Genomic DNA, 144,179 nt, shown 5'->3' with positions numbered 1-144,179 from the left:
TTTTAATAATCAAAATGCAATTATTTGGATTATATATATAAATTTCAAAGAAAACAGTCAAAATTAAATATAAGTCATTAATACAATTTCTATATTTTATATATATATATATATATATATATATATATATATATATATATATATATATACACACATTAGTTTTTAATTGAAATAAAACAAATTTAACTGTATTAATTACAGTTTACTTTATCACACTTATTTATTTATTTATTGTCGTTATTTTTTTATACATTTTGTATGTATCAGATACCTAATGTGAGCACTGGTAAATCTATGTATCTGTCCCAGTTGGGTGTTTTTGTGTGTGTGTGTGTGTGTGTGTGTGTGTGTAGTGTTTTTCAGGCTGTGGCGATCAGGTTGCATCAGACGGCCCTCCAGGCTGTGACGCCCATCACAAGCTTTGAGAAGCGAGCAGAGGGTTCTCCTAACCCAGACCGGTACTAATATTTCATGATGACTAAACATTCATGCGTTTATAGTTTATTCAAATCTTTTAATAGAGCTTTATAAACTATTGTTTAAAGTCCTGTTTTTATTCTCCTCCACAGAGCGAAACCAGGCGGCGTGACCTCTAGAGAGCCTCAGAAACCCCCTGCAGCCCTCGAGCCTGAGGATCTGATCGTCCCAGGAACACCAATCCAGTTTGACATTGTGCTGCCCGCGTCTGAGTTCCTGGACCAGAACCGAGCCGGAGCGAGGTCAGAGGTCAAACACCACCTGGACACATGAAGAGATTATGAGAAACAGTTTGGCCTTTTGTGAAGTGTTTATATGAACGTATCAGTGTGTGTGTTTTACAGTGTGTTTATAGTTTTACTGTCTCTGCTCTGTTATAACGGTTTGTTTTCTGTCAGACGCACAAACCCCTTTGGTGAGACGGAGGATGATGACGGTGATTCAGACACACACGGTGAGACGGCTGAAGTGTGTGTGTGTGTGTGTGTGTGTGGTGTGTGTGATGTTTTCAGGCTTTCGTGGCGATCAGGTTGCATCAGATCTGCCCTCCAGGCTGTGATTTCCCATCACAAGCTTTGAGTAGCTGCAGCAGAGGGTTCTCCTAACTCCCAGACCGGTACTAATATTTCATGATGACTAAACATTCATATGCTTATAGTTTATTCAAATCTTTTTGTAATAGAGCTTTTATAAACTATTGTTTAAAGTCCTGCTTTTTATTCTCCTCCACAGAGCTTAAACCAGGGCGGCGTGACCTCCCAGAGAGCCTCAGGAAACTCCCCCTCTGCAGCTCCTCGGGAGCCTGAGGGATCTGATCGTCCCAGGAAATACCCAATCCAGTTTGACATTGTAAGCTGCTCCGCCTGGAGTTCCTGGACCATGAAACTGAGCCGAAGCTGAGGTTTCGAGGTCAAACACCACCTGGACATGCTGAAGAGATTTATGTGAGAAACAGTTTGGCCTTTTGTGGAAGTAAGTGTTTATATGAACGTATCAGTGTGTGTGTGTGTTTTTACAGTGTGTTTTATAGTTTTACTGTCTCTGTTTCGTTATAACGGCAGGTTTGTTTTCTTCTGTCAGACGCACAAACCCCCTTTGGTGAGACGGAGGATGATGACGGTTTGATTCAGACACACACGTGTGAGACGAGCCTGTTTCAACTCTCGACACACTGGGGAAGTGTTAAATAAATAAAGTACTTACTTTATATATATATATATATAAATATATATATTTATATATATATATATTTATTTATTTATATATATATATATATATATATATATATATATATATATATATATATATATATATATATATATATATATATATATATATATTTTTTTTTTTTTTTTTTGCAGATTATGAAGTAATTTTAATGGATTATGATTGTTTAATGTACTATATGTTTTGATATGTTTTATATAATTTTTACATAGTGAGAGCATGGTCTATATTTAATATTATACGGAGTTATTTACTAATCTTTCTGTCTATTAATTGATACAAGTTTTTAATGACATTTGGTGTAAATATGCTATATTGTTTTGAATATCCTATTTTTTTAAAAAAGTATTAAAAAAACATCTATATATATATATATATAATCAAAATAATATGAGCCTTAAGTAAATAACTTAGCAATAGATTAAGTATTGTAAATATTTTGTGTATACTTTTTATACATTTTCTATATTTAAATCCATATATATAAATTTTGAGAATAATAGAAAGGTAGGTTTTTAAAACCAATATTAGCTAATAAAAAAATGTTATAATTATATCAGTTGTAATATATTATAATAAATGTATAATACTTCTGGTGGGTTTATCACATAAAAAAAAAAAAATATTTATTATGTTACCAACTATTAAATTGCAAGTTATTACTTAGTATATTATATTAAACACGTAATTTAAATATATTCAGGACTTTTTATATATATATTATATATATAATATAATATTATAATATATATATATATATAGTATATATATATATATATATATATATATATATATATTCTATATCTACACACACAACACAAAATATTAAATATGTGGGTGGGATAATATAAATATGTGGTAAGAAAATGTGATTATTACACATTATGTTCTTAAAATAGGAAATATCTTTTTGCAAAAAATATAATTTCTCTTTTTCCTTTTATTTTATGTCAAATATCCCAGATTCGCTCCTGCAGCAGGTGTTCTGGCCGTTGAAGGTTCTTGGGTTACGATGGCCGTTGGGTCGGGTCCACACAAAGGGCAAGTGATCTATGAAGCCATGAGGCAGGTTCTCGCCGCCCTCGCGCAATATTCACAAACATCTTCAAAACCAGCGGAATCCCCCCACCTGATCGGTCAACCAGTACCTGCATCAGGTAGAACTGCTTCTGACCTGGGACTGTTTCACATGTTTAGATGTGTGCAGGATGCTCATGGGAGCTCCAAAATGTTTTTGTGTCTCTCAAACAGATTGATGACAGATCCGCAAGACCAAGTCACCAAAATCAGTGTAGTGCCTGATTTTATTAATAAGACCTCGGGCTACTGAAGCCAATACATTCAGCGATGACATCTCTCTGGATCAACAGCAGAAACATCTTACAGTAGTGTGTGTGTGTGTGTGTGTGTTGTGTCAGGTTCCAGATGAAGGACGTGACCTACAGTTTGACGCCCATCAGGAGGAACCAGGCAGGCCTGATGGGGTCGTTGTTCTGCAGGGGAGCGAACCTGGAGGCGACAGGAGGCGGGAGGATCAGCCCTCCTTCAGATGTGTTCGCGTTTGAGAGCAACACTGAAGAGAGAAGGAGGCAGGTCTGTCTGAAACTCATAAACATTAACGCTATACATCACATATTTAATATCAGAATTACATGCCTGAATTTCTGCTGTTCTCCTCAGATTTGTTATACGATTAAACCGGGGAAGGATGATCTCACTGGCCCCCAAGAAAAGAAGGTAAAACAACACAAACTAATATCTGATGTTCAGAGATTTAAAAATCTGCCATTTTAAACACTATTCACAGCCAATTAATGTTAAGTTTGAATGTGATTGCTCGTTTTTTTTTTTTTTTTTTTTTTTTTCAGAATAAAAAAATATACTCTAAAAAATACATACTTAAAACAAAAAAATACAAAAATATATATAGTCTGTCAAACTAGGGCTGTCAAATCGATTATATATACAAGCGCTATTATTAGATTATGATCTATATATATATATATATATATATATATATACTATATCTATATATATACCATACACATACGAGTACACAAACATATCACGTAAAACACAAAACATTTATTTTGGGATGCGCTTTAACTTGATTGACAGCGGCCTGTTATATACTGTATATATTTGCGTAAAATATTCTGTAAAATATCACTGTGAAAACATAACAACTAACAAAAGATTAACAGAATTATTACCATGGTATTCTTTGAAATACTATATTGACAGACTGTTGAGTCATTTGAAAAATTTTTTAAAAATTAAAAACACCAAGCATTTTATGGTAATTGTATATTGATATTAAATGTTTTACTGTTTATTGTTATCAAAGACTGATAATATTTGATTATAGTAATAAAGCTCTTTAAATCAACAAAAATGGTATCTTATTATGATATATTAGTATAATCCTATTACATGTTAATATTCAAAACTGATACTAATGAAATAATACACATTATTATACTGGTAAGTTTTTTAAAGTATAGTATTGTATTAAATGGTGTTGAGAATATAGTTTAAATAAATTTAATATTAAAAATTGAGAATATATTAGTATTAAAATATAAATAAATATAATAATATTATTGTGAATAGATTAAGAATAGATTAAGACCCTAAATGAACGATGTGTATATATATATATATTTCTAAAACTTGTATTGATTAATTTGGATTGCATTGGATGGAAGCATTGGGTTAAATTTTCCAATGTGTTTATACACATTTTTACAGTTACATTCAAAGGTCATTTCCAATGTGTATATTTTTAGTGGGGGTTTATTGTCCCCTTGTGATTTTCATGACGTGAACCTCAACCCTTGGTCAGGACCCTGAAGCTCTGGCCCAGCTGATGAAGGCCATGCCTCTGACGAACGATGGCAAGTTTTTGCTGCTGGAGAGCGAGACGGGGGCTGCAGTGGAAGCAGCCGGACCGGACGAGCAGGAGTCAGAGGCCTGATCTGAACACAACACACACACACACACACACACACACTCTCATTTCCTGCTGCTGTTCTCTCATCTCTAGACAGACACTAATGAAGGGAAAGACAACAGGTGATCTGTTTAGCACTACCCAGTTTTTTTTAGATGCACCTGATGAAGGATAAAGGCTTGTTGTAATCTTTCAGTTTCAACACATCAGACATGAGTTTACAAGTTAGAGGAATAATTCACCCAAAAATGAACATTTCTACCGTTTCCTCAACAAATGAGAGTTGCTCAAGCAAGGGTACTGCATGACTCCAAATATAGTGCTTGAGTACTATACACTCATTTTATTATATTTTAATGGTACTTTTTGGAGTTCAGCAGTGTAAATTACTGTTTCAGTTTAATTGTGTGGAAAAGAGCAACTCAAGGGTTTTCATTTTTGGGTGTACTGTCACTTTAAGGAAAAAGTCTTTTAATGATTCTATTCGCAATTTGATTGTCATTTAAACTTCATTACCGTTTAAAATTGTTTCCTAATGTCAGAAGTTGTTTTAGCTACAAACTGTTTTTTTTTTTTTTTAAATGATAGTTCATTCTGTTGCTCATGATACAGGAAAGGTTTAGATGTTACACAATACGTTATAAGCAAACACCTCCAATGAAACCTGGAACATTTGAACATTCTTTCTTCCTGTTGCATCTGAAATATTTAAATGCGGATTTTCATTAACATTTACATTCCATAAAGCTCCATTATACTTAATTGTGATGCCGTTTGAAATTATGTCTTGCAAAGCCTGTGTGAATCCCAATTTTTGCATACTAGCAACGATTAGTATGGCAGAATTAGCAAGTTTTAAAATATGCATTCATGAATGCTAATACTACATAAAAAAATATTTTTGTTGTGTTCTCTTTAAAAAAAAAAAAAAAACATCAAAAAAAAAAAGATAAATAATACTTTCCAAAAAAAAAAAAAAACTTAAATAAAAATTCACTCACCATCAGGATATGAGTGTGTTTCTTCATCAGAGCATGCAGCATTGCATCACTTGCTCACCAGTGGGTCCTCTGCAGTGAATGGGTGCCGTCAGAATGAGAGTCCAAACAGATGATAAAGACAATGAAAAAGACAAAGTAACATGAATAAATGTAATCAAATATGTGGACTCATATTTTGGGCAGAGGTGACGGTTTAAAGCTAAAATGTCTTGATGCATTTTTTTTTCTTACAAACATGGAGTTTTTCACTTCACAAGACATTAACTGATGGACTGGAGTGGTGTGGATTACTTGTGGATTATTGTGATGTTTTTATCAGTTGTTTGGGGACTCTCATTCCCCCCCCCCCTGACGCACCCATTCACTGCAGAGGATCCATTGGGGAGCAAGTGATGCAATGCTACATTTCTCCAAATCTGTTCAGATGAAGAGACAAACTCGTATATATCAATTTCTATTTGTGAGTGAACCATTAATTTAAGGTTATTAAGGTAGATGTTAATGCTTACATGCAGATATTTTGATTTAAAAGGATGCAACTTTTCGACTTGCTGCATAAATGTATTTTAGATTTATGTTTTGCGCAGATTGGGATTCAGCAGAATGCAAAACAAAATTCTACTACTTTTCTCTGAATTTTTGGTTTTCATTTTTTCTTTTAAACATGCAATTTAGATTGCTTTTAAAACAGTAACTTAAAACCTCTAGAATATGTTTACTTCCTGTTGTGTGTTTATATTTAATACAGTGAACAGATTAACTCGAATAGGAAATTCGGACATCCTGTAGATGAAAAACAACTGTGTCATATTTGAACATTCATTCCGTGGATAAATGAATAATCTCAGGGTGAGTCTGGCAACAAAATTAAATCATTTTCTATTTTATTTTTTTTATTTTTTTTTGTGCGGAAGGGCTTTTTCTCCTCAGAGCAGATGGATCAGCGCATCCACAGCACTTTATTAAACACTCATTTATATCAATTTATCTGCAAATCGGTTTGTGAACTGAAGGGTTTTAACTCGATGAAATCCAAGTTCCTGGAAGCTGTTTGCTAGTGAATGACGTTGAAACTGTTTACATTTATGTGTGCTGGAAGTGAACATGAGCCTTGCGGTTTGACAAATAAAAATATGCCTCAGTAACCGTCTGAAGTTTAACCTGCGACGAGCTTTAGCATGACGACAAATAAAAATATTCATGAAGGTGTGACTGGTTGTTCAGCACAGCAGTTACTGGTCTATTAGATTCAGTAACATCTGTTCAGAATGGACAACACTTTAATAAAGCTTTGTGACCATTTCTAACTTCCTTTTATGAGTCGTGAAAACGAAATCTGAAAATTAAATAGTTTATTTTACACATCACATAGTTTAGCCTCTGTGGAGAAAAGCATCAGTGCACACATCAGAACAGGAAACGCTGAACAGCATCAATACAGAGCAAAATGGACTGGTGTTTGTCACTGGAAAACAGCTACGGGCAATTGTGATTGTTTGCTTTGGTTATATACACACTGACATGATACTAAAGCAGCAGGTCAGAGGACAAATCAAGAGTCTTTGTAGTAGTTATGGTATTGAGGGGTGCATCCGCAACAGGAATCCTCCAGATGGTGGCTGATACACCTTTATCCACAGTTTGTATCACCACTGCAGAAAAACAAGCATAAATATACAGCCATTCAACATTTATTTTTTAATGGCGTCTTTTGTGAAAAGTTTGATTATTTTACAAAAAACGACCATTGATTCAAATTGTTAAAACAGCCCCATTATGAAACCACTAATTTGAACTAACTATTAAAATATGATGCTTGGATTCAAAATTTACATACGTGTGTGTCCATAGGACCCTTTAGAGGTGTTTTATTACACGTCTTGTGATTGATCAGATACAAGAACATTTATCAAAGAGTTCAAGAACAGATCAAATACTTCAGAAGAGTAGGATATAGACCCTTTAGAGGTGTTTTATTACACGTCTGAACGTCCTGATGGAACATTTGGCTTGCATGAATCTCTGCTCAAGAACAAGCTGTATTAGTGATGACTCTGCTGGCAACAATACAGTATTTATTTAGCCAGGTTTTCCAAAGACTGCACCATCTGGTTAGTTTTACAGCGGCTCCTTGTCTTGCAAACTGTTAAATCTGTAATGTTTTGCACAGATTGCCAGGATTGTGATGTGGTTGGTGGTTTAATTCTCCACAAAAAAATTTAATTGAGATGCTCATTAGTGTGGATTGGCTGAACATGATGAATCTGTAATGTTTTGCACAGATTGCCAGGATTTTCAAGCGAAAGGGTATGAACTTACAGTTAAAGACATGTATATTTTCTAGGAATTATTGCAATTATGCTAATAAATAAAATTAAATAAATGCTAATAAATTAGGTTTTACAGTTTCTTTTTTGAAAATGTAACAATAAAAGAAACACATGAGTAAATATAAAGTATATATTTGTGTTAAAAAAATTTTTTAGTGTGTGTACCTTTCTATCTAAACACTATTTTTAATAACATTAAAAATAAAAGTTTTTGTTTACATAATATATGTATGTTTACTGTGTATATTTATTATGTATAAATACACAAAATAATAAACACATAAATAATATAAAATAAAAAATATTTACATTTAAATATACATAAATAAATATTTTTAATATATAATGTATATTTTTCTTAAATATATTATACATGCCTGTGTTTGTATTTATATATACATAATAAATATATGCAGTATTCATATATATTGATATAATATTTATAATATATATTATTTATAAAATATACAAATATTTTATTTTTATTAAAAAATAAAATATTTTTTTAATGTTAAGAAAAATGTTTCTATAAATTTTTTGTTAATAAAAATTAAAAATATTTATATATTTTAATACTTTATCTTTTCTATATAACTTTCTATATAACTGGATTTCTTTGTATTTTAAATCTACTTGGTACAACAACAAACAAAAAAAAAAGGAAAAATGAAAAATACTGATGTATATAATTGATATCAGGTTGAGGTGACTGTATAGGCACACATCTGTCTGTATCTGGACGGGCAGGTGTGACACTCTTATCTTATCGTTCCCGTCACAGAACTCTGATCATTCAGTGTTTACACCTGTAGAAGCAGCTCACCTTTGAACAGGAAGCGGGAGTAGTATTTGAAGCTGCATTACAACTAAACCATGACAAACAAACCTCCCACTCACGCGACCCCCCACCCCTGAGCGTACCACCTCCCCGCGATAACCTTCACCACCAAACTAAAGAATCAGTGGATGATGTTCATGACGGGGGCAGCTTTCTCCGTCAGCAAACCCCTGAGAGAGTAAAAAAAAAACCCATCCCAGCTTCATATCCCGCTCCAGATATCTGTATAGGCACATCTTGTATTAGGCACAGTGAATGGTGTACATGTTTGTGTATGGTGGAAGGAGTGTCCTCCAAACCTAGATAGATGGCTCCTGTTGAGGTATTCGGCGTGTGTGCGGGTGAATCGCGTCCAGGTCTGTTGGCGCGGCTCAGTTTGTGTGTGAAACTCGCTCCAGGGACACCTGAAGGATCTGGTTAGCGATGTAAGCCCTGACACACGGTCACAAAGTGCTGCATCTCGTGTCTGTAGAGCTGCAGCTGATGGAACTGATAAAACAGACCAGCTACCATACACAATCTCCTATTATAATTATTAGAACAATTCCATATAAAAAAATAAAGGTATCCTAAAACAACCGTTTCATATACAATTAGCAACATTTACAAACGTTATAAGTGTCATTTTGTTGCATAAAGTATTTTCTTTTTTTTCTCTTTTCGATGTATTGAGTTTTATAGTTTTTATATGTTTTATAATATAAATTGTCCACACGGTGACACATGGTCAAGCTAGATACTTATTTTTCCTCAGGGAAGTAATGTTTGCTCCTCTTATAATTTTCCAGCAATATTGTAGCTACTGTGAGAAATGACAAATAAATACACACAGATATAATATTTAAAACAGACTGTAAAGATTGTAAAGATTTGTAAGATTTAATTTTTGATTGTAATATATAGATTAGTATTTTAAAATCATAAAATAAGCAAATTATACATAGTTGATTAATATATTTAAACAATAAACAATTTTTTATAAGATTTTACACAAAATTCATATAAGAAATAATACATAGATACATACAATAATTAGATAAAAAGTTATATATATATATACTACATACATATATACACATAGATATAGATATATATATATATATATATATATTTAAAATAATATATAGATAAAATAATATTTATGTATTAATATATATTTGCAATAGAATTAAGTTATACATAAACCTTATTACTAAAATATACATGTATCATTTTATTATTTATTATGGTTTAATATACTACTGAAAAATTGTATTACTTTGAGAAATTTTAGTGCATGTATGTATATATATAGTACATTTTTTGTATAGTATTTTTAAAAGCTACATAGAATTACCCAAAATATATAAGTGTAATGTTAATAAAAATGTTTTGTGAAAAAAAACACAAAAACCCCAACAAATTAAAAAAATCCCACCAAAAACTCTCACATCAAAACATCATTCTATTATTTTACCACACACGAAGGGCACCTTAAATTTTGTCCTATCTGAATTATATATATCTCTAAATATTAAATTTATAATTCTGCTGCCTCCTGTTTGGAACAAGCTTTACAGCCGATGTAAGCAGTTCCCTGGGTTTTTGGAACAGATCTATACAAAGGCCACTGTGACAGATTTAAAAACAGTACCTTTTTTCATAACCAGCATATGAGAACTGAAGACCAAAATGGACCATGGAAATGTACGTCTCTGTGTGCAGAGTTTCATACATTCACTGAGTGTGCAATGAGGGGCAGAAATCTCACCCGTCCTCTTGAGGTGAAACCAAACGTCTCGGAGGGACCACACCATGTGTTTGAGCTGCAGCAGGAAAGAGAAGAGTCTGTTGTATTTGTTCAGACAGCTGTTCTGTGATGACGATAGTCACCGGCCAGTCCACCTACAGACAGAACGAAGCGAGGATTACGAAAAATATTTGCATCCAGGAGCTGCAAGAACAGAACACAGTGGGGCGTCTCTTGGACCTTGTATCGGAGTCGAGACAGTTCACAGCGAGTCTGGCGCGTGAGGATTGGAAGATCTCAGGGAGATATCGTAGACCGCAAACGTGAAAGTTAGCCAGCCAGCTCGCTAGTCCGCCGTGAACGCTGTTACTGTAAGGCCCCCATTATTGCAGAATGGAGTTTCAACACCAGCGGTGGTCAGCAGACTCACCGGGTCGTCTCTGACCACGTGCCCAGCCAAACACACAACACACAACGATACGCCATTTCACACAGTAGTTTTCTTTATGCATGCATCACATTAGACCTCATTATGCTGCATGGTTAGTTGAGCCGAGATGGCATTCTGAGTTGATCTTTCGAAATGTTTTAATTTTGGTCCATTTTTAATCAGATTTAGTTCGCAAGAAGAAAAATGGTTCAGGACCTTCTCAAAGAGCTGATCGCTGAGAGAGAGAGGCAAACTCTCCCATCCTCCATAAACAGGAATGCCTGGAGTGTCTCAAAGTGCTTTCTCAACACAGCCCAACTCCACAAAGAAATAATCCACCACGGCCTTAATTCACCTAGACCCACGCCGAGAGGAGAGAGAGAGAGAGAGAGAGAGGAGAGGAGGAGTTGGAGAGAGAGAGGATCGGAGAGCGGAGAGAGAGAGAGAGAGACGAGAGAGAGCGAGAGTTTTTTGAGCGAGATCACGGAGAGAAGAGAGACGAGTGACGAGATGAGAGAGAGAGGGAGAGCGAGAGAGAGAGATTCAAATGTACAAATTTTGTTTTGTTGTGACAATATTTTTTTTGTATTAAGAGATTCTCTGTTGTTATAGTTACATTAGGCCGAGATATGGAACTGATTTACATATTCGAGTTTGATTTCGATTGAATTCAAAATTATATTTCAGTTGCAATGTAAACAGGCTTGAGTACATTATAACCCAAATTATCAAATTTATTTTGTATTAACAATTTCTCTGTGTTACAGTTTATCATGTATGCCCTTGGATATTGGAACGATTTAACAATTCAGTTTGGATTTTAGATTTTGCAGTTTGACAATGATATTGATCAGTTTGCAATGTAAATATTTTTTTAAACCATTACAAATTAATAATTTAATTTTATTGTCAAATTCAATTTTTTTGATTTTTAAATATTCTATAGATCTATATCTATAATATATATTTAATTATATAGATATTATTTATATATATAGTTTTTTTTGTTGGTTTTTGTAAACAATAAACTATTTAAATTAATACTATATATTTATGTACAAATTTGTATATTACATAGATAGATATAAAGATAGATATAAATAGTAGACAATACTATTACTTTATAAATATTTTGTATCAGTTAGATTTGTGTTTTTCATTTTAGTTACAGTTTTAGCTACTTTTGTTGTGTTTTTTGTTATTTTACTATTTACACAGCAGATTTTTTGTTTTTCATTTTTTATTTCAGCTTTATTGCATTCTTAAACTAAATGAAATGAGAAATACTATCTTCGCACCTAGGGCTACAATGACGGTTTTTCAATATTTTAAGTTTATATTATTGTACGTACACCAAAAATTGTTTTCATTTTAGTTTCAGTTTTAGTTAACTACAATAACCCCGATTCAGACCAATAACCTGCCCCACAAATTCAAAGAACTGGCTCATAAAAGTCATTTGTTCTTGAATCTTACATATACTTCATCATGCTGGTGGTTTTGCATTGAACCACCTAAGACTTTCTTCATGCCAAAGGTATCCATAAAAATCAAAAAAATCAATGTGTTTATTAAATTTAGGGGTTGGATGAGTTAGAACTAAATGCTGAGATTTTAATTAAGCAAATTTGCATAGTTTTCAAATAAAGAATATGATAAATCAGGAATAATAAATGTACCATTTCTGTGTAATCAGTGGTGTTGTAACTGAGAATGTTTTTCAATGAGAACAGGAAGTGGCATCATCTCGTGCGAGCTGACACCGCAGTGGCGTCCGGTGGACCGGTTTGCAGAGACGGATCTCACAGGAAGGCAATTCGGACCCCAGCGTCAACCTGCATAGTAGCAGCTCAGAGGCCTGGAGACGCAGCCTAGAGCAGGAACAACAACACACAAACCTCTTCGAGTTTCTGACAAAGAAGAAAGCTCTAGTGGTTCATGACGAAAGGCAGAAGGTCCGGTTACTCACGCTCATTCAAGCCATACGAGTCCTGGTTACGCCTCCACTTTGGTCACTGGTAAGGCTAGGACTGACGAAGATAACGATCCTCTGGACTCTGCTTTAGGGGACAATCCCAGTCCCAGAGCCCAGGCAGACAGTCCCTCGTCCAGGGAGAACAGCTCACTAGGGGGCGCTGCTTTACAACATTACAAATACAAACAATATGAAACCATTAACCACAGTGGATCACTTTGTGTATTACCAACAGTACATCAATCAGACCTAATATATATACTGTATATATACACACAAGCCTGTTTTATTAAAGAGAGGTACTACAGGTTTATAGGCTAAGAATGAGACCTTCATGTTTTTTGACAATAATTTCAAACATTTTAATAATGTTTGCGAAGTTATTTTTTAAGTTCTGAAGGTTTTAAAAGCAGCTGAAAATGCTAATATTTATTCTGTTAGCACCTGCTGTTACGTGTTTTTTTGTTTTTTTTTTTTTTTTTAGCAGCAGTCTCACCCCTGGATGGCTAGATTCTCTGCAAAGTCTTCTGATGTTCTGGGTCAGATTTGAGATGGTGGTCTGTCACCGTACAAACTCCCTGGCACCACCCCGCCAACCATGCAGCCCATACCCAGAGCAGAGTCTGACGAATGCCCGTAGGCACCGCTGTAAAGAGAGCTGGGTCGAGTGGTTTCAGTCCCCAAAATAACACCGAACCACACAAAAACCCGATACCCATACCCAAGGTGGACTGTGAGGAATGTCCTATATGCACTGCCAGTGTAACGGAGAAGGTTGAGGATCTACGCCTGAGGACAACACACCCAACTGTCAATGTGGAGTCAGATGTGTGACCGAAAGAGCTGCAGGTAGAGGGGTGAGTGATGGGGCAGCATAGGGCATCACACAACCCACTTGTAAGGGTGCTGTCAGAGGAATGACCATATTTTGCTCACGATAAAGCGTGGCTGAGAGGAGGCAACATCTGATCACAAATTCAAAAACAAGTCACCCACCCTTTATATGGGCGTCAGAAGCGTGGCCATGAATATTTTTGCCGTGTGTGGATGGGATTGGTCACTTCACTACAAAACATTTCACCAGCAACCCTTATATGGGCGTCAGAGGCGTGGCCATGGGATGTTAGGTGTTGTTGGTGAGGGATGGTCACTTCAATAAACATGTTCACCAACCCTTATATGGGCGTCAGAGTCGTGGCCATGGATGTTAGGTGTTGGAACGAGGGTGGTCACCTTCAGAAACATGTTCACCAACCCTTATATGTGCGGTCAGAGGCCGTGCCCATGGATGTTAAGCATTGGACCGAGGAGTGGTCACCTCAGAAACATGGTTCACCAACCCTTATATGGCAACTTTCAGAGGCATGGCACATGGATATTGTGCCATAAGGGATGAGAGTGGTCACCTCAGAAACATGTTCACCAACCCTTATATGGGCATCAGAGGCGTGGCCATGGATTGTTAGGCATAGGAAGAGTGATAACCTTAGAAACATGTTCACCAACCCTTTTATAGGCATCAGAGGTATGGCTTTGGATGTTAGACGTGGGAAGAGGATTGATTACCTTAGAAACATGTTCGCCAACCATTATATGGGCATCAGAGGCGTCGCCATGGATGTTAGGTGTGGCAAGAGGAGTGGTTACCTCTGAAACATGCTCGCCAACACTTATATGGGCATCAGAGGCGAGGCCATGGATGTTAGGTGTGGGGATGGAAGTGGTCACCTCGGAAACATGCTCGCCAACTCTTATATGGGAATCAGAGGCGTGGCCATGGATGTTAGGTGTGGGGATGAAAGTGGTTCACCTCGGAAACATGTTCGCCAACCCTTATGTGCTGGGCATCGAGAGGCGTGGCCATGGGGATGTTAGGTGTGGGGATGGGAGTGGGTCACCTCGGAAACATGGTTTCGCCAACCCTTTATATGGGCTCATCACGAGGCGTGGCCATGGATGTTAGGTGTGGGGATGGAAGTGGTCACCCACAAAAAACACTCGGAAACATGTTCGCCAACCCCTTAGATGGGCAATCAGAGGCGTGGCCATGGGATGTTAGGTGTGTGGGATGGGACGTGGTCACCTCGGGAAACATGTTCGCCAAACCCTTATATAGGGGCATCAGAGGCGTGGCCCATGGATGTTAGGGTGTGGGCGATGGAAGTGGGTCAACCTCGAAACATGTTTCGCCAACCCTTATATGGTGGCATCAGAGGCTTGCCATGGATGTTAGTTTGTGGGGGATGGAAGTTGGTCACCACCTCGGAAACATGATCGCCAACCCTTATATGGGCATCAGAGGCATGGCCCATGGATGTTAGATATGGCAAGAGGGGTGACCTGCTCGGAAACTTTTTGTAAACCTTTAGTATGGGCATTGGAGGAGTGGCCACAGACATCAGAGGAGGATAAAGATGAGATCAGTGCTGGATCAGGATCAATGGCTTGTTATTTCCTCATATCAGAATCGGACTCTGACTCATGGAAGCCTCTGAGAAAGAGACACCGATTGTTCTTGATCTGGCTGAGGAACAGTGAGAGGGCTGGCTGACAAGCTCACAGGACTTGGCTTCCTCTGTTGGCTCCTGGGCGGCTTGCTTTTGGCTCTGAACCTGTGCTGGGCTGCCGAGGGCTCTGTTCCTGTCTCATCTCCAGTCGGTTGTTTTCTGTACACTGGCTATGCTCTCTGCCTCACATGTTCGCTCTTGAATGGTTTGGTGCAGGGGTGTTTGAACTCAGAGCGAACTTTGGTCCCTTGTTCCGCCTCTGAGGCAGTGGAGCCTCCCAACTGCACAGAGCTCTGTGAAGGGGTGTCCATGAACAGCTAGCCTTCGGCTGACCTTCGGGCACCTCTGGTGAACTGACCCCATAGGAAGCTGGACCTTGGATGCCCGTGCATATATATAGGAACGGGGACAGAATCCAGGAATTCGAAACGTTTTCAACCAACAACGCATATGTGGGAGGTCGATGGGTGTGGCTGCTGTGGGTGGGGTTTCTGAGGGGATTGCAGGAGGTCGGATCCAATGTTGTGGAGGGCCTGGGTCATGGCATCCACTATCAGGGACGTATTAGATGCTTCGGGAGGAAGTCAGCTATGTCGATTTCCTCTGATTTAAGAGCTTGAGTTGTTCACCAGTGGCAGGTTGAGCAGAGAGGAGCAAAGGAGTCTGTGAGAGGAGGATCTGCTATTTGCTGTTCTTCGCGTAGATTCTGCTTGCTGCAGAGAGCTGAGGTAAAATAACAACAAATTAAAACAGCATTGGAGTTAGGGTTTGAATTTATTATGCTTATAGAATTGCGGACATTTAAAGAACAGCAAACAGACCCTCAGCGTGTAGTTTGTGCAGGTTGTAGGCATTTGGGATATTCTAGAGGGGGGCCCTCCTGACCTAAAGGAAACTTCTCCAGAATAGCCCTGAACATAAATCATGTTGCAACCTCAGAGATAAGATTTACCCTTATCCATCACTTCAAATCCATCACCGTACTATAACGACGATGTTGGCAAAATTGCACACAATATCCTTGGCTAACTGGCTGGAAGGTACAACTATCAGTCAGTTAAAAAGTTTAAGGCACTCATAAAGGAATGGTTCATAAACTAGAACTGGAAACTTTCATAGAACACAAGTAAGATTTTAGTGTATTATTTCTATAATTAAAATTAAGATATACTGTTATTAAAACATTTTGTAAAAATACTGTAAATAATATCACTATTACATAGCAAAGTAAGATACTAAAAAAAAAAAAAAAAAAAACAGTAGGGCGGGCGATTATGACGATTGTAAATTCGGATGGACTAAATTAAAAGTCCTCGAATGTCATCCTTGTGCTCTATCGTTGTATTTTTGTGGTGCCGCAAAATACATTTTATCGGCAAATACGTTTTCATTATTTGAATGACGGCAGTCACATGCATTACACGGGGATGCAGACAGACACGTGAGATAACCAGCATGCGCCCGTGCTCACGCTCACGTTGCTGTGCGCCTGTGGTCATGAAAACTTAATGTTTTGCATGCGTTTTTAAGCACTGCAATTTTGACCCCTTAACAGTAATACCCCCATTTTCGGCATAGGAGACAGAAATGACATACCCAAAATAATAAGGTTTCTATGCTTATGATCTCTTTCTGACTAGATACATAATAAACATATGTTCACAAAGCTGACACTTCAAAGTTTAACTGGTTCAGGAATCAGAATTCTCAGACTGTTATGATTAAGTAAAGATCAAAGCTCAAACATAAAAACAAAAATATTAAAAACATTTTTTAGGTTTTTTTTAAATGTATTAAACTTACTGATTTTTAGGCCATTGAAACACAAAAACAGAGCTATATTGCGCGCGCTGTCTCTCTGTTTCTGTGTGAGAGGCAGTGCGGTGAGCTGCGCATCAGCTGCTAATATAGCTCGTGAGCATTTTTGTCCCTTTTATTGGCTTTGAACGATTGCATAAAACAGCTTTTATGTCGTTCCAAGCTGCAAGTATCCTCACTAAACACAGTCCATTTAGGTTTTTAATGATTGTAAACTGATTTGTATGGTATATATATTCTGATCTATATGATATATATTAGTGTAAAGTGCTCCTGTAGCTCAAGTGTAGATCATTGCGTTAACAAGCGCAAGGTTGGGGGTTCGACTTCCAACCGGGAACACACAGGTAAATTGATATCCTGATGCACTGTAATTTTGCTTTGGAACAAGCGTCGCAAATGCCTAATTTAATTTAATTTAATTCTTATTTTAAACAGTTGCGAGAGAAAGCGTATATGAACGTATATTGGATCTGGACCTTTATTTCGTCTAAAGGGGAAGCTGTCCAAATCGTACCTGTCGGCCATTCAGGAAAATCTCACTCACTCTCACTGCCTTGACTATAAATCACTTTTGTCTAGAATAAGAAGAAAATAAATAAACAAATAATGCTAACTAATGATTATGCGTATATATCTTATATATATATCATATTTATATATATCTTATAATATATATATATATATATTATATCTATATAACTATATAAGATAATAGATAATGTACATAACTTATCCCATGAAAACTATTCCATTTATCATACGTGATATAAGATTTGGTCATAAATCGCCCACCCCTACTAAACAGGTACTGAATCTATTCAAAAGCAAACAAGAAAAAATTAAAAAAAAAAACATTTAATTAAAAAAGTTCTTCAGACAAAAAACGACAATCATCACAATAAAACACTCTAACATGATCATCAACCTGTCGTTTCTGTTGGTCTTGCTGCGGAAGTTCACTCTTGCGCTCTAGTACGAGTTTCATCCTCATCACCTTCCCACATGCTCTGAGCTCTTTCGTCTGGCAGCAGCTTGCCTGATACCACAAAAAATGACTGTACTGAGTATCATCCATACCTGAAACACACAGAAAACTACATCATTTAATAAATAATAACACTGATAATATGAATTAATAATAAATTTACATATAATATCCATATTAAATGTCTTTGATCTCCTCCTGTGATATTTGAGTGCCTTTTCGAAAGTGGCACCGTTCAAAAAAATCGTATAAATTCATCTTCAAATTTAATATTTTTTTTACTTTATACGATGGTGCCCTGGATCCCACAAAACCAAGTCTTAAGTGTAACATTTTTTCGAATTGTGGAGATTTATACATCCATCTAAACGCTGAATAAATAAGCGTTCCATTGAGGTATGGTTTATTAGGATCAACCCACTATTCGACTGAATTACAACTCATTTGAAAATCTGGAATCTGCGGGTGCAAAAAGCAATTAACTACTGAGAAAATCAGCCTTTAAGAAGTTGTTCAAATGAATTCTTACGATCAGATTACTAATCAATAGATAAGGAAATTAAGTTTTGATATTTTAACAGCAGGGAAGATTTACAAATAGCTTCATGGAACATGATCTTTTACTTAATATCCTAATGATTTTTTGTGGCATAAAAGAAAAATTGATGATTTGATCCATACAATGTTTTTTTTTTTTTGCTATTGCTGACAAATAACCCCAGAGACTAACACACTTGTGTTTTGTGCTCCATGTTCACATCATGATTTTCAAGACAGGAACCTAACCTGAGCCACGTGAGGTTGATATTACACTATATAAGCAAAAGGTCAATTCAATTTCCAACTACATTTAAAAAAAACGGTGTAAGTACCCACAATTACTTTCTCAAGCGATCAAAGCTGTGTCAAAAGCAAGTTGTTTAATATTGTGTAGTTTTGACATATTAACAATAATACATGTAGTCAACAGTTTAACATTTAACCCCCTGTTTTTCAGTTGATTATGGCATTTGCAGTGCCCCCAGATGAGCAGGGGATTTCATTTCCCTTATAAAAAAAAAGTACACAATCTTGTACCTTTGTCTTTTTTCCTTACATCCTTCTTTGGTTTAATTCCAATTTGTTCCAATGTTAAGATTATCTGAGACGGCCTTGTTTTTGGGTTCACAGGCCAGGCACCATCATTGTCCAATATTCAGTCCTGTCTGCCATATTCATGAAAATCTCACTGCTATTGACTAAATCACTTTTGTACCATCAATAAGAAGAATATAAATCACAAATAATGCTATGCTAATGATTATCTATATTATATATATATCGATATATATATAAATAGATAGATAGATTCCAGTCACTTAAGGACAATGAAAACTCATTTCATTCTCATATCGTGATATAAAAGAACAGGTACTGAAATCTATTAAAAAGCAAAAAAAGAAAAAATGTAAAAAAAAAGATAACATTTATTAAAAAAAAATAAAAAAACAGCCATTTATTAAAAAGTTGTGAAAAAAAAGACAAATACTAACAATAAAACTCTGAAGCATGATATCAGACCTGTACATTGCTGTAGATTCTTTGCTGCGGGAAGTTCACTCTGCGCTCGATAGAGAGTTTCATCCTCTGCACCTTCCACATGGCTCTTAGCTCTCGTCTTGCAGCAGCTTCTGATAACTGACTGTACTGAGTGATCAAATCCATCCTGAACACACAGAAAATACATCATGTTACTAAATAATAAATGATAATATATCACTTTATATAATAAATGTAACATATAATATACCTAATATATAAATGTCGTTGATCTCTCTGGATAGTTGAGTGCTATTTAGAACGTTCCAACAGCTTCAAAAAAAATCTTATAAATTCGCTTCACAGTGGAAATATATTTTTTTTTATTTATACTATGTGACCATAGGACAACAAAACCAGTCTTACGTGTACATTTTTTTGAAAGGGGGGGGGGGGGGGGGGGGAATTTATACATCATCTGAAAGCTGAATAAAGAAGCTTTCCATTGATGGATGGTTTATGAGTATGGGACAATAGTTAGACTGAGATACAACTAATTTGAAAATCTGGAATCTAAGGGTGCAAAAAAAATCTAAATACTGAGAAAAATCATCTTTACAAGTTGTTCAAATGAATTCTTAGGCAGGCGATTACTAATCAAACAGTTAAGTTTTGATATATATATTTACAAGCAGGGAAATTTGAAAAAATATCTTCGCTGGAACATGAGTCTTTACTTAAATAATCTAATGATTCTTTGGCTCATAAAAGAAAAAATTGATGATTTTGATCCATACTATGTTTTTTATAGGCTATTGCCTACAAATAGATACCCAGAGGGCTGCTTTTACTGGTTTTTTGTGCTCCAGGGTCACACATGTAATTTTCAGACAGACCTACCCTGACCCTGAGGTGATTTACACTATATAATCAACAGTTCAGCAATTTCCCTACAGGTTAGTAAAGGGGTAAGCCCAACAATTCTCACGCGATCAAACGCTGTTCACTCAAGTTGTTTATATTGTAATTTTGAATATTAACAATAATAAATGGTGTCAGTTTTACATTTTACCACTGTTTTTCAGTGATTATTCCATTTCCTGCCCCTTCCAGATTCGCAGTTCATTTCCCTTAGAAAAAAGTACACATCTTGTACCTTTTGGTCTTTTTTCTAAATACTTCTTTGTTTCCATTTTCACTGTTAAGATTCAACGCTGAGAAACTGCTTGTTTTGGTTCACGGCTCAGAATGCTTTACTGAATAAATTGCGTCAAATGCATGAATGACATATACTTCCGTGGGCGGTCACTGCTTGCCCTACAGGCCCTCAGCTTCAATCAACTTCTTTTTCTCTGATTGTTACTTGTACCGCCGCCCAACCCCCCCGTGCCCGGCGGCTCCAGCTGCTCCTCGAGGTCCTGCAGCCTCTGCTCTCGGTCTCCTGAGCTGCTCGATCGTACTGAAATCGTCTTCCTGCTCTTTCCTTCCGTCTCACAGCACTACGCCACTGTGAAACCAACATCCATTACAAGTTAGAACTGACTGAAAGAGGTTTACTGAAGGTGTTATTAATATGCCTCCTCACCTCACTGGTCGAGCTCCACTCTGTTTCCCAGCTCTTCCAAATCAAATGCTCCATCTTCTTTCTGGGGCCTCCTCTGCCAGACGCTGCGACACCTGGTGAGCCTGCAGGGGGCGAGAGCGAGAACAGTGGGGTGTCAGCTGTAATCCCCCTTCATTGTCTCGTCCTGTGGGGAGGAATTCTCTCTCGTTAGTCATCCCTGATAATTAATACTTGACCTCTGCAGGAGAACACTGTGTGGTCCCTCCTCCATATTAAAAATAATACTAAATGTTTACTACACATAGCAGTGTTATTTAGTATTGTAAACTAAATTACAACAAGAATGAAACATTTTCCTTAGCAACTAGTTGAAACTTTTGTGTGGTAATTTTTTATTTTTGATTATTTAAAATGTCTAAATGTCATTTAATATTTTTTTTTTTTTGGTTTAAAGTATCTCTATATAGTTTATTACGTATTGAGTTTTTCTCAGTACTTTATTTTATTTTATGTCAATTTTAGCAATTTTTTTTGGGTCATTTTTATTATTATGTTGTCCTATAGTTCTTAAGAGTTTTAGATTTATTTAATTTTATTAAACTAAATGTTCTAAGAAATCTGACGCAAGTTTGATCATTCCTTGGTCAGTTTTATTTTGTTTTTTAAAACTCGTGTCTGTATAGTTTATAGTACATATTAGATTTTGTTTTATTTATTTGTAGTACTTTTAGTCAATTTTTATTATAATGTAGTAATGTTGTGTTATTGTGAAACAATTTTTTATTTTTTGTCTAGCATGTCTATATAGTTTTTATTGGTTTTTAGTACATTGTAGTTTAACATTAAAAATGTAATTAACAAAAAAATGCCTTGGGCAACTACCATGAAATAAAAACACTTTATTAGGCCTGGTTTCCACAGACAGGAGCTTTAGACTAAGCCAGGATTCAGGCCACAGTTTCAACTAGAGACACTTGAAGTAATTTTTTGAGAAAACACATTCGATATGTGTGCATCTTTGAGACAAAACCAAAGCCTGATATATTTTTAAGATCCGTAAGGAGCAAGTGTTTTCAGGTAGACACAGCTCAGACTTACATTTTATTCTGTACTGCTCGCTTACAGCCTTGTCTGTGAACCGGGGTCAATGTTTTTATTTCAGTTAATATTTCAAGTAACTCACTTTTTATGGTTTTAGTGGTAAGTTAACAATAAAAACCCTGTTACACATCAGTCTAGATGTTTCCTGTCCAAGTGAACGGCTTTTGTCCAGGATAATCAGCAATGTGGTGTGTCCCAAATGGCTCCACTCAACGTGAACTTGCAGGCCCACAGATATCCCCATTTCTCATTTTAATAATTTAGTAAGGGTGCTATTTGGGGACACGGGAACTATGATGAAAGTCAAGTCTGGCTACGCAAGACTCAATTTTAGCCAGACCGAAGTGCTTCTAACAGCATCAGGTGTTTTTGTGTGTGGGTATCCGTGGGTTTGGAGGGACGCTTTCTGACCTCTGAGTCTCTCTCCGGGTCGTGCCTGACACTCTGACCAGGTTAATGAGCTCCTGTCGGGCCTGTTCAGTCCTGCCTGACAAACACAAGTTGTAGAAGAAAGAAGACAGACCTTCAGCGAAACCGTAAAGCAATTTTATCCCAGTCAAGGTCCTGATAAAACTGGGTTAATAGGACCGCTTTTAAAATCTTATCTGTTGCCATGCCAACAGTACTGCTCTCGCACCATTAGTGGGCGCTGAATTCACATCATACGGTAGACCATATCGCATTGAACCTGATGACTATTCTAACAACCTCCCAATTAATTTACAACTCTTCACATTTCCAACACGAGATCTCCACAAATCATCCATCAGCATGATGACAGTGCAGTACCTTCCCTCCCTGCTGATGGCGTCTGTGCCAGCGATCGTCTCCATTCGTCCGCGAAGTACACACACAGTCTCTCTCAATCTACTCTACTGCCTGCAGGACAAACGTCACGCGATCCGGCAGGGTACATCCGAACCAAGAAATGTAGTGGCTGTTTAATGAAAAAGCTGGCGTTAGACGGAACTTACGATGTTGTAATTATCTCCAGTAAAATGCATTTGTTATTTCTTTATTATATTATTAGGGCCCTTATGATTTCTGGCCCGCACTGCCCGGAAAACCGCGGGGAGCTCAGGAATCGCGGGAATCCAGTCTTAAAAACGGAAATTCACAGTTTAATGTGGACATGTCATCGGAATATTGCCAAATTTGAAATTAATTAATAAAAAAGATCTAAGTTCATTAAAACTGGACTTTAAATGAAAATTGTGATATCAGACTAGAGGTATCTCAGGAATATATTAAACGCGCAAAAAGTCAAATTTAAATATGAACCTGCATGTTCTGTGGGTCTCTGTTAAGAATGGTGCAGAACGCTGCTGGTGTTCATTACTAGAACACCCAACTGAAGCACGCTGTGATGCTAGCAGTGTGTTTCAGCGTATGCTTTCTCTCTAAATGAGGACATTAAAAACCACATTAACATCTCCTCCAGAACTGACTCTGAAGAGTCCGACTTATTATGAGACATTATTTACCGTTTTGAGTTTGAGTAAAACTAGCATTCATATCACATACACAGAACTTGAAAGTATATTCCGGGCAACGCCCAAAGGTCGAAATATAAAAGTCCGGTTTAGCCGTTTGAAGTAGGGCATTTGTGTTCAGTAGAATGTACATAGCCTACTACTACTACGAAAAATGAAAGCAAACATTATTTTTCAATGAATAATCACGCGCAACATGTTCTCTTCAGGTTTTAATTTAAATAGTTAATTAGTCTAGTTAGTTAAAATCCCCTTTTCTTTGCCACAAAAAATAATAGTTTGCTTGTTAATACATTTTATATGCCTGTCATTGATAACGCAGACAAATTGTAATTTTGCTGAGGGGAAATAATTCATACAGGCTACTTTTTAAAAAAAATTGTAAGAAATTAAGTTTGGTTTTATGCATTCAAATGATTAGACATGCTAAACAGAATTATGGTGAACAATAAAAAAATATGGTAAAGGAAAAAGAATAAAAAATTTGCTTAGGGGCCCTAAAATGGAGATCTGTTGTTTAAACTTGTTAATAAACTGAATTATTGAAAATGTTATGGTTTTCATGATTTTAATGAAATAAGACTTGCTTTCTGATTCGTGGTGCTTTAAAATGTAATTTAACTATTAAAAAGGAGCTCGAGAAAAAAAAAACGCCGCGAAAAAAAAAGGAAAATAATTCAGAATCCAGAAAAAAAAATTAAAACAGAAAAAACTGAATTTTCGGAAAAAAGTAAAACGGAATTAATATTAATAGAATTAAAGAAATTAATACTTTCAGGCAACATGAAGGACAATTTAAATTGATCAAAAGTTTGAAGGTGTAAAGACATTTATAATGCTGATAAAGCTGAACTACTAGCGCGAAAGCTTTTTATAACTAAATCAAAAGAATCCTGGAATAATGTATTACAGTTTCCACCAAAATCATCGCAGCAGCACAACTGTTTTCAACACTGATAATGATAAAAGTCTTCTTAAACATCTTATCATGCATATTAGCAATGATTTTCTGAAGATCATGTGACAAAGAAACTTGGGCAGGAATGATGCTGAAAATAAGGTTTGATGCACAAGAATAAGACGACATTTTTAAATATATTAAAATAGAAAAACAGTTATTTAAATTGCAATAATAATCCACAATATTACTGTTTTTATTGAATTTTTCAGAAAATAAACGCAGCCTTGATGCAGCATAATAGATGAAATAATATACAAACATAATCTTACAGTCCTCAAGCTTTTGAGCCAGCAGTGTATATAAAGCATTTCTAAGAAGTGTTTGAGGAGTACCTCGCGGGAGCAAGCAGATTTTCAGCAGGTTGATTGTTTTTTCCGCAGACGTAAGAGTCATAATTGGCGACCTCACACCCCACGCTGTGTTTGAGGAACACCGGCACACAGTCCGTGCTCTGCATCAACAGCAAAAAGAGAGTGTAGCCCTGTCGCGTCCAAAAGTTTCCTTATCTGAGGAAACAGATTCATTCATTTTTTAAAGGTGGTTTTTGCATAAAATGTCATTGATTTTAAGACTGTATCACAGATGTAACTGCACACAATCAAGGTAATACAAGGAAAATCAATAATAATGCAGTCAGACAACAGATGGAATTATCGTTCAACAAAATTGAAAGCATGAGACTGAGACAGCTCACCTCTGTAGTTGTCATCGATAATCGCTCATTGACCTCGATCATAAACTCTTTATATAACGTCCGGAAGACGCCACGTACACCCAGTCTGAAACAAACCTACACACCAGCCGCACAGAATAGTTAGTAAGCTTATCAGACAACCGCTGTTATTATAGAAAGCTACGATTACACTGTAGACTCATGAGGACCTTAAAACTAACTGGATTAAAAAAAAGTTTACGCATCATTTATGCACCTGCTTTTACAGTTATATCTCTAAAGAGTATGCTTTTTTTCAACTCATCAATTCTTCATAGAATTACAAACCCAGCTTTGAGCCACTGCGCATTGTTAGCGACATGCTCTACTGTTTGAGCTACAGGAAGGCTAAAATGAATTAATTATAAAGTCTTTCCCCACCATTGACGAGTTATCTCGTCATTTAGAAGACAATACTTCACCGCCATAGACAAGTTATGGCTTTTCATGTTTTCACTGTTATACACTAGGGGGTGCTATTACACATCTTCTGAATGAGTACAAAACTTCCCGGACAAAAACACACGTGAACAGGACGGAGAAACGAGCAATCTCTTATGTAAACTGATGCATATTAAAAATAATGCGATCATCAACAATAGACAACATATAAACTGCATAATGTTACAGAGTAAAATGTTGATCCAGGAAATGGTATATGTCTGTGCAAGCTTTGGAGGTGTTGTGGATGTAATGGATTTCGATTTACTGGATTTATGCTTTGATAATCGTACTGAATATTATCCAGATGTAGTTTTTGAGAAAAATTTGATTTTCTAAAAATTATACATTTTTATAAAACCTACCTATAATCAAGTGTTGATAAAAAAAGAATGATTTAAGCTAGAATTAAACAGATTTTATTGTTTAAAAGTAGAGGTTCTGGCATTGCATATTGGTTCGCTTTGCCTACTGCATATTCAAATATTCATACAGCAAAATATACTGAAGGTCACCAATTTTAGTGAAAATCATCAAAATCTCTGGCGGTGTCTGGCAACTTTTTTACAAAATGCTGGCGGGGAAAGAGTTAAAATAAAAAATTATTATATTAAGTAATTTCTCTAAACAAGAGGCAAGATTATCAATTTTGATTTTGGTACTTGACAGACATATCTTTATACATGACAATTCTCCAATCACACAAGAAAGATAACAGCATACGGGTTTGTTCCAACATGAAGGTGAGTAAATAACAGCAGAGGCATCACTGTATTGTGCATTTAAATGCCAGTTAGACACTACAGTATCTCGCTACCATTTATGTCATGTGTCTCAATCACTCGGAAAATACAGGGTGTCAAAAACCCGCTCTGCTCTCAAGTGACCTTGTGCCTGAGTTGAATAATAGATAAAGAAATAAAAGCAAAAGGAGGAGATGATTATTTTCTCACCGTGTGTAACGCTCACAGCTGCTCTTCAGTCAGCGACAGCAGCACCGGATGATTCTCATTACTGCACAGTTACTCTGAGCTTCATGTTATACAGGACACGACAGCAGCTTTACACCCACTAAACAACACACATTACACTGCCAATAACACAAACACCACCGACAGACCTGCAACACACACCTCCAACAACACTTCCTGAGCTGAAAACAATGTCTTCAGACTCCTCTTCAAAGCTGATGTCTCTGACAGAAGTATTTAAAGTGTGTGACGCGACGACGTGTGTGTCTTACCACGGGGAACGCTGCTGTCCCACGCCTCCGATTCCATCCACACAACACAGTTCTGACAGATACCTGATCAACACACACATACAGAGACAATGATTCAAGTTTTTTAAAGACTACATAATCTATTTATGTTAGTTCTTCTCTTGATATCCCATAATAATAACACCCAGGACTCATCAACAAGGATTTTTTCCACTGGCCCCAACACACAAAAAATTATACAATTACATTTTTATTATAATATTTATATAAAATAATATATATTTTAAATCTATAATTTTGCATTTATATAGCTATATTTTGTGTGTGACTATATATATATATATATATATATATATCACTCAATTTAAAGTGCTCCCACACAACTGAGGTCTTCAATACAGGTCCAAAATACCTGTCTTCCATCATATGCCCAATTTAAAACCCCAGCTGTCTGGACTACATGTGACTGTGTGACTCGGGTGAAGATTCACCTGAGCTGACGCCCCAGTTTGCGGAAATGACAAGCGATAGTTAGGAGACTGAGAGAGGCTGGCGTGCGCAGCACACATGCTCTTGTAGTAATGCAGGAACGCGCGCAGCCCACCCTGTGAAGGCCTAAAACACACAAACAAGCATCTGTCTAACATGTTGTTATAGGAAAAGAATAAACACAGATTGCTAAATACTGGTCCTAGATCAGTCCTAAAGTAAAGCATGCGTCACCTGGAAGACGAGTCCCTTCTGACTCGTGCTGCTCAGGGAGAAGCGGCTGAGACGCAGGTAGTGTGTGCCGTACTGCGCCAGCTCACCCAGCAGCCGAGACCACACTCTCAGGGGATGTCCTCCCGGACCACACATATATCCGGACGAACATCAAACTGCACACTAGTCTTGAGTGAAGAATAAAGCAAGTCAAGAAAAAAGGTTCTTATTGTTAGATTCCTAATAAGTATAAACATCTGATTCAAGGTTTTCCAAAATATTTGCATGTTATATGCAGTTGGTTAGGGTGTTCTGGCACAGTTGCTTATGGGGGAGCTCAAGTAAAAAGAGGGTAACAGTGACACTTCCATGTTTCACTCTGTAATGTCACAATGAGATGTAAGGTAACAATATGGATGCTAAATTTCATTGTCATCAATTCTCTTCACATGAAATGCTTCTATGGGGCCGTTACGCCACAACTGTGCGTTTTTTGTGTTGTATATTTGATTCCACTACCTCGTTGAGTGGAAAAGTGACAGAGGAGACCCCGATCAGCACGTTGAGCACGTCCTTGACCAGCTGACTCTGACAGTCCAGCGGCAGCGGCAGGAGCGGTGATGGTGTCTGTGTGGACAGAATGTTCCTCATTTCCCCCTCCCACAGTCGGTACAGCTGATCAAACGCCTCTCTGCCAGCCTCTGTCAGGGACGGAGGGTCTTCTGATCCCCCCCCGACCCGGGTGGCCCTGGCGTGCTGAAGGAGAGAGAGGATGACAAAATGTGGGTACCATCTTCTAAAACTACTTCAAACAAGTTGGTCAGGGGGGAACTGAATGCCATGTTGGGGTCTTTGCCGGATTTTTAAAGGGGATAGTTCACCCAAAACTGAAATTTCTGTCATAATGTAATCACCCTCATTAGAGTTCCAAACCTGCATGACATTCTTTCCCCTTGTGAAATGCAAAAAATATATATATTATGAAGAACGCTGGTAACCAACCCAACAGTGTTGGCTTCCAACCGTTTATGATCAAAAAAATAATGGAGGTCAAACGGGAACCAACTGGAAATTTTGGTTACCAACATTCTACAAAATCTTTTTCTTTTGTGTTGCACAGCAGAGTCAGTCACGTCTAACAACATCAGGATGAGGAAATGATGACAGAACTGTCATTTCTGGGTGAACTATCCCTTTAATGGATTATGATAATTAGAACATCACAAAGTATGTAGTATTATATAATATTTCTACTAATATGAATTTTGTAATATTATTATTATTATTACTTCAGTAATTATTGATTATCCAAAATAAACCTTTTGACAATTTTATCAAAAATAACATTAAACAAACTGAAGAATTAAAATATTTTTAAAGTTTTGTGAAGCACTTTTGGGCACTGGTGTTATTTTAGTATCACCGAGGATACGATTATAGTTATTAATATTTTTAATCAGTTTGGGCGTATTTTTTTACATTTTCCTTTTCTATTTTAGTTGAGTTAGAATTTTACTAATTTTGTGTGGTGTGTGTTTTTAAATTACGCATATAGTAGTTTTTTTATTCATTTCAAGTCAATTTGGCGTACATTAAGTTTAACTAAATTAAATCAAGAAATATTGCCTTGGCAACCTACCATGGATTTTGACATTTTAATTAATTTTTTACTTAAAGAAATAAAAGGTTTTTCACTGGTTTTAATTTTAGTTTTAGTTAACTTATATTGTGTACAAAACTGATTTCAAACATGGTAAGAATAAGCCTTTAGACCAGGTTTTTGAAATGCAGAAATTGATTAAAAGTGTTTATAAATTTTTTGATCAATAATGTATTTTTGAAAATAATTCGGAATCAAAATTTGGTCAATTCCGTTTAAGCGTTTTTGATGCAGATAAAAAAAAAAATTATATCTATCTTCTATATATATAAGAATATAAGATATAGATATATAGAGGCTATAGATATCTATATAGATATATATATATATCTATAGTATTATATGAGAGATAATATCTCTATAGCGAATCAAACCAGCTGTCAGTCAGAGCAGAATATTTACATATTCTCTCTCTCTACGTACCAGCCAATGGGGGTTCTCCCGGAACAGCGTCGTCTTCCAGGCACGAATGTCCGCAGGGCCGCCCCACACGTCGATCTCAGGGCTGGGACTCGTCTCGGATTGGGAATCTGGAGTCAGATTAGAGGCGGACTGGAAGCCTTCATCATCAGACTGATCCAGACACAGAGGAACCTGGCAGCAGAAACAACAGCATATAAGCTACCAGAGAGGACCGTTTTTAGGAGAAAATACTAGTATTGATTCTAATGTAGTATCTTCACCCGTATACTGAGTCCAGTAAGGTCTGCGTTGCTTGGAACGGGCGGCAGGTCCAGTCGGACGTCCATATCTGCCGTTCTGGAGTGCTGTAGGGCACCAAACAGCGACAGCCGGGTCTCTCTTTCAAACCTCTCCTCTGTATCCTGTCTGCGTCCCAGTCCGAGCAGCCCAGTGCCCGGCGGAGCATCCATGATGCTCAGGGTCCTACAGATGCCCCCGAAAACACCCCATTCCTCACCACAGATCAAAGACCACGCCCTCTCCTCCAGCCGCTGCATGTCCCGGCTCAGGTACCCGCCCAACGGTGGTCTGCGCTGCACGGGACGCTCCCGGCGCATATAGTCGTGACTGAAAGACAGAGGGGGCGGAGCTACGGACCCGGCCAGCTGCACCAGGAGCTCCAGGACAGAATCGAGTTCGGACAGTCCCGAAGAGTCCGCCCCATCCTGTAGCTGACTCAAGAGCTCCTCCAACCTCTCCGCCTCCTCATTGTGGCCAGACACGCGCATCTAAAAAGATAACAACAATATTATAATATGCGCGTGTGTTCTCAACAGCGCTCTCAGACGCTTTTTGTGACACCCCCCCTAAAAGACCCCCGAGAAAAGCACCACAATAACCATTCCTGCGCAGGGACCCAAGACCACAACAAAACAAATCACATCCAACACCGCGACGCTTCCACTACAACCATGAAACAACCAAACATCAGATCACACACAGCACACAATAATGACACCGCAACACCTCCACAAAACAAAACAAAACAACTCAGCAAGAGCGCGCGATGCAAGGAAACCTGCGCAAAACAAACAATTTTTTTACGTCACGAAATCATGATATGCACAGTATCGTTTGTCCTTAATTAAATAAAGTGTCTTTGAGCTTAATAAAAGGTATAAATTATATTTTGTGTATCTTCTAGCCTAAATATTCAATATTATATTAACATATTACATTTACTATTATGTTATATGCTCTTTGTTTCAATAAATAAGCATACATGATCCAAACCCAAAAGCCAGAGAACACAGTTCAAATACATTCTTATATATGAATATTTCTCAAGGTTTAGTGCACTCATAACGTGGTTTATTTAAACAGATAAAAGCATTGTATTTGCCGTATTTTAATACTGAAGGCAGTAAACAAGCACAACTGTAGCGTACAACCGCCATCACGCTCACATAAACGTGTCTTAAAGATCTTTTACTCACGTTAGAATTCGACTTTCAGCTGTCCGGGCTGCAATTGTTTATTCCACATCAGTGAATAAACATTATTTGTAATAAAACAACAAGAATTTGGTGCACATAAACACGCACAAGCTAAGCTTCCTTGACCGCCGCGCTACACACTGAAGTCCCGCCCTCTCTGTACTCTCATTGGATGAAACGTAAGTGAGTGCACATTCATTGGCTAAACCTGAGACACGTGCCCGCACTCTCAGTCATTTCATTGGATCAAACTTGACTGTATTATGACGTACACATCTCCGGATGCTAAAAGCGTCAACTAGCGGCGTCGCGGCGAATATTAATGCATTTGTTTCTCATATGAAGGCACGAGAGCTCCATAAATGTATAAATATGTTTACATTCATGCATTTTCTTTTCTGTATGTGATACACATCCTTTAACTATGAATATTTTATTTCTTATTAGACTTATTCCCTCAAGGTGACTCCAAATATTGCTGACAGTGCATACTTGACTTTATGTTTACTAGATCGAGTACACAAAATTTTGGATTCACCCCATAGGCTACAAGTCAAGTCATTAGTTATTTATGATTCTTGTAGTATTGTTTTGGTTAATGAATCTGAATGCATTAGTAATAAATATTCGTTTATATATAAAATGACCTTTAACATTTACATGCAGATGCAGTTGGTCTCCTGTTGGCAGATGAGGCTGGTTCTTTTCGCCCCTAAGGGAAAAACAGTAAAGAATGAACTTTCTAACAAGCTAGAGAAGAGTAGATGTCCCTGAACGTGAGGGACAACAACCCCATTCAGACTCAAACTCTGGCTCCTGTGAGATATGCAGATGCTTAGATGTTTGTGGTCAAGCATTACATTATTAATCATGACAGTTCCTTCTGAGATTTTCTTGGACCGCAGCTGAGGGAGATTTCTTGAGTGTGTGTGGGTTTGGGGGCCCGTGTCTCCCTTTTAGGGCAAAGCTGAAGAAATCTCTTTAATATCTGAAGGTGAGACACCACTGCAGATGAATCCAAACACAAACACCTGCTCGGGCGAGCTTTCCTTGAGTGATGGCTCTCACAGCGAGAATGAAAAGACCCGAGCTTCTTATTTTCCCAGCATGTGGAAAATCTGAGCGTTTTTTTTTTTTTTAGGCTGAAGCTGGGTTGCATGGAATCGTGACTAAGTTAATTCAGCGCCCATGCAGGGGGGCTGCACGGTCTGATCGGATTAATTCAGTTATAGAATCATGGGTAGCAGAAGCTCCTATGAAAGAGAGACTCTCACACATCCAGACCGCCTCTTTCCCAGGTTTAACTAAAGACAGAGACTCATATAATGCTTATTACCGGGACTTTCTAAATTTACATAACTCAAGAGGCGTAAAAGGTGAAGGGTTTATATTTAAACTGTCTTCCTCTCATCTGAAATCTAATAAGAGAGAGGTGTAATTTGTAGATTTGTTTCTGCGAAGTAAATCATGAAAACATTCCTGATCATCTGATTTAAATATTTCAGTTTTGGCACTAACACATTAGGTCCATTTGTGGTGGACTCGGGACTTTAGGTGTGTTTTTTGTGTGTGTGTTTCTTTATTGTTTTTAGATTAACAAAATACCACCATTCAAACAAACAAATAGGGAAGGGGCAGCAACATAGTATCAATAATTTACAATCTGAAAGAGAAAAACATAAAAAAAAAAGTGTTGAATAAATGTTAGAATAAAAACATTGCCAAACAATGCCATGCATCAATGGTAGTAGGTTAAGCCTTGTTAATTTGTGCTGTTGTACATTCATAGGTTACTGTTTTAAGGAGGCTATGAATCCAAAAGGTTTTTGCACACATGTGCGGAGTAAACCAGTTTTGTATTATTGTCTTCTTTGCAGCTGTAAACCAGCAAACAACATTCTCTTCTTAAATTAACTTATACAGGAGTTAGAATTGGTCACTGAGAAGACATAACCGGATAGACGTGTAAATCAATTTGTAGTAAAAAGGACAAAACAGAATTCACACGAGTCCATAGGTGTGCTTGTTTTGATACTGTCCCACTCTTCTTCCACTGCTCCGTCTGAATGATGTTCTCATTTTTTGCATTTGTCATTTTCTCTTTTTCTGGTTCAACAACCCATTTTAAGGGAAAGTTCATCCAAAAATGTAAACTCTGTCATTTACTCACCCTCAGGTTGTTTCAGACCTGTTTGATGTTCTTTTTTTCTGTTGAGCACCAAAGAAGATATTCTGAAAAATTTCAGCAACCAAACAGTTGGCATTGACTTCCATAGTATGGGAAAAATACAGAAATATGAAAGACAATGGCTACCATCAACTGTGTAATTTTATAGTTATCTGCTTATAGTTATACAGCAAAAAAGACAAATATTATTTGGTGGCCCGAATATAAAGAGGATCCCTGGTTTAAACCTTTAGTTTTAATATTAACGTCAAATTAAAGCTTATATCCGCTACAGACAAAAAATACAAAACATCAAAATTTCCTCATTTTCTCTCGCAATTCAGAAACTTGCAATTGTGAGGAAAATATGTCAGAATTGTGAGACAGAACTGTGAGATAAAAACTGGTAATTGTGTGAAAAGAGTCACAAAGACCGTGACAAAAAACAACCATCCAAAATTTTCAATCCAAAAATCAACAATCATTGGTTTCAGCCCAAATGAAAGTCATGGTTTCATTTGAGCGACTGTGACAGCTTTATGCAAATCTATATTTTTTAACCAGTGGTTTTCTACGAAACAGAAACAGACTGAAAACACTCACATTAACCGTGTGTTCACACTGACAGCAATTCTTCCTTGGTTGCTATAAGATTGGTAGTTGCAACATTGCATCACCGCTTATTTGCATAAATTTGAACTCTACTTTGTTACATTGTACAGAGGTGGAGAAAACACCCTTATGTTTTTTTTATTGCTGTCAAAGCCAGTGCATCCTATCAAACTCACCTGTTAGAAGCTAATCAAGTTTGTCAGATGTTCAGGTTGTGTAACACACCTTCATCCTCCAAAAACATGACCAAAACTATGCAAAAATAGGATAAAGATGGTTTGTATTATTGGCTGCTGAGAGCATGAAATCAATTTAAGAGACATTTAGAAACCAAACACTCAATGATTCTGCATATTAGTGTTATTTTTAGTATTAAAGCCTATATATTTAGTGCAGTATTTAGCCTATATATATATATATATATATATATATATATATATATATATATATATATATATATATATATATATATATATATATATATATATAGGCCATATTACATATATATATATATATATCTATATATATATATATTATATATATGTATATTTTATTTAGACGTGTGTTTTAATAATTCTGTTATGTGCTTTTGTCATGTTTATTATTATTATTTTATATTTCTATATAGCTTTTTTATTTCCGTTTATTAATTTTACTACTTCTACTTAAACGTATTTCAGTTAGATGCCAAGGCAATATTTCTATTTTCATGTACTGTACATTTTTTGTTTTTGTTTTCTTTTTCAAAAATGTTTTATATTGTATGTCAACATTATTTCATTTACCGAAAATGATTTTTAGTAGTTTTAAGAATAACAGTTCTGTAAGTGTATTGGGTCCTCGCCTGATATAAAAGACAAAATCTGGCGCTTCCTTTCTACTTTCAAGACATTAACTGTGCTGACAAATGACAGTGAAACCATGTAAATCTCGTCATGAAAGGTCACATAATGTCTTCGCAGCACCTGATTCATTAGAGACCCTCCAGATCAGGGGCTAGAAAAGAGGCGAAACCCAACACTTGAGAAATGGACGTGTATATTTATTCATACAACGATCAGACGGCATGTTGGACCTGTGGCGGCACAGTTCACACATACGACATCAGTCCTCCGAGAGTCCAGAAAGAGCACTCGTAGTCAATCCCAGAACACCTTGCTCTCGCCACATTCACAAGTGAAAAAAAAAAAAAATGTAGACAACAACAAACAAGTTTTCTCAGAGCATAACGCACAGGAGAACAGTGTAGACAGAGTAGCATTTTAATACAAAGGCATATATTTTCTTTAGGACATAAAATATTAACTGCACAGCAGTAAGAAAAGGTTGTGTACAGATTGTTTGTTCATACACACCATTGAAACACAATTTCGGGTCGGTACAATAATAAAAACAATTGTGCTAATCAATAATTCGTTTTGCATAAAAAACCAAACGTAATGGCAGCTGTCCAGAGGGAACGTATTGACATTCTCCTCCACACATTTATTCAGCTCGAGCATTTTTCCCAGTGCGGTAAAACTCCTAAAAAGCACACACACACTCACCACAAACACCCAAAAGATATTAAAAACCGGCGCTTTTGCTCTATACATACAGCATGTTCAAATATATTGGCATATTCTGGCTACAGCACACCTCTGAATACTGCACTTACTGATGTCTAACACCACACTTCACGTACGCCACGACCTCTGACCTCTACACGACTACCGAAACCCCACCCACCCTGACGTCCTCAACACCGTACCATCACGTTTAAACACATATTAAGGCACGTTTTGGCTACAGAAAGGCGTTAAAAGAAGCGGTTTACACTCGACTACGGAGACTCGCATCTGTGCTTGTGCTGCTTTTAAGGGACAGTTCATTCTAAAAATTAAAATTATTTACTCACCCTCATGTCATTCCAAAACCTGTTTACTTTTATTTTTCCTGTGGAACACAAAATTAAATTGTTTATTATGGCAGAAAACGTGTGAAGACATTCTTTAGAAAATGTTTTTCTAGGGCTGGGCATTGACACAAATTACACAACTTGATTCAGTTCTGATCTAAATTCAATTATGATTCATTTTGATGTATGTATATATATATATATGCATATATATGTGTGTGTGTGTGCGTGTGCGTCAGTATGTCAGCTTTTCTCAAATGAAATATTTTATTTCTATCAATCCTGTAGGGAAACCTGTCAGTTGGTTAATTACTGTAATATTTAAGGTTTAAATAGTTTTGATTTGTATACAAACATTTAAGGCAATTTTTATGGTAATTACATAATTATCTTTCTATTCCAATTCGTTTTTTTTTTTTATATATAAACATTTAAATGCTGGCTGCCATAATAACTTATTTTCAAACATACATTAAATAATGAAGAACGTAAAGTAAAAATACAATGAATATGTAATATAGCGGATACATATTTAGCAAAATTTTCCTCTCTAGATTTATTTTTTCTACCTAACTGTCAAGTTTCTAAACATTGAATGGCTAAACTTACGTAAATTTACATTAAGTTACATTTAATTCTATCAAAGTCTTAAAACGCTTAAAACGCTGATTGAGCGAATACAATTACGATTAATCACATTCAAAATAAAAGTTTTTGTTTTCATAATATGTGTGTGTATTTATTATGTATATATAAATACAAACACATGCATGTATATGTTTAAGAAAAATATGTTGTTTATATTTTAAATATATTTATATATAATATACAATATAAGAATTTAAATATATAAATATATATACATGTAAATATTTTTTTAACATATATATTGTATGTGTGTGTATTTATATATACATGATAAATATACAAAGTACCATATTATGTTAACAAAAACTTTTATTTTGGATGCGATTAATCACGATTAATCGTTTGAAAGCACTACAAGAGACACATGATACATTTCAGTAAGTTGTACTGTATCTTTCAACATACCTTCTGATGTTCGTTCATTTATTTCGTTCTGTAACTTTTATTAAAGTGTGACCTATGACTCTGAGGCTATGGTTTGAACTGAAGCGCTATAGCGATCGGTCACTCCACATTTAAGCGCACCAAAACAGTATTTATTGATTGAATTTTGTAATAATATTGACAGAATTTGAAAGCTAAGACTTTGTTTCTCATCAAATGTAACAAAGCACTAAGCTTACTGCGATTTTCTGGATAGGATGCGCGCTACAAATAATCAAATTATGTTAAGTGAAGTTTTTACACAAGCATCAAGATCGATTCTTTGGATTTAAGAATCGATATCAGTTCATCAAAATGAAAATTGATGAAAATTTAAGAATCTATTTTTTTCAACCAAGCCCTATTCTTTTGTATACGACATTTGGAACGACACGAGGGTGAGTAAATGACAATCACACGTTTATTTTTAATGAACAATCCCTCTAAAAATCAAAGAGTAATTGGCAAGGGTAGATTCGAACGCATGGAGTCAGAATCACACATACAGTTACGATCAAACCCGCTCCTGCTGCTTGTATTAAAGCAGACGGGAAGAGAGAGGCGAGGGCCGGCCCGTGCCAAAGCGCTTCACACCAAGCAGCTCTGCCCAACTCTCCTGACAGAAACAGAGAGATCTCAACATCTGACATCGCGTGCCATCTGCTACCATGAAACCGCTGCTCTCAGATCAGTAACAGGCAGCGAGATCAGACTCTTTCCATAGAGAGGGACCCGCTAAAAACTTGAGTTCAGTGGGCCACATTAACAGAAAACCTGTTTAAAGTCAAATTGGAGTTATGTGGTTTTTATGTCATGTATAGTATGTAATATTTTTTTATTTTGTAGAAACAGTTTAATGAAATCAATCGTGGCCATGCTTTGTAACTCCAAAAAAACCCTCTAGCCTTGACTATATTCTAGTTGCTTATTGCTTGGTTTTATCATATACACAACTGTTCAAAGGTTTGGCGTGAGCAGGCTAAGATTTTTTTCTTCAAAGAAATTAATACTTTTATTCAGCAAGGATGCATTCAATTCATCAGAAGTGACTGTAAAGACATTTATAATGTTGCAAAATATGTTTCAAATTAATGCTGTTCTTATGAACTTCAAGTTTAGCAAAAAAAAAAAAAAGTAGTAGCACTTATAAGAAATGTTTCTCGAGCACCAAAAACCGTTTTGAACATTAATAATAATAAGAAATGTTTCTCGAGCACCAAATCATATTAGAATGATTTCTGAAGGATCATGTGACACTGAAGACTGGAGTAAGGATGCTGACAATTCAGCTTTGCATCACAGGAATAAATTACATTTTAAAATATATTCAAATAGAAAAAAGTTATTTTAAATTGGAATATTATATCACAATATTTCAGTTATTATGCAGTCTTTGTGAGCTTAAAAAAACGTACAAATCCCAAACCTTTGAATGGTCGAGTATATGCACGAATCGTCCTTTTGTCCACAATGCTCTCTAGAATGAGACTGTCCCTCACCTTCTCCAACTAGCATTATCAATTTGATTATTTTGTTCAGCCTGTAATGCAAAACAAAAAGCTTCAAGCCTTTTTTCTTGATGTCTTTAAGACACTCAATCAAACGCAAAAAAGGTTTTGTCCAAAGATAATAGCGTCTCTGGGAGCAGAATTTTGGCGGAGTGCTATAGTACCATCTTGTTTAGTAGTGAATAACAAACAAATTAGTGTGTCATTATCCTCCCTGCCAAAATAAAGCCATTAATGATCCAGATCACACATCTAAACCCTTTCCAAAAGAGCCGCAAACAGTCGAAGAGAAGTTTTCAGCTTTGCTCAACCATCTCAGGCCAGAAACACAGTCTACGCAAGCTGAAATTGAGTTTGTGTAGCTAAAACATCTATACTCTTGCATATAGCCTGTTTCAGGCATTTTCTTCTTTTTTTTCAGAAATGTCCCAAAATCTGTCCTGTGCATCGACTGTTTGTGCTTTCTGTAATAAATTCAGTCAGTGACAAAGTTTTCACAATAAAATGATTTTCTGAAGTAAACTCTGAAATAAAGTCTTTGCAACAGGTAAAAAAGAAATGCCTCATGACAACTTCTTATTGCCTGTGTTGATTATTTGTGGATCTACTAGAGAGTGAGTCCATATGGCTGAAACTGAAAACAGGTGGTTATGAAATGGACGGCCATTTGATCGTCTAAACTGATATGTTTGGAATAACATACTAGCATACTGCAGTGCAGTACACACTGTTTTGTGTAGAAATGTCTCAACTTTTGATTCAAACAATAAGTTAAAAAGGAGATGTTAATAATATATTAGATCATGCTGGAAATGGAAGATCAAGATGAGTGTATTCGCATTGTGGGATATACTGTAGTACTTTGTGCAGTGTAACTCACTTGTGTTAAGGTGTGGTCACATTTCAGCATGGATCTGTCCATGAAAACGTACCCAACAGTGGTAAAAGTTTTGGCACCCTGCACATTAACAGTACATACTGCAGAAGTAGTAGGGGTAATATGCTAGTATGCTGTTCCGAACACATCCCATGCAAATCCTGCGGTCGCCTTCAGCTGCTTTTGATTGGACGAGACCAGATGTGACCTCACCGTAGGCACACCCCCTGCTCACACACACTGCAGGGTCATGGGCTGCTCCCTTTTGGTCAAAATATAGGCATCCTTTTACACACACACACACACACACACACACACACACACACACACACACACACACACACAGAGAAGCTTTAAAAACAACTGAAACAAGGCCGTCTATTTAAAACGTTATTTTTCTCTTATAAAGCTTTCTGCATAAAGACTGGCACATTAAAAAAAAATATAGAATACGATTCTTAAAACCTTTGTCTCTACACAGAAAGAAACTGAACGTCTGATTATAGTGATGAGCTAAATACACACTGAGAGCGTTCGTTCGGACAGGGTTAGAGGTCAGTCACTTTTTTCTCCAGCGCTGCGGCGATCTGCTGCAGTCTCAGCGTAAACTGTTTACTCTGGGCAGCAGGATCTTCCATCCAGAGACATGATGATCTACAGAGACAGACAGCGACCATGAGCCTTCACTACACACACATTATACAACTATCTATACATCCATCCATCCATCTGATGTTTTTCCCCCTCATCTTTTAACTGTTTATTTAAATGGTCCTGCTGTGTGACAAATTAATTTTTTTCCCATATAGTCTCAATTAATGTAAAACAACTTGCATATTAATTAAAAAAAAGAAAAGCTTAAAAGCTTAAGGTCAAAATACTTGTATATGTCACTGCTGTCAGTTCTTCATGTCAGTTACCCGTGTGTGTGTGTGTGTGTGTGTGTGCACTCACCCCATCGTAGTATTTGCTGGCGTACCGGTAGAGCTGATGAAGAGCCACTTGTGTGTTCAGTTTGTCTGTGTGTGACTGAAAAACAAACATTAATAAACCTGGACTGTGTATTTGTTGGACATTATCTCGATGGAACTCTCAACTTCTCGTTTACATGGATCTAATGTGAAAAATATGGCATTCAGCTTTTAATGTTGTGTCAGCTTTTCTAAAATCTTTGTAAACATTTATTTTATTGCTATGTATTTATCTATTATTATTGATTCATTATTTTTTTATTGTTACTTTTTAATTATTTATTTTTATATACATATTTAACAATCTCATAATTATCAACAAATTGTATTTATTTTCGAAGTCTACCAAGTTTGGCTTTTTCTCTAAAATTACAAATTCCATAATAAAATTAAATAAACATCTCCATAATAAAAAAACAACAAACAGCTAATTTTAAAAAAAAAAAAAAAAATCTGTTAATTTTCCCTAAAAATCACAGAAAGCCCATCACTCACTCACCCGTGACACTTCAGCCAGATGTGTGTTCATTTCCTGGTCACTGACTGACACCATCTGCCGGATTCCTTTATAGTACCTGTGGAGAAACACAAGAGACGTCTGATCCAAACTGCAGCTAAAAACACCTACTATGAACAGGGTTGACTGCTTCACATACAGTATCAGTCAGAAGGTCTCTACCTGTCTCTTAAATTGCATTTAAATCTAAAAACACAAAAACAGCAGAATATACTGTTGTGTATCTAAGTATATCTTATTTAAAGTGTCTCAAACACAAAGATTATCAAGAATCACTTTAAAAGATTTGATGCGTTTAAACTTTAGCAGACTAGTTCTACTTCAGAAATGCTCAATGTATCCGCCTGGGAACATAAACACAACTTAGCTTCCCAGAGGACTGCTAAAAACCTGTCGCTCTGACTCCCAGATATTGCATAAAGCCAGTAAATCAGATCATGCTGAGAAAGTTCTTGGCATTTTTGTGCACAACATGCATCAGACAGTCTGTAAAACATCTGTGGGGCGTCCGGCTGGAGGCTGAGACTGCGCATACTGGAGCACTTACTCGTCTACCATCCTTTTGTAGGTGGAGATCTCCTTTGCATAGAGTAATTTGTTGCTGGGAGAATCCTGCAGGCGACAGAGAGAGAGAGAGCAAGTCGATAAATGATGTGTTTCTGGGTTGGTTTGTCTGTGGCTGATTCTCAAACACTTACCCGGCTGAGTTTGTGCTCTGTTTTTGTGCAGGCGTCCATGAAGGTCTGAGCGATGACAGACAGAGAGGCGTCCACGACCTCGCTCACATGCACGTCAAAAATGAAGTGAGGGTTCTTCAGTATGTTCACCCAGAAAGACGCAGCGGCAAACTGCGGAGAGAGGCGGATGAAAATTAAAGCGGCTGTGAATATGAAATACTTCACTCATATATTCAAGGTTTCTTGCAACAAAGCATACAGTAATTTTAGTCATTTAGTTTCAAACTTCAGCAGCCTTGGTTCGGAAAAAGTAATTTTCATGTTCAATTTAAGTCAAGTATATAATAATGTTATTCCATATAATCTTTCAAATTAATATATATATTTTAAAACTTATTAAATATAGCATGTCACTGCTGTCACTCCATGTCAACTACTACAGTATATACTGTATATTTAGAATTGACTATATATATATATATATATTTAAAGAAATAGTCAATTCTGAAGTCGTCAATATTTTTGTTTAATATGTTTTATTTTTTAACCCACACACACACACACACACACACACACACACACACACACACACACAAACACACACACACACACACACACACACACACACACACACACATAATAAAAAGAACAATACTGTTCATTAGTAAATTTTGAAGTGAAGGTCAAAATTTTAATTAAACGTTTAATCATGCTTTAGTCAAAAACCATAAGTTGATGAGTGAGTAAAGTTAACAGCACGCCTCTCTTGAACAAACTGTACAATTTGAGGAATCGTTCATGTCAAACAGGTCAAATTATGCGGCAGAGTTTAATAATCACAGTCAGTGGTTTGTTTAAATCTCTTACCCTCGGGATGAGCAACAGCGATGCTCTCCTTCGCAAACAACGCTAATTATGTATTTAATCCATTTTATACTCAGTCTTTCCTGCGGTTGGCGCATAAACTCACATTTACAAATTTACAGAGCAAATAATTCACTCAATCCGCCCCTCAATACTCACTCCGTCGGAGCATGAACACGGACAGACGGCTCTAGAATTTCAAAACAGTTTATTAAACAGCTCTTGGCTTTTGTTTCTTGTGAGCCGGTTTAAAAAAAAAACCTCGTTCAGATGACTGATTCTGGAATATATATTGGCTAGTCGCATCTCTGAAGAGAAACAGTAGAGAGAGAAAAAAAGGTGTATAATGACAGAACAATTAAATGAAGCAGGGATGTAATTAAGGTGTTTGTTTGGCTGTGAGCAGGTTTTATATTTAATAGAATCGCTGGTGAAGCTGCTGGAGTGATGATATTGCTTGTCACATTTATTCACATCTCAGCAGCAGCTGTCAATCACGCCGCACCCGCGGCAGCACATCAGGTGGAATAAATGAATGCGGCGCTGGCATTAGCATTTGCCGAACGGTCTCTCGAGAGAAGAGCAGAGACGCCGCTGGTGACTAGCACAACACGCGCACACTCTCTCCCACCTGTTGGTCTTCCAGATGTGTATGGTTTCCTCATCTACGTTCTCCTTTCTAATCCATTAATCATAAAAAAATACTAAAAAGTATTTAAAACCGCCGGCGGGACGCTGGTGCCAGAACAGAGCACACTGCGAAAGAAATCATCCACGAACTGCTGCAGCGTACCCTGAAAACACACAGACACAAAAAACAAGGTGATTAGAGTTTAGCACTTCATTTTAAGAGTGCTGTAAGTGTTTTTTTTATGCGTAAAATGATTCTTCTAACTCACAGTTATCACTAAAATTCTCTATAACTGCCCTGAGCTTTCGTGGGAGAAAAAAAAAAAAAAACTTTCGCAGAATTTGATGCCATGAACCTAGGTTAATGAATATTTTATTTATTTATTTCTATTTATTTCAAATGTATTTATTTCTTATTAGTTAATTTTTTTGTGTGGAATATTTTATAATCTCACACACAACATACAAAGTACATAAAGTGCATAAAAAATAAAAACATATATAAAAAAAAAAAAATATATATGTACGCACAATCACACACAACATACAAAGTACATAAAGTGCATAAAAAATAAAAACATTTTTTAAATATAAACATTTTATATATATATATATATATATATATATTATATATATATATATATATATATATGTGTGTGTGTGTGGTGTGTGTGTGTGTGTGTGTCTCTATCTATCTATATACAGTACATACATATATATATATATATATATATATACATATATATATATATATATATATAATATCTATATATATATATATATAGACACACACACACACAAACATTTATGTACATTTTTATTTATATGTAATTTTAAATGTTTTAATATAATTATATTGTTATTATATTGGGTTATATATATAACAAAAAATCTGTTTTTATAAATGTTAACATCACTTTCAAGTAAATTATTTGAGGTTCAGGTGACAAAAATGGTTGAAAACCCTTGATACATGTTATAAGACCTGAGCCCTGAAACATAACACAGATCTTAAAAAAAAAAACCCCGCAGAAAACCATCTGATTTCTTCACACGTCAGGCTGCTGGGTCACTGACAGTCACACATGGATGTTTTCATGCTTTGATCGGCCTGACAGGTGAAGTTACACGCTTCTCATCTCCACTACACCTTGTGTCTGTCAGCACTGACAGAATTACTCCTGTACAAGGTGAAAGACTTGTGAGGTAATTAGCCTCTAATCGCCCACTTTTACTGCGAACGGGCCTCTGACACAAGGACATGTGACGAACCAATCAACACAATTAGATTTACACGTTGTGAGTTAAGAGAACATGCGAGCACTCACAAGAGTTCCTAGAGGTTTATGGAGGTTACAATAATTATACGACACACTTCCCACATTAAATACTGCTGTAGAGTTGGACTGCTCATCAGCAACATTAAATCATAAGTCAAAACTGATTATGCACCGTTTTCATCTTCCATCAAAATGTACACAGCTAAAATAATTTCTTAATCAGGGGACTGACTTTTTAAAAATGGTTATCTGTTGAAATGATGCATAATACAAGATAAATGTACACGCCTTTAGAGAATCAAATTTATTTCTCATACTTTTTACAAACTTGTAAACAAAGTTTGTTCAATAATGTAACAATAATATATTTATATAAATTATATGTTCTCAAAAAAATAATAAATGAATAAATAAATACACAAAAAAATAAACAAAAAACAAAAATACAAACAAAAAATAATTCAACATAAACAGATAAGTAAAATTTAAACAACTTCAAGTTTTAAATGTTGATTTAGTTATCAGTTTGAAGGGTAATTCATTTTCATTATTAAACTGATCTTTTATTTCTTCATTTTATTAAGTGGCACTCTTCAGTTGCCTATGCAATGTTGCTTTTGACATGCATTTTATATACATTTTATCATTGTTTTAAAATATTTTTCCAATTTTAATATTTCACATTTAAAGTTTTTATTTACATAATAATTTTGTCTCTAAAACATCTTTTCTCCTGAAGTACATAAAACCACAAAAAAAACAAAAAAACAATAATATCATAGATTTCACAATCCAAACAAATCTGGATAAAATCCAGTGTTATTTTAGCATAACTGATATACTAATATATTTTTTTCTTAATACTATGAATTACATTTTATTATGTATTTTTATTTATTTTTTTATTTTAGTTTTAGTTTAATTTAATTTTTATTTATTGCTTTAGTTTGAGTTATTTTAGTACAAATGAAATGATGCCTTGATAACTAGCTGAAATAAATATGTGTAAGTTCTTTATATTTAGTTATTATTTCAATTGACATATTTAGTTTCCGTTAACAATTTTCTTTCAGGTTTTAGTTTTAATTAACATTAATAACCCTGATCCAATCACGTTCCTCCCTTCATGATTTACCAACAAAGTATGCAAGTCAAATATTATTTTCTTCTAAAGGAGCAGCTCATTCAGTGAGAAGAGGAGGTCAGTACCTTGACGGAGAGCAGTCGGGTCAGATATATCTCTGTGATGGCTTTGGTCATGGATTTGTCCTTTATACTGCCTCTCTTGGACTTCATCTCGTCCAGCTCATCGGCCGGTCGCACCAGGTGAAAAACTTTATCATCCTCCAGCAGGGCGTTTCCTGTGAGTCGAGGTGAAGAGAGTGTATGAACCACGCATCTGTCAGAGCGGGAGTCACAGATCACACTTAGAGAGCAGACTTAAACACACTCTCCACATTTATAACAATATTTTTCTCATAACACCTCTGTGTGCTCAAAACTCTAAAAAACAACACCTGCATTACAACATAACTAAAATAAAAAAAAAAACACACACAAAAGTCACGTTTAAGAAGAGAAAATGACACTTGTGTTTTTAACACATCAGCATTTTAGGTTAAAGCATCCTGGATGCGCTCACGTTATAGTGAGCCAACGTATTGATACGTCTCCATCTGCCCTCCTTCTGCGACGTCACGTCTAGATCTGACAGGATCTGTCCCGTGGAACCGGGCCGCCATTCTGTGCAAGAGACCAGAACACGTGCGGATGAAGAAGCGCTGTGCTGGATGTGGAATCATGAGCGATTAAACGCGTGCGCTCACTCACCGAGGGTGACGCTGTCTACTTTGGGTCTCTGAGAGTGCGGCAGGTTTTTGTACACCTGCTCGATGATCTTCTCCTTCACCTGAGAGATGGTGTCACAGTTCAGCACCTTTACGGGGGTGATGTCAGGCCCCTCGCCCTGAACCAGCACCTGCAGCGTCTGGGGTCACACAGCAAACTCATACAAACGCTCTGAACATCCTAGAAAATACTGCTCATTCATGAAGGGACAAAATCAATTTCCCATCATCACCAGTTTTCTGATAAAATAATGTGAAAATAAAGTGGCTGTATATATTTTTTTTTACATCTGATTAGAGATGAAGAGATATAATAAACATTAATATTAAACATCTAGGAATGCATGGATAAAACTTTCTTTCCTGACAAGTGCAATAATGATACTTTCATTTTTGGTACGTCCCGATAACAATTTCTTAAGATTTTCATTGCATTGTCATTTTAAAAAAAATTGGGTAGAGAAACCAACACATATGAATCATATTAGTTGGCTTAAATTTGTTTAACGAATAGTTGTTCCTTTAGTCATTTTCACACTTATTATTTGTGGGATGAACGTGAAAATTTATGACAACATTTATTTGCTATTTATTTATATTAAATATATAAATAATAAAATGTATTTATTTATAGCTTATTTAAATACAAATATTTAAATTATATACACATAATATTTAACAAAATATAAATATTAATAATAAAAGTTAGAAATATAATTTAAATTATATAATACATTTATATATAAAAATTTATCTATAATTTAATAAAATAAAAAGTATATATTTCTAATTTTATAATTTTATAAAAGAAATTCTTGAAATAAAAATGAATAATTTTTTATTTTATTATATTATTAGATTACTATTATTTAGTTTTTACTTGTTTAAACTATTTAAAGTATATATATAAATAAACACTATAAATATTAAATTATATATTTTAATAAATTAAACATAGAATTTCAATTGATTTATTTATACAATATACATGTATATAATCATTTTATTTATATTATATTTGTAATGTATAAATGACAAATATCATACATGTTTACAATAAATTGAAAATACATCTATATAATTTGATATTAACATATTTTACAAATTATATAGATATGAATTAGTTTTATTACATTGTTATATTATTATTATTATTATTATTATTATTATTATATTGTTCTCGCTTATTTATTCAACCTGCTTCTTTATTAATTAAACTGTAGGAAATTATATGAATGTGTTATCTTAAATTTAATTGAATGTAGTTAAAATGCATAAAGAAGACATAAAATTAATTAAGCACTAAATTAATTTTTTTGTTTTTGTTTTTAATTAATCAAAAAATTGAAGTGAGGGAACTCCATGCCCATTTCTTTCTGACCAAATCACGTCAGGCTGTAGTTAGGACTTCTGAATGTGGGAATTTCCCAGAGGGTCTTATAGAAAACATCTAAACAAACACACACACCAGCAAAATGTACTCCACGTCATCTCCGAGGAGGCCAGTGTCATTCAGCGTGTATTTGGCTTTCTTGAGCTGTGCGTCCACCGGCCCCTTTTCAATCTGGTGCTTTATGGCTCTGAAGAGTTTGTAGAGCGGCTCTCCGGCGGTGTCCTGAACAAACAGCAGCACATTAACACGGCCTCGGACACAGACAACCATTCCTCCAGCTGAACTCTGAAGGCTCTGAAGAATCTACAGTTCAAGTGTGTGAGCGACTGAAGGGCTGATTCATGCAGATGAAGAACAGACGCCACTTCACCATTATCATCACAAAACCAAACCCTAAAAGACCTTAAAATACTACTAATAATCAATCTTATGTAATATGAAATTAAAGGTGTTGAAGTTGTGTAAAACTTCCTAAAAGATGAAGCTTCCAGGTCAAGATTTGACTTGATCGTTAAAATCCGATGCATTGAAATATGAGTGAATCTTTATGAATGTATTTCATGTTTATATTTTACCTTCAAGACACTGATAGAGACAGATGGACATCCAGTTAACTCAGCATCCTGTCCACCACCGTTTCAGACCTACACACACACACACACACACAATAATTAATATTCACTGTTTGCCAAACTGGAGCTCGTGAGATAATGAAAAGCTAATCATGAATTAAATCATAAAAATGTAAACATGAAAACATAATTTTAAATAAAATGTATATATTATTTTTATATATAAAAATAAAATTTTATATAAAAAATAATAAATTAATTAATAAAAAAAAATGAAAATGGAGTTCATGAATTGCTTAAAAAAAAGCTAATAATGCATTAAATCATAAAACTATAAAATTATAAAATTAATAACAAAATTTTATATAGAAATCATATTAAATACAGAATTTCACATAAAAATCATTAAACAGTTTAAAACAATAAAATAAAAAAGATTACCTTTATATAAAAACATTTGCACACACTTACTAATATTCACTTCATAGTTAATATTTAATTCAATTATAAAAAAGAAAAATTAATTATTATATCATAAAAAATGAACAATTTTATATAAAAATAAAAAAAATACATTTTAAAACAATTAATAAATAATAAACAACAATAAAATGAAAAACAACAAACAAACAAAATAATTCTGACAGAACAAGCTTGGGAATCCCTACTCTAAAACACTGATGCTTTTTCCTCTGCAAACCACCTAAAATTATTTTTTATTGTATTATAAAATCTCTGAAATATCCAATCTGATCTGTTAAACACTATATTAACACAACAAGTTGCTAGACAGCAAGCTGTCAGGCTAATGAACTAGATTACATGGCAGAATAATTGTTTATTATGATTATTATTAATAATAAACACAGTTATTTATTGAACACAGATGGATTTTATTGTGTTGCGGTTGCTGGCTGTTAATGAAAGCGACAAGTCACTTGAGGCCCGTACAATCACAGTGATTTGAAGTGGTTTCTGCTTTAAAAACCGGCCCTGAACTGTGCTAAGATCTGTGTAACGCACGGCCCCCAGCGGCCCTGCTGCTCTAATCAAGACTTCAACACTCATCTGAGTCAATAACAAACAACGATAATTAGCATCACACCCAGCTATGACAATCAAACAGCATGTGAACATGGTGCTGGAGAGTTCCTGTCCCTGCGGATGGGCTTTGGGGACAGTGAGCTTTGTGTTTTTCATGTCGAGAATTTGACTAACATGATATGCTTCATGTGACATTTAGAGGTCCATCCAAAATTAATAACCATCTATTTCAAAGTCACACTTGAGGATGTGTGCTTGTCTTTAACTGTCTCAAACTAAAACTTTTAATATTTTGAATATATATCATATTATATATGATTCAGTGCCACAAACCTCATAAACAAACTTCATATGAGAAATCTAGTGACTAGTTATGGCTTGGGAACACCCTGTCAAAACCTGCTCCAAAATCAAAACACCAGAAAATTAAATATATTTTTACACAAAGAAAAAACAGCATTTGTTAGGAGCTAAAAATTGGAGTTAAAATTAGTTTTCACTATAACATAATTTTATGACAATAAAGAAAAGAAAATTAATTTGACAATGAATGACAATACATTTTTTTCATTAATTTAAAAAGCAAAATCATATCCACTACAACACGCAATATGATAAATTATACATTTGCTATATATATATATATATATATACTATATCTCTATATATATATATATATCTATAATATATATAATATCGATTGAAGTATAATACGAGAATCATGGGTCGACGGTATTATAATATATAACAAAATATAATATATAAGGATGTCAATTATAAAAAAAAAATCACTGTACGGTATAAATAAAGAGAATCTATTCAAATGACCTTAAATGTAAGTAATAAATAATATATTATATTATAAAATTATTTAAAAAAGTGGGTTTCTAGGATCAAGATAAACATTATTGGAAATTTTTCATTTCATTATTTCATTACAGTTAAGGCAAAACCTTATTACTGCAAATCCATATAATACATGAATAAATTATGTATCACTGTATTATAATCATGGAGAGAAACTGAAATTAATAAAAAAGATTTAAACAATATGTAATTATAAAAAACTAATTCTGACTATTATAAATACTGCACAAGTATGTAAATACAACTAAAATAACACTATTCCTGACTAACTTATAAAGCATATATTCACCCCTGGCTTTCACAAAGTTGCGTAAAGGCCAGCCAATCCAGATTACAGAGTAACCAATTTTTGAAAAACGTTGCCATTGTTGTACAACATGCATCAGATCCTTAGCTTAGCGCCGAACGCATCAGACGGCATCTCACCTGCGGAGCAACAGTTTAGGGTTCTTGCTTGTGAACGTAATCCTCCATTAGGTCCCAGCAGAACGCGTCCTCATGATGTCTGTGTAATACTCCAGTTTTACCGTGAAGCGCTACAGTCAGCAGAGACGCGAAATACACTTTGGCCCTGGCGTTAAAATCCGGACGGCCCTCCAGCGTTCTGATAAACTGCACACAGAGAGATCACTGTTTACTAATTGTGATAAAAAGTGTGCAGCATTCAGATTTACATTCTTAAACAAGCATCTTGTTATACTCTAATGATATTTTGTTTGTTACTGTCCCTGTAATGATTCACTTTTGTGTGTGGAGGGGTAACGATTTAAACACTGGGGAGATAATTACCAGGCCAGTCCTTAAAACACTGATGGTGCTTGTTTATGACGTGCACGTGTGGTCATTAGATTTAAATGTTTACTTGTGTTTTGTGCCATGAATATAAAGACTTTAATGAGAGCGCAGGAGTCTGCATTGGAGTCCCTCTGGGGCCGTTTTAGAGCCATTCGGTTATAATGGAGGCAATGTCTAAAGGCTTCATCACTGATGTGTGTTGTTTCTGATGAGAACCCTTCGACAATTATCCTCAAATATGAATTTGCTGCTGACCTTTCCTGCTATTATTAAATTATTACTGCACAGATGGGTTTAAGTTGAGTATGTTGAAGATTCTTTAAATCTGGATCAATAATTACAGTTTGTGTGTGGTGTTTTCATACATTGATAGAGAAAGTTTTGCTGTTGAGGAGGTTGGAGAACTGGTTCAGGCGCCTGGGTGACCGTAGCCCCTGCGGGATCTTCTGGGATATCCAAGTTTTGCCGGTGATCATGACGTCGTTGGCGCCATCCTTCGAGGGCAGGAAGAAGACGCGGCACCTCTGTGTATGTCTTGTAGTCCAGGAACGGGATCCGGCCCTCGCTGATGTCGTTACTGTGGTCCTCCATTTCGATCATCAGATCTGCACAGGAAATGGACAACGCCCAACGTTTAATGACGTGTTGGCTTCAAACTCGGACACTTCAACTTATCAGACAGTTCTGCGAGATTGAGTTTTAAAAACCAGATTTAGAATTAAAGACCAGCTCAAAGATCCTAGATGTGAAAGATTGTTTTTCATTAGTACACATATCAAAACACACTTTTTTGGGGTTGAGGGAGGGAGCGAGGTTGAACTGATACTTGTTTTTATTTTCTCATTCCTGTTTTGTATATCTTAGCAACCAAAATAAATAAATCAATAAATATAATTTATATATATATAATATAAAAAATTATATTATTTATTTATTTATTTTGTTGCTAAGAATAGACAAACACGAATGAGAAAGATCAAAACTGATGGATAAAAAATAATAAAAAAGTACAACAATAGATAAATAATGGATTAATTGAAAAATAAAAAGTAATAAATAAATAATAAAAAATGTGAATGGACCAGATAAGCAACTGTAAATTACATTTTTTGTTTGTTAAGATAGGAAACTAATAGATTTATTGATAATATATTAAAGTGGATGGATAGATAGACAAATAAATAAATAAATATCATGGTCTGCTAGATAATAGATAAATGAAATAATAGTGGAAAGACAAATAAACAGCCATATAACGTGATAAAAAAATCATAACATAAATAAATAAAATCATAGGTTGATGAATGAGGGAATAATAAACAAATAATAGATAAACAACTGATTAATTCATAAATTAATATAAATTAATTAATAATTATGATATAGTATTGATTACTTAATATTAATAAATAATTGTATAATTAAGTAATAAATACAGAAATAATATGTTAAGAACAGATAAATTACTGATAAAATAAAAAAAAGTAGAAAAGATAGATAATAGATACTAGGAATGAGTGATGGCAGTCATCTAACAACCAACTAGTCAATTATTGAGGTCATACTAGTTTTTAGAGTAGGGTCTTAAATCAATCTGTTGCCATGGTTTACGGGATTTATGTGTGCCACGTGTGACCTGTGAACTCTTTTTTTGCAGCGGTCACGACCACTCTCCTAGAATTCCAGATTCTCCCAGCTGAATGCTTTTCACTTCTCGTACTCCCTCGCTCTGCCTGCTGGTCTCTTTCCTCCTACACACAGATGAAATCAGATGAACGTCACAAATTCATTACATGACACGTTCTCTCAGGACGAACAGATCAAGGGCACTGTGGGAAGTGCAGTTCTTCTTTTTAACCTGTAGCAGACGACGGAGATGGCGATAATCAGCAGCATGGGAACGACCACCGCGGGATGATGATGGGCAGCGGGGGAGACTGTACTTCCTCTCGTACCAGAACTGAGCCGACCAACCACTGCCCATTACCAAACTTAATCTGAGATGAGAGAGAGAAAGAGAGTGAGAGAGTGTGTTGGGTGGATAGATAAACGAATGGAATAGATAAAAGTGGATGACAGAAAAACACCATTGATGTATAAACTGATGGGTGGATGGATGAGATACATACAGTATCTATGAATATGTGGATGATGGAAGCAACCTAATAATGATCTAAAAAGTGTGAACAGATGATTAGATAAATTAAATAAATAAACAGGCGGATGGATAAATAAAAGATAATGATTCCTTGAATGGATACATACATAAAATTATTAATGAATGCATGATTGAATGAATGAATGAAAAAATATGTGTTGGAGGATATATACATTTATATATATACAAACAAATAAAAAATTGAGGATAATAAAGAAATAACACGAAAAACCGTGTGGATATCAATATCATGATATCCAACATTGATCAATAAATAAATGTAAAAATAAATATTCAGCAAACAGATGAATAAGTGGATAAACAGACAAAATGGACAGATGGATATATGATTATATAAATAAACAAATAAATATAAATAGGTGGATGAATGATGGATGGATAGAGATAAAAACATAAAAAAAAGTATAAAAACACAAAAGATGGATCGGTGACTATATGAATAAAAAAATCAGATATTTTCTGAAATATAAAAATGTATATCTAATAAATTAATTAAGTGAAATGGAAAGATAAATGGATTAATGGATATATATATATATAATATATATAATATATATATAAAAATAATGTATAATGTATATTTTTTACACTTTTATTTTAGTTTACAATACTCTTTTAGAAAAAAAACAGAATGTAAAGAAACAAATGTGTGGATAGATGCACCATAAATAGGTGCAAATACTATTTTTTGTCATAAATAACATGATCAAATATAAATACACTGATGGATGGACTAATAGATACATAATTGGACAGACCAGATAAGTGATAGATGGACTTATAGATATATAAATTATATATATATATACACACACACATTTATTTCTCTGGAAGTAAAAAAGTATATTAAATAACTATTTATAAAAAAATAAATAGAAACCAATAAATATGTGAATGGATGAATAAATATGAGGCTTGAAGGAAGGTAGAAATAATGGAAGGATGTTGTTGTCTCACCACCAGGTCCAGCGGGTCGGAGCCGGTGTCTCTCCTCTGTCTCTTGGATCGAGCGCTGGGTGCGGTTGAGGGCGGGTCCAGGAATAATTTCTCATCCTGTAATGTGTTTACGTTACACGGGGCGTCTCCCACAAACGCCTGCGCCTCCTTCGCCGTCATCGCTTTAGAAAAACCACGACCCTGAGACACACCAAAAAAGCGTTGACGAGCATGAAAACCCCCGGCCTGAATGAGATTTCATGCAGATACTCACAGTGACGATGATCATGCTGTTCTCGGTGATAACCGTCTTGTTGAGACGATCGAATGTAGGGTCGGGGTGATACTCGAACGGCGTCAGCTCCGTCTGGAGGTCATCGAGCTGCACGTAAGTCCTGAAGAACTGAGACTCGTTGACCGCAGGTGACAGGAACATGATCACGGTGTCGTTTTTGTGCTTGGATCCCTCTACAAACTGAGGAAGAGAGAGACTTCTGTAAATGAAGACGGCACGTCATATTCTGGCTACACAGACAAACTTAGTCTAGTTCTAGTTAGAATCTATTCATATCTGCAAATAAAACTGTTATAATCACCGAAGCTTCGAAATGAATCTATTCATATCTGCATTTTGTTGTTTATGACAAATGCACAGAATTCACAAGGTTGCCAGGTTTTTTTACAATAAAACCCTCCCAACTGCTTCTCAAAACTAGCCCAAGGGGGTCCACCGGTACAAATCACGTTCCAGGGGGTAAAATACACATTTTTGCGGGGTCACCGAAGCTGCGAAATGAATGTATTCATATCTGCACTTCATTGTTTATGATGAGAGAATTCACAGGGTTGCCAGGTTTTTTGCATTTGCATTCCAGGGGCTAAATATCATGTTATTGGGGTCGCTTCAACTCGCAGACATGAAAAACAACCCACGGCAACAGCGTTAAAGTAGAGAATTCAGTCAGTGAGGGTATGCGCTCAACAAAACAACATGCTGCGTCCGAAATAGCATACTTCCCTACTATATAGTATGTGAAAAACAGTATGTGAGGAAAGTAGTATGTCCAAATTCACAAATTTGAAACACAGTAGGTGAAAGTACCCGGATGAACTACTTCTTCTGCCCGGATTCTGAAGTGCACAAACAATGGACACTTTACTTTCCCATGAGGCCACGGGAGAGGATTTATGAACGGAAGTGAAGCGACGCAACATGGTGAATCTAGTACCTCTGAATTTCCTTCCTACTACCCATTATCATACTGTATAGAACATACTTTTTTTAACTGATGTGAAATAAATTCTAATTAAATGTAGTACCTGCTCAGAAAGTTTGTGATTTTGGATGCACAACCAGATATAATATAATATAAATATAAACACCACTGATTGGCCATTGCATTCATAAACTCAACAGAAACGTGTGTGATTGGTTGTAAGGCTCAACAATGCCAAAACAACATGCAATCTGATTCACATACAAAAATTAAATACAATAACTCTAACTTTCCACTTCACATTCACATCCACACAGCAACAACAAATAATAGATTAATTGTAAATGTGCAATATCAATAACTTGAATTTCATTTTTCATTCCCACACCCACAAGCCCCTGTTAATGTCCAACCCTGAGATGGACCGAACATTCTCAGACAGCAAAACAGAAGAACAGATTTCACTGCGGCTGGGAAATCTATTGATATTCTGAGGGGGAGCAGCAAAAGTCCCTAAAAGTGGGGGCGGAAAATCTGATAGATAGACAGATGGAGCAAAGAGTGATGGAAGCAGTGAGAACGCTGAAGAAAGGGCTGGAGTACAAAGGCTTCTCCTCAGATAAGGGAGATGAAATGAAGCGTTCATCAAGTTTTTCATGCGATAAACGCTCGTTTAATCTCCGTCTCGTTGAGCGCTTCGGACCGGAGCAGCTCTCGTTGTTTCAATCAGGAGCCGAGCGACTCATGCACGATGGAAACCTAACAGCGAGAGGAACAGATGAAACAAAAAACAAACAGCAAGTAATGTTTCCCTCGAGAGCTGCAGGAGATCAGGGTTGGTGTTTCTCTCACCTCCTCTAGGACGGCCTGACCGGACCACTCTCCAGCTGACGCCACCACCTTGATGGTAGCCTTCTGGACCAGGTCAAATCCAGAGCCCACCACCATGATTTGTCTGCCACCACTGAAACATACACACAGTCATAACACAATGATATATATATATATATTTAATTTAGATTGATGTAACATTGCGCTGAAGGGCAGTGTATAATAAATAATACATATATAAAATAAAATAATATGTTTTACATAATGTTGAGGTTTGTCCCTATATATTATTTTCTATAATATAAATAAATAAATATAAAATTATAAAATTAAATATACAAAATTATTTGAAAACTACACTATGTATATGAACCTTATAAGGTGTTATACAAGTTGATACACACACACACACACACACACACACACACACACACACACACACACACACAATATCAAATATAGTCAATATACAATACATTTATAAAACATTTTATCATATATACATACACACAAGTTCATAATACGATATTTAAAAAATATTGTTTAAATTTTCAAATACATACATATATAATAATAATATATATATCATATATAGAATAATACATAAATATACATTTAAAACACATATATATTATACATATACATAATATATGTTAATATATAGTTTAAATATATATTTAAAAATAGAAAAATTGTAACATTAACATACAAATAATAATAAACTAAAATATTGCATCATATATACAATTTAATTATTCATATAAATCTATATATATAAAATATTTATAAAAATTAATAAATTTTATAAAAGTTATACAGGTTAATAAAATATACAGTATGATGCAATATAATGAAATATGCAAAATATACATAAAATATATAAAAAATAAAAAAAAATAATAAAAATATATATATAAAAATATAACACATGCTTATTTTATAACACATTTTTATAAATATACATACAACACTAGATGCATTTTTATATTAATAATCTAAAATAAATGATCTTGTACGTATGTACAAAATAATACATGTACTAATAATAATATATGTAATAGTATTTCAATAATGTCTTGCAAAAAAGCAGTATTCATCAGTGTATAAATCAGTAAAGATGTAACGGCTGTGTGGGCAAGGACATTATTGCATGGATTGGATGGCATCTTTTCTGGCAAACAGAACTGACCAGATGAAGCTGCTCCTGGGGTTGATGGTCTGGACACCGAGGGGTTGGCTGGAGAACTGAAAGGCCACGTCTTGATGGTGGTTGTGGTGATGTTGACCCGATGCCGTCTCGCCCCTATATTTGAATTGTGGCGAACTGAAAGGCTCACAGGGGAGGTGAGCCGATGAATTGTGAAGGGAGGTGAGCCCGATGAACCCGTCTCGCCCCGATACTCAGGACAGTTTACAGGTGATCTGCTCTCCAAAGCTCTCACTAACACAGAGGAAGAGCACAAAAATCAACCAAAAGGGGGCAAATCTAATCAAAATGACAGAAAACGACATTTCCCATGATGCACTCACACTCCTGCAGGGTACATTGTCCACCATGACCTGAAGGTCTTCTTTTGAAGCGGGTGTTCAGGTATATGCCACTGTGATAGTGAGGACAGTTCCTCCTGCTTTAGGACCTTGATTAGGAGACACGCTTTGTGCGACGGGGTCCTACACAAACAAAGATCACATTTATTTTTAGTTCACTAACTGTATAATGTAGTTCTAGGTTTCTTACTCTTCTTTTTTTGTGCAAACTTAATAATTTTCCTTATGGAATATGCATATAAAGTATTATTGTATATTTTGCCTTTTTTAAAGTTGAATTACACCTGTATGTTTTTTGTACAATATTATTTATTAATTCATGAATTTAATTTGTATTTTTCTCAGTAATAATATAAATAAAAAAAAAAGTAAATTACATTTTTTTTTAAATATAAAATATTGTATCTTGTTTAGATAAATGTTGAGGTGTGTATCTAACTCACTCTTATTTAAACTTTAAAAGTTATACAAAATTATATATATAGATATATATATATATATATATATATATAATATATACTGTATTTTGTATAATCAATGTAATTAAATTAATGTAATTATTAAAGTAATAAAAATATAATAAAATATAATAAAAATATGTAATATATACATATAAAAAACATCATTTTATATTTTTATTAATTTAATAATTACATTAATTTAATTACATTGATTATACAAAATACAGCATACAGTACATATAACTAATATTTTTACATAAACAGCATAAGTAAATATTAAACTGAATACGGAACACTATTTATAATATTTATAACTCATGTTATAAGTTAATATTACAAAACGATATATTACAACAATATATATATATTTTTATTAATTTAATAATTACATTAATTAAATTACATACAATTATACTGTATGTACTAGATAAATAATATAAGTAATAATAAGTAATATAATTAATATAAATTGTAATATTACAGTAGTAATGTGCACAAGAACAGCAAGTACCCAGCAATGACAAAGACGCTGTATGCATTACTATTTTATTGTAATGATTACATAATCCCAGGAAATGCATCTGCGCGCTGTCCGAGAGCCGTCAGTCTGCCAAACAAACACATCCCCTTAGAGTTTCCCCGTGGGAGCGACTGTGACAGCCTTTCTCCCTGAAAATCTGATGCAATAAAGTCTGCTAAAGCCGTCAGCAGCTGATAATCATTAGGCCTGCAGGAGCGTGTGACCAGTGGCCACACACAAAACAGCCCAGCAATACATAACACACACACAGAGAAGGTCCTGTGGACTCACACAAACCTTCAGAGTTTCACTGAATTACTGTGTGTGTGTGTGCAGTGCATGCTGGGTAATGCAGATCTGTGACTTACCCTGTAGGTGAAGCGGACCGTTTTTGTGGATATGCCTTTCTTTCCTCTGCCCACCTCGATTTCCACCTCTCCGGTTTTGTACAGTTTGGCCGAGCCGATTTCACACACCACATCCAAACAAACACACGAAAACGGCTTTCATTAAAAGATCCAGACACTGAAGTTCTACCAACATCTGTGACATGCTTCTGAGTATCACTAAAATACTATTTATATTGTTTACGAAGTTCATAAGAAAATCACTTTTTACAAACTGAAATTACACTTGCCTTTTGTAAAACCAGCAAACTTTTTTTTTGTTTTAATTCATTTTTTATGTAAATAATATAAATAAAAAACACATTTTAGACTGAATGAATGACTTTTTATTTAAAAATCTAAATAAATACATATAAACACACACACACACACACACACACACACACACACACACACACACACACACACGCACACACACACACACACACACACACACTTCATATTATTTATTGACATCTACTGAATCTATATAAAATTCCAAATCTTAATATATATATATATATATATATATATTGTATTTATATTATTTACATATAAATACATATACAAAGATAATTCAATGTTTTTACATAAATAAAATACATTTATTCATAAATTATAAATTAAAACATTTAGACATTCAATAAACTAATTATTAATTTACTTGCATTATATTATTTATATTATTTACATATGTGTGTGTGTGAATAATATTAATAAAATCTTAAAACTAAATGTTTTAACAAACAATATAAATAAAGAAGTAAATACATAAAAAATATTATATATTATTTTAATATTATTTACATATAAATAAATGCATATACACATATAGAACTGTTATTGTGTTTATATATATATATATGTGTGTGTGTGTGTGTGTGTGTGTGTGTGTGTGTAAATAATATACATAAAATAGTAAGTTAATACTTTTAAAAATATATTAAAAAATTCTATATTCTATGCATGCATATAAATGATCATCTTATACAGTAGTTTATGCAAACTGAAGCACAAGGTGGAATAATTTTCCGCACACAGCGTGCCACATATGCTGTCCATAAAGCTTACACTATATTCAACCCAGAATGTTCTTTTAACACTAATGGATTCTAGACCAGGTCAAAATGTGCAGAAGACAGATTCATAAGTGCTGGACCAACATTTCCCGCCCAGACACCCAAAACATCAGTGCTGAACAGATGCTATTAATTAACCCCGAGCCCACAGATTCCAGATTCATTACAGCCGAAATGTAGCAACTCAGAAAACCAATCCTCTGTTACTCCGAAACCTGGACTTCAGCCTCCCCAGACAGACTCTTCTGACAGCGATCTCTCCATGAGCTTATTTACCATTCGGAAGCCAAACTCTCCCGTGAAAGATCCTTTTCAAACTTGTTAGCAGCCAGACAAACACTCAGTCAGGCTGAACGCTCACAACAGAGCTGATAAAGCCTGATGTAGAATCACTGACTCAGCCAAGCCTGACATTGCCTGTGAGAAAAGCTCATTGTCAACTCCGAATCCACACAACATGCTCCATATTTCAAACGTGTACAAATCTAACATTGTTCTACAAGAGGAAACGCAAAGACAAACTCGTGCATGCTTAATATTTCAAGTATAATCGCACGCCTTGAGCAGATTCTAAAAGGCATTATTTGGATCATTCTTGGGGGCATTTTACATGTTTGAATTCTGGGTAATTATTTTTTAATTAAGCTTTGAATGAACCAGATTTCTCAAACAGGACGTTTGCTGATAACCAGGCCATTTGGTACCACAGAGATCCGCACGCGCAGGTCCAGCAGGGATTTAATTTTACAAGAGCTCTCGCTCAGCACCAAACACACTTTATGAGAGACTTTATGAAAAATGTTGTGATGTATTGACGTAACCAAACTTGTTTAGTTATTCCTGTATCTGAGCCACCAAACACACAAATACAGTGACCAAGAAGACTCACAGGAGTAAAGTTATGATCAGCATTTTAAAAGCATTACAGGCACAAATCCCCATTTTTTTGTAATTTTATTAGACATGACAGATAAATTATTATATAACATAAAACTAGTTTTAAACACATCAAATGTCCATATCCCTCAGTAAAATAGTGATTTATTTTATATTATATTATTTTATTGTATTTTTATTTTTAGGGTAAGTTTATCTATAAGTACTGTATAAATCAATATATGGTCCCAAATAAGCTAGTCTGTATATATATATATATAGAGAGAGAGAGAGAGAGAGAGAGAGAGAAAGAGATAAATAGGTATAAATTTAATATTAATTAATTAATATAATAACATATATTAATTTACAGTTTTATTTATATTTATGCAAAACACTTCATTAATTGTATTATATAATATTATGTATTTTAATATTCTAAATTTGAATAAACAATCCTTTTAATTTTGAGGTTTGTTATATATATATATATATATAATGTATTATTGTTTTTATTGCAATAACATGACAAATCAGAGTTTTAAACTGTATTTTCTGTAACATGAAATGACTGGTAATTTCATATTTGCTATTTATTTGTCTCGTGAGACTAGCAAACAGTATCTGAAGTTTAAGCACCTCAATTTACTGAGCGCTTGTTGAAAAAAACAATGCACATATATATTTAGTCACAGACCTTTTCATGTGAAGCGGCTCAGTTTTGTGTGTGTTGTTACCTGGTTGAGACGGAGTATCGTTCCCGCAGGTGTTTGCACGGCACTCCAGCCACTGTGATGTTTTTAATGTCGTCCTTCTGAATGCCTAGGTTCGAGCCCTTAATCGTGACAGCTATTCCTCCTTCCAGCGGCCCGAATCTCGGCGTGATCTGAAATACATTATAAAACACCCGAATTATGAGCCGCTCGGAGAAAACCACACAGATGACCAATCCCCCTAAAACAACAGAAAAAGATGAATATTTCTAAACAAGCTAATGTATTCCCAGCAGTAATTCAGTCATGTGAACAGAACATGATCTGAGGTTTCTACTGATTTTTACTCAATTATGACCATGGACCACAAAACCAGTCTTAAGTGTCAATTTTTCGAAATTGAGATTTATACATCACCTGAAAGCTGAATAAATAAGCTTTCCATTGATGTATGGTTTATTACAATATTCAATATTGTAGGCTGAGATACAACTATTTGAAAATCTGGAATCTGAGGGTGCAAAAAAATCTAAATACTGAGAAAATTGCCTTTAAAGTTGTCCAAATTAATTCTTAGCAATGCATATTACTAATCAAAAATTAAGTTTTGATATATTTACAGCAGGAAATTTACTAAATATCTTCATGGAACATGATCTTTACTTAATATCCTAATGATTTTTGGCATAAAAGAAAAATCTATAATTTTGATCCGCACAATGTATTTTTGACTATTGCTACAAATATACCCCAGAGACTTAACACTGCTTTTGTGCTCCAGGGTCACAAATTGTGAAAGCTGGAAAGGAGAACAAGAAGAGTTATAAATTATTGCTTGAACTTTCTTGGGCTGTGTTTTGACTACTGAGGATTGTGAAAATCATAACATTAATTTAGAAAATGTTTCATAAAACCCAGAGCTTTCGGGTTATTGGCTTGTTTCGGCTCATCAGCGGAGACTCACGTCAGTGATCTGGGGGTCGGGACACTCCTTCGGCTCTTTCGAGGCACAGAGCTGGTCGTACACACACGAGCTGGACTGCGTGCACCACACACACTGATATTTGGGGTCGGCGTTCTTACACAGGCTGCAGTCTTCACGTCCCAGAGAGCAGTTATACAGAGTGACTGAAACACAAACCCAGAGTAAAACCACCAGAGGGACTTGCTTAGGTTTATTTTCATTTTAAAGGCTTTTTTTGCATAAATAATGCAATAAGTAAATAATATAATTAAATAAATAATATAAATAAATAAGTAAATAATATAAATAAATAAACGTGTGCACTACAGTCAGGTCTTCTAATGTCATTCAGTGGCTTTGGGTGAGAAACAACTGAATTTAAGTTGTTATATGAGAACTTTTTAAGCTCAGTTTGTGAATGAATCATTCTTTTGAGTCAAATCTTTTCAATTAATCTGATATACAAACCAGTTTAAATTTTTGTCATTGTTTACTCATGTCGGTCCAAACCTGTAGATTTTATTCATTTATTTTTTTGCATAAGTAAATAATATCTATTAAAAAAAAACATAATATAAGTAAATATTTATTTAAATAAATGATTAACCTTGTGTGCTAAATTTAAAGTCTTCTAAAGTCATTCAATGGCTTTGCCTAAGAAATAACTGAATTTAAGTTGTTTAATTAATACGAGACGTAGTGAAGCCCAAAATGTGAATGAATCGTTGTTTTGAGTCAAATCTTTTCAATGAATCAATATATGTGATTTACCAAATCAGTCTAAACCTGCCTAAATTTTATGTTCTTGTTTACTCATTTCGGACCAAACCTGTAGGAATTTATTTTAATTTGAAATACTTTTTTGCATAATATAATATTTATATGAAAATAAATTATGAAAAAAATAAAAATGTTTTTCAGAAATAATATAAATTATAACAGACCTATATACATATTATTTTTTTATGTAAAAAACAATTAAAATAACTTGTTCATGTAATAACAATGAATAATGATTGTTGCTTACAAGCTTAAAAAAAATGCAAAAGCACCATATTTCATATGACTTGTGTGCTATATTCAAGACTTCTAAACTCATTCAATGGCTTTGAGTGAGAAACAGCTAAATTTACATTGTGAATGAATCATTCTTTTGAGTCAAATCTTTTCAGTAAATCAGTTGATCTGATTCACAAAACCAGTCCAAATGATCAATCACAAACTGAATTGATTGGATTCTCAAGTTCAACTCATTGACTCAATCCAAGACAATCGAGTCGCTGAGTTAAACATGAAAATCAGATCCCTTCATTTTTGCCCATTTTTGAAGCTTAAAAACTTCTATCCCCATTCATTGTAAGTCCACTGCAAGAGCAACCAGTACATTCTTCAAAATATCGTCTTTTATGTTCCACAGAAGAAAGAGTAATATGGGTTTGGAATGGCATGAGGGTGAGCAAATGATCGAGCGATTACCGCTAAGACTGCTGTCGATCTTCTTTCCAGTGTGCTTGTCTCTTACGTGGAACAGAACGTTGGTCTCATGAGCTTTATCAAAGGAAAACTGGAAGAGACAGATCAGAGGGAGAGTCAGAGCAGCTTTCAGGAGAGTCTCATTTGGACAAGAGCTCATCTTAGGTAAAAATATTCCTCTCCGTATCCACGGGCAGTTTGGCAGGAAGTCAAAAAGCAGCCGAACAGTATATGCTGCTCTCGCCGCTCAACACCTACGGTTCTCTCCTCCACATTAAACACTAGAGACGAATTACAGACTGGAGGCTTTCCAACAGGGGGAGCTATAATCTCAAACTCCCAGAAGAGCCACTGAGGTGTAGGTAGGTGTCCCTTACAATGGCAATTGGTTGCGTATCATTTAGCAAGAGCTTTTTATATAAAAAGATTTACAGTAGAGGAACAACAGTCTGCCTTGGGCAACATGCAGAGAGAGAGAGACCTGGAGTGTGTGTGTTTTTTTTTTTTTTTTTTTTTTTTTTTTTTGTGTCTAAACTAACCACATATCCGCTGAAAGAGTAGAAGGGTCCCGGCTCTGTCTTGACATCTTCCTCAAACTTCATCAGCTCTGTTCCGATGGTGAAATCACGACCCTGAAGTGTCGCAATTCATAAAACATCAACAAAAAGCATTTTGAGACATTTATTCACAGGAAGGAGGACAGGAAATGATGGAGGAAGATAAGGGAACAAATTTGGAAAGAAACACAAGACACATTTGGACAGATCTGTTTAGAGGAAAGTGAATTATGATTTATAATGGATTATGAATGCATTGTAAGTGCACTGAAAAAAAAAAAAATTTGATTAGTATTTTTCTCTTGCTGTCCAGAAAACATTTAACATTTAAACATCCTTTAATCCAAGACTGACTATGAAATTAGTTACAAAATTGACTTCAAATAATAACAACAACAACAACAAAATTTGCCAATGATATAATATCTGAAAACAATCTTAATATTAGGTATGCCAATATTACATTTTTCAAGGTCTGGGTATACTTCATTTTCCGAGTTCCGCTCCGTCTCGTGCAGCTTTTAAAGTATACTAACTTTAAAGTAAACTCAACCGTGGGACCGTGGACCATTGCAGAACACGGACAGCTGAAGTATACTTTGGGCTTTACAATACTTAATAAACATATGCAGTTTATTTAAATACAATTTTAACCAACTTATAAAGCCCTACTTAATATATTACACAATTGAGTCAGAAAACGAGATAAAATTGAAGAGTGGCATTTGATGAGAAAAGGAGGAGCGCAAACAGAACTCACCTTGTACGGGTCCAGATTGATGCCCTCAAAACTGATCCGGGTTTTGTATCCGACTGGGATAAGGACGGGATCTGGGTTCTCGAACCGCGGACAGCTCTTGTTCTAGAACACAGAGAAGATGGAGAACTCAGGAAAGCGGAGTCTGCTGAAGTCCACACTAATCTATGGCAATTTTCTGAGCCATTTTAAATTTACATCTGACATAAATTAATGAACATCTATTGAAACTGAAAAACTCATTAACTATGATGATGTGTATGAATAAAACAGTTTATTTACAGCTGAACTCTAATATATCTGCACTGACGTTGGCGACTGTGTCTAATTGCATAAAATCCATTTTTCCCATCCATTTTTTGTTTTTATTTTTTGCTGATTCAGCTAATGTGTTTTGCATTTAAACTTTCTGAGTAAAGTCATTTACTTTGTGTCCATTTCATCAGCCATGTGTGGCTGTTCCAGGAAGCAGCAAATATCAAACAGTGTGGAGGCCATTTCTGAAATTGCTGGCAATGGATATCGATAATGATTCAGCTGTGTGCTTCAAGAAATGGTTTTAAGAAAATAAATATAACATCTAGACCAGTTGGATCTGGTGCTTGAAGAGAAGAATCACATGAAACTAATCAAAGTGGCCCAAATCAATGGTGCTGATAGCAGACATACATCACAGAGACGTTTACTCAATGCATGCTTTTTCATACATGTCATTTTTAGCCCACTTCCTCATCTGCAACACTGCTAAAACACTCGCCGTTGAAGGTTAGAATAAAAGTCAGATGATGTTTTTATTTGCCACATACACATTCCTTGGTCTTAAAGAACAACAGTTCACACCCAAAAATGAAAAATTTGCTGAAAATTACACCACTCCATTTTTCATCTGAACAGATTTGGAGAAATTCAGCATTCCATCACTTGCTCACCAATGGATGCTCTGCAGTGAATGGGTGCCGTCAGAATGAGAGTCCAAACAGCTGATAAAGACATCACAAGTAATCCACACCACTCCAGTCCTTCAATTAATGTCTTGTGAGATATTAAGGAATATCTGTGTTTATAAGAAACAAATCCATCAAGGCATTTTCTGAACAAAATACGAGTCCATTATTTAGAACTGTTTAGGGTTGTTTTCACTTGTAAATGGTGCTTGATCTGAGCATATTTCTCTCCTGATTCAGATGAAATTATTTTTTTTCACTGAAGAAAGCAATATTATGGATTATTATGGAATCGTATTTTAGCTGAAAGCAACAATTTGAAGTTAAATATGTCTTAATTATGGGTTTGTTTCTCACAAACGCACAAGACATTAACTGATGGACTGGAGTGGTGTTGATTACTTCTGGATTACTGTGATGTTTTTATCAGCTGCATGGACTCTCATTCTCACGGCACCCATTCACTGCAAAGGATCCACTGGTGAGCAAGTGAGCAAGTGAATTTCTCCAAATCTGTTCAGATGAAGAAACAAACTCATCTACATCTTAGATACCCAATTTTTGGGTGAATCAATCCTTTAAAAGTTATCAAGTGCATTAATAAATTACTTTCCATTACAGATGACATCATTAGGACGACACTGGCAAGGAAAATAGCCAATAATTGTTTAAACATGTTTAAACAAATCAAGGCTAGTGAGGAGGTGCATTTTTGTGTTTCCTTTCAAAAATTCTGTTCAAGTAACTAATCCCACTTTTTTCAATAAATATTTTCTCTGTGACATACATCTGATTATGGAAGTAAAATGGTTGTGAACACCATTTCATGTTGATTTTTCGATTTTAATATGATGCTTCAAACACATTTTATGATGTTCTGGTGCCATATACTACCAGTAAAAAGTTAGGGGTTGGTATTATTTTTTAATATCTTTGAAGTCTCTTACACTCAAGCTGCATTTATTTGAACAAAAATACAGTTAAAACTGGAACATTATACATTATTATTTCAATAAAAAAACTACTTCCCCCCACTATAATAAAATAAAAAAAAATACCCCTGATATCAAAAATTAAAATCCCCCCTTTTTCATAATAATTATATGAATAAAAGAATGCACAACAGAAGAAGAGAACATTATAATGTAACATTATAAAATGCATCCATGCTGAATAAAAGTACTAACTACTTTACAAAACAAAAAACAAACAAAAAAAAAACTTTCTGACATTAAGTGAGGCGTTTAACTGCATTACTGATAAAAAGGAAGAAAATGGAGCATGTGAGCTCATTGGATTCTCTGTTCAGTACCTGTCTGTGTTTGATTATACTGGCGCCGGTTTCCGCATCGCTCAGATCCGTGCAGGTGTGCGCTGCAATGTTCCACTGACATCCCCAAGCGCTGCTTACACAGGAAGTGCATCTGCAGAGAAACACGCAAGCCATTAAAGCAGAGGTTCAAATCAGAGTTCTAGTTACATTTTTCATCAGTGTGTAAATGTTTGTAGTAAAAGCATATAGTCTCAGTGCACTTCAAATAATACTCATTCATCAGCAAAGTCCCAGAGCTCTTAAAAACACAAGGAGAAGGGGAAAAAAGAGATGAGAGATCGACTTTCATGTGTGATGAATGAATGAGAAACGAAAGCAATTTCCTGCTCTTTGAGGGAAAAAAAAGTCTCTATAGAATCAAATTCAATTCCAGCTTCAGTGATGCGTTTCAATTTATGAGTAAACCTCAACGTTACAGATGCTTGTATTCATTATACACACAGTGGTGTCAGCATAAAGCGGAGACACACACTCGCTGACAATAGCAGCCCAGACAGCAAACGTACGGTGTATTTTCTGCTTTCCGGACTGCCGCTGCACAGTTGTAGAACTTGTACTCACTGGACGCGAACCGCACGCTACCGTTCACAAAGATGTGAACTGGAACCGCAACGAAATCTACAAAAAAAAGATATACAGAGAGGGTCAGGAGAAGGTTAGCCAATCACAGCATCAAGTCTTAAAGATACAGTAGCAAAACAGGACAGTAAGAGATGTAAGAGATGTTATATGAACGTTATACAGTAAGTGGACATCAAGTAGTTAGAGGGATACTCCACCCCAAAATGAAAATTTTGTCATTAATCACTTACCCCCATGTCGTTCCAAACTCGTAAAAGCTCTGTTCGTCTTCGGAACACAATTTAAGATAATTTGTATGAAAACCAGGAGGCCTGTGACTGTCCCATAGACTGCCAAATAAATAACAGTGTCAAGGTCCATAAAAGGTATGAAAGTCATTGTCAGAATACTCCATCTGCCATCAGACGTGCAATCTGGGTTATATGAAGCAACGGGAACACTTTTTGTAAGTGAATTAAACAAAAATAATGGCTAACGATTCCTCTGTGTCTCTCCATATCACCGTATGCTGCGTATGCTCTTCTGTATCATCCACGCCACAAGGATGCGCTGTTTTCTGTCAAATCAAAGCTAAATACACGTAGAAACAGCGCATCCTTGTGGCGTGGATGACACAGAAGAGCATACGCAGCATACAGTGATATGGAGAGACACAGAGGAGACCGCTGACAAAGGAATTGTTGAATAAAGTCGTTATTTTTGTTTTCTTCGCTTACAAAAAGTGTTCCCGTTGCTTCATATAACACAGATTGCACGTCTGATGGTAGATGTAGTATTCTGACAGGACTTTCATAACTTTTCTGAACCTTGACACTGTTATTTACTTGGCAGTCTATGGGACAGTCACAGGCCTCCCGGTTTTCATCCAAAATATCTTAAAATTGTGTTCCGAAGAAGAACAAAGCTTTTACGGGCTTTGAACAACATGGGGGTAAGTGATTAATGACAAAATGTTCATTTTGGGGTGGAGTATCCCTTTAACAAAGCAAATTAAAGATAGAATTGGATTTGTCTGATTGTTAAACCAAATCAAGTGATTCAGTGGAAAGAATCAACTCAAAAGAACAATTTCTTCACAAATTAGACAAGTTTCAACTTAACAGCTAATGGAGGAGAAGATTAGTCAGATTGACGTCTTTTACGGTGATTTTTTTGTTGTTGCCCTTTTTGTAGCTTGGACAGATGTGGTCATGAACTGTTGAAAACCAGTGTGAAATTTCTCCTTTTGGGTGTCACAATAATAACAAAATATACATTTGAAATAGCATGTAAATCATAAAATAAATAAAATAATTAATAAAAACCAATTAAATATTAAAATACATTTTACTTTAATATAACAATTTTCTTGTATTTATAAATGACATTTTATAATAAAATAAAATACACTTTTTATTACATAACATTACTTAAAATACTACTTTAATTATTTAATTTAGACTATAGCTATAACTCCACATCATTCTGGACCATTTTAAGAACTGGACTGCTACATTATATGAATTCTAATAATATTAATAATAATAATAATAATTATTATTTAAAAAAATTAATAAAACATTTAAACAAAAATAATAAGATAAATATTACAATTTACTTATTATTAACAATACATTATTGCTTTCATTAATTTAAATTATAATAACATGTATTATTTATTATAAATGCAAATAATAATAGAACATATTTAATATTTAATAATTTATTTAATAATTAAATTAAATTTAAACTATTGCTTTAAATGCCACATAATTCTAGAACATAACTGGATTGCTACGTGTAGACAAACAATAAATAAAATAATAATAAAAATATATATTTAACAAATATTTATTAAATAATTTAATGAAAAATGAAATTCAAATGTAATTCAAAATAATAAATAATTCAGACATAAAATGAGAAGCTTTCAGGAACAGTCAGCCCTTCATCAGGGCTAGGGTACTTAGAAACAGTGCATTCAGTCAACATTTTAGAGAGTCTGACACACATATTACGTGTGCTGTGTTGTGAGTGACGTACCTTGGTGGGCAGGTGTCGGCGGTATAAGATGCTGCTCAGGTAAGCGGCAACTGATTCGGCCGTCCACCATCCTGGCGTTGCTCTGATAAGAGCCGAAGGTGCAGAGGATCCGGTCTGAATCTCGGAGGATCGGCAGTGATCGCACGTTTATCTCAACCTGAGGGACATTTTACAAACTATGAACTCACACACTTGTGATGATATGAGAGAAAGGAGCAAAACACTCCATAACTTCAATCAGAAATCTTTGAAACTACTACATATATACAGAGTACAAGGAGATGACTGGTTTGGGTTTGTTCCATGCAATTCAATGCAAAAATGATGGATTTATGATGATGTTTATCATGTTTAGGTGGAACCACCAGGCTATGGCTCCACCACAAGATTTCCAAACTTCGTCTGAATCATTGAGATTTCATAAGAATGTCCTTGAACAAATAACTTTTAAACATTTCTCTCCAGAAAACAGCTATAAGCATCCTCTAAATACACACATTCTGTAATCAGAGAACGTATTGCATTGAAGCGCAGAACACAACAGCAGCACCTTTACAACAGCATTCTAAACACGCCATCAGCGCCCATTGTGTTTTCACCGTCTGTTCACCAATATGGCCTCATTGTGTGGGAGTCGTGCTCAGCTTTTCTCATAATCAGCGCTGAGCAGTCTGGTTTAAAAATAAGACTCTGGTAATTGTGTCCGCGACACTCAGCCTGGTACCTGCTGGGACTTCAAGCAGCTGAGATTTGGCGGATGGAAAGAGACGATTTTCACACACTGTTGGTTTGGACTCCACAGCCAACCGTTCTTTTCCTCCGCGCGACTGCACTCCGATCTCCTGGTGCATCTACGCAATCAATAACGCATTAGAACATAACACTCCTCATGCAATTAAATACAACAATATTATAAAATACAAAATATCACTTATGTTCAGGGAAAACATGATGATTGTGTCTTTACATTGCAATTTTGCATTCTGTAAATAATAAACAATACAATAAAAATCATGCATTCAATTGGTTCAAATTTAAAATAATAATCTACATATAATAATAAAAAAATGTTATCAAAAATGCAAACAGTTTACATTTAAAATAGACACACAGTAATGCAAAAGTGTATGTAAATATATATAAGTAATGGTCAAAATGGTCAAAAATTTAAAAATGCATTAAAATATACAAATAAATAACTTCAAATATAAAATAATACATAAAAATTAAAATGTAATTCTAATTAAATAATATATATGTAGTATGTTATATATAAATACTATAAAAATATAACACAAAAATGTAAGAAAATAAAAAGTGTATTTAAATATAAAATAATAAATTAATAAAGCACTGTCAACAATTCAATTTACTTATATAAAGAAAAAAAATCTAAATAAGCATTAAAAATGAAAAAATAAAACTAAATAAGTATTATTTGTGTTCGTTTTATTTTTTTTTTTTAGCTTAAAAACATAAAAAATGTACAACATAGTATATACAACTAATATATAAATATAACACTATAAATTCAATCTTTCAAATATAATTCTAATTAAAGAATATTTATATAGTATTTAATATATTAATACTATATAAATATAATACACAATAAATTTAAGAAAATAAAAAGATTTGAATACACTTATAAATAAATAAAATATATTTAAATATATTATTTTGCACACACACACACACTTTAGTGGAAACAGAGGATGGTTTCAAACTTAATAAAACTTAGACATATGCACAATTTTAACTTGAAAACATATGGGTACCTTCCCTCCAGGACACACCAGCCACAGTACGGATCTCTCTGAGCGACGCAGGACTGGCAGTCTGACTTCAGATGGCAGGCCTGTACGGGCACCTTTGTGATCTGCACGACCACAAAATAATAACAAGATTCAAATAAAGTTGCACTCATTAGAGTGTATCTAAAGCATGCAATGCAAAAGCAGTCACAATTCAGTAGATTTTAAAAGGTCCCAAAGAGACAATTGTCAAAACCATACAAAGTAGTTTTTTGAAAAGTAAATAAGTTTATACTGAAATGAACTGATCTAAACGAAGCCTGAATGCTACTCAGTTCAAGCGGAATCAATTGCAGAAAATTACAGAGAAGACAAAAAAAAGCAAAGCATGAAGGATTTCAATACATCACCGCCTTGTAAACACTGCAATTACACCACTGTAAGGTCATAAGCTCAGCAAGACGTACACTATATTGATGCCTTTAAAAAATAATAATGTATATTTCAGCACCAGCAGGAGCCGTAACAATAAAAGCCGCTGGAATAGTCGCAATCATGCGTTTCCTGAGGTCGAGGAGGTGATAGTCACCATCTATTATAAATGACTCCAGCCCCGTACCTTTTTCTCTGTGGTGATGTACAAGTGCGCCTGGGTTTTGTCAAAGAAAAGGTTCTTATTTACATAGCCGCTGGTTTTGTAACCCGGACCGGGGTTGTACGCCTCTGGATGGCTTGACAAATGTACCTGGGTAGAGAAAGAACAATAGACACAGAGAAACCCGCAATTAAACAGTCGAGCACAGGACAGGACACATCTGTCATATTTACGGACCACACAAAGCCCCCTCAGCGTGTCCCACGCACCTGAGCCGCACCTGACAACGTGTCAACCCTCAACTAATAGCCTACAAGCCACATAATGACCATAAAACTGTGGCTCCGTTTGCAGGAAACTCACAGAAACCTCGATCTGGACTGTTTTTATCCATCTATCGCTCAATTTCATCTGTCTATCCTACAAATAATCAGCTCTAACAAAGCCTTTTTATTGGGACGTACGAATCGGACTCACGTGGAGCGAGAGGTTCATTATTTCTAATATATCGTCTAACGTGTTTAGTTGTGTCTCGCTTCGGTGACAGTAATATCTTTTTCTCTTTTATCCCTCTGTCAGAGATTCGCCACGTTCACCCTCCAATTCCCTCACCTGCCAAAGCCTAAACTCCAGCTTTGTGACGCGCATGCTAAATCAGGTGTGTGACACCAGGTAGCTAGCTGGTTGTAGCGGTTCACTAATTGGTTGTCTCAAATTTCTAGAGATGCTCGTTTCCTCAACATTTCCTTAACAAGGCCTCTCTTTCGCCGTCCTCCAACGGGCTGTCAATTTTTGGGTTATTTTTAAATTGAGGGAAAGTTAGTTAAAGGGTTACTTCACTCAAAAATGAGCGTTGTGTCATTTACTTATCTTCATGTTGTTTCAAACAAGTATGACTTTCTTTTTTGAAAAACTGAAAGGAGAAATTTTGAATACTGTGCTGGTCGTTCTTTTCCATGTAATAATAAATGAACCGATGTGCTTTCAAGCTTCAAAAAGACACTAAGTTGTCATAAAATTATAAATGTAGTATGACTTTTGCACTATGTTTGCATTCTGAAGTCATACCTTTGTGTAAAAAACAAAAAAAGTACTTTTCACTGATAATCAGTTGAACCCGAGAAGTGAATCAGTTTAATTCATTAATGAATCACTTAGAGTAGTTCTGTGAAGGGCATCAAGTGACTCACTGAAAAGCTCAGACTCAAAAGAATCATTCACTTTGCTAATATACTTCCAGGATGAACAAAGGAGAAGATTTCCACTCAATAATGACTTAAATATTGATCTCTTCCTCACAAAAATACTATTATATGACTCCAGAAGACTTGAGAATATAGTGCATACTGTAAGTCACATGGACAACTTTTATAACAGTTTTATGATGTTTTTTTGTAATCATTTTAAAGCTTGGCAACAGTTATTCTCATTCAATATCATTGTATTCAAAAGTATTAAAGTGCCCCCATTGCGCCATTTCGAATATTGCCTTTCATGCATTGTGTAATATTTGCATAATGCCCATCTATGCTCTACATTGGCCAGCCATGAACAACTTGACCTGCCCTCAAACACTGTAGCTTGTTCATGTGGTTAACATCATGTTGAGAAGATGCTGTGTCCTACGCTGTGAAAGTAAATTCGTTTTATTTTCACATCCGAAAGATGAGGCTGCAAAGAATCAGTGGTTAAAATTCACAGCAGTACAACCCCAATCTTTTTTGTGTTCTCATCATTTTACTGCCGACTGCTTCTCTAATCTCTGGGAGTTCAATGTGGGATTCACAAAACGCTCGCTCTTGAAAGATGAATCAGTACCCAGATTATTTGGACCAGCTGGATCCACTGAATCACAACCTGTAAGTATGATAAATAATAGATGTTTACATTTTCTATCGGGCACTCAAAAAAAGAAACTTTGGCAATGGGCATATCGTTTCCGACACACACTGTACACAGTAGACCAATTACAACAGACTAGGCCATCTGACCAATCAAAGTAGAGTAGGCTCATGAAAAGGAGGGGCTTAGAGAGACTGAATTTTAGAACTGCTTTGAATGAATCGTTTGAGAATTTTAAAAAAATTAGGTGATATGTAACGCATATTTTGACAAAAAAAAAACTTGACCTTTGACAAAAAAAAAAAAAAAAAAAAAAAACTTTGACCTTGCATGAATGTAATCCTATTGTAGGAGACTCCCAAAACAATATTAGGAATATTAAAAATGGCATAATATGGGCAAATTTACAGAGAAGAAAACTCATTCAGATTTGAAACAACACCAGGGTGAGCACATGGTACATGGACTATTCCAATAAACCAGTTGTTTACAGTTCACATATAAATGTCATTCTGTAGTGTTATTCTTATATAACTATGAATACATTCCCACTTATATTCCCACAAAGTGGTGCACCTCAACGCTATGGGCTATAGCACCTCTGGATGTGGGTTTGAGCACCATGTGAATGTAGTTTTTTTAATTTAACACAGCTTATCTCACCTTGATCACCTCTCCGGCATTGTGTCCCAGAAAAGCAACAGTGTGATCATTCTCGACAGCCACGGCCACTGCAGTCAGCAGGTTCTGCCTGATGAAGACCGGATTGGCCTTCAAGGCAAACTCCTGTCGACTGGCCAACGGAGATGGGAGAAAATCGGCTCCACACTTATACTGGTTCACAATGTCTTTCTGCAAGATAACAAAGAGTTGAGGGAATCAGACACTAACATAAATATGAAATCAAAATGTACTATTTACATGCTACTCGACTTTCAACAAAATATAATAACTTGCTCCAACTAATCTACATTTTTCCATGCATCTTCTTTCATTGCATCACAGAAGTTAAATGGGTTACAAAAGAGCACATTTTGTACGTCTCTACCCTTCGGGTGCTGTATGTTAAGCACATAGAAATCATTAATTCTTGCTGCAGTTTTCCCAAAACCCACTATTTTAACTATTGCAAGCAGCAATGAAATCTCTCAAAAATATAGAGTCTGTTTTCATGAACATTTAAAAAAAAGAAAGCATTTGTTTCAAAAGGCTTGATCAATAGATCAAATCAACTATTTATAAAAAAATAATAATTATATATATATATATACACACATATACACATATATATATATATATATATATAGTATAAAATTAAATGATTAGATATAACTATTTTTAAAATATTTTTTCATTAAACGAAAACATAAAATACAGGTAAGCAAGCATATTTTCTTATAAAATTTATATGTGACATTATCTAATAGAGATATGTACCTGTATGTGGGTAAAACCCTTTATTTCTGTGTAAATGACCATGTCAGTGCAGAAAAAAACTACTTCATACAATTATGGACATTTAAAACCTTTGGTAGAGGCTCATAATAAACAAATTGTTGGGTCCAGAAAATGCTAAGCATTGTCAGTTGTTAAACTAGCAAGAAATACATTTTACACTTTGTGTCATTGATCAATGTAATGAAAAGCTGCTACTTACACTGTGTTTGACACATGGATCATCTTTACTGGACGTGTAGGGACTCTCCACAACTAATCTGTCATCAATCTTGCCATTGTCCGTGTAGCAAGCAGTAACGATGGCCAAGAGTTTCTGGTTGATGTTTTTAAGGGGATACATACACAGAGCTGATTCGGTGGTCCCTTCCTCTGAGCTAGCGACCACAAACAAGACTTTATCCCACTCCCGGACATTCCCATACTCTCCGGATTCAGTAATGGCCTGTGCTAGCTCTTTCCCCGGTTCTGTCAAATACGCAGCCTGGACTTTGTTGTAGCGATTCTTCAGACCGCAACTAAGCTGAAGCTCCGTGTACGAATAATAGTGATTGTCGTTTTCGCAGAGGCGCGAAACGAAAGTAAAGTTCTTGTTGTCCGTTCCACCGAGAGTGCGTGAAAAGAGGAAGTAGACGAAGTTGTCATTTTTGAAGGCGAAGCGGAAGTCGTGCAGGTACTTGGGCACGAAGGGAACCGCCTGGACTGTAGACGCCTCGATGATGCTCTCGAACACGACCCAGTCGCGGTAGTTCTGCACGATTCTGGTGCTGATGAGTTTTGAGCTGTCCATGCTTCCATAGCCCTTCCCAACTAAAAAGACACTGAACGGTTTATCATCAATTTCAAGGGTGGCCATGACTCCTACCACGGAAACGTGCTCTTCAGTGCTGGTGGCGTAGGTCCGCTCCCCTTTGCTGTCGCTGTAGTATATCTGCTCTTTGACATTGGTGAGGTTGAGCAGAGAGCAGATTCCTCGGTACAAACTCCCACAGACTATCAGTGACCCATTAGCCGAATGAACCAGCAAGAGTTTATTGGTGTTGTTGGTGTCTTTCAGGTCCTGGCAAGTAGACACTGGAGGGGTGCAACCCCTCGCATCTTTCTTGGGCCCTGTTTCAGCTCTGGCCTCAAGGTGCAATGAAGAGTTCAACTGATAAATGGCATTGACAGCACCCAGGTAAACACGACCGGTCTGTGGGTCCTTTGCCACGTTATTGATGGGTGTGTCCGTGGAAAACTCCAGTCTGGGGTCTTCAGAGAACGCAGTGGTTACTTGTAGCACCAGTAAGAACACTGGTAACCAGGTGGCCATTGCTGGAAAAAGAAAGAGTTTGAATTAGGACAAATAATAAAATGCAAAGTTCAGTTATCAGGAAAATATAAAAGTGAGGTTAATTAGTAGTGCTTGCTAATTGCATCACTATTACTATTGCTCATATGCATTAGACACACAGGACACCGCAAAACTCACTAGAACATTGTAGCAACCACCTAGAACACCCTAGAAACCACCCAAAAACATAAACACCTACTAAAACATCCCGGCTACACCCGAGGAACATCCTAGCAACCCCCAGAAACACCATAGAAACAGCTACTCAAAACATCATAGAAACCCCTTTGAACATTTTTTTTGTTTTTGAACAAAATATCACAGAAATCCAATGAAACATTCTAGCAACACCCTAGAAACCACCCAGAGCATCATAGAAACTCCCTAGAACACCCTAGCAACCAGCCAGAACACATTGGCACAATTCCTCGAACAATCGCAAAACAACACAGAAATCTAATAAAACATTCGAGCAACACTCTAACAACCTCCAGAAAATAGAAACTCACTAAACCCCCTAGCAAACATTCAAAACAACATGTAAATCTACTAGAACATCATAGAAAAACCCTAACAACCCATAACATCAGATAAACTCACTAGAACACCACAGCAACCATCAAAACACAATAAAAAAACAACTACCACACAAAACAGCATAAAAACTCCCTAGAACAGCCTTGAATCCATCTAGAATGTAATTAAACTCCATATAACCCACTAGCAACCACTCAAAACCCGCTAGAACATCATAGCAACCACATAGAACACCATAGCAACACATAAGAAACCACTCAGGACATCATAGAAACTCCCTAGAACCCCCTAGTAATAACCCAAAACAGTTTAGAAACCCACTCAAACATCCTAGCAACCACCTACAACACCCTAGCAACACATTAGAACACCCCCCCCCCCCGCCCCCCCAAAAAAACACCCACTAAAACATCCTAGCAACACCAGATCAACATCTTAACAATCCCTGGAAACTGCTTAGAACGACCACTCAGAACATAACAGAAACTCCCTGAAGAATCCCAGCAACCACCTAGAACATCCTAGCAACCAGCAAGGTAGCCATTGCTGTAAAAAGAACGGTGAAGAGTGTCCACAAAGTGAACAAACAAACACGACGCTCAATCTCTCTGCCCATTCATGACTTCGGAGAAACATTCTTTAAATTAAAAAGCCTGACGAGGCTCAAACCTGGGTGGCTGTTTTATGACGTTAACCTGCCATTCCCTGGAGTTCCATCGACGCATCGAAATGATAACGCACTCACCCTGAGGGTTGAGTTAATTTCAGCTCTCAGATTCATTTACATAAAACCCTTGCCCTTCTATCGGCAATTTTCATCTTTTTTCACCTTCTCCCTACCAATAACCAAACTCATTAAAAACAAAATCAATTCACTCACGTAAATGTAGCTGCCCTTTTTAGTTCATACCCTCAAACATTTCTTTTTAATTTGGAATGATGGCTTAAATTGGTTTACGCCGTTCGTCCTCTTTTCGGGAAGTGGTTTGTTATTCTTTTACTTGGTCGTGAGGACGTTTTTGCTCTCGTCTGATGTGTTGCAGCATTTTAGGTTGAAATCAGGTGTAGATGGGTGCTATAGTTGCAAAAGTGTGACCAATCATCCAATGAGATCTCTGCAGTTTCTCCTAGATAGTAAAGAGAATTCTTAATGTGATTAAAAGTGTAACTGACACTGTAGAGAAGAAACAACACAAATGAGATCTTTTGTAATGCCTCAATTGTTTCTCCTAAACAACAAAGAGGAAATTTAGACTTTTGCTTGTGTCCCAAAGTTTCCTTGTGGGGAAAAAAATAAAAAAATAACAAATGAGGTCTCTGTATCATCTCAGTTGTTTTCTCCTAAACAGCAATGAGTTCAAATGAAGACCAATTTGAGTCTTCTGAGTAAAATTGAGACTTTTGCTTCTGTCTGAAGTGTGACTGATCGCAGACTGAATTGAGAGCAAATTGAGACTTTTGCTTCTGTCTGAAGTGTGACTGATCCTGAGAAAGAAAAAAAAAAAATCACAAATATCTCCAATCTCTCAACTGATTCTCATTGAAAGTAACGCTAATAAATGGATAGATACTCAAGATTTTTCTTGTGTCTACAAGTGTGACTGATCTGTAGTAGAGAAAATTCCCAAAGAGACTAAACGGAGAGCAAACAGACTTTTTCTTGTTCTGAAACCATGAATGATTCTCTTTGTAAAGACAAACCACCAATGAGATCTCTATAATATCTTAATTGTTTCTCAACAATTGACAAATAAAGACCTTTTATTGTGTCTGAAAGTATGACTGACCCTGTAAATAAGAAACATCAAGTGTGACTGAACCTATAGGAGAGAAAAAATAAATCACCAACAAGACTTAATAGAGTGCAAATGGAGACTTTTCCTTATATCTTCTGCTTCTCGGACTATAGCTCCTCTAAAACTTTAGAAGAAATCTCAACAATTTCTCCATACTTATCAAAGTCAGTTTTGATAAAAACTCGAACATTTCTCATCAAAGTCTCCCAAAGCCAAATGATCTGAGCTGTAATCCACATCTTCTCTATCTACTCTTTCTGTATGTCCACTTGTGGAATCTGATGAGAAACATCTAAGATGAAGTTGATACTTCAATGTATCATTTGTGCCTATTATTTTTGGAGAAACATCTCATGCAAAGTTGATGCTCCAATAACTTGAGTTAAGAATCACCAATCTGTGAGCAATCACATTTTCCTCAGAGATTTACTTTGGGATTGGGTTTAGAAGCACAAAGACCATCTCAATGCATCTGCCTGCAGGTGCTTGAAAGGAATCATATAATATTTAACCTCTAATTTAGGAAGACAAATGACAGCATTTACTGACAGCGCTAGACCTGAAAGAACATTTCAGCAGCTCTAACTCAATACTGAGCTCACAAAGGAAATGGGACGTGGACATATAGATCAGTGACAGAGACTTCACTTAAGAATCACACATATATCTTCAGGGATCCAATTACCCTGACATGTGTGTTCGTAATGCAGGACAGAAGGTCAAGACACACTGGTCTGTGTCCATTAATTCTGTTATTGCAGTCAGTGTGGACAGCAGCCTTGGAGAAAACTTAGCCGTCTGTCTCAATTAAGGCAAATGACAAAGCCCAGGATTCAAATGCTAATTTGTCGGGACGCTGAGTTTCGTGGTTAAGTTAGTATAAAGGTGAGGTTAATTAGTAAATCTTGCTAGAACAAATAATTTTACTATTGTTCATACTTACGCTGTGTTTTAGAGACATGAATGATACCTCAAACCTCATGTGGTTTGTCGAGAAAAGGTGCGCTGTTACATTTATAAGCAATCAGACATATAATTTGCACCTGATGGATGACAAAACAGGTTAAAAAAAGTATACAGACTAGCATTGAATCAGCACTGAATCCATTAAATCCCCTAGCATCCCCCCAGAACACATTAGAAAACCCTAGAAACCCCTTAGAATACCATAGCAACCACTCAGAATACTCTAGAAACCCCTTAATATACTCTAGCAACCACCCAGATCACCTACCTTGGAAACCCCCTTGAATACCCTATCAACACCCTAAAAATCACACAGAACATCATAGCAACTCCCCAGAACACCCTGGAAACCCATTTAAACAACCTAGAAACCACCAATATCATCTTGAAACCCCCTATAACACCCTACAGTAGAAATCACCCAGAATGCATTGGTAACCTCCTAACAACCCTGGGAACCGCCTAGGACAGCAAACAGAACATCATAGCAACCACCACAAACACAATGGAAACCCATTCAAAAAACACTAGCAACCTTCATATTGTCATAAAAACCCACTAGAACATTCTAGCAACATCCTTGAAATTCCATAGAACTTCCTTTCAATACCTTAGTAATGACCCAGTTCACCCTTGCAACCGTCTGGAAACTCCCTAGAACACCCATGATACTATATAGAACTGCCTAGCAACCCCCTAGCAACCACCTACTGTAGAACACCCCAGGAATCACCTAAAACAGTCTACTAACAGCCCAGAGCAATCTAAACATGTCCTAGACCTAGAACACCATAGGGACCACACAGAACACCCTGAAAATAGCTTAGAACACCCACCTTAGCAACCACCCAGATCACCCTAGCAACCACTCAGAGAACCCTGGATACATTTACATTCACTACAATGAAAACGTAAAAATACAGTTGAAAATATCACATAGTATAGGAAAACAACATTGTTTAAAAAATACTATGGAAGTCAATGGCTACCGTCAACTGTTTGGCTCCCAACATTCCTGAAAATATCTACTTTTGTGTTCAACAGAAGAAACAAACTCTGACAAGTTTGGAATAAGTGGAGGGTGAGTAAATTATGACAATTTTAATTTTAATTTTTGGGTGAACTACCTCTTTAAATTTGTTCACTGATGAAATCTTACTGAGTGTGTTTACATGCATAATCTTGCATCCTTAATGACCTAACATCTAAGGTCAAGTGCATACATTATACTTTTATAAAGTACATATACATAGAAATACATGATTGAACATTATCACATGACACAACATGTATTCCCCCTACTGAAGTGCACTCCAAACGAACAGCTGATATCTGGGGCAGAGCTGTTTCTGGGCTGAAGGGCAAAAAAATAGAAGGCTTCAACGAACCTCCATGCTCCCTTGTTTAAGCACGATGAAAGACAAAAACCTTTTTATTAAAACATGCAAAGGGTAAACTTTTCCCTGACACAAACTTCTTCGAGAGACAGAGTCTTTAAACTCTGATTAGGCCGACCGAATTCCTGCCTGTTCTCTCTCATTGTACGACATGTAGCTTCAAAGATTCATTCGCTTATGCATGCAAATCGCTCGCATCCAACCCCAAAAACTGTCTGTTGCCATACAAATTCCCTCAGATGTGTGGTTATAGGTCATCGTGTGTGGATCCAGTCTCCTGTCTCCGTGTGCCGGCTCTTTCATCCATCACACGCTCCGCTAATCCGGCTGCTAATCCTGAAATTTGCGCAGGATCAAAGTGCCGAGGCTCGACATCACGCAATACCGGCGCAGCAGGGCTCAACACCATCTGGCTAAGAGCCGCTGTGGCCCAGTCCATCAGGACCCGCAGCCATATCAGAGATACATCGAGGGCCGATGGATAACAAACTCCTAATTTACCTGAGGATAGATACTGAATTAGCCGAGGGCAAACGTGGTTTCGAAACGTGTCTGATAAATAATAACCAAACTAGTAATGCGCTAATGAAGCAAAAACATCTGGAGGAATCCGAGTGGAGAGCCAGGAGTGTTAAATTATAACTGTACTGAAGAACATAAGGGTTTACCTCCAGGAGAGAGACAGAGAGAGAGAAAAGAAGACTCATTAACGTAGGTTTATTATTGCCTGAGAGAGATAATCCTGTTTTCTCCTCAGTCAGGCGAAGGAACAAAACACCTTACAAAACAGCCGTCTGTGGGAAAAAAAAATGGCCTTGTTAGATCTCGCAGGCTTTCAGATTCGTCGTGTGCCACTTCAAGGGAAGTCCACATGTGCCTTTCACCTGGGCCTCTGAAGATTACAGCATGTAGTCAGGTTCAAGCTTTCAAGAGCACAAAAAGCCACGTCTCAAGCAGAACGTTTCTGTAATGACTGCAAAAATATATGGAAATAATAGTCAGTTCTGAAAGATTGAAAGAGAGAAAATATACAGTATATATAAATGCATGCTAATGCTAGTCAGGGTCAGGTGTTTAGGGGTTTGCACAGAACTTTGTTGTTCATTAAAGATGGCTAAATTTTAAGTTGTAGACTTGCAGGTAGTGTACATTAATCAAAATGCTGAATAAAGACAAAATAATAGAATTTTCCTCGCCTAAAATAAAAAAAAAAAAAACAAAAAAAAAAATAATATAAAATAAATATCGTCTGAATAAACGCAAAAGACCCCAATAATAATAATAATATTAATAAAAGAAAAAATTATAATAATGAAATAATAACAATTTCCACACAAAAAAATTTCCTAATTAATAATTATATAATAGGAAATTCCCAGTCTACAAAAAGCCTGTAAAAGCCCCTATAATCGAATGAATAATAATAATAATTTAATTTGAATTTAAGAATTTTAAATTAATAATAAAAGATAAATAAAGATGAATAAAGGCAAAGGCTAAATAAATAAATAAATAAATAAATAAAACAAGTGATATGTGATAATGATAATATAATGGATAAAAAAAAATTATATATATATATATATATATATATATATATATATATATATATATATTATATATAAAATAATAATTTATATATATATATACACACACATACACACACACACACACACATTGGTAACTAAAAAAAGAGAGAAAATACATATAAATGCTTACGCTAGTCAGGGTCAGGTATTTATAATTTAGAATGAGGGAATGTTTTAATTTTAGCACTGGATAGTATAAAACAATAAATAATGTGTAAATAATTTTTGACTCATATTTCTACAGAAAGTGTGTTGTCAGTACACAAGCGTTTAGATGTCAGCCTCAAAGCCAACAGACAAGATTTCATGGAGTTTTAAAAAAAGAAAGAGAAAATGATTTCTACACTTCTTTTCAAGAGAGAATGAAGACCACAATAAATAAACGAAACCACAGGGCTGAATTTGGTCAGCAGGGAGTCTGCGGCTCCTGTGAGCCCAACACCTCTGAAAGTCCCTGTCACAGACTCCATTGAATTTCCATATGAGTGATTATCCCGACCGCCTCTTCATTTATTTTCATTTGATGGAGCGCAAAGCGGTTGGCCATGGCGACCGGGCCGGCGGTAAGAGCCATTAACAAACAGGCCGGAGGACTAGAGCGTGGCAGGAGAGCGCCTCTGCGGTGTGTGCGCCGTGCCCATCCTCGTTTGGCCTCATCTGAGCGTTTATTGCTCCACTCAGTGCCACCGCCAGATGTGTTCCCTCACAAACACACATCTGTCTGCATGTTGGGACTGGATCCAGCACTTACTGGTCCTCTTTGCACCTTCTGGCTGAGCCGGATCTCCGCTGGGAACGCAGGGAGTGTGTGGACGGGGGACACAGCTGGCCCAGGCCAAACAAGATTAAATATGAAACGGTGGACAGAAATTCTCCGCCAATCCCATTTGATTAACCGTCCATCCTTTCCTCTGTGCCTTTCTCTCTCTAGCACCGATTTCTCATTTTTTTTCCCCTTATTTTCCAGTCACACACTCGGAACTAGAATAAAAAAGCTGAAGATGATGTAGCATTAATCTAAAAGGCGGTGGAGCCGTTGAAATAACAAAAAACTATGGCATTTTTGCCAGTTTGGAAAGGGGATAATGCTAAGATGATGTGAAATTCTGTCTAAATAAAAACTTAAGTAGTTTGGTCATTGCTAAATATGAATAAATAAAATAAAATGAAATAAAAAAATTACATAAATACATACATACGTAACAATAATACATTTCCAAATAAAAGAAAAAAAAAAGCTGAAGAATAACATTAATAATAAAATTATGTTGAAATAACAAAAACTATGGCCATTTCCCAGTTTACAAAAGGTAATAAAAATAATAAATAAAATAAAAGTAATCATTTCTTAATAAAAAATGTACAAATAAAATCAATGAAAATATGAAACAATAGTACTTTCCCAGTATATATGAAGAGTTGCAAAAGCCTCTAAATGCCATCTGAAATTTTCATCTAAAATGAGCATTTTTATCAGGCTCCTAAGATTATGTTCATTTATTTCACACTAAAATCACATAAAAAAACACATATATATCCACAAAAAAAAAAAAAAAAAAAACAAAAATAATAGGAGCCTGATAAAAATGCTAATAAAAATAATCACAATAATAATGAAATAACAAAAAAAAACAAAAACAAAAAAGAAAAAATGAATAAAAAAGGTAACAATAAAAATATGAAATAATAGTAATTACAAGTCTGAAAAAGGTAATCAAAAAGTGTGTTTGTGTGTGTGTGTGAATACATACATTACTTTGTAAAAGACATAAAGAGTAACACATTACCGCAGGTGTCTGAATTTTAACTGAGTGTATTGTGAGAATACCCAAAATAAAAGTGAAAGTTCAACAGCACTTTATAAAACATGCAATGATGAGGTCAATGTGGCATACACTACTACTGTCTGAAACAATTACTGTTGTATACTGTTACATAACAATTGCATATTGTAGGCACAGTATGCAGGACTTTCCATTCCAAATATAGCAGCAGGAGAGAGAAAGGAGGAGGGAGAGCTTTTGCTTGGTTTGTGAAATCAGGGTCAAAGGTCAGAGACGAGTAGTGACTGAGCTCTAGATGTGTGTGTGTGTTTGTAGACTCTTCCAAACGTCAGATCGTGTCTGTAACACCTGTGCGCTTTGAACCACCATCAGCATCTTCAGGCGCAATGTCAACACGACGAGAGAAAAATAAATCGAATTCTCCTCCCACTGGCTGCTAAATAAATAAAGCCAATAAAAGCTTTGCAGGTCACTGACAGTGATGCACACAGCTGCTCTGCTGGGACACGAGGACCACGAGTGTGTCTGCGTTTAGAACTACTACACTCCATAATAACATAGCAAACATTCATAGATTTTACCAGGGATTTTTCACTTTGCTTTTAAAATCAGATTCATAATAGTAAGAATAATAATCACAGCAGGGGGATTTGTTCTTGTATGCTGAGAACACTGCAAAACATGATATTTTTTTAATCAGGATCTATGTCTTTTCCACTAGAAATATTCTGCTTTTGGAGTCTACGACAGCACAAAACACTCCCGAGCTGTCAGTCAAGGAGCCGCTGGGTAACTGCAATACAAACACAATTATCAGGCTGTGATGGTTCTGCATTACAGAGCCACCCCAACTCAGCAAATCCCCCCGGTCTCTACACACTAATGAGAGCCTTTAACCAGCACTAAAACACACACACACACACACACACACACACACACACACACACACACACACACACACACAAAACACACACACACACACACACACACACACACACAACACGCACGCACACACACCCACACACGCACACACACACACACACACACACACACACACACACAAACACACACACACACACACACAAAAACACACAACACGCACACACACACACACACACAAACACACACACACACACACACAAAAACATACACAAAAAAGAGCCCATAACCACACACACAAACACAAAAAAACACAAAAACACATAAACAAATGCATGCAAATAAAGAGTCGTGCTCACGAGCGGCCGGGAAACACGTGGCAGTTTGGAGAGAGTCAGCGCGTCAAGAGCAGCGGTTGATTAGCTCCGTGGAGACAGGCCTGACCTTTCCTTAAGATCAACACACACACGTCTGCGCTTTCACCACATCCTTCTCCACCAAATGTCACCGCTGTAAATGAGCGGAGACACCCGCCAGTCCACTCACCCGCCGTCCGGTCTCCTTTCTGTCCCTTCAGCACTTCTGAAAGTCTCCGGCCGAACAGCACAAACTCCAACAAAAGAGCCTCTACACAAAGAGGTCAGAAATAACGCTGCACGCTTCTCTCTTATGATAAGGTGATTCTCGCAGTGTTTTTGCACAGGCCAGCAATTCTCGCACATGTTTATCTTTCACACACCTGGTTGGGTCCAGCGCAGGTGTCATAAGGACAGTGGCTACCGGTCACGCCTGACCCCTCTTGTCATCCTGTGGTCACTGGCTCTAAAAATAGCTCTTCTGCAGCGCAATAAGAAACCAGCGTCACGCGCATCCTAACGGACTGACATCTGATCCTTAATTATATTTCTCTCTTGCTTTGGTGCTGGTGGGACTCATATCGCATTAGTTATGCTTTAACGACTATCCTCCCTCTCTCTGTCCATCTATCTATTGATCTAGTGTGCGATAGCAGTGACTGACGCACAGACGTGTCGGATAATTAGGTTCTGAAATCAGGGAAATGATCAGGGAGCTGTCAATCACAGCAGCCAGCCGGCGGGCGGTCAGGAACGAGGCTAGCGTGGGCCATCCTCCATTCAGAGAGGCAGCAATTCAGCATTCAGTAATGCTTTTAAACGGCTGATATTTTACACCAGATGTTCCTGATTTGCCAAGAATAAATCTTGTCAGCCACTTTCATGATCTGATTTTAACTCCAACTCTCAAACTCTTCCATTCTTGCAAGATAAATGAAATACCGTCTCAGTTTCACACAATAATGTTATCATTTATCAAAACAAGCAAGGATTCTTTTTACATTACAGACTCGAGAATGAAATTAACAGTGCATATCTGTAAAAACAAGAGAATTATTAGTTATTAGATTGTTTATGCTTTTTATTTCTCGTTAGATCAATATTCCCATTATAATAAATTAAGTCGTCAACACTGCACACTTGGTATTTAGTTGCTTCTGGTTACCTTGCCAACCTCTTTTCTTTCAAATATTATTTTTGAAAATATCATTCAAATATATTTATACCATGGTCAGTCTGAATAATCAATTCTGATTGGCTGGCAGGTATGCATTAAAATTTTTTTAATGCACAGGTAGTTCCAAGTCAGTTAAAGAGCGAGAGAGAGAGAGAGAGAGAGAGAGAGAGAGAGAGAGAGATCAGAGGTCACACTGCGCACACACAGAAGCATTCAGAAGTACATAAACTTGTTGTCAACTTAGATACTGTATCGCTGCATTATATTCCTCAGCAACGAGGAGGTAAACTCACTGTTTAAGTAAAACTAACAACTTCATTGTTTGTAGATTGATTGATCAATCAACCAATAATTAATTCAAATAAATATGATCTTACCGCACAATTTCAGCTCTGTGTCTGACTTGAAGTGGGCAGAATAATAAAGCTTTAATAGAGCCATAACTGATGAAAATAACCATAATTTTTACCCTTCCAGACAAATATTGCACTGCAAACATCATAAACAGCTTTAAGTGAAAGTGACGTTACATACAGCCAAGTATGGTGACCCATACTCAGAATTCGTGCTCTGCATTTAACCCATCCAAAGTGCACACACACACACACACACACACACAAACACACACACACACACACACACACCGTGAACACACACCCGGAGCAGTGGGCAGCCATTTATGCTGCAGCGCCCGGGGAGCAGTTGGGGGTTCGGTGCCTTGCTCAAGAGCACCTCAGTCGTGGTATTGATGGCCTGAGACTCGAACCCACAACCTTAGGGTTAGGAGTCAAACGCTCTAACCACTAGGCCAAGACTTCCCCCTAAACTATTTAATACTGGCAAATCACTACGGTATAAGCGGGATAATGCATGGCTAGCTATGCATTAAACAATTTTAATGCACGGTTTGGAGGCTAAGAACCACCCGACGTGAAGTTTACAGTCAGGGATTTGTTGTGTCAATCCACTCTAGACAGAATCTGCGATTATAATGGATTCTGCTGTCTATAGTCGCGTTGTGCCTCTCAAGTCCGGTGTAAACACATCAGGGTAAAATTAGCAAAGAGCTCCAGTGAAACACAATGTTTGTTTGTTTGCTTTGCTTTGCTACTGATTCATTTTTAAACAAGATAGTATGCAGGCTTTTCAGAGATGATGCAGCGCTGAGTCTGACCAGAGTGGATATAACAGTATTGCATTTTGTGTTCCAGACCGTTTGATGTATACCCTGCCTATAAAAACAGAATGTTCTGCAGAGAGGCTCAAAAATAGGATATAAAACAGCCTATTACTGTTAAATTATGTTTTTTTTTTATGTAAAAATCACAATAATATTATGAGTGAACCTCAGAGAACATTATAAAATGATTAAAAAATGCAGTTCATGACCCCTTTAAATAATTCAGTAAATATTCAGTTAAGATTGTTAGAGAGTTAAGAGAGTTGGACTTGTAACCCGAAGGTTGCAGGTTTGAGTCTCGGTGCTGGCAGGATTCACTACTCACGGGAGGGAGTTAATGAACAGCGCTCTCTTCCACCCTCAATACCCATGGCTGAAGTGCCCTTGAGCAAGGCATTGAACCCTCAGTTGCTCCCTTGGGTGCTCCGGGTGTGTGTTCACTCTGTATTCACTTCTCACTGCTGTGTGTGTGCACTTGGACGGGTTAAATTTAGAACACCAAGTATGGGTTAATTTTTTTTAGGGACATGTAATGAACTCTGATATGATTGGCTAAATGAACTGGTTGATAATGAATAGGTGTCAATAAATAAATGTGGGCAGACGTAAGTTAATGCGTTAGAAGTTGTGACTTCATACTTTGAGGATTTCTGAATGAAATCAGATTTGTCACGTTGACCAAAAAAAAAAAAAAAAAATCTGCTTGCTTTTAGAGTGAAGTTGTGTTCCATTCTATAGAAATGGAGCTAATGTGACCGACCGCACATTAATGCTGTGAGTTAACCAGGGGTGAACTGAGGGGGTGCTCTGAGTTTCACTGCTCTTTCAACTCAAAAACAGCTACAAAATCCTATCTTTCATGATATATTTCCTTCAAAGGAAGAAAAGTCTTAAGGATGTGATAGGAGACGGATTTCAATCGACTTTCACAAATGAAATTTCAGAAACTAAAGCCGTGAAAGATGTACCTGAGAACTTTCCTTATTGTGCTGGCACTGCTTTAAATAAGAGTTTGAATTTCCCATGTGACTAAACGGACACACGGCAGATATGATCACACACACATTCACGTTATCCTGTCATATCTGGCCTATAAGGAAATGTTGTAGGGCTCAGATGGGTTTGGGCAACATCAAAGCCAGGCTTTAGCCGACATGCTACTGTTAAAATCTCTCTCGTCGGCTCTTGATGCTAACCCTCGCCTCAGATAACCGCCGGTCACTCGCTCTCGTTCCTGAGTATTTATCTCCACGGCCTTCTGCTGATAATTACAGCACACAAACTTGGCCGTGATTATCACCTGTGGCATCGGATGGCTCATCCAAACTCGAAGTCTGTCCTCAGTCCACTTCCAAAACCATCAGACACTAAGCTTCAGGGTGAGCTCCACATCCGAGGCCAAGCTGCACAAACATTCATTTTCAATTTGGCGGAGAAGGTCCAAATGGAAACTGATGATTCAATCCCTAAATGGAGTTCTAGATGGAGTCGAATTGCATTGCATCTGTGTCTTGCTCTGCTGAGTGAAGCCAATTTCTCTGCTCCTCTGGAGTCATGAGGAGACGTCTGACGGACACAGAGGACACACACATGTCTAGGTGTTTCTTCAACTTTGGACACTTATGTCACAAGGGTGATCAGATTTAAATATAATAAAAAAATAAAAAAATTAACATGCTTTCATTCTTTGGTAAACAAGTACTACTGTTCACATATGATATATGCATAGAATTTATTATTTCATGCTTGTCCCAGATATTAAATCAATTATAATGATATACTTATATTATAGTTTTTTCATATACATTACAAAACACATTTACATTTAAATTTAGTCATTTTGCAGACACTTTTTTCCAAAGCGACTTACAGTTGGGGGATACATAAAGCAATTCTAGCATTTGTAAAACCACATTTTTCCATGTTAAAAATATATCTAAATTACGACCTATACTCTCAATGTCAAATGCAGAAATGTTAATTCATGCATTCATGACCTCAAGGTTAGATTATTGTTATATATATAATATATGTGTAATACATGTATTTGTATAAGTCTCAAAATGAGGGAATTCTCCCATGATGCATGCATGTCAACTGTTTGACACTGTCAGAATGAAGGTGTGAAAAGTGTTTTAAGAGAGTTTATTTTCTCAAAGTGCACAGGGACACAAGTGCTCATAGTTGAAGAAACAGAGTTTACTCTGACACTGATCACATGAGACTCCTCGCTAATGCTAAATGAAGCTCTATGCTAATGGAATTTCCCCTGGCTTCTCTGCCACTTGTTTTAAACGTGACCGATAAATATTCAAACACATTTTCCCCACCGCCATCAATTAAGCACAAGACAGTTTTGTTCTGCCGCAGGGAATACTTTTGGTTTGGTTCCAGTGAGAACGTCCTGAAGTTTTGAAGGATGATGCATCATGTGGCAGACAGGGGGCATTGCTCTGACAACGGGATTGATGTCACAGCTACTCAGGGCCAGCGCCAAAGGGGGGGCATTTGCGGGCCTTGCCCCCCAAACGAGTTACTGTGCCACCCTTCCCCTCCTTCCTGAACATGATCAATTTCAAAAGCGGAAGTAAACACCAAACAGCATGCATACTTAAGTGATTGTACACATCAGCCACTGCACTCGACTATAGATTGCATGCTTCCCTCCGAAACACCACACCCCCACTCTACGTGATTTTGATATATTCTGATATATTCTTCATATGTTGTTTTAATAGTGTATTACAGCCAGTATGTAAGAATTTTTTCTGTACTTTTGGGGGAAACTGTTCCTTTAAGAAGGAAAAAATCCACTAGCTGTAGTGGAGATGTTAATAAACAGAGCTGGGCGACACTTACTTCCAAGGCGAAAATTGCTTTAATTGATGTTTGACATAAGAGAGAGGTGTCTGTCTGTTCAACCTCCACGACACTGAAACAGAGAGAGAGAGAGAAAGCGAGAATGAGGTGTGTGTAACAAATTCAGATAAATCACATGGCTCCTGTAATCTTCTCTCTCATTCAAGTCGTCATTCTCTCTTCTATAGACCTGTTTAATCTGTAATGAAGCCCGGTTAGGGAGAGAATCAATGTAAGTACCCTTATTAGGGGATTTCAGAGGCGTAAATAAGTTAGAGGCTGGCAGTGAGGGCAGGGTGAGGCCATGAAATTTTAATGCGCTGCGTGGAGACGGCGGGGCTTTAGCATTAGCTAGCATCAGAGAAACACCCGGATGAGGATCTCCAAACCCAAAAGAGCTGCGAGGGACTTCTCCGGAAATCACACACAAATGTTCAATCGACAGATCTATGCACTGGAAGATTTCCTCTGTACTAAACACACACGGAGGCTGTGCTCGAAAACCTGCAATTATGCAGCTTTCTATGGATGAATTCTAAAGAGGCATCACATGTATCCTTAGTGCAGAAGGCAATCCCAGAATGCATTATGCCAAGGGCACACACTCTACACACACACATATATATATATAAAATATATATATCATTTTAAAATGATAGATATATGGATGGATGGATGGATAATTTTGTGTGAGAAACATTAAAATGACTGTTTAATAATCTTATGCCTCCCACATTCTATTTCCATGACAAACTGTTGCTCTCTAGGTACAACACTCATAACAGCATTTCAGTTAGTATGCTGCCTTAGGAGGCAGTTGTCTATGTAGCTCACTAGTGTTTGAAACACAGCCAGAGAACTCCTTTCTTACAACAACAGCAAAATGCTAAAAAGGATAAATGGTCTTTTGCAGGTGCTAAATCCGCTAATTGCTTTTCGCTAAATGTACTTGTTACTACTGCTGGTCATGCTACACCACTTTAATTATTCACACCAAAGCCTAATTAGTCTTATTGGTGCAACCAGAGGCGAACACAACCGCCATTAGAGGCAAATCAAAGCTCAGGCGCTTTGCTAGACGCGGGGGTTTTAGTGAGCGTCACGACGTTGAGCCGCTAGCATCACACTGCGTTTGAGCTACAACTTTGTCGGGCTGTAATCAGCATGAGCAAAAAGTTTTAGCTCAAAGCTCCGATGAAATATAAGATCTAATTAAGCGGCGAGCAGAAGTGCTGATGTAGGACAAGTTATAACCTTTCATATCCTGATGAATATGGATTTCAGGGCACGGAGGAGGCCAGCGTCGGATCAGCATACTTACGGAGAAGCTTTTATAAATATCAGCCGTGACCAGGCCACACGACCTCTGAACGAGAGAATGAGGAGCTCGAGACAGTAGAGTTTGATAAATACGGGTGATTTGATGTGCACATTCAACACGTGTGTGCCATACTGTTGCCGATGGAAACCACCTGAGAGCCCCGACACATTTGTGCCTCATTTATTGGATCACCATCTGCCTCTGATATTCTAGAAGAGTCTGTGGTTCCTACATGGAGCTCTGGAAGATCTGGAGAGAAATATGATTCAGCACATCCCAATATATAATAATATGACATAATATAATAATAATAATAATAATAATAATTTTATATATATATATATATATATATATATATATAATATATATATAGATATATATATATATATATATATATATAGTATTATAATGTTATAATTATAATTAATTATATATTCTCTTTAGAATCATGTAAAAAAACAAATAAATAATATTTTACAATTTTATAATTATATCATATATTAATGATTAATTATATATGTTATTGTGTATATGACAGATATACTAATATAAAATAACAAAAACAATATAATTAATTGTTAATATATAATTAAAAAATATACAATTATAGATTCAATTCTAATAGTAATACACATAAAATATTTGAATTAATATATATATATATACACACACATACTGTACATATATATACATTTTATGTATATTTAAAAAACTATATATTCTATAATATAATCATGTATTAATAATATATTATATGATATTGTGTTATTTGACCGCTATAATAATATAAAATAATATATAATTAATTGTTAATATATAATTATAAATATACAATTAATGATAGATTCAATTCTACTAGTAATACACATTAATATTATATTGAAATATTAACTACTGTTGCTAGCAAAATATTATTTATTGTTTATACACACACAAACATTATTTTTATAATTACTAAATTTCTTTTATACAGAATTATATATTAAAATGTATTATACATGTTATTGTGTTATTTCATATTATATGATAGGACCTCCTTTTATTAATTCATGTTATTATATGTAAATTTGGAAGAGCTTATATATATATGTAATGTAATGATGTAAATTATTATTATTTATCTTTTAGTAGAAGTAGTAGTAATTATAAGTATTCATATTTTTATTATTATAATTAAATCAAGTGTGTACTGTTATAGTTACAGTGTCTGCCCACCAGACTTAGATAACTATCAAGACCTTGACCCTGAACCTTAAGTGTAATAGATTTTGCTATGAATCATGGGTAATGTTCAGTCCAGATCATCTGAAGCAGATTAAGAGCTCTTCAGGAGATTCTGCAGTTCTACAGTGAGTAACAGCCCAACAGGACGGTTTGCTGTGTGTCAGACTGATCTTTTCAGCTCATACACAATCACAGACAGTACAGTATCTGAGCCGAGCACAATGTCTTGACCAAACAAACTTAAACTGGCATGTCCTGCTGCAAAGTTTCCAATTATGGGGATGAAAAATGGCTGGCTCTGATTGTGTCGTGATCGATCGTGACCTATAAATCTTCTGACCTACATACAGCAGTGTAATGGGGTTAAAAGATCCACTTTCCCTTCAACCAGCCTGGCTCTAAGTGCTTGATTCAACAGTTATCTACTAGCATATAATAAAAGATACAATGATTAAATTGTATTTTTGATGCCTTTAGCATGCAACATAAGGATTTCAAGACATTAAGCCTTGTTTTTGCTTGTGTTAAACATTAATCTAACACAGTTAAGTGAGGTTTATGCTTAAAACAAGAAACAAATGCTGCCTTAAGGGTAAGAAATGTACATTTAATTCAATATATATTTGCTGAAACTTTTTACATCAAACAAACAAAGCGTTCAGCAGTAAACGTTGTAATGTGAAAGAGCCCTCAGGGAATCAAAAAGAGACAGATTTGAGACTTCAGGACGACACATTCAGTTGATGAACTGAAATTAAGCTTTTCTGAAATGCACAAGAAAACACTACATTAACATTTAAAAAAAAAAAAGTTGAAAGTGAGTTTTCTTTTTTATTTCATACAATTGCTGACAAAAGAATTATGAAATAAACAAAAAAATCTTTTGCTAAAATTAAAAGACTACATTAAAAAATATTATTTTTACTACTTTATTAACTACTTTCACAAAATGATAAAAAATTATCACAACATGCATAAAAAACATTTTTCTGCACAAAATTTACAAAGAAAACAAAAACAAAATTTGCATTTTGCAAAAAAGTAAATGTTGGACTTTTCTTTTATTTAATTTAATTGCTCAAATTAAAAGAATTATGAACAAATTGCTCAAATTAATTATTTTTAATAAATGTTGCATTTTGAGTCATTTTAGAGTAATTGTTGCATAAAAAATTATGTGTGTGTGTGTGTATATATATAATTTTGAGCAAAGATTGCATAAAATATTTTTACTAAAACCTTATAAATAAAAAAATGCAACATTTTACAAAAAGAAAATTTAGTAAATGTTCTTCCTTTTATTTCAAATAACATGCTGAAATTATGAAATCATGAATAATTATGATTTTTTGCTGAAATGAAACAAATTATGAAATCAAAAATTCTATTTTAGTAAATGTCAGTAAAAGAGTAATTGTTGCATAAAGAAATCTTAACATGGACATATACAGTTTATTCAATCAAATGTTGTGTAAAATGTTTTTTTTTTGCAAATGCTGTGTGAAATACTATAGAATTTATACAATGTACATTATAAATTATTATTATCATTATCATTATTCTTTGGAGTAAATTGACTAAAATTGACTAAAAATGCATATTTTATGCAAATAAATAAATACAATTTTAAAAAAAAAATTATTGTTTTAAGTATAAATCGAACAAAACTTTGTCTTAAGGGTAATAAAAATGACATTTAATCCAAAATACATATGTTTTTTTTTTTTTTAAATAAAGAATCCAAACCTTTTCTAAAAAAAAAAGGCATTCAGCAGCATTCGCTTTAATCTGAAAAGGCCCTCAGGGAATAAAAACCTGAAGCAGGCAGATTTGAGATTTAAAGGAAGGGCAGGTGACAATGCATTCAGTTGTCAAACATGTCGACAGCCTCCAGAGCCGGTAAACACTGCAGAAACTCAAAGCACAAAGGGTGAAGGCAAATAATTTCCCCGTTATTATTTATGTTTTGCTAATTCAACCTCACTAAAGCACCACTGCAAACCAGATAAGCAGCGTCCTCTGTGATCCAGCGCTCAGAGGCCTTATCTCATTAACATTAAACCCTCTCCAGAATAAAACTTCTAAAAACACCTGTTTCTGCATTTTCCGAGCCCGTGACAAACACATTAAAAGTGATTCGAGTTTTTAGGGCAACCGAGACCCCTGTGTTCAATCTCTCTCTCCTACAACGGATTCCGCAACAAATACAGTGAAAAACTCTCCTGCTGTGCTTCCTCAAAGATAAAATGCATGTTTATAACATCTCTGCATGTCATTATAAAGCCTGCGATACAATGCCAAACGCCAAGGGACTCTACTCAAAGTTGTGGAAGTTCTCTCAGATTTTCAGCGGTGCTTGGAGAAAGCGTGGCATTGGGGACGGGCATCCTCTCCTGAGAAACCGCTGTAGTCTCGCTGCCATTCAAAATTCATGCATGCAGAAGCGCATGCCACGCAGGGCCTGATTAATAGATGTTTAACTTCAGTTTTAGCATATGGAAATCAGAAAGATCCGCATAAAGATGCAGGGCTCCCTCAGGAATGCACCAGTCTTTCCTGTTTACTTTCCTCTAAAGATACCTGGCTCCGACCCAGATAAACTGGAATCTCCTTCACCCCCCACGCCTGACTGAGGTCGACGGGAAGAGGAGAAGATGTCATACTGGAAATCAGATTACTTTTTGGAAGCTACAGATAAGAATAATATTTTGAATTTACACCATTTAACACCATTTTACCTTTTCATGCTACTTTTTTATTTACTTATTGTACAATAAAAGTGTAAATGTCTCCTATTTTTTTTATGTGAGCAGAGCAGAACAACTGAAATTTTGAAATTACAATTTTTTTGGGCAAATGTTGAACAAAACCATTTATTGCGCAACATTTATTAAGAGAAACTTGAAAAACGCAAACATTTACTTTTTTTGAAAAATACTGAAATTAAAATAATTATGATATTAAACTTATTTTATACAACCTACTGAAATTAAAAGAATTATGAAATAAAAAATGTTTAGTAAATTGTTGCATTTAAATAAATTGCAATTGTTGTGTTTATATATATATATATATCTAGTATATATATATATATACTATATATATATATATATATATATATCTATATATATATATATATATAAAAATGTATATATATTGCACAACATTTACAAAAAAAAAAAAGTAAATGCGCGTGAACCTCAGACGTCTAAATGTAAACATAATGATGACGTAACAAGTGTTTTTTTGAATACGATTTCTACAATACACTACTTAAAAGTCAAGTTAAGGGTAAAACACAGTCACTCAGACAAATGTACTCATGCATCTTAGTAATAATGAACAAGAACAAGTTTTTCCCCGGCCCTTGAAAAAAAATAAACAGTGATTACTGTGAAAATAGAAGCACAACACTTGTGCGGTCCACGTGAAAAACGCTAAAGAAAAGCAAGCAGGCGGCTTAGTCCAGTTTTGTCTCAAAGATGCTTATGAAGCGCTCTGAAGGGGCTGACAGCGGCAGATTTTAAATCCTCATCTCACAGTGAGTGTAAAACCTACATCTGGAGGGGGGAGCGGTTTATTTCTCCACGTAAAACGATGGCGAATGAGGAGGGAGGGGGATTCGGAGGGCGGTAATCTCGAAAATACTGAGGAATACTCATAAAAACAGGAGAACAAGTCGAGAAGCAGTATTTGCAGAGAAGCGGGAAGCTGATCTAACCGAATGCTGTGTGTGCTGCGGGAAGCTCTTCATTTGAAAAAGTCTTCCGTCGTTGTGAAAGTTTGAAATGCACACTGCATTTTGGAGTTTTTCCAGACGTTTCTAATGTTGGCGAATCAGTGGCGAGCTCTGGGGTTCAGAGACAAACAGAGGTGCATGAATGAGCTTTGATCATCTCACAGCTCTAAAGCACACCAACACTAAACAAAGAGTCTTATTCCACAGAGAGATTTGTGTATTAATACAAATCTGTGTCCAAAATGAGAATATCTGGGTGTTTCATTCATTTTCAGTATACCTATGGGGGGAAAAACAGGCTTTGAATATGAAACTGGGTCAAATGCAAAAAATACACTTTGCAAAAACATACTATGCAAACAAATAATTCAATAAACAACCCAAAATAGAATGCAAGTCAACATGAAAAGGCATTAACAACCCATTTTACTTCCCAAATGTTACATATTAACAAGCAATGGAACATCGCTACATTTCTCCAAATCTGTTCCCATAAAGAAACAAAATCTGTATACATCTTGGATGGCCTGAGGGTGAAAACTTTTTCAGCAAATTGTCATTTTTGGGTGAAGAGTTAAGAAAGTAACAGAGTCAGTTTGTCTTTGTACAGTCATTTTCATAATCATCATTAATGTCTTTATTCCCACTAACATAATATTCCTATCCCCCACATTGGCTTTGTCTTAATACATTATTACACATGCTTTTGGTAATCATAGTTTTATCGAGGTTAAGCATTAAAATACAAACAGAAAGGCTCCCGTCCAATCACGCGCTGCGGAGGAGTGGAGCTCATGCACTTCCTGTCGTTCTGCCGCCCACTAATCTGCTGTCATGTGTGTGGTTGCAAAACACGTTCCGCTGAATAAATCCACATTATTTCACCAGCGGATTTAGATTTGGAAAGATGCAGTTCTGTGTTTTAATATCTTAACCTCTCTGTAATATCTCAATTGTTTCTGTGAGACGGCATTGAGATTAAACAGAGAGCAAATGAGGACTGCCTTGTCTCCTGATGTTAAAAAAAAGATCTCAACAGTTTATCAAAACTGGCTCAGATTGGTCAGGATACCAAAGTGTGTAAACATCTGAGATCTCAATATATCTCAAGTATTTCTCCTCCAAAACAAACAACATCTATGATATTCTATCCATATTATTTTATGTCTCACTCATCTGAAACATAGTTGATAGTGGGCTAGGTTTTTTGATAAATCTTTTCTGATTATTTAGATTCACAAGTTCTCAAACTGATTTCAGTTCAATTCTGATTTATTATACTTATAACTAACACATAAATAAAAATAAAAAGAAACTCTCAACTTAAAAAAAAAAAATTGCTAAGAAAATACACAAAAAATAAGAAGGTCCAACAGATAAATAATTTAATAAATTAATAATAAACTGCATTTTTGTGTCAAACTGTTATGATAACAATGTGTAAATGATCACATTATAAACTAATGAACAATTCAGTTAAAAATCATTAAATGTGTTGAATGAGTTCCTCCTGTCAGTGGGATTCAAGTCAAGTTCAGTCAAGTTGAGCTTTATTGTCATTCCGCTTCATGTGGGGACATTCATGAATCAGACTACACCAGTATGTTTTTGATTCACTAAAATGAACCAGTTCATAAGAGTCATGCGTTCATGAATCAGACTACGCAAGTTTGTTTTTTATTCACTAAAATGAACCAGTTCATATGAGTCATGTGTTCACCAATCAGACTACACCAATCGTACTGTATGTTTTTGATTCACTAAAATGAACCAGTTCATAAGAGTCATGCGTTCATGAATCAGACTACACCAGTATGTTTTTGACTCACTAAAATGAACCAGTTCATAAGAGTCATGCGTTCGTGAATAAGACTACACCAGTATGTTTCTGATTCACTAAAATGAACCAGTTCATAAGAGTCATACATTCATGAAGACTACACCAGTATGTTTTTGAATCACTAAAATGAACCAGTTCATAAGAGTCATGCTTTCATGAATCAGTCTACACCAGTATGTTGTTGACTCACTAAAATGAACCAGTTCATAAGAGTCATGCGTTCGTGAATCAGACTACACCAGTATGGTTTTGATTCACTAAAATGAACCAGTTCATAAGAGTCATACATTCATGAAGACTACACCAGTATGTTGTTGACTCACTAAAATGAACCAGTTCATAAGAGTCATGCGTTCGTGAATCAGATTACACCAGTATGTTTTTGATTCACTAAAATGAACCAGTTCATAAGAGTCACGTGTTTACAAATCAGACTATAAAAGCTGCGTTGTATGTTTTTGATTTACTAAAATGAACCAGCTTATAAGAGTCACATGTTCACGAATCAGACTACATCTGTTGAGCTGTAATGAACCAGTACATAAGGGTCATTTGTCCGTGAATTGAACTACTATAGTCCTTGCATATTTTTCGAGTGCAACTCGAGAGGACAAATCAACCGAGAAATGTTTTATCCTGCCATTATTTCGCAGTACACAGCCTTTTTATCAAATCACATTCAATATGCCCCACAAACTCAGGCCAAATATGACTTCTTTTCCTGTTGGGATTTATTAGCAGGGGTGTGTAGACGAAAAACACTTAGATTGCTCATATGAAGATTGTGATTAATCAGAATGTAGATGATACTTTACCCAATAACGACTAAGGACTATTATAACAATCTCTGAGCTTTTCCTCCGCGATAATAAATACACACTCACATATCCTCTAAAAACCCTGAACACTCATCAGTACACTTGTGTTTTGTTCTCTCACAGTCATGAACACTCATACAGACTCTTTGACCTCACAAGGAACACAGATAATCAGCGTGTGAGTGCAGCTCTTAAAATCCTGAAGACTTAAATCTGAACTGAAGGCTTCTGTCAGTCAGAGCATTTCTCCACTCCTGCGGTGAGCTTACCTTGAGCTTTATTATCATTCTTTTCCATTAGATGACTCATTTACTTTCCATGCATTTGAAACGAAGCTTCAGACGCAACGCAATCCTCTCATATACGTCTGTCAGGGGTTAGAAGTTACCACTCGAATTAAAGAACCTATTTATTTATTCATTTAAAATACGGAAGTCAAGTCATACAGTCTACTTTTATGATACTGTCATGATGTCCTTCTGACATTTTTAAGCTCAAAGGTCCATCATTTTCTATTATATGGAAAAGCACATTTCAGTACATCTATCCTTTTATGCTCCACAAAAGAAAGTCAGTAAAACAGCAGAAAGTGAGTAAATGAATTGAGTTTCCTGGTGAAATACTAAAGCATGATAGTGTTTTCTACCAAAGGCATATTTTTACTGTAAAATTACTTAAACGCACAGCCTTGGACTGGGATTATTTTGCTTTTAAAATGACTGCAAGCATGCTGCAATAGCAGACTCTATGGTTTAATGCATAATAACATTTATTATTAGCTAGATATTTTAATAGATTTGTTTTACAAAGAAAATGTCAGGTGTTTGAACAACTTGGTATACACAATATTTTACAGTAAAAATATTAACTAAACTAAACTAAAAAAATCTATATTTTATTTTAACCAGTGGCCAAGGCATCATTTCTAAAAGAATTAAAACTAAATGATTATAAACATATTGGGATTTGCATGTGCAGTTTTTGTCTTGTTAAAGTACATAACAATAATCACACACACACACACACAAATTATTTTATATATATGTTATTATTATTTTATATTCATAAATAAATTATAATTTTCAATTAATTTCATTTATAATTGTATCAATATAATAAATTATAATACACACACACACACACACACACCAACATATAGTAATTAATATTATGTAATAATTAAAATTAATATTAGTATAATTAGTAGTATTATATTTATATTATATTAAGGGTATTATTGTTATTATTTTTTTTTTAAACATTGGTATTAAATATGAACAAATAAAAATTGCATGGTTAAGTATATAATTTATATTCTGTACCTGAAAGGAATAACCAACAACTACAGCATGATATTTAGGATTTTTTTTCACCTATGTAATCGTCTTTTCATTCAAAACTGCTCAATTGCTTAAAGTAATATCACAGCTCTCCTCAGCAAGACTCAAAATTAGACATATCATTTAGTGCAAAGACGTTACACACCAAAATCTTGAAACTTGAGGTTAGAAGTCTGAACAAATTCCTGGTTTAGAGTTTCCTAAGATTGTATTTTGGGAGATGTGAGGTGTACAATCAAGCCAGTAGAGCAGGAAATCATTTGAAAGTGACCGAAATGTTTAGAAGATCAGCTCTGTAAAGGTCTCTGACCCCTAACCAGCAAAACTCTCCATCCAGACCCCAAAGTCTCCATAAAACGACTGAGTGCTTCTGCTATCTGTTCCTCTGCTCCTGATAAAACCCCCATTTTTCCACCTGAGCAATCCGATCGCGGACCTGCCTGGCGTAAGAAGCTCTCGCCACCAACCTCGACGCCTCTGCATCTTCAGCACCCAGTGTGAGAAACACGCACGTTAGCGGGCAACATTCACGCGGGTCCCTATTCAAATTCAGCTCGGCGCTCAATCACCCTGTCTAACATCTGAACTCCCATTTTCTCTGCAGAGACGCGGCAGGAGCGTGAAAGCGTGTTTGACAGCGACAGACGCAGACGACAGCATCTACTTCAACAGGGAGCAGAACTCATCCTTCGAGGGAAGAGGCGCTGATTCTCTGGAGGAGCGGAGCATCAATTTCCTGTCAGAGACGCCTGTGGGCCTCCGTCGTGGAGGCGTTGTGAGAGATAACGCAAGACAAGCTACTTATAGCCGCCCCTCCATGCCTGCAGCGCACAAACAAGAGATGAGAAGCTGCAGTGAGGGCGCTATTAAGACCGCCATCACTTCCTGTGAGCACACACTGCGGGCGCTGGGTCTGCCACAAAACATGTGGCCAGCCTGCTGCATGCTGGGAGCAGTTTACGGTTTTCCCCACTTATAACATCAGATGAGGTTTCTTGCACAATTTAACATGAGCATTTACACCCCTTTAGACATCAAGAGGCTTGTTTCTGACATAATTTAGGCAGCATATTCTATAGATAATGAAGATAATACCGGAATTATTTAAGACTATTCTACTATATGCCTATGGATGGAGGACTTACAAATTTGTTGGTTGACATTACAATGAAGTTCAGTTTGTTGACTTTAATGCAGTAGTAAAAATAATAAAAGTTAACTCAGTTTCATCTCTTAATGAACTGAAAAAAAATACAATACAGAATCATTATAATTAATTATAAATACATAAACTATATATAGTTTTAATTTAGTTTCTATATTTACGTATATATATAAGTACTTATATATATATATATATATATATATATCTATATATATATATCATATATATATATAACGCTATTATTATTAATGCAATAAATAAATACACAGTTTTTAAAAAAAAAGGTCTGAATATCTTATTAATAAAATCTCTTTCTTGTAATTTAGTTATATTTAAATCATTTTCCTGTTTATTATATGTGATTTTTAATGTTATAAACATTTTTATAATTAAAATAAACATGCCTATTTTTGACATTGTATCTTTAAAACTTCTATAGGAAATTAGTTTTTTTTCCTCACACAATTTCACCTGAAAAAAACTTAATTTGCCATTAATTTTGCTTCTTTATTATTAGTATGCAGGTTTTGATTGCAGAGGTGTTCAAGAAATCAACAGATATGTCTGGGATCGGCTTTCAATGCTCAATGCAAAAACACGTTGTAAATAGAGATTTCGAAGCTTTCCCAGAGCGAAAACCCAAATATGCCACTGGGAGCAGTATCACTATTATTACAGTTTGCTGAAGCAATGAGAGTCGGCAGCGCTGTGTAAATACCATGATATAGGACCATGGTAACTATTCAGTAGCATGGCAAAAAAAGTACTGTGGTCTTATCACTGAATACCATCACTGTACCATGGTACACTTTTGTAAGTGAATATGAAAGCAACATAGTATTACCATCTGATACTATTATTGTACCACGGCACCACCACGCATTTTTTTGTAAAATAATGCTAACATCCCATCTGATCCAATCTTTCCACAAACAGGATGTTTGACTGTCAGTTCTTTGGATATGCTGTCACCTATAATGATTCGTTTTCAAGCCCTCATTCACACTTCTGTGCCTTTTTCTGCCCATGTTTAGAAAAGCTGCCAAAGTTGGAGATTGACAGGACCTTCCCCACCAACGCGGTCCCCCCAACACGCTCTCCCCTCCTAGCCGCGAGCTTGCTCTGCATTTTCACAACGCTAGGAATCAGTTGCACCATTTAGAGTTGGTTCTGCATCGAACGACAACATCTGCTGTGACTGTGTTCAGCGCACGTCTCTACCACCTACACGTTCCATACGGATGTCATATACTGCCTCTCACGTTTATTCTCCGATGGGCCTGGACCTTTCAGGCTCTTTGGCTTGTGCAACAGATTGCCTCTCTTTTCCTTGTGTGTTTGTGCTCTCCATGGAATCCTGGTTTCTGCAAGTACATGCCTGCAGACGCTGAGTTGACGGCTGTACTGTCTTGTCTCTAGTTTGACTTGGTTCAGCAAACGATGAGACTGTAGAGCCACCTGAGTCCGACACGTGTATAATATGCCATTCAGAGTAGTGTTAAGTCATTTTAGGTTAATGTCGGAAGAAACTGGGTTCGGTTTTGGAATAACAGACTGAAGAATCATGCTCACAAATGTGCATTTGGAAGGTAAATAAGTCCATTTTGATTTCATGTTTTGACTTTAAAGCTTTCTCAGCCATGAAGCACAAGCAGCAGAGAGGCGACTCGAGAGCCATATTAACGCACAGTAAGCAGTGCGACTCTCTATTAAAGTTAATGTTACGCTTAACACTTTTTACATTTCGGGTCACAGAAACAGTCACCTCTAATGAGCCGCCGACGCACTTACACAACCGGCTACGTGCACACCAACCAGAGAGGGAGGAGCGAGGGATGTGAAGAAGTGAAATTGAGGTCTTCTGAGAGGTCTGAGTGTGAAGTTATGTAAAAGAAGATGGTTTCACCCAAAACGGTCAACTCTGTCGATCGCCTTACGTCACCTTCAGACTTACAAAACACCTTCGTTAAAACAAAAATGAGCGTCAAAAATGGCGATAAAAGTAGTTCTAAAGACCTCATATTCCAAGTCTTCTGAAAGTCATATTCAATAAGAACAGGCTGAAAATGAAGATATATACAAACACAAAAACACAGACACATATTATACTGTATATATAATTTCATATGTGTATATACCACATACATATTAGAGAATCTTTTTTAATTGAGAAACAAGACAAAAGAAGATTTCAACAACAGGATCATAAAAGTAGTTACTTACTAGCAATGGCGGCGCGTCCACACGCCAGTCGGCTCTCTCTGTCCCGACAGAACGTGTTTTCGTGTTTTTTGTCTTGTGAGATCGCAGTTTTTTGTACGTCGTCATCGCGTCAGCTGTCTTTCACAAGAGCGCGCCATCATCGTGAGTTTCTGCTGGAATTGTCACAGGCCTGCATTTTTAGATGTTACACTCCGCCACTCGGAACTGCTGCGAGATCTCGGACTTCTCCGAGGCCTACATCTCATCCCCGACCCCCACCTCCCTGCATCTCGCCCACAGCGGAGGCGCCACAAGCGCGTGAAGGAGCAGAAGAGGGGTACTCTCGGAGTTCTCCGCCTAGTCTACACGTCTAACCCACCAAGCCGTCTATCCCCCCATGGTACTGGCTAACGTACAGCTCTTTGGACAATAAACTGGACTACATCCGATTACTACGTTCAACTCAGAGACTGTAAGAGACTTGTGTGTGTTTGTAAATCTCACGGAAACAATGGCTCATGCGCCAGCGGTCCGGACTGCGCCATTCAGCTCGACCAGCTGACGTGCTACGCAGACAGAAAGAGCGCGAGTCGCGGGGAGGAAAAACCCGCGGCGGCGGGCTTATGTGTATTCATCAATGACGAGTGGTGGCCGCGATGCTGTTGTGATCTGCAAACACTCTGTCTCACCCCATGGTGGAGCTTTTATGATTAGTAAGTTCGAGCCTTTCTATATGCGCGAGGGAATATAATGCCAGACCGCTCGTTCGTGTTACATTCCCCCGAAAAACAACATTCAGCAACATGAAATCGATGCACGAAACGAACTGCACCAGCACATCATTGGATCAGCAGACAGCATCACCCCTATCTTTTCTCATCATAGGCTGGGGATTCACCATTCGCTGACTTAAAGAGTGTGTTTGCCAAAAAATACACCACACAGTTAGACGTTCCAACACGATGTAATCAACATTTTAGACTTTGTTCCCATACACCACACAGAGCAGGAGCTTTACAAAGCCCTCCCCCTCCCCACCCGTCGTTGCCCTCATACCACACTACACTGTCATGCTAAGGCCTGCATACAGACCGCCGCTAGCTCGTTTAAGGCGCCAAACCAGTTCAGAAACCAGATAAATTCGAAGTGTGGCCAGAAGGATCGTCAGAGGCTCTTCAGGACTGCTTTGATACAACGGCCGGGAATACTGTTTAGCGGCATTGCTGCCACTTACGATAACGCCAACTGACACTACCAGAGTACCTCGGGAGACTTGCACTTACTACTGGCCTGTTTAATCAAATCACCAAGTGTATTGATGATGTACCAGTCACCAATATATCCTAACTGTTTCGGAGCAGCCCAACCAGAAGCAGTTGGATGACAAGGGGGAGGTCTTACAGACGCCTTGACACGCGGGAACGCTGCCTTCAGAGCTGGAGATGAGGAGGGCACTGGAACAGCCAGGTCCAACCTAGCCCCTTCCCTCGGCATTCAGAGAGGCTAAGAGACAGTAATCTCGGCGGATAAGCCTCATCAATTGCAGGTCCAGCTAGAGACACTCGGAGCCTGTGGCAGGGTCATACAGACCATTAACGACTACAGCCCCCACAGCGAACCTGTAACAGCAACATCTCTTCTGCTGACGATGCTGAAAACCCTTCTTTCGCTCGCTTTGAGGCAATCAAACAGCTCCACTGCACAAAAGACTCCAGCAGCTCCTGTCCTCCCCAGTGGATCCAGTGATGATGCTGGACCCCGTACAGCGTGATGGTGCACGATCCGGCAGGCAGGATACAATGCACTCGCAACGCTAACCGGTCCTGGACAGCATTCCTGGGCGTTCCGTACTGAGAGACGGTGCAGCAGACACTCACTGACTGTCTTCACAGACACTTTTCCCAAGCTCACTTAGTGTCAGTGCTGTTTGTTCCCACATGCTTTTAAAGCTGACCACTATCATCCCAGTCCCGAATGCAAGCCATCTCCATCCTGCTTCACCTGACTACCGTCCCTGTTGCACTTACTCCCCATCCTCATGAAGTGCGTCGAACGGCTAGTCAATGCACCACATCAAGTCTGTGCCCTCCCCCCCTCGTGCCCTTCCAAAAAAAGACCCATTCCAGTTTGCATATAGGTCCAACCGGACGTCGACCGATGATGCCATCTCACTACCGCTCCACTCAGCCACTCACAACTCTTAGAGAACCAAAGACTCATACGTCAGAATGCTGTTCATGCAGACTTCAGTTCAGCACAGTCAACACAGTCATCCTAGCCGTCAAGCAGCTCATGTCAGTCAAACTGGTCGAGCTGGGGCTCAACACGAGTCTCGCCCGTGCAATCTGGCTTCTGTGACTTTCTTTATTGGTGGACCTTCAGGCAGTACGCTTCGCGGGCAACTGTATCAGCACCATCACACAGAGAAACACTGGGGCCCATCACAAGGAGTGTCCTGTGCAGGAGCTCCCTGCCCTCGCTCTTCATTCATGCTGACACACGCCTGCACACAGCGTCACACCCCCTCACCTGACCTCTTCATAAGTTGCGGGTGATCAACGACGCTGTGGTGGTTCTCCATTACAGGACGAGAGACTGCGACAAAACTTACAGGAGTTAGGTGGTTGCCTGCCTGGCCGTGTGGTGCAGTGACAACAATCTCTCTCTGAACGTGGGGAAGACGAAGGAGATTGTTGTTGACTTCAGGATTTGCGGCGAGCGCATCACTCTCCGCATGTTCCTCTGATCCATCAACGGTGGCGAATTTCTGTGGAGAGAGTGCGCAGCACCAAGTTCCTGGGTGTGCACATGAGCACAGTCAGGACCTCTCCCTGGACCCGACAACACACCTGTGCGCAAGCAACGCACGGCCACGAGAGAAATCACACGCAGCGTCTCGTCTACTTCCTCCGCAAACCTGAGGAGAGGCCAGAGCCCCGGCCCCCCCTCATGTGTACACCTTCTACAGAGGGCATCCATCAGAGAGCAGTCTGACCAGCTGCATCACTGTGTGGTACTCATTATGCGCCTGCAACGCGTCCTGCCGGAAAAGACTCTGCAACGCATAGTGAGTGTTAGCAGCTGAGAAGATCATTGGTGTCTCTCCTCCCCTCCTCCAGGGACCTTATGGAACCGTCTCCCACTCTGCAAAAGCCCTCTTCATTGCAGGTGAGCCCACTCACCCGTCACTCAGCTCTTTGTCTTCAGTCTGCTGCCATCATGGAGGAGACTGCGGAGTCTCCAGGCAAGGTGACGCAGCAGACTGACCAGACAAGCTGTCATCCTATCTGGCCGTTTTGAATTCTGAACTCACTCCCGACTCTTATCGCCCCGACAGTCCCCCTTCTCGCTACGGGTCAGCTTCAACCACTGACAGACTTACCCCCCCCCCCCCAGATCCCACATCCCCAGGTCTTCCACCCCTTCCCCACCTCCCTCTAACAACATGTCATGCACCAGTCCTTTGTGCCACGCAGTGGTCTGCTCACTACCCTCATTCACCATGGAACTGACGTCCTTCTACGACTACACTCAGGCAAGTCTAGCTTTAAACTGAAATACCGGCTGGGACACCGTGTGTCTGACCTTATGTCCACTTTGTTCACTTTAAATCATACTGGAATAAGCTATGTTTTTACATTGTCACTAAAAAGCCTTTTATCTGCACTCGTTTTTTGCACCATGTTGGCACGGGCACTCTAACTCTGCCACGTTGCCGTGCGCTGCTTTTATATTTAACGCTTATTTCTGTATTTATCTTTTTTTATTGAGCCATATTCATGGTCTTTTGTTTTCCACTTCTTATTGGTAGAGGTTGTATCCTATAGTTTATAATTTGATCTACGATTATTAGCTCGTTATCTGTTAGGGTCAATCTGTATGCCACCGGTGGGTCGGAGAGAGTTATACCGCAATTTCGATGATCTCTGTATGTATGTACTGTACGATTGGGAAGAATTGGAAAATTGAAAGCAGACTTTGACTTGACTTGATCCTGAAGCATAACCTCTCTAGACTTAATACACGGAGTGCAATTGCCCTCGCTGCCTCCTCTCGCCTCCCTGTGCACACTTATAGAAAAATTTATTTAATTTCTTTAACTTGGTTAGCAATGTTGCCCTAAGTCTTCATCCTTGAGATTGCGTCCCATTGATAGACTTGAATGACTGAACGATAACTGATCTTTTCAGATCATTGAATCAGTGCATGCAAACTGTAATTGTGTTCTCTAATAATGTTATTAAATCATATTTGAATTCAGATCTACTCAATAAACTTGAATTTTCGTTCACGACAATCACTCTAATAGTTTTCCATTCAATAATTTGCCCGTTCATTCGTCTGTATATTTTGCACTTATATTGTTGGTAATCAAAAAATCAAGTTGATATATTCAAGCTCAGTGATGCACTATAGTCACGTTTTCATCATTACTCATGTGCGTTCCGGGGCGTCTTGGTGTAATATTGACAACAAAAAAAGAGAATGCGATATGCTGGATCGCCCTTCGTGTAAAAATGTGATATTCGATAATCTATTGCTTGACTAGAGAGTGTCGAAAATCTACTTCTCAATTATATGTTGACAATGAAGAATGAATATAGTTTTCACTTGACATTCTTTCGGGCGGAATGAGATGAATCGACTATAACCTCTGAAAGTGACAGCAGTGTTACTAACACTACAATAAATAGCTAATTCACAAATTCAGAAATATGTCATTTTGCTATCAATTGGAACAAACAAAACTATGACACACTAATTGTACACCAACACTGTGACTTGACTCCACAGTCACTTTAAGTACGTTTTCATATACTGTACTCAGCAGCGAAAAAGATTGAGTCTGAGAATGGTCTTACACCATCGTAAGCGGCAAGTGAACGTCCGTTAAAGAAAAAAAAATAGAAGAATATAGTGGGGGCCTGGTGTTACCTGTTCCGCGGGTGGGGGGTGGGGCGACAAGACACAATGTATATAAGCATATGATAAAATACAACAAATGTAATTCAGGGTGTACAGAAATGTACTAATTAATTGTAATCTAACACTCGGTGAAGTAAATGTAGATTAATCCCTGGTGATAGCTGTGGGGTTGGTTTGATTAACAGTAGTGGACATTCAGAGCTTCAGTTCTAACCTGCTATTTGCTATTAGCTCTGCTGTTTCCTTTAAATTAGCTGGGGGCACGAATCCTGATTATAATGATACACATTCCCCCCGATTCCTCTCTCAGCTGTTTACACTTAATTTAAAACATAACCCCACTGTGTATTATTTTGAGAATGATCGTCGAGAGGGGTACTTTTGACATACAATCTGTGTGTATGTGCCTGTTCATAAGGAGGAGATGTGAAAGACAAATCAACTCTGTGTTCGTGCGCCATCTGAAATGCGAGTATGTGTGTGTGCGCTTTGCACGGTGTGCGGCAGAAACTGAAGAGACGCTGTCTGAGATGCAGCTTGTGCGTGCGCTTCAGGTGTGAGTCAGACAGCATGACCAGACGTCAAAGAGTTGTTTTCTGCAACTTATTATACTTAATAACTCTTTTTAACGTCAAGCAATTCTCTGCTATATGCGTCAAACTAAAACGTTGACCTTTTGCAAAGTTTTGATTTAAGTAACCTATTATTAAAATGATTCAATATGCAATATGCATAACACAATATTTACATTTGCGATATGTCCATATATTGTGCGCTGAGGCCCTATCAGTGGTCTTTGCGTCACACAAAGCTATCGTATTACTTCAAAGTCTTTCTTTTGTGTTTGTGTTTCACGGATACAGTTATTGGGAACAACAGGGTCAGTAAATGAGGACAGAATTTTCCATTATTTGGTGAATGAACTCTTCAGTTTATGATAGCACACACATTGCGTACATTCACTGCAATAATTCAGGATATCGACCCCGTCATGAGAAATCTGGCATCAGCAGCATAATGATTTTTCTCTTAATCTCGCCATCCATTTGAACATCATTCTGTCATTTTCTCTTTCTCCAACCCACTGCTGATGGTTTAATCATGACAGAGAGAGAGAGAGAGAGAGAGAGAGAGAGAGAGAGAGAGAGAGAGATCTTTTATCAGGAGCCTGTGTGGATTATGTGAGATTCTTTTCCTTCAGGTCTTTGGACTTTACATAACGCTTGACATTGTTTAAACAGAAGGGATGACATCAACATGATTATCACTAATTCAAGATGCTGAAAATCACCAATAACCCCTGACAAGTCGAGGATTGAGAACCGGTTTTGAAAGCAGCTGAATCTAAAGCAGCATGGAAAAATAAATGATCCTGATGAGTTGTGAGTTTGCTGTCTGAATCTAATGTGATGAGAGAGAAATAATGAGCAGCACAATGTAATAAAATACAATTTAAACAAAATAAACAGACTATTTCTATTGCACTGTTCACAACACAACAAAACATAGATCATGTCAAGTGTAGTCCCCCCCATTCCAGAATGAACCGACTCAGATCTTTTTAAACGAATCAACTCACAAACTCAATGTAAAATGATTCACATAAAATCACTGAATCAGTCTGATAGATTATTGATTTACTGAACCACAAATCATTATTTTCATTCATATTCAAATCAAAATATACAGTTACTGTGTTATTTGCACTTAAGTTTGAGACTTAAATGGGCATAGCTAAAGTGATTTATGCAACAAGATGTAATTAAAAAGAAATTAGGAACAGAGATTTGTTTATTAAATAACACTTAAAATATTTTACCAAAAATGTATAGTTTATATTTTATATACAGTTTTATATAATATTTTTATACAGTATAGTTTTATTGCAAGTAAAATATTACGAAACTAATGTCTATCTATCTAGTTAAAAATGAAAATAATTACCAACACGACGTATATATAGTATTTGGGTTTATATATATATACTTCATATATAAATATAGATAGATAGATAGATAGACACAATTATAATTTTATATTTTTATATTTTAATATATTTTATTAAAATGTATTGTATTTATTATATGTATTTACATTACACACTTTCTAACATATATAATATATAAATAACAATATATATTATTTATAAAAAAATATTTTAATTAGAATTTATTTAAAAAATATATAATTCTATAAATCATTTTTTTTTAATTTATTGATTTTTTATTTTCAATTATTAAATAAAACATTGTTATATATATATATATATAATTATTAAATTTTATATTATCATCTGACACATACACACACACACACACACACACACCACCACATACACCAATATATTCATATGTACTGTATACATATATATTTAATATTTTATAATATGCACGACATAGGCATCGATCTATATTTCTGCCAGTGGATGCCCAACCTCCCCTCCAGCGAGGGGCCTCCGCTCTCCTCAGCATCTGTGTTCAATCTCATGGCTGTGAGGTTTAAACACAGAAAATGTTGTTTAAACACAGAAATCTAGTGTTTTACACAGAAATGATAAACCAACAATACCCCAGAAACAATGAAAAAACCCAACAAAAACACCAACACCACTACACAAACAAATCACAAACCTTCAGGGTCACAGATACTACTAACAAAATTACGCAGCTCTTCACTTTCCCCGCTTGTTAACCAACAAGACTCCAGGCAGCAGCCAGAAACCGGAAAAAAAAGTGAGCTTGGAGGGTTTCTAAGCCTTCTGGGTGAATAATTCACAATCCCTGAGGGTCACAGAGGAATTTAATGATGGTTCTACAGCAAACACACTTCTGAGCCCACATGCTCACTTACTTCATAGTCTTAGAGCACATTTACACTTACATACGGCTATAAATCATCTCGATTCAGTCACATTTACTGACAGAAAGCATTCCTCCTTTCTGAAAACATGTAATAAATAATAATATATGCCGCTAATGTTTGCAAATTATACAGGTTAGTGTTTGAGACTGATTCAAACCAGTATCTCGCGTTTTCATAAGAGTCATTTGGTCATATCTAACTCATTTTGAAAACCTTTGAAAAAAAGGAATTTCTTTCATAATTTGGAGTGAATCCCAAATTCAGTGTGTTACTTGCTGTTATTTGTGAAATTTACTAGCAATCTCCGAGTTAAAAGTCATACGCTACACAGTTGTTTTTTTTCACCCTTTAAAAACATAAATATACGTCACTTACACATTCTCTGAGATCTCAGTCACACAGTCGCAAAACGCAATGCAAGCGGGTCCAAAAGCATACTCATGACAGATGTGTGGTGTGAATCTGAAGTGGGCTGTCAGGCAGAAGCTGCTTCCAGATGGCCGACAGACTCCTGCGCCCGCGACACTCATATGACGGACCGGGAAAACAGCGCCAAGTCTGTGAACCGCTTAGCAACAGGTTAACATCCTTGACATTTTTAAAACGCTTTAGCTGAAGAAGAGAGAAATAAAGTGAGAGATAGAGAGAGGTGCCTTTTTAAGACTGTCACAGTCTAATTCTGCACAATACTTGCTGCCAACAGACACATGCCCCTTTTCAGCCCAGATTTGGGGATAAAACCAGCGTCCTCCACTGAAGCAGCTAAATTATTTTTAGTATTAAGAAGGGAAAGAGGAAAAGGAGAAGGAGGGAGACAGAATTGTGTAGTGGGCCGCAGATTTTGCAGCGGTTACGGATTACTGCTTGCTTGTAAATCCCATCAGAATGGATTGAGAGAAAATGAGAGAAAGACAGAGTAAACCAGTAGAGCTCCAACCTATCCGCTCACAAATCTGTGTGCCTCGACTTTTAAGTGAGTCTCGCTCTCCTACAGCCGATCAAACTTTGACCTTCAAAGAAGTTGTTTAGAGGTTACTCTTCTTGCTTTAATGTTCAGAATGTGAAAAGAAGACGAGAAGCGTTTGAGATCATATTGAGGTCTCTGACTTTGGTGTCTTATCAAATCTGAGCATAACTTGAGAGTGTGCGATATCACATATCTCATATCGCACATTTTGTCAGTTGCAGTTCTGGTGCCTCCGTCTCAATATACATTAAAATGACTCTACAATCTACTTTTGAAGAAATATTGTAGTATTGTGCTACAGCGCACATTTTGTCAGTTGCAGTTCTGGTGCCTCCGTCTCAATATACTATTTACTCACTCTTCTGTTGTCTCAAACCTGTATTAGTTTCTTTCTTGTGCTGTATCTTCTATTTAATTAAACACTTACTATATATAATTACGAAGTACATTAAAAATAAAACACTAAAATTAGTTATATATATATATATGAATCTTTTAAGACAGTGTACAGCAAAATAAACATTTATTGTATATATATATATATATATATATATATATATATATATATCGCTATATATATATATATATGATGCATTATTTAAATTACAATTACATTTTGCATTTCATATTATTATTATTATTATATCTTTATTTATTCTTTATTATTACTTATTTACTTAATAGCATAGAATTTTTATTTAAATTTTGGCCATTTATGTGTATATAAAATAATCAATCAGCTTATCGCATAGAATTATTAATTATATAAGCAATTTTGAGACTTCTCATAGCAAATAAATTAGATATTCATAAGCAAAACTGCATTGGACTCATATTCTGTGGATGAACTGGTACTTGTTGCGTGCTAGTCTATTATGACCAAAACACCAATTTCAGATATACTGTACCTGCTCCTGAACAACACGTAAGAAAGCAAAGCGCTGTTGGGCCAGTGCTGATCAGACGACGCTCTCTTCCACTGTTAATGGCCTGAATAAGCTACATATAAGCAGACCTCAGACGAGCTACCTGCTTTCACAGTCAACAAACAGCATGTCCCGCACTCATTCAGCGGTAATCAAGCGCTCTCCTGAGGATTTTACCCAGCAGAAACATTTCTAGTGAAGCTCTGCCATCTCTGACAAGCAGCCATTTCCTCTCGTTGGTTTTGGAGTCTGAAAGCGACATACACAGAGTTTTATGAGGTGTGAAGATGGGCTATATTTGATCACACACTGTGGCCCAAAAGGACTCTCGCTGTCTGTCTCATTCTGTCTCTGTGTGTCTCTCCGTGGGGCGCGACTGCAGCATGACAGAAACTACTGAAGCTTTACATGCTTCATTTTACCAGCACATTAAAGGTTTGTCAGTCCCTTGAACCTGAAACCAATCACTCTTAAACAAACTGAAGCGAACCACACTGATGAACGACGATTAAACGTTTCTTTACCATTCGTTCCACAACTCACCATGATGACTTCATTTATCACGAATGTTGAACTGTGATTCATATTCAGAGTTCTGTTATCAAACTGATGAAGATCATATCAATTAATCTCCAAGCTTGTTAGTGTTACAGCTCAGCTTGCATCTACACTTTCATAAAGATTAGTCTAGACCTGAGAATGTGTCTTTTCAAGCAACGAGATTTGAACAAACCTTGTTTATTGCTAATTAATGAGGCATCCAGCCACTCCTGTCATCTGTTTATTAACCTGTGCACAGAAGGAAGGAAAAATTTTGTTCAGACACTCACAGCTGTACATTCCTGAGTCCATTTATACAAAACATGTTAGTGAAGATTTATCAACTCAAACTCTCCAAAATAAAGTTTTTTTTTTTTTTAGCCTGATGATAAGAAGTTGCTATCAATTTCAAAAGTGGGGTTTTGCAGTAATGCCATAGAACAGCCACTTTGGGTTCTCCAAAGAACCTTTGAATGAACAGTTCTTAAAAGAACCATTTTCCCTTAAACATTTCTTATTGGCATTGATGGTTCCATGAAGAATCTTTAATATCCATGAAACCTTTCCATTCCGCAAAAGTTTCTTAATAATGGAAAATGGTTCTTCATTAGAAGAGGTTGTTGAATTTTTTTTATTATAACTGTTATAATTCAAGCCATAACAATACTTGTCTTTTATAATTTCTTTTTCTTGGTATACATATATCAATTTATTATACTTTAAATAATTGTTTCTAATTTTTCAATGGATTATTATTTATTATTATTGTAGTTATTGTTATTGTATTGTGAAAACTAGCCATTGAGCTAATTTGGGTACATTTACATTTATGAATGTTGATTAATGTACACTGTCCCTTTTTTTGGAACTAAATACACAAAAGTTTTTTTTAAATAAAATAAAAAAATAAACATTTCTCCAAAGTTCAAACAAGCCTTTGTCAAGCCATCAAGATTCACAGTTTGTCTCGACTAACTTTGCTTATCTATTTAAAAATGACATAAATTTACATTAGTTTAATTTCAGTTTATTTTTACTTCCTTGCATTCAAATTGCAATTCTGCATCCTGTTTCCAATTCAAGAATTCAACTGCAATTTAAAATGCATTCTCAGTTCAGTTCCAACAGCAGCGTGACTTTGAGGAATCATCTGTGTCTGTAGCACAAAATGTTATTAGTGTTAGGGATTTGAACAATAAGAATGAGAAACAGTGATATTGATGCTTGGCATATCGAGAACTGGCCAGACAAGTACAAGAGGTTTGAGAACGTCCTCCTAACTTCACATGAAGAAGCATGTTAATGCTAAATCTCACCAGGTCTGAACTCAAATCAGGGCGAGGTGAGAGAAAAACCAGATGAGAGGAGAAGATCTGAAGAGAGGGAAAGAGAAAGAAGGACATGATGAATAAGAGTAGAGATGGAGAAGGTCTGGATGCCGCTGGTTTTTCACTCTGAATCTCACTGAACCAGAGAAGAAAAATCAATCACTGATACCTGCACTGACCAAACATATCGATGGCTGACAAGATTAGCAGGGATCAAGCTCACCGTGTATGTGTGTGTGTGTTACCGGCTCCACACATTCAATCATCGCCTCGTCCTGAACTCCAGCAGAAGAACAGCAGCCCTGAATGCCTCCAGCGCACAGATAATCATTTACCATTTCTAAAACAAACGCTGCTAATTAAGCGGCTGTCCTCTCTTTACTTGAACTCAAAGCTAAGTGAATGCACTGCAAAGGACAGTCATTTTAGAGTGAGTCAGACTACCTCTTGTTCAAATTACTGCATGCCAGTAATCAACAACAAAAAAACTTTCTCCTCATCTGCACTCCTGTCGCCGGTGGAGAGTGTGTTGGGGAAGATACTTTAAAACTGCAGTTTGTCAAGCTACTCATTATCTGAAGTGAACGTCAATTGACATTTGCAACCCATTTAACTTACATAATGAGATGTGTGACTTGACTTTATCCATCTGGAATCGACTGGATAGTGAAAAATAATCTTTCTGAATCTTTCTTTAATCTTACCACTATATAAAGGGGTCATTTACAGCTGTTTATCATTAAACCAAAAACATACTACAATAATTAAACACTACAAATAAAGAACAAATTTTTTTAATGACCTTTAGCTTCTACATTTATTTTTCCAGATTTTTTTATAGATCTGAAACCATGTAATATAATTTGAGACAAAATTATGTTAACACACATTCATTTTGGTATATTTTACACTGACAAAATGTCATTAATGTATCTAAAACTTTAACAAACTAAAGCTTAATTAAACTTCCAAATATTTCAACCAACAACTTTTGAACATTTTAAACAAAAAATAAGTATTATTAATATTAAAAGTGTATGAAATAAAATAATATAACGTTCAAGAGATGATGGCTAAAAACTTTCTATAATGTTTTTTACCACTACAAACTCACTCTGACTCCATTCTTATGTGAGATGCCCACTTTCCAGCATCAAATCAATTCCTAATGAACCTAATGAAGTCCTATCCTACATACTGTATCAGAAATAAATCACACAACAAAAATAGGTTGCATATGCGGTTTCATACTGACTTTAACCACTGAACCCAGAGCTCAAAACGAGCATCCCACCTCCAAACTAACAAGCCATTGCCTGAAGACAGTGCGATTCCTGACAGAAACCCTCACTGTGAGAATCACTCCAGACGGCCGACAGGTGTATCACCTTGAGACCCTGAATACAGAGTGTACGGGAGGCAAACAGACAGACTTCACTCTCACAAGGCGTCTGAAGCGTTTTGTCTATGATGCTCTCGTTCCTCTCGCTCGAGGCTGCTGGACTGTACCTGAGAAACAGCTGCGGAGCCTAGCCTGAGTCAGCCCTGATCCGCACAAATAAAACACAAAGCCAGCACATGCAAGCTTATCAGATATTACAAAAAAAAAAAATAAATGATATGAGCAAGAACTATTTCTCATTTCCTCTCTGAGACCCCAGGAGTTCGTCCTGTGACTCCCGTCAGGGAGATCGAGCGGCACACGCGATCAATAAACAAAATCCCCATGGACATCTGTTTGGACAGGTGCACTGATTAAGAGGGGCACGTCGATGGGCATCTCCGATACAACACCAGAGGAGACGGCATCATGGGGCCACGGGCCAGATGGTCAGAGTAAACCAATAAGCCACCTGAGGCTGAGCAATACAGTGATTTTACCATGCAGGGCTCAAATGAATAGTTCATGCAAAAATGAACATTTGCTGAAAATGCACTCGACCTCAGGCCATTGAGCATGTAGATGAGTTTGTTTATTTATCAGAACACATTTGGAGAAATGCAGCATTACTTTTACAATCACTTGTTTACCAATGGATCCTCTGCAGTGAATGGGTGCCATCAGAATGAGAGTCCAAACAGCTGATAAAAAACATCACTAGTAATCCACACCACTCCAGTCCATCAATTAGATTAGATTAGATTAGATTAAAACTTGGTTCTGACTAAAATACAAGTCCATAATCCATAATATTGCTTCTTCCTGTGCAAAAAGGAGAGAAATATGCACTGATCAAGCACTGTGAAAACAGTCCAAAATAGTTCTAAACAAATGATGATTTTGATGTGAGAGGAAAACAGCGGGTGGACTTTTTCCACTGAGGGTAGCATTTTTATGCATTATGAACTCATGGATGGATTGATGGATGGATTTGTTCCTTGAAAACACACAGCTTTTCTCTTCACAAGATGTTAACTGATGGACTGGAGTGGTGTGGATTACTGTGATGTTTTTATCAGCTGTTTGGACTCTCATTCTGACGGCACCCATTCACCGCAGAGGATCCACTGGTGAGCAAGTGATGCAATGCTACATTTCTACAAATCTGTTCCTATAAAGTAACAAACTCATCTACATCTTGGATGGTCTGAGGGTGAGCACTTTTTAAGCAAATTTTCATTTTTAGGTGAACTACTCCTTTAACTGTGTGATGTTCAACTGTGAGTGGTTTACTGCATTTATAAAGATAGAAAGACAAAAATGTTCACTAAAAAAATGAAATTCAGAACAATAAATAAAATGAGCAATGAGCAAAGTATAGCTCATTGTTTACCTGCAGGTTGTTTGGTTGTGTTGTAAAGGATTGAAGCAATTTGGTGCATTAACATAGAGCTCAGGTGGAGACGTCTCGAGGTGAATTTGAGTCCAGATTCTGTTGTCTTCTGGCCCTGTTCTCTTCTCTTCTCTTGTCTTGTCTTCCTATCGTTGGTCTCAATATATCTGTTGATCAAAAAGACAAAAACAAAAAGGAAAATATATTAGAGCTCTAAGCTACACACAGGCCAGCGATGTAGGCTATTTTGTTCAAACGTAGCTCAAATATGATGTTGGTGAATTTAAAAACATTCAGTGCATCCAGTGTAAACCAACCGATTCCTGAACAAATGACTCTGCTAAGCCAGTTCTTCTAAGTGAATCTAAACACATACAGCACAAAAAGGTTCAGACCAAATCATTCCTGAACAAATAACTCTTATTAACCAATTCTTGTTCTCTAAATCAAAACAAATATTGTTCAGCATAACCAATGCAGACCAAATGATTCCAAAACAATTGACTCTTATGAGCCAGTCCTTTACAGTGACTGAAACACACACAGTGTAACCAGTGTAGACCAACTAATTGCCAAACAAATTACTTCTTTTGAAAGTCAATGAAAAACATGACTCTGAGTCGTTTGTTTTTAGTGAATCAAACACATACGTCTTACAACTGACTCTTTTGTACTTAAGACTTTTTGAGACTTAAATCATTGTGTACCTCATGACTGTTAATGTAGTTGATGGGAAATTATTCCATCATTTTCCAATTAAATCACTTTGTTTCCAAAATATTTCTTAGACTCATTAAAGGGATACTCCATACTTAATAACTTACACCCACATCGTTCATCTTCAGAACACAATTTAAAAGATTTTCGATGAAAACCGGCAGGCTTGTTACTGTCCCATAGACTGCCAAGTAAATAACAGTGTCAAGGTCCAGGAAAGTATGAAAAGCATCGTCAGAATACTCCATCTGCCATCAGTGATTCAACCGTAACGTTATAAAGAATACTTTTTGTACATGAAGAAAACAAAAATAACGACTTTATTCAACAATCAATCGTTTTCATCCAAAATATCTTAAATTGTGTTCCGAAGACTAACAAAGTTTTACAGGTTTGGAACGACATGGGGATAAGTGATTAATGACTAAATTTTCATTTTGTGGTGGTGTAACCCTTTAATAGAACCTGAATGGTTAAATTCTTTAAGAGTTGCCATTCTAATCATGAACATGCAACATGACTTAAAGGCAGAGCCTGTTTCTGATTGGCTAAGACTTCTGGCCACTCCCCAAATCGTTTTTTTAACATCTGGTCACAGCATCTTGATCTGTCACAGAGACGGATCTGATGTCTCGACACACCTATTTCAGCGATGTCTATTGTGGCATCACCAATTTCAGATATAATAATTTCAGATCAGGTAGTGGAGAAGCTTTATCTGTGACATTAAAGCCATTCCTTAAAGCACCTTCAATAGGGCAAAAGCATTATGAAGGATTGTTTGAAGACACTAAAATTATTTGCAGAAGTCATATCTCCTCTCTTGAAGTGTCAATCATACAATTCTTCCTATTTTTTCTGCACATGCCCATAAGAAACATCACAATATTGTATATTAGTGTTGTTTTATACAGTGGTGCATTGCTGCCACATACAGTACATATCACTTGTGTCATAACAACAAGATGTTATAATTTAAACTTTATGATCTCATAATAATAAGATGCTACTGTATGTCATTAAAATTATGCTATGTTGTTAAAATGAAAATTTTCTTGCTAAAAAGACATTTTCTCATAATATTTTGTCATTAAAACAACATAATTTCTTGTAACAATGAGGTGCTATTTCATTTAAATGAAATATTTTCTTGTAATAATGAGACATTATGTTTATTTTGTTAAAATATATTTTCTATAATGTTTATATTTTCATAATAATGAGATTAATTTTCTTTTTAAAACAACATATTTTCCCATAATAATGAGATGCTATGCCATTAAAACAATATATGTTCAAATAATAATGAGATTTATGCAGTTAAAACAATATATTTTCTCATAATAACATTTAAATGACATTTTCTCATAATATCAAGATATTATGTTGCTTAAACAAAAGATTTTCTCGCAGTAACAAGGTATATTTCATTTAAATGATATATCATACAACATAACTGAGCATAAAAAATAATATGTATGTGGCAGCAATGCATCACTTTAATTTTAGTATCACAGAGATACTCCGTTTTTATTTTTTTATAGTTTTTAATTTCGTGTTTTTTTCAATTTAATTTTTTTTTAAAACAATTCTATATTTTTTTTATTAATATAAATTTTTATTTCAGTTTCAGTTTTAGTTATTTTACTACAAAGTTAAACTAAATGAAAATAAGAAATGTTGCCTTGGTAACTAGCTTAATTAAAAAAGTTTTTTTTTCACGTTTGATTTTTAATTCAGTTAACATTTATTTTATTTCAAGTAACATTTTTAAAGTTTTAGTTAACTATAATAATCCTGCTGTATATAAACTACAAGTAGACCAGAGTCTGAGCAAAATGCTCCTTCTGATCTCTTTCACAGCCCTCACAGAAGGAACAGGAAGTTGGTACGCGTTCGATCTGGTGATGGGCCAAGCTCAAGCTACCAACGGTGCGAGGAAAGCGCTCCCATGGCAACAGGATGAGATTGGTTTGCTTAGCCGCGGTCCGGTCCACTCACGCCCTAATGTAAAGAGACAACATGCTGGAATTAATCAGTGTGTCAGAGAGGAGGGAAAAGTCAGGAGAATTTAATTTGAAGACAAAAGAAATGAAAGCCATTTCTTTTTTTTCCTCCTTCAACACACATATCCCCGAATCTCCAGAGCTCAGAGGACACGGAGTTACACCAGACGGCAACATGCAGAAGAGACAGCGATTTTTTACCAGAGACGGAGTGAATGTGGGTGACAGAGAGTGACAGAACACAGCAAAAGAGACAAAAACTCAAGGCATCTTCTCGCTAAATGTTTCCTTTCAGCTCTGCCAGAAAGACACACGTCAGACTCCGTCAAAATCCATCACACTTTAAAACAATCAAGTTTTCGTGTCACAAAACGGCAGCTGCTACATGAATATGCTTTCTGAAGGTCATGAGTAAATATTACTGTTATTTTACAAAACCAGGATCATATTCAAACTCAAACTTCCAGGTTAAACCTCAAAACAGGCAATTCACACATACTTTTAAGTATTTATTGAATATATATTGCATAAAAACTGATTGGATTTCAAGCCTAAACTATAATATCATACGTATAGTAGCATATTTGGATACTTTGCCATGATGCTACTGATGTACAGACGTGTACATTTTATTTTGAATTCATACATTTTAATGTGGTAGACGCGATGCAAGATTTAGCATTCGGTTGAAGTTAATTTAATATTGTATTTCTGTTTAATCATTGACGGACCCCTGTGATACCGTTGCGGCCCCCCTGCTGAAAACTCCTGTGGTACACCAATATTAGTACATACTGGCACAGCATAATGCATTTGATATCTCAGACCCCCATGTTGTGCTTGTATGTAAACATTAGCATCTATCTAAATTCCCCTGTTGAAAAAACAGCATATATGCTGGTTAGGTATGTTTTGAAGCATGGCAGCTGGTTTGAGCTGGTTTAAACTGGTCCTTAGTTTGGTCACGAGCTGGTTCTGAGCAGGGGCTAGGTGATTAGGACAAGTTTGTAACCAGCTATAAACCAGCAAATATGCTGTTTTTTTAACAACACTAGTCATTACATGAAAAAAAAAAAAGACTATTCGGTCTTGAATCCACTTCACTTTACTTCATCTAAACAAATAACTCTTATTAATCAGTTCTTGCTGGTGAATCAAACAGATACAGCCCAAACAGAGCAGAGCACTTGATTCCCAAACAACTTATTCTTTCAAACCAATTTTGTTAGTGAATCAAACACATAAAGCAAAAGAACAAAAGACTCGCAAACTGGTTCTTATTATTGGATCAAATGCATACAGCACAGCCAGTTCAGACCCAAGAATTTCCCAAAAATGACTCTTTCAAACCAATTTTGTTAATGAATCAAACAAATACAGCGTAAACAGTGCAAACCAAATGATTCCCAGACAAACAAATCCTTTAAACCAATATTTGTTAGTGAACCAAACACATTCAGTACATCACACATAGCGCAGACTAAACAGTTCCCAAACAAATGACTCTTTTGTATCAATATTCATTAGCAAATCAAACATATACAGCACAAACAGTGCAGACCAAATGATTCCTGAACAAATGACTCTTTAGAAACAGATTACTGTTAGTGAATCAAACATGTACAGTACAGCACAAACAGTGCAGCATAATGTTTCCCAAACAAATGACTCTTTTAAACCGGTTCTTATTAGTCAGCCAAACACATAGAACACAAACAGTGCAAACTAAATTATTCCCAAACAAATGACTCTTTTGAATCAATTTTTGTTAGCAAATCAAATATATACAGCACCAACAGTCTTTTTCAAACCAATTCTTCTTAGTGAATGAAACACATACAGCACACATAGTGCAGACTAAATAATTCCCAAACAAATGACTCTTTTGAACTGGTTCTTGCTAGTGAATCAAACACAAAGCAGAAACAGTGCAGACCACATGATTCCAAGAAATGATTCTTATGAACCAGCTCTTCTTAGTGAATCAAAAACATACAGCACAACAATCAGTGTAGTTTATAGAAATGTATCTTCAGTTGAAACAAACACATATCTTGCAGCTTACTGTATTTTGTTTTTAAGTCTCACGAGATCAGTTTGCTTATTCTTCTTGTAGTTTATGGGAAATTATCCCATTATTTCGCAAAGGAATCACACGTCTTGTTTACAAATATTTCTACCTCAAAAGCACTACAAAAATCATTAACAGACCCATTTTAGGAAATGGAATCTGAATCCCAGAGGAAAACACTGGAAACCTTTAGAGCACTAGTTTTGAACATACTCTGACTTGAGATGTGCTAACCTCGCATACTGTTTGAGTGCTGGTTTATGTATTATGGGATTCAGCGTTTCCCCTCAAACAATGTTCCTGCTTGATTTACTCTGAAACTGCCAACATAAAGATAGTTTTGGTCTCAGAAGGGAATATAACAAGACATAATAATCCAGATTCTGGCCTGTTTCTCGTTTGTTTTGGTTTTACCTGAGGAAAACGCTGGCCAGTGATGCCGGGGTGATGTGAGATTCAACACTGGGTTCAAACACCAAAGGTTTGTGAGGTGAATGGCTGAGCAGAGACGCATGGTGCTATAATGCCACTGTCTGGAAAGTGTGTGCTATCACAGATAGAAACCCCTATACTCTATTCGTGATCTATACAGCCCCAACAGAAAATAACACTCTGCTAACTCTTCAGATAAAGTCTTCACAGAATCTAAAATTAACTTTGCAACACCTGCTACTGGCAGGTGAATTTACAATCCTTATAAAATATTTCAGAAATTCAGTAGTTCACAGCTAAACAAAATGTTAAAATTTATTTCATATATAATATTTACTATAGGACTGTACATTTTCTCAGTTCACCTTACCTTCATGCGTTTTACTGGCAAGCATACTGAAAATAGTGCAATCAATCAATAAAACATTTGTTTAATTTAAATGTATTTGATTTTATTTAAAATATCATAAAAATAATAAATATTAGGAATAAATACAAATAAAAAATTAGAATAATTTCTTTTATATATTCATAGATATTCATAAATAAAGTATTTATTCAATAATAATAAATAAATAAATATTAAACAAATATAATAATTTATTTGTATATTTATGTATTTATATTCATTTATAAACAAATGCTTATTTTAATAACAGTTATAAATACATAAATAAATACATATTAAACAAAATAGAATTTTTTTTATATTTATATATTAATATATTTCATACATTAAAAAATGCTTATTCAATAACAGTAATAAACAAACAAACAAACAAATAAATAAATAATTGAGTTCTGGAGAAAAGTACATCCTGGAAAATTTTTATTGTGTACATTTTCTACTCAAGTAAATGTTGTTAATTTTACTGGTAGTTTAACTACAAGTATCATGTTGTCGTTCTTAATAAAATTAACTGTTGACTGATGGATTAGATTATAAACATTTTTTTAAATATACTAATGCATATTTCTATGATGGACTTTCATCATTTCAGCAGGTTTTTTTCACAACACCCTTTTTTGACTAAAAACATCGCCATCTACTGGCCTGGCATGATAATACAGCGTTTTTAGTCATTTTCGCGAATCCATGTGAATTTTGACCAACACTGTCTTCTGTATGCAAAAACTTTCCCAAATGCAACAAAGAAAAATTTTACCATTTTAGGACAATCGCTGTCATTTAAACATACCCTAAATTTGAAAGTCTGAATCTGGAATGCAGCTAAAACTAAATGTAAGAAAAAAAAGAAAAAAACAGTAACAGTAAAATACTCCTAAATAAGGTTAATAGACTTATTGAAAGTTTTCAAATAACGTTATATCACAAAGAGCTTCAAAAGCCTTTAACCAGTGCTGGCTAATTGAACCTCAAAATCTAAACATGCCCCTTGTTATGCGTATATTTATGGAATAAATGTTCAGCCGTTGTCTCAGGACAGAAATCCAGCAGATGGTTCATGTTCTTTCACAGTTATACAAGCAGCAGAAAAACTCACTCACTGCTTGGAAAGTTTGTGTGGGAATGAGTGTGTGCAAAGAAACAAATTCCCAGCGCAATGTTCGGCGAGAGTTTCTGTTTCATTCCAGCCCATCGGTTAGGATATCTCCTGCATGAAAAACCATCGGACCCCCTGCGGCCTCCAGTGAGACGAGATCACTCATCGTGTCCACATGGGACTCATCAAGTTCCCCAGATGCGGCCCTGGAGGTGACGGTCTGGCGCCTTCTCTTACTCAGGTACTACTCAGCGTAAACAGTCAAATCTTTTCTGCTAAAAAAGCAGGGCGGAAGTCCAAAGGCAGTCAAAACACTACAGCAGCTACTTCCTGCCAACAAATGTCTGGCTATAAAATGGAAACACACTGGCGCGAGAGGCTCTGTCAGCTGATGTGGGCCTCGCCAAATCGAGGACAACGAGTTCACTGAGAGTGCAGGGAGAGGGAGAGAGAGGGAGACGTGAATAATTAGCAGTGTTTGCTACAGCTCATGCTGAGGGTTAGAGAATCACAACACACTCCTAACACAAAAGGAGTGGCTTAACTGGCAGGTGCATTTCTCCATACACCAACTTCAGAGAAGCAATCATTAATGTATTAACTGCAATTGCAAATAAATAGACAATCCATTAAAAAATTCAACAAGCAAACCAAACAAACAACAACAATTATTATTATTATTGTTGTGCTGTCTTTGGACGATGATAATAATAACAATAGTTTTATTTTGTATATATTATGGCCATATTTATTATTTATTTGTTTTATTTATAAATAAAAATATATTAATTAGGGTGATTTTTGGGTGATATTTATTATCATTTATTTTTGTTACAATTTTCAGTTAACAGATAAACATATATACAATATCTCATTGTAATAATCAATAATAATAACTAATAATATATAATAATACACTAATAATGTTTACTTTTGGATACTTCCATTATCTGATGGTATAGTTCAATTAAGTTTTTACCATTACTATATAAGCATAAATATATACATATTAGTTGTTATATTACTATTATTAATGTCATAGTTATTGATTTGTTTGTTCATTTTGGTTACTATTACATATGTATCACCCAACACAAACAAACAAAATTAATGTGAATGAATGAATAAAAAGCCCTAAATAAAATATTTATAAAATAAAAAATATAAAGAATATAAAAACAATAATTTGTTTGCTAATGCATTCCTTATACTTTTATTAAACATAAAAAATCTAACTAAATAAAGTAAATATTAATTCACTAAAATGACTATATTAATAATTAACATAAGGAATAATAATAATTATATATGCTAAATAACCTTTTTACATTAATTCCATCTATTTTTAAATAAATATAAAAATGTAAAATAAAAGACAAATACAATAGGTATCGTTCAACAACATTGTAATATTATTAATAAATATAAGAATTATATTACATTCTTTATTTATTCATTCTATTTATTCCTTCTTCTTTATGACATGGCTTCATGTGAGTTCAGACGAAAGCTATCGTCTTACAATTTTTCATTGAAAGTTAAATTGTTTTAGCGTAGTAGTTTATCATGCCAAGTATTATGACTAAATAAATAATTTACCATAGATGACTTCAGAGCCAAATCATATGTAACAATCAAAGAGCTACATAAACAGAATTTCTGTGAAGGGCGAAACTGCAACAAAAACATGCAAATTTAGTTTAAATCTTAATTAAAATGCCATAATTATGTGCCATCTAATTCAGCCACACGAGTTGAGAAGCTTGTGTGTGTGTGTGTGTTGTGCTGAATCTGATCCATACTTAACGCTCTGGACGTGGCGGGCACAGACTGCACGCCTGAGCTCTTTCCGTTCCGCCGTGCCTGACCTTGCCGCCGCTCCCCAGAGATGAGCGACGGACATCAGCGCTCTGCCACAACGCGGCGTGAACCTTCATACCGAGCAGCCCTATTTGCACTCTAAACAAACTGTAGAGATGGGCAGAGCATGAGAGGGAAATGCAACAGATGCCCAACTTCACACAAACATCCGGGCTCCTGAACGCAAGATGAATAATACCAAACAAACCCGAACTGCTGGGGCTGTAAGTGCGCGGCAGAGAGAGAAATCAGAAGCGCTTCCAGGCGGCACTCCACAGAATCCGCCCTCAGCTGGCAGCCGACACCCTCCACACCCTGGACAAGACACCGCCCCTATTCTCAAGAGACCGGGGCCCCCCCGAAAAGAAAGAGAACGAGACAGGAAGGTAGATAACATTTCTCGGTCTTTTCCCAGCTCCAAGTCTAATTAACACTCAACCACATACATGTCGGCTAAATATTCGGCGTTAAGTGTTGTGCGTTGTGATTGTAAGGAGTGCCCTAGGAGGCTGACTGTCGCGAGAGATGGGTGCGGTCTATGCAGCCGCAGCCTCCGTCTGGAGGTTGAAACAGTCTGGCTGGGGGTGATAAAAGATGGATGAGAGGACGGCCGGGAGCCAAGGAGAAACATTGGCCCCAATCGGGGAGCTGGCGGGTACACATGGCCATTTGCTATTTCTCACACACAAGCCTCATTTACTTGTTGCCACACTCGCACGTTGATACAGTATCAAAATATTTGTCTTCCTGTTTCATTTATTCGCCCTATCGCCTTGTGAATTTTATTAATGAACGTGCCGCATTGCTACATAATGGATACCCTTCATCCACTTGAAAAAAAATTATCTCTCAACGCCTCCATAGTAATGAGTATCAATCGTTATCGGCAAAATTTAATCGGGAAAAGTAATGAGCCCCTAGCCCTACAGCTTGCATGCTAGCTGCAACAATAAGTTAGGAAACACATTAACATGCCCCTTCTAGTATCACAAGTGAGACTCACCTTAAATGATTCAAAACATGAAAATACATCGTCTTTAGGGCAAAATAACACAAGATATGCATCAACACATGGGCTTCAATAAACCGCCTTAAAATATTATCCAAAAATCTATCCAAGACTTAACTCAAAACAGGTGTAAAATATCACTGCACGCTGCCAAAAAAAGAAAGTTCACCCCCTGAGATTTAACTAAGCAATTATGTACGATCTCTTCCCACTTAGGATAATTACTGCATTGATGCGATTATGTTATGTGGCCCAAAGAATTCCGAGCGTCAGCGCTCACCTACCTGAACTATACTGAATGCACCAGTTTATTCATCAAATTAATTTTTTCTTCCCCTGAATGCGCACGGGCATCAATTTCAAGATGACAATGGACTCAGCAGAGTCATCAGCCTTTTTTTCAAATTGTGAAAGAGTGGTTTTCAGTGAGCTAGCATGCAACATCATTTTCACACACATTGGCACTCGGCCGACCACAGGATCCAAAACGTCACACCTTTACCCCCATGAGAATCGTTTAGAGATGTGGTGGAGAGAAGACATTTGAGTAGCGCGTCCGGCCCTCTCACATCATCAATACAAGATCACTGGCCGCAAAAAAAGTAATGCCCCAACTCTCGAGTGGGCATACAATGTTTGCCTGTGACATTGCAGAAGCTTATACGCAATGGATGCCCAACAGCAATATGCGATCATGCCCCATAATCGAAGCTCCAAGGTTGCCCCGTCAAGCGAACTCCATTAGAGATGTGCTCGACATTTTTTTTGCGCTATGGGCCTTAGTGGTATTTATAAATATGTAAAAGCAAATCCATTCATATAAAAGTATTTTGTCAAAATTAGAATGAAAATAAAGAAAAAAATATAGATGAGTTTAAATGACCACACAACGAACTTATGTAATTAATAACATATTTACAAACACCCTTCAACTATTCACCACGCTGACTCAAGCAAAGTTTTTAAATGCAATACGACTATAAGAAAAATTGCTCCTTTCAAATATGACATTTACTTTTGTATAAATATCAATTCACACAAATCCCCCATACATAAACATAGATAATTAAACAAAACTACTATGATATATATAACACCAATCGAATATACCATATAATAAGATCAAAACCCTAACAAACTATTACATATAGATATAAAAACAACAACAGAAACTTTTCAATAACAAAAAATTCACAATAAACTAACACAAACATGAACTAGCCTATATCTTGAACCAAACACGTGCAAGGTAATTCAGTTAAGTTTACTTTTGATAGTTGCCAAAAAGCCATCAAAAAATATGCTAAATCCGAGAAAATTATGCCCTAAAACTAACTAGTGTTTTGGGCAAAATAATAAAATATGAGATAGCTAAAGTTAAAATGAAAAATATGAAAACTGCACTAGATTTTCTGTCACCAAATTGGTTATATTTCTGCAATTCATATACACCAGCTGTTTATTGTTAGTATTCGGTATTTAGTTATTATTAATTTTGAATAGAATATATATGAATATGTACCTTGTGTTCATTTGTATATTTTTTTCTTTTCAATTTTCATTTCAGTTAAACATTTTTCTCTAATTTAGTTTTTTTTAACAGCAACTAGGCTGAAATAAAGATATACACAAGATATACAAAAATCTAATTTACAAATAAATACATTATATATGGTATAACACACATATACATACAGAAATAAATAATTCATATTTTTTTAATAATAATAAAAAATGGGTCAAAGACTATGTAATAGGTAATATATAATTTGTCTAAAAAAAAAATAAAATTTCACTTCAGGCACTTAAGCAGAAGCCTTAACGTCAATAAGTTTTTTTTTTTCTTTTCTTTTTCTTTTTCTTTTTGAAAACATGAACATGAAATGGAGATGAATATGATGTTCCAGCACATAGCCATGGTCGTGACCTAAGGACATTCTGGAATCTGTGCATGCAACGACGCACAAATTCTAGATTCGATCCCAAGAAAATGCCATGCCACGCATGAAGATCACACGGCTTCTGGTGTCTATTCTTTCAAAGCTCGAGCTTTTTCTGGAGGGCGCGTTCTTTACACATAATATTAGTGGTCCACATCTAGCAGTTCTGCTGCCGCCTCTATCATTTAGACCCAGGCTGCCTGCCGACGTTTCCTTTAACCCTTTTTAAACGACATCACCTATTAGACTGCTGATGCCAATTCATTTAGCTGGTCGTTCTCTTCTCCAGCCATTCAGTATATGAAAAGAAGCTGCCCATCAGCGAGAAAGGGCATGCCACGATTTCTACATTCTCGCCATCAATTCCCCCCAAGCATCTGCCCCCACAAAATGGCAATTACACGGCACTTGCCTAAGCTGTGCCGAGCAAGACTGGGGGGGGCCAGATGGGCCCACGAAAAAGTAAACGAGCAGCCCATGTGGCCTGGCCTGCAAGTTTTCTATTAGCCCTTCTGTTTAATGAGCTAATGTTGCTTTCTCATGGCCCTCTCCTCACACATCCGAGAGGGAAGGAGCCCTGGTGATCCTACTAGTGCAACTTCAATACGCAACGTTGCAGATACGGTCAAAACCAGTCTTTTCTCTCTCCATTTCTGCAGCTGATTGCCTGAATCAACAATCCACACACACCACACACACCCACACACACACACCACAACACGACACACACACACACCACCACTGTCCACGCAACAGCCAAACAAGAATTTTTAGAGCCAAACGTACACACATAAAATAGGCAACACCCTTTGCATTTTTTTTCTCTTCCCTCCCTGAAGTTTCAAGACTTTATAATTTTATTCAAGATTTCATATGCCGCACACCCAAAAACTAGCCATAATTTACTTACTTTTTATTTCTTTATATTTTGTTATGTATTCCTTCGAGATGATTTTAAGTCTGTCTTAGTTCGTTGTTTTCCCTGCCCAAGGGTTAAAGCATCTTGCTCAATCTTCTTGATAATTCGCAGCTGTGTCCGTCGTGCCTCATATAGGCAAACGTTGCCGATTTTAAAAATTAAGATGTGAGTAAATCTTTGCGCCAATTTCTCATGCCTGCCGCTGTTTTGAAACACAAAGTGAATTCTGGAAATCATAGTGACTTCGGTAAACCAAAAGAGTGAACTTTTTCGTTGTTCTCTTGAAACGAAAGAAAAAAAGAAAAGCTACTCATGCGACAGGCCACTGGGATGAGTTTCACGTCATAAGTTTTAATACTGCTATAAAAAGGAGTTGTGATTTTAACCCAGTACAATACTGGTAAAAATGCTGATCAGTAAAAATAACTGGCACGCGGCTTCACAGAGGTTGCTCTTACAGTAGGTTTCTCATACTCTATATGATGTTCTCTACTGGAATTAAATGCAATCAATTCACGGATTAGATCAAATCAGACACATCAGAGATATCAAGGAATAGAAAGCCGAGCGTTTATTGCCAAGTATGCTTGACCCGATACAATGAGTAGCGATGCTTTGTTTTTTTGTTAGGTTTTAGTAGTGACATAGCTTACCAGGACACCGAGGACTTAACAACAACACATGCACGTCTCCAAAAAAATGTCAGTTAATTATCAGTCCAAAATAAATATATTGTATGAACAGTTGGTGTTCTATAGATGATACAGAGTAAGATGCCAGAGGATTGATAAATTGGATCGTGTATGGGCCCGGTCGCTAGCGGGTCAACAAATAAATAAGGATAGATATTAGCCACACAGTTGTATTGCATATAATCAGTGACCGGGAACATTTAACTGTCCATGCGGTAAGCCTTGCACTCTCTAGTGGGGAGCGCTGGGGAAAGAAGAGAAACTGGTTTACTTGTGCCTGAACTCAGTCTTGGTATTTGCCGGCCTCTGAAGCCGTTCAACAATACGTAGTCCGGCAGATGGCAAAAGTTCAAAAAAAGCGTTAGGGTTAAGATGGTAGTGCGTATTCATGAGTATACTGGCTTAAGCGTTTCGTCCGTTATAAAGGTGTTGAGTATATTAACGGGTTTTAAGGAGTGGAGCTTCTTTAGTGGTATCGTCAGCCAATGCCTTGGGATTTTATCTCACTTCCTGGTAACTGGATGATAGGTGAAACATATGCATTCTGGGGAGAAGATCGAGATTGTGATTTTTACATACCCATTTCCTCAATCTGGACAATTATGCTACATACAGTTTTTGAGGGTGGGCAAGCGATGCACCATTCAGGTTGAGATTGAGCAGTGCTTGTGGTGCGACGCCGGCGTATATGCCGTCCTTAAACACGAATCACGATCTCAAGTGTATACCGTCAGTTATGGTATGAGAGGTTTATAATGAACCATGCTGTCTAGAGGGGCGGAAATTTACTTTCTTTAGAAAACGGTTAGATAGATGGGTCTTGTATTTTTTTCTGTTTCATCCTTGCACGGCTAGCTATAAGGCAATAATATTTCAACGAAGTTAGTTCATTAAGTGCAGCTATGCTTTGTTTACATCGAGCTCAACCGAGGAAAAGGCGGAAGCGGCAAGATGGAATTACGCTTTAAAGCTCCACCTGCCCTGGAACAGGAGAAGCAAGTCTGATGCGCGTGGAATACTGGCTCGTTCAGCTCGTCTGACTCGTTTCTGCTTTCATCATGACTGCACATTTTATGAGCTAAAGGTTTGACAAAACTTAAGTCAAGACCATTCTGTTTTGATTGCTTATAAATTTCGAAATGATACAGATCTCATTGTAGATTAAAAACTGCCTCAGGTTGGAATGTAGGCAGCATCTTATGTTCTCGAAGCTCATGATATAAATGCAGAGTAGTGGTTTGCCTCTAATTTTTAAATGGACAATGAGCACTCAGACAACAGGCCTTATTTCTGTTTCGTTTTTTATTAATGAAGATATTCTTTCTTTCATTTGTGTTACATTATTTTTTTAATTCTGGGCCACTTTGTTTTAAAATTTGAATTATAGTTTTGTTATTCCACATTTAAATTCTATTTAAATTTGGTCATTTTAGAAAAGACACTTTTATTCCAAAGCTGATTCTTAAAATATGCGGACCAATAAGAAGCCAAATCCCAAATAGACCAACAACTCATAGCCTATTCCTGTTCACCCCCCAAATGCAGGCAATCAGCCCTGCAAGTGCTATATGTAATATATATGTAGTATAGGATGATATGTCAATTTTCACAAATGAGAAACGATTGTAATATTTTGTCCAAGCAATAAGTTAATAAAAGGCCACATTTAATTTATACTTTTGTGTGGTGTCAATCTCATTTTGTAAAAAAATTAAATAAAATTTGTGAATTGTGTGAATCATGAATTCGAGTTGAACTTCTGTGAAGTCATTACATCCCTAGTCAATATACATTAAACATGATAATGACGAACACTATCTATAATAAAACACACTGTTGAATTTTGTAGAGTCTGTAGTTTAGTGCCATGTTTCGCGTTCGATGCCTCCGATTGTGGGCTATTAATGCGTAAAATTCCACATCATTCCAGCTACAGGTCGTTTCATGATTATCAAAGCGGGAAATTCCCTCCTGACAAATTTCTTCACAAAATTTTGATGGCAACTTTTATAGAGCAGGTGTAGGTAAGAATCGAAATCAGATTATGAGAGCAGAATTTTAAAACGTTTCTGCTGGATGTACAAGAATGTTCACAAAACTAGTGCTGAGGTGCATTGCCCAGGGCATTGAGTCTGCCATACGCGGGGCTGGTTTCTCTCTTAAAATGCAACAAAAAAATGGGCCCTCACACTCCATAAATATCCATCGCTGAGAGACATCGCTCATCGCATTAGGAACCAGATGACAGGACTAACACAGCTGACCAGAATAATGTCAGCAGCTCACAAGGACGCTAGTCATATTAGATTGTGCACTATATTGCCCCCAGTTTTAAGAGCTATCTCTAAAGCTAGATGTTACCGTTTGTGTATATTTTAAAGTAGCCCGGCGCACTCTCATAGGAGCGCAGGGACCCTTCAATAGCCGACTCTGAGCCAATGCACCGATTTTGATAACTTGTAATTTTTATTATTTTCTTTTTATCTGATCAAATCATATATTCCATTGTTTGTTATTTATCCAGTGCCGCCACATTGCCATTATATATGTAGGACTGATGAATTATCATGAAAGTTAATGGTTGTCCAATGGATCGTTGTTTAGTCACTTATTAAGCCCGTATTATTACATTTTTTTTTTTAAGGAGGGCAATTAGAATAGATTTTTGGAAAAAATTATACACAAGCAAAAAATAAAAAATAAAAATGTCTATGTGTGGCTCGCCACACTTTTACGAAGCTGAAGTAGTGTCTACCAATACATCAAAAGTCTTATTTCAAGCCTGGAAACCTGGCCTTGTGGAAAAAACTGATTTCCATGACGCCAATCCAACACATAGACTCATTTCGGCCTTCATTTTTCAATCTAATCAGGACGCCTTTGCAATGTAGTCTAATAGGTATTTTAAGAGAGAATTCTACGGCACAGACACACAACGACGCCGCCTCTGAACACTGCCCGGTCTCCTTCATAACCCTAAGGGAGCTCTATCAAGCGAAAACACTATTAATAATGCAAGGCTTCTAACAAGGTCTGACACAGCGCGGGTCAGGGCCCGTATGTGAGAAGACTCACGAGCTGCTTATCAATGAGACATGTGTGTCAGAGGTGCCCTGCCCAGATTATCGGGATGAATTATTTTAGCGCGCTGGTTGATAGAAATATAAACCATCACGCACAGTCATCTTCAGGGTCTAATCTGCTCTCGAGTGACGGTACAACAACGGACCAATAACCAGACTATCAAATCATCCTGCTATGTACTCACGCAGTGGCTGGGTATCAATACAGATATATCTGAATTCAATTCCATTTAATTCCATACGACATGCTTTGATGGAATTATCACAGTTTTATAAAATAGTCCATTTGCCCCTAACTACATAGATGCAAGAAAAATTGTTATTCAGCCTACTCATGTAAATTACACAGAAAACCTTTTTTCACAAAAAACATACATATTTTTTATAACTAAAAATATTAATAAGGTTAAAAAAAAAGTATAGAAGTATTATTCTTAAAAAAATAATTAATTGTTTGATAAGATCCCAATAAAAGAGTTATATATTTAAATGCGGGTTCTAATGGATCAAATTGGATATTATAATGATTCTCATTAAAACAAAATCAGCCTCAAAATAGATATTTGTTTAGTATGGTAAATTGCGACAACATGCTGCTTTTGATTCACCTAAAAGAATCGGTCAATAAGAATCCATTGTGTTCCATGAAAGTTGGACAACAACTGATCTGCAGGTATGTTTTTGATTTACTAAAAAGAATGATCTACACTGCTCTATATAGAAGTCATTTGTCATGAAATCTGAACTACACAGTGTTGAGTGATTTGGTAAGGTTTCTGTAATTCACTAAACACGACCAGTTCATAATGAATCCACTTCTGTGAATCTGGATTACATAGTTGAACCTAGTATTTTGGTTCAATAAGACTCATTGGTTAGTGAAATGAATTGAATTGTTTTTTATATAATCAAAAGATTTACTTTGAACTACAATTGAGTTATGTTCAGGATGTTTTTGATTCACTAAAAGAACTGGATCATAAGAGTCATTTGTTTGTGAAATGGACTACACTGTGTGGTATGTTTTCAATGTAATAATAATAATAAAAGATGGTTCATAAGTGCCATTTGTTTGTAAATTAAACTACAATAGTTATCTAGTAGGCCTACTCACTGTTTTCTTCTACTAAAAAGGCATTTTGTTCATCAGAGAACATTTGGTTTGGTCGCGCGTTGTGACTCGATGTTTTGAAAGAATCATTTGTATCTTAGTTGCCTTGTTTGTTTTTTTTATTCACTAACAATGAACAGTTCACAAGAGTCAGTATGGTTTGTAGAATTGCCGATCTGGGTTGCCCTTCAATGTTTTTGATTTCATTAAAATAAAAAGAACGGGTTCTTCAACCGATGTCATTTAATATATGAATCATACTAATCTAGTTTATATTGGCCGTCGATAAGGTTTGGTTACTTGAGGATTTTAGAAGTCAAATACCAGGTTTCAAATATGAAGGATAATTCAGAACAATCTAGTAATATTTCCCACCCCTACCAAAGTTAATTGCTGCGTCAAGTAGCCAAACGCACCTTCAGCCAGCAGAAGATTCATGGAACATGATGCATTGCACAGTGAACAGAAAAATGACCCGCAAGAACGTACCTTTCTTTCGAGAATAAAACTCCTTTTTTTCAGTGGACTACACTAGAGTAGATAATTAACTAGGCAAGGAAGTACCTCACTCATATCTGCGTCTGTCCTTATGCAGTTCAATGGCCTGGCGTCTCCATAGACAGGTACAGGGATGTGACAGAGCTTCAGGGACATACCGACAGGAGCGCCAACTCTCTGGGTGCGTTTAAAGAGGCACTACCTGCAAGCAATGATAACGAGACTCTTCCGTTTTGAGATGTTGACAGTCGGGAATCCTCAAAGGACAATATTCACCCACGGTTTACACTTCCCTGCTCACAAAAGAGAGAGGAACAGGAGCAACCCACTTATATGCAGCCATCTTCCACTGCAGACCCACACTAATAAAAAAAACTCACTAGACTGAATTTAACAAAAACAGTATGCCATGAAGTCTCCACCTTCACTAGCACTAGACACCAGAGCGATGACAAAATACTTCAAATCAACCAGCTCTCTTCCAGTAACCTACCCAGCCGAGCGTCACGGTATTATTTCACACTGCCTTATCCAGTTCAGACACGCAGACACCATGAGGAGAGAAATGTATTCCCTTGAGTGCTTGCTGACGGATAGTGTTTGACAGGGTCACACACACCAGAAAGCATTTTTAGGATGATGGGTCTGGAGATGAAAGACATGCGACAGTGGGTTTCGCTGTGCGGGCCCTCCGTTGGCCCGTCAAGATCGGTTTCCACCCTGTACTGCGCTCAAGGGTTCAGTCGGGTTTCTTTATTAAGTCACCAAATAAAGTGAAAAAAGTGGGCTGCAGAAAAAACTAATCTGCCCTGGAAGAGAGAACGATCCAGAAAGAGTATCATCTTAAAAGTTTGGGTCTGGTAAGCTTTTTTGAAGAAGTTGCTTCTGCCGTCACCATGGTCTGCATCATTTGATAACAAAAATAACAGTAATATTGTAAATATTATTACTATAACATAACTGGTATAATTAATATATATTTAAAATGTAAATTATTACTGTGATGCAAAGCTGATTTTGCAGAATCATTTACTCCATTCCTCTCAGTGTCCATGATCCTTCAGGAAATCATTTAATATGCTGCTGAAGAACCATTTTTTCTAATAATTACGAAGGGAAACCAGTTCTGCTCTTAATATTTTTGTGGAACTGTGATACCGTTTTAGGATTCTAGGATTCTTTGTGAATAGAAAGTTCAAAAGCAAGCATTTCTTTGAAATAGAAATCTTTTGTAACATGATAAAGTCTTACTGTCACTTTTGATTCATTTAATGAATCTTTGCTGAATACGCTATTGTTCTAAATAATTATACACACACACACACACACTCTTACTGACCCAAAAACGTATATGCCTTCATATTAGTTTTGTGAAAGTTTCCGTAGATGTCAGAGCATCTAACATACCTTTTGGGGACACTTGATATATTATATAGATATGAAATATTTAAGTGACTTATTAAATGGTTTATATATCACAAACATCCATCTGCCACTGTACTAAAAGAGAATATAATCCTAAAAAAACCTGTACATCTGCCTCAGAGTCATTCATAAAAATCCCATTATTTTATTTCGGTAAAAACAAATTAATTGAATTTGCAGATAATAGACCTCTATCCCATTTAACCAAAGTCAAAATTTCATGCTGTTTTTTCCACTGTGCTGGTCTCTTGCTGTCTGTAAAATCCTTTTTTCAGTGTCACTGCATTTCTCGATTTTACTGGCATTTCAAGTGGCGTCTTTGCCACAAGACCATCATTATTTAAGTCACAAAAAAAAGTTTAAACAATTCATCATAACATCAGTGCCACAGCAAAAAGAAAACTAATTAAATAGCATCTCAAAGCCACCGCTCACTTAAAAAGTCATTTTCATTCAGTTTTCCAATGTGTCTGTCTGTATGGTCTCGTGCATGAGCTTTTGCTTTTACCTCAGGCTGTCGTTTTTTCACCATGAAGAGCGTTGACATATTTGGCATCTGGTTTACCAGGTTATTCAGTGCATAAAAACTGCCACACAACATCTTTTAGAACCCAGACAGTTTTTCTTTTAAATCCCACTTGACTGTCGATAAAACACAGCTTCTATCTCAGTGATCTTACAAAAATAAGAAAAAAAAGAAGCAATAGCTAAAACCCAGAAATCTAATGCATAAAAGGCGGTTATGCTGATCAAGGAGAAAAGACACAGAGACCATCTTACTTCTAGCTGTTATTGCCACAAGCTGAAAATCTTTAATAAAATTCACATGAATTTAAACAGCATGTCAAAGCTAAACATTTATGAAGTCATTTACAGTGGTGCTTTCTACTGGAGTGACCTTCTGAGGTGATTAGGTAAGGAAGATCATTTTTTGCAAACCCTGTTACTCGTGTCACATAAACCACCGGAAAACCTCTTATGAAAACCGACATTGTTTCCCTGTTTATTTAAATATACATGCGTCATTGTATACCCTTTGGACAGTCATTTTTAAGTGGTGGATTTCCACCGTGGGACCTCTCACGGTTTTACGCAAGATCTTTTTCAAACACTGTTTACTTTGCATTCCATTTTGTGCTGTCGTTCAAGTATAAACAACCACAAAAACCTTCATAAATATTACTTGTTACAGCTACTTGTTCATTTTTTTAAGTAACCTTAGTTGTATGAAAACAGAGCTAAAAGGAAAAAAAAAAAAAAAAGTAATATTAAAAACTCTTCATCTCCCATGGAAAGTGAAACAATGGCAGCCTTGGCTCATATTGTCATTTCACCAACTTGAAATCTTTAGTAAAAATCACATGAATTATAAACAGCATGTCCATAGATACCCTTTAGACCAGTTCATTTTTTCAGTGTTGATTCCACTGGTGATAATAGTTTACTGGTTGACTCTCGGATGGTACCGCAAGATCTTTTTCACAAAACCCATGTTACTAACTGCCTCTGTTTACCTTCATTCAAGCATAAAACCACCACACAAAAAACGCCATAAAAAAACAGACATTGTTACTTTTATTATAGGCACTCTTATACATATCACTACGACAGCTATCACGGGGTCTCATTACAGAAAACCATGGGTAAAAAAGCTGTCATGTGCTCGAGAACGAAAGACATTGATGGCCGTCCTGTTTTTCTAGTTGCCATTCACCTTCCACATTGCTGGCAGTTTTATTATAATCATATGAATACAATAGCATCTCATAAATAACCCCACTTAAAACAGTACTATTCCTTTCATCGGCTGCAACAGGTTTTGCTGTCCATCGCGGGTGAGGCGTGGAACTAGCAAACATGTGTGTTAATTTTCAGATGCAATAGTCAATCTTTTTGCCAGAGGCAGCTGCGTTCCCTCAACACATCCACACTTTGGGAGGACACAAGCATCTTAAAAAAGTCTTCTGCCAATGGGATACTAACCCACCAGACGTTTTTCACACAACCACACACACCAAGTTTGACGCCCCAACACACACAGAAAAAAATCCTAGACAAAGGACACACGTCTACGCCACTTATGACCCTGGAGTTTTCATGTTTATGGTACGCGCGAGGAGCGTCATTTCTCCAACCATTTACACCCCAGTAAAATCGGGATCGCCTTTATTTCGCCGTACGGCGTGGACGCTTGCCGGGCCAAACTCTATTGACAGCAAGGGTCCAGTATTCAGCTCTGGCAGGAAGGATCGGCCTCGATGAGAGAGAAAGTTATTACAAAGATTTCAGGCTGTGGGGCGGGCCAACCCCCAGTGTGAGGGTTTATGCTGGACCGGAGCACGTAATCATCGGGAAAGAGCCCGGGGATGGATGAGAGAGAGCTGAGCGCACACAAGGTCTGATTTCGATCCGGGTCAGGTGACAAATAAGAGGAACTCACAGTGAGGACGGACAGGTAACATGCAAAGCCATCATTCGTCACGATTAACATTTCGAGGCACACAAGCTGTACGCTAATGGTTCGAAAATATATACTATCCGCATGTCTTCACTTTAAAAAGGTCAGCGGTTGACGTCCTACTTAGGTGATTATTGAGTAGGAGGAGAGGGTTAGCATGCTATCTATCACCAATGATCCTATCTAAAGTGTGACTGACATCACCACACTACTACACACAGTAATGTTGGCCTGCTGTCTCATTCATTGAACGCTCTTGCGAATTAACCAATGGCTTCTACATCTTTGCAGGTTCAGTTTCGCTCAAATTGACCTGCAAGGGTTGCAACAAGATGCAGAAATCGGCAATTTGAATTGTCAATGCTCAGGAAGTAGACATTCTGTCAAAAGAGGACAGGCAGACAGACAACGCGCCAGGACAGACAACGACAGGACAGACAGACAGACAGACAGACAAGACAGACAGACAGATCTAATCATTAGATAGATAGATAGATAGATAGATAGTAGATAGATAGATAGATATATAAAATGATAGACATAAGGATAATAGCCTAGATGACAGACCAGCACATGACAGAATGATGTACGGAAAGGATAGATACACGAACTGATTAGATAAAATGTAGATCAGAGAAGGGAGAGATGGGGGAATTGATAGATGAGATAGATAGATAGAGTTAGATCGATAGATAGATAAGATAGATAGATCGATAGATAGAAGATAGCTAGATAGATAGATTAGATAGATTAGATAAGATGTACTCGGAAAAGATAGATACACGAATGGATAGATAACAATTATAGACATCAGGAGAAACGGCGGGGGGATAGATTAGATAATATAGATATATTAGATAGATTAGATAGCTAGATAGACAGTACAGACAGACAGAAAGATGTACAGAAAGGATAGATACACGCACGGATAGCATTAAAATGATAGAAGCGACAGGAGAGATACGGGGGATAGATAGATAGATAGATAGGATAGATAGATAGAGATAGATAGATCGATAGATAGATAGATAGATAGAATAGTAGAGGTACAGAAAGGAATAGATACACGAAGGATAGATCAAATTGATAGACCGACGGGACGCCGGATGGATAGAAAGATCGATATATAGAAAACAGTGATATACAGAATTACTAGACTATGATAGATAGATAGATAGAGATATAGATAGATAGATAGATAGATAGCTAGAGAGAGAGCTAGCTAGATAGATAGATAGATAGATGTACGGTTAAAGGGATAGATACACGCGATGGTATAAGATAAAGATGATAGACATAAGAAGAGACGGGGGATAGTATAATAGTAGATAGATAGATAGATAGATAGATAGACAGATAGACAGACAGACAGACAGGGACCAACAGACAGCCAGGAAAAGAAGGATGTACAAGAAAGGATAGATACCACGAAGGGATAGATAAAATGATAGACAGAAGGATGAGACGGGGGATAGATGAGATGCGATAGATAGATAAATTATAGACAGACAGAGCTAGATAGATAGACAGACAGACAGACAGATAGACAGATAGACAGATAGACCGATTAGCGATAGATAGATAGATAGATGTATCATGATATATGATTAGCAGTGAAATACCTAAATACAGAAAAAGACAAGGTAAGACACGAGTGAATAGATGTGAAAGAATGAACTGATGGACGGACCGTGCTCGATACCTGAGGTTTTTTGTAACAGTGACACGTTAGTAACAAGATTAACCAGCCCAAAAAAAAAAAAATTGTTAATAAATCAGTAAATCAAATTATGTTTTGATTTTTGGAAAGGCATCTCTGCACAAAACGCCTATAACACTGTTAAATTCCAACATGGAGGGGGCCGCGGTGTCAGCATCTGCCCATCTGGATCTACCACAGTTCGACCGCTCCTCTTGTGGGCCTGCCCAGTTAAAGGTTTCACAACCTCCACGTAATCCTCAGCACAAGAAGGTTCAGTTCCGAACAGGTCTTCTGTTTCACTCTGAGAGCGGTGGAGATGATTAGGTGATCAACCGTATTTTGTGTGTGGATGTGTGAGCCGGCCCCAAGGGGAATTCAATCGATCCCTTGCGAGCACGAGCAGAACAGGCATGCGGATTAGACCAGTGGCATCCCCGAATAACCCCGGAGGGATCCAAGTGAATGAAATGTACAGGAATTACAAAAGGCATATCGAATCCAGCTGAGATTTTGTGTTGTGTTTGTCCCCCCCCAAAGGGGGAAAAATAATGTTTTACCCCACTTGTGTCACACCCCGGGACGGGTTTGAGGAGTCCAAAATGTTTGGCTAATGAAAATATGGAAGAGCTTTTCAGAGCCGCCAGAGGCAGGGAAAATTCAAACCTGTGGGTGAAAAACGTCTGGTTGGCGCGAGAGAGTCCAGTGCTGTCGTTTATGGATGCACGTTTTTTCCTCTGGAAGCCTGCTACAAATGAGGCAAGTCTTCCA

General features: G+C 36.4%; 1 protein-coding gene and 2 pseudogenes across 1 annotated transcript; 1 reads left to right on the top strand and 2 right to left on the bottom strand.

Moving 5' to 3' along the window:
- The window catches only part of LOC109050596, a 12,097-nt pseudogene extending 9,063 nt beyond the window's left edge, over nucleotides 1-3,034 (top strand).
- A 26,997-nt stretch (nucleotides 3,035-30,031) lies between these two features.
- LOC122135660 (gamma-tubulin complex component 6-like) lies at nucleotides 30,032-30,837 on the bottom strand. The gene is made up of 2 exons (XM_042715880.1): nucleotides 30,331-30,837; nucleotides 30,032-30,241 (listed from the first exon to the last, which is right to left on the bottom strand). Exons 1-2 carry the CDS (start codon nucleotides 30,835-30,837, stop codon nucleotides 30,032-30,034), a joined length of 717 nt encoding a protein of 238 aa, XP_042571814.1.
- An 8,825-nt stretch (nucleotides 30,838-39,662) lies between these two features.
- LOC109075542 lies at nucleotides 39,663-120,186 on the bottom strand (annotated as a pseudogene).
- Between the last annotated feature and the right edge of the window lie 23,993 nt (nucleotides 120,187-144,179).

This window comes from Cyprinus carpio, chromosome A25, assembly GCF_018340385.1.
Source record: "Cyprinus carpio isolate SPL01 chromosome A25, ASM1834038v1, whole genome shotgun sequence".
Taxonomy (NCBI): Eukaryota; Metazoa; Chordata; class Actinopteri; order Cypriniformes; family Cyprinidae; genus Cyprinus; species Cyprinus carpio.
Note: the sequence above shows the minus strand (reverse complement) of the source record. Positions and strands in the feature narration are given on the sequence as shown.

Coding starts and splice junctions, on each gene's coding strand:
- LOC122135660 (XM_042715880.1), bottom strand. CDS start 30,837: ATGCGCGTGTCTGGCCACAATGAGGAGGCGGAGAGGTTGGAGGAGCTC. Junction 30,242..30,330: donor TTACTGGACTCAGTATACGG/GTGAAGATACTA, acceptor TTCTGCTGCCAG/GTTCCTCTGTGTCTGGATCA.